The 144,179-nt window shown below is 39.8% G+C and overlaps 1 protein-coding gene and 1 long non-coding RNA gene across 3 annotated transcripts; one reads left to right on the plus strand and one right to left on the minus strand.

The window, feature by feature from the left end:
• Positions 1-203: 203 nt before the first annotated feature.
• LOC144323300 (uncharacterized) lies at positions 204-62,098 on the plus strand. Its single transcript, XR_013388713.1, has 4 exons — positions 204-385; positions 35,743-35,876; positions 59,166-59,267; positions 61,393-62,098. It is a non-coding gene; the product is annotated as an uncharacterized LOC144323300 (long non-coding RNA).
• On the minus strand, positions 47,526-96,635 carry LRIG3 (leucine rich repeats and immunoglobulin like domains 3). 2 transcript variants are annotated; one of them, XM_077913612.1, is made up of 19 exons: positions 96,536-96,635; positions 90,999-91,070; positions 90,737-90,811; positions 68,140-68,271; positions 67,455-67,598; positions 66,292-66,435; positions 65,834-65,977; positions 65,238-65,381; positions 63,993-64,073; positions 63,011-63,082; positions 60,451-60,522; positions 59,793-59,956; positions 57,447-57,767; positions 55,970-56,251; positions 54,369-54,821; positions 53,448-53,606; positions 51,472-51,615; positions 51,104-51,379; positions 47,526-49,882 (listed from the first exon to the last, which is right to left on the minus strand). In XM_077913612.1, exons 2-19 carry the CDS (start codon positions 91,025-91,027, stop codon positions 49,638-49,640), a joined length of 3,081 nt encoding a protein of 1,026 aa, XP_077769738.1. In that variant the 5' UTR covers positions 91,028-91,070; positions 96,536-96,635; the 3' UTR covers positions 47,526-49,637. The 2 variants fall into 2 exon arrangements, with proteins under 2 accessions (XP_077769738.1, XP_077769736.1); XM_077913610.1 differs by lacking the exon at positions 96,536-96,635 and adding an exon at positions 93,509-93,597.
• Positions 96,636-144,179: the final 47,544 nt, after the last annotated feature.

Below are 144,179 nucleotides of genomic sequence, written 5' to 3' on the forward strand. Positions count from 1 at the left end.
TTAATATAACTCTATAATATATTCAAGAGTTAAAAATGGACCAAAAGACCCAAATAGACACCTCAACAAAAAGATACAGAGCACATGAATAAGCATATGAAAAGATGCTCCAGTTTGTATGTCAACAGGGAAACACAGATTAAAACAATCCTGGGATGTTGTTGTTCGTTGCTCACATTCCATTTGCAACTGAAGCTTTCAGTTCCTCCATGTGTGAGCCTCTCTACAGGGCTCTCTGAATAACCTCCTGATAGGGCTGCTTGCTTTTCTCAGTACAGGTGTTGAGAGAGAGAGAGATCTAAGATGTAAGCCAGTGTTTTCGTAACTTAATCTTGGAAGGACATCTCATTACTTCTGCCCCAATCTATTGATTGGAAGTGAATCAGTAAGTCCAACCCAGTCTCAAGAGGCAGGGGTTCACAAGAGAATGGCTACCATGGGCAGGATCGTTGATGGCCATCTTAGGCGCTGCCTCCACAATGTGCCAAAGTCACCTGATGTTGATAGGAAGTCAGGCCACACAGACCCGTTGTTCTCTTTTCTTGAAGGAAAATAACTTCTGAGTTTCTACTCTGCACAACTGGTTAGATTATAATGTCATTTATGAAGCAAGAGAACACTGGTGAAGACTGGGTCTGAGGAAAGAGACCGTGAGTTCAGTGATGGATATGGTTACGTTGGTTAAACTTGTGGTTAACTTGAGACTTCCAGCTGGAGATGCTGAGTTGGCAGTTTCTTACGTGTGATGGAGCTCAGAGGGAAGTTTCGAATGGAGATGCTCACTTGAGAGCATTTAAAGATATGGGCACGGATGAAGTCATGAGGGAGAAAATATAAAGTAAAATGAGGAAAGGAACAAATTCAAAGCCTTGAATGCCGAGATTAAAAGCCAAATAATAGGCAGTGATATAGCAAAGGACATTCAGGGGAATTAGTTCCAGAGGTAAAGAGAATGGAGGAGGTCTGGTGATACAGAAGCCCAGGAAGGGGTCGAATAACAGGAAAACAGAAAAATGCCCATTGGCTTCATGATGAAGGAGAGGGAGAGAAGCACAGATTGAGGTGAGATGAGGAAAGGCAGGTAAATGATCAGTGACACCGGCAATTTTTTAAGGCTTTGTAAAGGAAGGGAAAAATATAATGATCAAAAGGGAAGGAGAGTCCAAAGATGGTGATTTCTTTTCAAGATGAAAGTGAATATGTTTAAATGATGGTGGGAAGGGTGTAATAGAAAGAAATGAAAAGACCAAGAAGTCAAAACACAAGAAATAGCCTGAGGTTCTAGAAAAAATGTGTGAGATGGGGGAGGTATGACACAAATGGAGGGTTCATGTCCCGAACTGAAGGGAAGCAGAGGAGAGGAAAAGTGAGGCTGCAGAAAGGAGTGAAGATTCGATAGCAGAGAAGCAAAGTCTTTCTTGGCCTGTTGGTTTTATTTCGCCGTGAATGTGGGAAAGAGGTCAGGTGTATGCGTGCCTGAACGTGGCGTGTGCGTAGACTGACAATGAAGAGAACACGCAAGTCAGGCAGTAGTTGGTGGGACTTCGAGTAAGCTGGCACAGGAGGAAAGAACAATATTTTTTATAGGTGTAGCCAGATCATTTGGAGAAAGTTAATTCCAGGCCAGACTGTGAAACTGGAACGTAGGCCATTCCGCTCTCCCTTCCAACCCTTTCTCCTTCGTCAGTGCTTTTATGCCTCTCTTGCTCCTCTGATCAGAATGAATGGGGTGTAAAAAATGAAGCTCACCTGTATGCGAGGGACTTGAGTGATAGTATCTCTCGGGAGGGTTTGCATTTAAAAGAAGATGAAGATGCCTGGGGCGCCCGGGTGGCTCAGTGGGTTAAGCATCTACCTTCAGCTCAGGTCATGATCCCAGGGTTCTGGGCGTGTGTCCTGCACCGGGCTCCCTGCGCAGTGGGGAGTCTGCTTCTCCCTCACTCTCTCCCCCTGCTTATGCTGTGTTTCTTTGTCAAATAAATAAATAAAATCTTAAAAAAAGAGAAAAGTCCAAAGAGGGTAGTGCTCTCGGTTTAAACCAGGAGAGTGAAGTGCTAATAAAGCAACAGAATTTGAAGCAGATTTTGGAGTAAACAGCTCTACCACTTGCACGCGATACAATTTATCTGGGCCTCAACTTTCTCAGCTGTAGAATGTGGATAGTAGTTAATTTAAAAGGTTTTGTAGAGGTACAACATGATGTATACCAAGTTCCTGACACTCAGCCACTCTTATTTTTCTCCTTCTTATTACTGAGGTCTAGTTGACATTCAGTGTTGTGTTCGTGCAGGTATACGACATGGTGACTCAGCAATTCTCTACCTTACTCAATGCTCACCGTGGTAGGTGTAGCCACGATGAGTCACCACACAAGGTTATTACAGGTAGTAACTATGTTCCCTATGCTGTACTTTTCATGCCTGTGACTTCCTTGTTTTATAACTGAAATGTGTTCCTCTGAATCCCCTTTATCTATTTCACCCACCCCCCATGCCCCTCTTCTTTGGGAACTGCCAGTTTAATCCCTGTATGTATGAGTCTGTTTCCATTTTGTTTGTTTTGTTTTTTAAGATTCCACACTTAAGTCGAATCATATGGTATTTATCCTTTGCTGACTTGTTACTTCACTTAGCATTATACCATGTAGGTCCCTCCATGTTGGCACACAAGGCAAGATCTCATTCTTTGTTATGGCTGCATAATATTCCATTGTGTATATAAGCACCGTATCCTTTTTATCCATTCATCTCTCCAGGGACACTTAGTTTGCTTCTATATCTTGGCTATTGTACATAATACTGCAGTAAACATGGCGGTCCACATAGCTTTTCAAATACACATTTTTTGCTTATTTGGGTAAATAGTAGTAGAATTACTGGATCACAGGGTGGTTCCATTTTTAATATTTGAGGAAACTCCATACTGTTTCCACAGTGGCAGTGCCAATTTGCATTCCTACCATCAGTGTACGAGGGTTCCCTTTTCTCCACATCCTCGCCAACACTTATAATTTCTTGTCTTTTTGATATTAGTCATTCTGACTGGTGTAAGGTGATATCCCATTGTGGTTTTAATTTGTATTTTCCTGATGATTAGTAATGTTGATTCAATCACTACTGTTACACTCAAGAAAAATAGTAGTACTTACCATTAGTACCAGGACTACAATTATCATTGTGGTTATTAGTATTAATGTTGTAATTATGGTTTTTTAAGATTTTATTTTTTTACTTATTTATTCATTCCTTCATTCATGAGAGACACACAGAGAGAGGCAGAGACACAGGCAGAGAGGGAAGCAGGCTCCCTGTGGGGAGCCTGATACAGGACTCGATCCTGGGACTCCAGGATCATGACCTGAGCCAAAGGCAGATGCTCAACCCCTGAGCCACCCAGGCATCCCTCTGGGATGTATTCTTAGAGAAGTGTATCTCCTGTTCCTTCTTGTTTTGCTCCTTGGAATGCATATGTGATGACCAGACCTCTATCTTGAATTCTAAGGACCATGATGGCTCACTTTAGGGATGGAGGAACAAAAGCTCCAAGCAGCCTGGGGTCCAAGAGACTGCAAAGTGATGGGGCCAGCTCTTAATTGCCTATGTACACAAAATTATGTGATATTGTACATTGTTATGTTTTTTAAGTAACTGACTTAAAAAATAAGTGTAACCAATCCTTCATTAAAATTAACATATCAACTAGGAACTAAAATTCTGCTTTTGTAAAGTTTCAGATTGGTTATACATTTCTGTGTTTTTATTTCCACTCAAAAGACTATCATTTTTAGATGGCAGATTGTTTTTCTTCTAAAGGACATTGTGATAATTATTTGATAAAAGCAAATAGAGAACTCATTATAGTTCTACGTAAAGAAGTAAAATATGAGTTTCTTGCCCTGAGCCTCCTTAAACATGGAATTAACTGCCTGGTTCCCCACTCTGAATCTTCCAGTCTCTGAGTTAAGTTCTTCGTGAGATCTCACTCATTCAATCCTCCCAAGAGTTCTTTGAAGGAGGTGTTATTTCAGCCCCATCGTACAGCTCATAGAGGTGAAATAATTGACTAATGCCTCCCAGCTAGAACTTGAAGGACTCAGGCTTTTAGCCCAGGCAGTCTGACTCCACAGCTTAATATCCAACCCCGCTCTCCCACTCGGTAGGTATGGGTAGTCCTAGAAATTCTGTGATTGGGGCTCGTTCACAGCAGAAAAAAATATAAGTAGAGACAAGCAAGGAAATGACTTGGCACGAGACGTTCTTGTGGACCTATTCCTTAGATCTTCTTGGATTTTCTTCCTTGGTCCTGAGATACTTATAGACTGGATTCTTATTTTGCCCTCCATGACTGAATTTTCTATTCCTTAGCTCAAAGTGTCTTCTGTAACCAGGCTCTGCATAGTCAGGCACTTGGGACCTGAACATAATTTGGACCGTTTGTTGTCCATGACTATCTTCTTTCCATTCTCTGTGTGCTACTCCATTTTCAGTTGTGACTTAGATTTGTTTCTTGCCTCTCTCTCTCTCTCTCTCTTTTTCCTCTCTCTCTCTGGAAAGGCCAGTCTCTGGCTTGGAACCTTTCTTCCAATTCCATGCTTAGCTGGAGTTTTGGGTCTGACTTGATCTTATTTCCAAACCTAAATTCTAGAAACTTAGAACTGAGAACACCAAATTTGGTGGACAGTTTGATTCTACAACAGAAATATGATTAACTTTGGCATTGTTGGTTACAGTGTAGACAGACAATCCTTTGGCTGGATCATTTACTCCTTTATTCACCAGACATTCATTAAGCACCGGCTTCTTGCTATGTGCTGAAATAAAACCATGAATGAGTTGGTTCCTGTGCTTACGGAATCGTCACACCAGTAAACAGTGGTTGCAATAGCAAAGGATCCTAATAATAGTAAACAAGTTACAAAACTCCCACAATCAGGCTAGAACAAGGGAATAATCAACTGCTTGTGGCCAGTGAAGCTTGAGCTGAGTGTCATTCCCCAGGTTGGCAAGGGGAGGTGGGATGTTAGAACAAAGGCACAGAAGCATAACAGAAAGTTTAGGATAGGACAAAGGGAATAGTCGGAGACGGAATGGAAGAGAAGTTTAGAGTTACATCAGGAAACGCCTCATGTGCCATGCAGACGAGTTTGGGCTTTGAAGGGATTTAGGCAATCCAATGAAATGATGAGATTTGCCAGGTTTACCCACTCCTCCAGGCTTCTGCACATCAATGTGCCACCAGGCTGGTGCACACAGAGAAGTGATTAATGAGCTCTGTGACCACCCAGAAAACATTCCTGGCAGCTGCAGGCCCCAAGATACATCTAGGAATCTGCTTCTCTGGCAACGTTTAAGTCAGAAATAAGCCTATTTTTTTAAAGAGTTTTTCTGCTGCTTCAGTCACATCTCTTTTTGTCTGCCCTATCATAGCTGCTGGTTGCTCCTTCTTTCTATTGATTATTTTCAGAGATTAACATAAAGATTAATTGATACAAAGAAGGCTTGCATTTCCCCGGTTTTGAGGTAAGCTGAGATTGATCGTGCAAATGCAAAAATAATTTGGAAAGGCTATACCAATTCCTATTAGCAAGAAGTGTGATAACTTGTTGTTACCCTGTGAAATAATAATACTTCATTAAAATGGAAAATGACCATATATACATGAGAATGCCATGTTGACAGGTCTTAAGATTCCTTTAGCCTAGTCCTCACTGTCTGATGACACCAGCAGGGGACATTTGTAGAGAGGTCCTGGACCTGCCCTCGCTGACTCCAAACTCTTCCCATCCTTAAGGTTGGTGATAAAGCCAATTATACTTGATAAACCTAACAGCTCCACTTCCATAAGTATTTAACTTCGCTTGTCATTTTGCATCTTGCATTGAAATATGTAGCAGATTCACACCAGGAATTTATCAGGACAGTGTTATTTATTAATATGAGGGTCCTTTGGAGCACATAGGAAGTATCCAAGTCTAACTTTTGAAAGATGGAGAAATGGTGTGGTCCTGAAAACATGGTGACAGTATAATACTCTGCTCATTTGGGGCTTTCTAATCTAGCCTCAGGGATCGGCTTCGTGTTTCTATCTTTTTTTTAACATGACAGTAGTGTTCACCTCCCATGTTACAGTGATTGAAATTCCCAATACCTCAACTCAAGCCAAAGAAATGATAAAAAGTGTACAAGCAAGAAAATAATGTTCCAGGGACAGGCTACACCTTTTTGCTTGATGTAACAACACATAGAAGTGAGTATCAAGGCAAGGATTATCTCCTGGATTTTTTTTTTAAATAAATGCAGAGGTGGTTACAAGAAGAAATGAAATGTTGACTAGCAGAAGCAGCAGGGAGGTTTTCGTATTGGATAGTAACAAGTTGAGACATTTTGGATGTCTTCTTGCAGACCAGTAACTGGAAATTAAATAAATATTTCTGGTATAAAGGACAGGCACCTGCTTGCAGCTTTGTGTTCTATTATTCCTGCTTTTCTCCTTTGATGCCTGATTTCCATGTGCTTAGAATAATTCATGAGAATTACTTTAACATTTCAGGAAAAAAAGTAATGAGTAAGAGCTTGCTGCCTAGAAAAATATTACACAGCTGATTTCTGACATTACAAAGAAACTTGGAAATCCTTCTGCCTTCATTATCTGCAATAGACCTGGTGTCAAAAGAAAGCAACAATTTTAGAATCAGGAGTCCGGGCCACAAGACCTCGCTTCCACTGCTAGCTCACTGTGTATCCTTGGACAAATTCATTGACCTCTCTGAAACTCAGCCGTGTGGTCTAAAAAAGATGACAGAGGGCTTTGATAATCAGGAAGAGCTTGCTGGCTTTAATGCTCTGTGATAATGCATTATGTGTTAGATTAAATGCAAATGAACTGAGAAAAAGAAAGGCAGAAATGAAGGGGACCATCATTACTGCTCTTGGATGTATGTGGAGTCACACCAGAAAAACTGGAGTTGTTTTTTGCCCCACACCCTAGACTGGAATGAGCAACCATGCATTTAAAACTGAAACTTTGGAACATAGTAAAGCTCGAGAAGGAACCAAGCCACAGCCTTGGGGGTGGCAGAGGTAACCCATGGTTCCAGTGTATCCGGCGCGCAGGGAGGGAGAGTATGACTCACAAGGCAAATGCTTTCCTTCATCCCACAGACCGCTGTTCTTACTAATATTCCAGATCAGTGGGAGACCACTCTGTCTGCCTGGAGAGCCAAGGCACTTTCTGGGCTGGGAAGGAGTAAGGATCTAAAATGAATGCTTGGGGAATGAAAGGAAAATACATCCTCTAAGGGCCTGGAACGTGGGTCTCCGAAGAGGTCCAAGGATAGGATTCAGGTTCTAAACAAATTTTCTTTCATTTTGTCTTTATTGCATTGAAAACCATCTTTTGGACAAACTATTGTCAAGTGATTCAGGCCCACTTATTAAAGTATTTATTACAGCAACTGTGCAGTAGCTTGAGATGCTACCGTAGACAGTACTTGTCATTGTTGCCATGTTATGATGTCCAGAGTAATTTTTCTTTGATAAACATTAAGAAATAATGTATCCTATCATGATGACTATAAATATCTCTTCACAGACTTCTCACAGAAGGCACAGCTCAAGTTAGAAAATGTCAAAGAAAAAAATGGTACGATGAAACTTACAGATGTTTTGCTTTTACTTCCATTGCCAAAAGTTTTGGGACATAAACAGTGCTTCTTGAGTAGTTATATTCTTGCCAAAAGAAGCATAAAGTCAGCTAAGCATGTTTCTAATGTATATTAAACAATGTGGGGTTCAAGAGAAGAAAGCTCAATTTGAAAATTTGGAACTTTACACTTTCATTTACAAGCATCACCCAATATAATCCTTATTTTTTTAAAGATTTTATTTATTTATTCATGAGAGAGAGGCAGAGACACAGGCAGAGGGAGAAGCAGGCTTCCTACGAGGAGCCCGACATGGGACTTGATCTCAGGACCCCGAGATCTCGACCTGAGCCAAAGGCAGACTCTCAACCACTGAGCCACCCAGGTGCCCCAATATAATCCTTATATTAGGTTATTTCACAGAACTTCAATCAAGAACTACTTGGACCCCAGAAAACAACTAGAACAAGAGAGACTATTTGGACACTTTCTTTTTCTTACTATGTTCATTTCTGTCCATTTGCTTTATTTCTCTCTCTCTGAAAATCAGCTTCCACCATTTTTCTGGTCTATGGGTTTACATGATAGGAAAATATGGCCCCCAACACACCTACACACCTATATTTTTTCATAACATGAATAAACTCAGCAACCCAGAAAGGATCTTTTTTTTTTTTTTTTTTTTTCCCTAAAGTACCAGTCTGAAAAATCCCAGGCAGGGATCCAACTGACCTAATTTGGGGCAGGTGTATATCCATAGGCTGATCAACCATGGCCAAAGTTAACGTCGTAGGAACACAGCTATTCGTACTGTCACCAGTGGATGAAAGGTACAATGTAAGCTCTTAAAAGGAATTGGTATTCCTTGGTATTAACACATAGAAATGTACTGTGCACCCTGGGCGTCCCAGTGCACATGTTCAGTGTTCTTCTCTACACACAACTGCAAGTGTGTCATGCTTAAAGTTCTCCAGCTTTCCCAGGTGAACTCTGGTTTTGGCCCAAAATCATACTTGCCCTGAATTCTGATAGAATGGCTGAGGCGGTAATTCTCTGTGGCCAAGCTTTATGAGTGCAGCCCTGTCCTGTTTTCTTCAGTCTCAATCACTTATTTACCTGCTTCTTTATAATATGTGATATATCCAAGAAAAACAATTTAATTATAATAAAACTTATATCTAGTTAAAAGAATGAAAAAGTTGCAATGTATATTGGCGGCTAATTCTTCACATATCCTGATGGAAAGGGATATGAGGTAAATTATAAGATGAGCAAACACCTTGGACATGCATTTGTTAACTGTGTTCTTTGGAAGTGAAGTGTACTCCCTGATTATTCCATCCACTGACTGGGAGGGTTTCCTGTGATAAGTGTTCTTCGGGAGCTGCAGTTGAGGTTGGAATTTGGGAAGATCTCTCCTAAATCACCTTTGTAATTCACTTTCCATCAGTGTCTATATTCGCTTGCTTTACTGGGTTTTCTGTGAACACAACTTCCATAAAATGTTCAATTATCTGTCAATTTCATCTGTGAGAATTCTATTTTTAAATAACCAATGAAAGAAATGTGTTGAATGTAACCTGTAGCCAGAACGGGGTCTTATGTTCTTGAATTCTACTTAAAACACCAGTGTTTAGGACTCTTCCCCTCCCTTTGTTTCTCAGTCATTTCTCATGAATGAAAAACAATAGGTTGGAAAAGGGAAGTCTGTGCCTTTGTTCTGCAATGAGCCCTCAACCCCTAACTGAATTCCAACTCTAGCTAAGTATACTTTACCAAGAGAATGTCATCAGTGTGTCCACCCCTGTAGTATTGGCGCTATGCAGGGGCATCTTAAGCTCTCTGGGACCTCTCAGATATTTTATTCCGATTTCTAGAACAGAGTTTCTTTATTTTAATTTCAGAATAGAGTGCAATGGAGGATCTGATTTTTGCAGTTCAAGCAAGGTAAAATATTATCTGATCCCCAGCTGGTCAAAGGCAGAGGTTAGCAATATCTACTACAGTCCTTGAGCTGCCTTCATGTGAGCCGCCTCAAACTGCACATCATCCCTTTTGTGAAAAACCTCTAATGAAGGCTGAATGAAGTAGCCAACATATTACAATATTCTGACATTTGTCACCAAGCCCCCTAAAAATCCTGGATACAAGATGGATAACCAACTGCTCTGCCACCACCAGGATATCAGTTCTTCTCCTGGTCTCAGCCAAGGGATCATCACCCTTCCACCCTCCCTTCATTCAGTCAGTGGGCAATGTCTGCACTTAAAATTCTTTCTTGGAAAAGCAAGTCATGTTGATTCATACCATGGAATACTGTTCGGCAATAAAAAGGAAGCACCGTAATGAAGACTTAACTCAGTGGCGCAAAAATATGGACGTCAAAAGCATCATGCTGAATGGGCCATGCAAGACATGGTCACACATGCTGCATGACTTCATTTATATTGATTAGAGGATCAGAAAAACCTTATCTATGGTAGAAGAAGTCAAAGGTGATTGTCTCGGAGTGGGAAATAGAGAACTTGCCCAAAAGGGACACAAGTTAATATGTCTTTGTTGGAGGAGGTCATCGAGAGGATGTGACTAGGGGCGCCTGGGTGGCTTAGTTGGGTAAGCATCTGCTTTCAGCTCAGGTCATGATCCCAGAGTCCTGGAATCCAGCCCCACACCAGGCTCCCTGCTCTGTGGGGATCCTGCTTCTCCCTCTCCTTCTGCTTGTTCCACCTGCTTGTGCTCTCTCACTGGCAAATGAATAAATAAAAAAATTTTTTTTTTTTTTAAAAAAAAAAAAGAGGATCTGACTGTCTGTTGACCCAAGGCCTGGACTAAAGCAATCAGAGGCTCCTCACGCCCTCCTCTGGCCCTTGGACTGTATGTTCTGGCAACTATTCCCACGTAATGAATTATTCCAAGGACACAGTCTTGAGAGAGTGACGTATTGTGGAGATCGCCTGGAGGGCTTATGTGATTGAACCCAGTTAAAGCCTTAATGTGAACTTCTAAAATTCTGGAGGGTAGGTGAAGAAGCTACTCATCCTGTGACCACCCAACACGAGCCTCATATGTAAGTTCATTCCTCTCACTTATTTAACCTGCCACCTACCTGTCTGATATGACCTGACTTTTTCTTTGGTCTCCCTTTGCCCTCTGCATACAGCGGACAGTTTACTTGGGGAACCTTAAAGCTGCAAACCGGCAATCCTGTTTTCGGTAGTTACTGCATTGATGCTTACAAATGTAAAAACTTATCAAACTGAATCCTTAAGATCTGTGCATCTTATTATACATAAATCACACTTCAGTGTAAGAAAAAATATTTTTTTTCAGTAGATATAACAAATCCTACTCAACGTAGCTACAGGGGAAAAAAAAGGAATTGATTATAGGGATTTGTGAGAATTGGGGGGAAGACAAGAGGAATGTGATAAGCATAAGGAATGAACTGGAACCAGAGATTCCAGTGCTCTCAGGACTTAGTTCCCCACTAAAGCTAATCTCAGCACATCTGCCTCATTTCCCTTCTGTACCTTCCCCTACTTCTCAGGTCCAGCTGACAGAAAATACAGATGACAGCAGTCCCCCAGTGTCACATCTTACAGGATAATTCAATCCATCAATTGTTCAGCAAATAGTTACTGATCTTGATTATTGATTGTCATAGTGTGTCAGGTACCCATTTAAGCCTTGGAGCTATTGCAGTGAACTGGCCAGACAAATCAACTGGAAGAGTGCCTTCTAACTGAGGGGAAAGGAGATTAGAAGTAAAAAAACAAAACAAAACAAACAACAACAACAACAAAAAACGCCAAAATAATATAATATTAGGTAGTAGTAAGGATACTACAGAAAAGGAAAAGAATAATGCATGCCATATTTCAGAGATAGAAGGACCAGTGGAGTTGGATGAGGAGGAGAATGATAAAAAATATAGTCAAGAAGGTAGGCAGGTGCTGTCCTGGAGAGCCATAAAGACATGGGTTTGTATTGGCTGTATTTTAATAGCAATGGCAAATCATGGTGGGATTTTAATCATTGGAAAAATAGGTTCTGATTTACGTTTATATTTTTATATTTAATTTATTTTTTTAAAGATTGTATTTAATTATTCATGAGAGACACAGAGAGAGAGGCAGAGACACAGGCAGAGGGAGAAGCAGGCTCCCTGTGGGGAGCCCGATGCAGGACTCGATCCCAGGACTCTGGGATCATGCCCTGAGCAGAAGGCAGATGCTCATCCACTGAGCTACTCAGGCGCCCCTATATTTTTAAATCAAAGACAATAGACTCTGATTAGGTAATTCTGATATTTCTTTCTTAAATTTGTATGTTTCTATGGAAAAGATTTATTTGTCCAGTCTGGATCAGGTGTCTACCCCTTAGTTCAATGGTTGTAGCCATTGAGTAGGATCATTTTATAGAATCATGGTAGGTCCTGTTCAACCATATGTTTACAGGAAAGAAGAATTTTGAGAAAGGTGTGGTAGGCAGACAAACCTATAAATATGCTCATTCTTAGTCCCAATATAAAAACTAAAGTTCTCTGGTTGTTTATTATTATTATTCTTATTATTATTATTATACTGCCAAGTAGAGATGTGACATAAATTGGAAAGGCTTCAAGGAATCCGTGCTTTAGAAATATGAGAAAGTGGTCTGTGCCTTGGTCTGTGGTTTATGCCTCTGTCTACATCATCTACTCCAGAAATGTAGATATTTCATTTAATATTTTGAAGGAGGTCTTAGACGAATTGGCAGATGTGCCATTTTCCTTCAGCATAAACTGGATGGAATGACTGATGTCTCCAAGTGCAGATAATTCCTAACTTTCTTCCTTCCCAGTTTACCAGAGGGAATGGGATCGGGTCTATACTGCTACGTCCACAATGAATAGCATATAGTAGGTACTCAGCATATATGTTGAATACGTAAGTTGTAATGCCACCAAAAATGCATTCCTATTAAATGTTCTGTTCTGGAAACTTCAAGGAAGTTGATGTCTCTGAATTGTTAAAAAAGAAAAATACAGTGTCTTTGACTGAAAGAAAAATGTTGGGACATTATGGTTAAGTAGAACATTTGAAATGTTTGGCAGCACATCTGGGGTTTTTTGTTGGCTGAAGATAGAAGCTCTACACATCATCATAGTTCATTGCAATAATTATCTTAACTATTCTCTGCCGTATCCCAAGGTCTAAGAGAAGCTCTGCTATGTAGTGGGTACTTAATAAATATTCACTAAATTAATTATTATGAATATATCAGAATGTATGGACATCAAAGATTTTTAAAAATAATCTTGAAATAAGCCTTGTCTACTGCTGTGATGTTGTCACCTTCATGAAAAATAGAATTTCTTCAAGCATTTTCTAAGAAATGGAAATAATATAAATTTCTTTTTCATCATGTGCAAAAATCTACGATTTTCTGAAAGACAAATCTCAAATGCCTTCATTGACCCTGACAAAGAAGTTACACTTTCATTGAGGATTAAAGAAAGTCTGTTCTAAGCAGGTTGACAGGCAAGGGCTCATTACTGACCTGGATTATTTGGTGGATCATTGTAGCCATGGGAATCTGGTAATATTCTGTTTTGCCGCCTTGCAGTGACTGGAGTGCTTTTGCCGAGGGCCTGTAATCTCTTTTGACCAAGATGTTCCAATAGAAAAAGTAGAGGCAGGGTGCTCTGAGCTGTCTCATATCAAAATAAATCCTTCTGTAGAGTGCAGGTTCTAAAGCAACAAAAGAAATTGTAGCAAGAATTTCTGTGCATGAGTTTTACACATTTCGGAGGCACCTGTCAATAGCTTTCAAAGGATTCTCAATGATCCCTTGATGCCAGAGTGTTAGGAACCACTGTTAACCCAACATTCAACTCACAGATGAACTGTTCTGTGGGAGTCTTTTATTTTTTTTTATTTTTAAAATTTATTTATTTATTTATTTATTTATTTATTTATTTATTTATTTATTTATTTATTTATTTATGGGAGTCTTTTAAAAGAGGGTGCAGGAGGAGCAGAAGTGAGCTTTGGGCCACGTGCCCTGCCAGCACCTGACACGCATTATCACTGTCATCCTCCCTCTGTCTCCCTCTTTCCGTGTGCACGTACTCAAGGTTGACACGATTCAGTTGTGAACGGGGCTAAAGGTTCAGTCGGGCCTGCACAGCTGATTCAACCCACACCCCAGCCCCTGCCGTAACCTCCTACACTCCAGGTCACCACGCATCCATGCCCTACACTCCATGCCCCTGCGCCAGACACCACCCTAGGACCTTGAAGCCCAAGAAAAATTATTCAAATTAGTCCATCTGCAGACAGTCAGTGAAACCTCACCCTCCTGTCTTCCCTTATGAAAGCTGCTCTCTCTTCCCCTCGTCTAGGGGAACAACCCCCTGTGCTGTCTTGTGGGGTTGGAAGGAATTTGGTGGTGGGACACGTCATCAGGTGGTGTCCCACCACCAAAAGGTTCTGTAAATCTTATAGGACAGCCTCAATCCTGAGAAATAAACAGCCTGGGTTCTGCTCTGCAGAGGAGGAAACTGAGCCTCAGAGAAGTTGAAATAGTGCAAATGTAGCACTCTGTTCATTGGTGGAGCCCGCATCACAATCCACCTCGGTCCCTTATCCTACTGCACTTGGCCCTGAGAACGAGCTTTCAACTTATAAACTCAAATAACCTCCAAAGATGATACATATTTCAATGACTGTCCTAGATTCCTTAGATCTTCAAACACAGAGAGAGGGGGGACCTGATATTTGGTTAAGAAAAAGTGACTGTCAAACTGCGAATATCAATATCATCACAAGTGATAATACACCTTCATTAACAATGAGATAAGCTTACCCGTATCACTCTAACATTTGTCATTAATTAAGGTTTCAATTATTTTTCCCTTTATGAGATAAAAAGAGGAAAACTAAAAGCTATGGAAAGGTTTCGCTAACAAAATATACACCCCAGCCACGCAGAGGTGTGCTCGAGCCAGCACTTTCAAGTTGGAACCTACTGTTAACCTATTGCCTTCAAATTGTTTAGGGAATTTTCAAGGCAGCTGTTATACAGTTAGAAACTTGGTATGATTTGCAGGCATTTTAAAGGGTCACTTATGCGATTTCAGAACCATTCATCTCTGAATTGTTTTCCAAATTCTATGTTGTGCTACTCACAACTTCCCATAATTTTATATTTTTGAAATGTTCTGCTAAAAACTTACATCAAAGAATGTTTTAAAACATCATATCCACATAGCGTTACCACTATCTGAATGATAAGAAATGGAATTCCACTCTGAATTACAAAGTAGAAAGTATTTGATTTAACCTCACCAAATTACTATGTAAAGTGATAATCAAGAAACATATGTGCCTTAACGACAGAGAACAATAGGGATGTACAGTGAGCCTTGGGGACACCACCTAATCTTTTGTGCCTTAGTGCCATTACCTGCAAGACTGAAAACCGCACTTTTGTGTTGAGAGAAAAAAGCGACATTTTGAAAGAGAAGTGCTTCAAAGGACAACACACTGCCCCACAGCAGGGACTTACTATAAGGTGCATTCACTGATTTCTGTGATTGTAGTTCACACTTTAAGGTTTGTTTTTTTTTAAGATTTATTTATTTATATTAAGATTTATTTATTTATAGAGAAAGAGTGAGGATGGCAGAGGGATAAAACCTTCCAGCAGACTCCTGCTGAGCGCAGAGGTGGCTGGATGGCAGGACCCAGGAGATCATGACCTGAGCAGAAAGCAAGAGTCGGACGCTTAACTGGCTGAGCCACCCAGGCGCCCCTAAGTTTCAATTCATTTCTTGTCTACTGCCTACATTTCTCACAGAAGCACAAGAGGTTGTACACTTTCTGCAGTCAGGCATGGAGCTTCCCCCTGCACCCAACCCGGTCTGTGGCACAAAGGAGCCACTCAATAGACATTTCTACAATAAAGGGATGAATCCACACTTAACGACCCAGAATAGATTGATGGAAATACAGGAGTAGGTGCACAGAAGAGACTTTTATAGTTTGCGTGAAAAAATTTAATGATGTCCTTCATGACACTGAGGACCATCTGCTTCCTTTCAAAGAGAGAGAGGGTAAGGTTTGACCCGGAGCAGGAGGGAAGAATGAACATAGGACGTGCCTGGTCAATAGGGTAAGTTGACATTGGTCAGTTCTCCCTCAGAAGCAGCCATACCTAGTGGAGAGATAAATGAGGCCCTGTTGGTAGTGGCCCAGGGTTTCCAGAATCCATAGCCACTGCTCCCCCCTCCACACACTCTTCACATCCCTGACTCCTCTGCCCCATTCGCCACTGCCAACCACCACTTCTAGACTCTGAAAGGTCATAATGGAAAATTTTTGTTCCACGACCTACCTTCTGCTTATGCATCTTTGCCCCTCACAAAGGATCCTCATGAAAACCAGTTTTCCATTTCAACTTATGAGATACGGTTGCTCTCGAAAGCCAGACTGCTCTTGTGTCCTTCCCTAAGGTGTTTTCTCAGCAAGAGAAGTCTGTGTATGTGGATGTTAACGACTAACTCAACTTCTTAAAGGCTATGTCCATCTGTCACATAAGAAGAACAGCCTCCTTTCAAGAGTGCTAAAGAAACCGAGGGGAAGGGTAGGGACAATGGGCAGCTATTAAAAAAAAAAAAAGGTGAAAGGCTGCTGGTGAGTATAACTGATAAAAGCAATTAATTAAGCATTAAGTGTAGAGTAGGGACTGTATGGCATGGCATAAATTATAGCCACACTTCATGCTTCTTTGTCCCTAGACCTTGACATATAAAACCCCGTGGCTTTCCAAATCAATAAATTCAGCCCTGTTTATGGTAGCCTCTTTCCTTGGGGATGCAGCAGGTGTCTCTCCACGTGATTCCACTGCATGAATATTATGAAAGTTATGTCACAAGTCGCTGACATGAGCTGTAGCCATTAGTGGGGGGGGGGGGAGATGAGGGGCAAGGGTGTGGAGGACTAGGATTTGAGCAATTAAGAATGAAGAAAGGGGTTATTTATTTAAAGCTCCTCTATCTTTCTTCACTAAAGCATCTTAAAGTTTATCAGCAAAAACCATCTCTCTGCCTGGTCTTTCACACAGCAATTAGAGCAATTTCTTAATCTCAGGAGGATGCCAGTATCTTCCAAGGCAATAAAACCTGTTCTAGAATAATGTTATGGGCTTGCAAAATACTTTTTCGAAGCCTTCTTAACAATGCTGCCTCAAGAAGTTTCTACTTTAGAGATGATATCATATCCCACATATTTGACATATTTAAGGAGAGCAGGGATTTAAAGTCCAATTTATTTCTAGTAAAGACAAAACGGGAAGTGTGTTCCATAGTGATTGAAAGGCAGCCACGAAAATAGGCTTGTGTCAGGCCTTTTTGTTGTTAGTAGAAGCCATAAAGCCCCAGAAAAAAAAAAAAAAAAAAAAAGATATATGATCTTAAATCTGAGTAGGACCAAATAAACTTGATGGCTTTTTCTGAGTAAGAGGTGGGTGGATGGCCTAGAAACCTGTGTTGTGTGACGTCGGTGACATGGATCATACCAATTTAATTGGTACAAAGATTGAAATGGTTGTACAAAATTATTCCTCTGGGGCTATTTTACTGCCAAGATGGTACAGATTTACACTCAGACAGGTAAAACTTCTCGAAAAGGGCAATTTCTAGCCTGAACACAAAGTCCGAAAAGAGTTAAGAAAGAATGAATTCATGCAAACTTACAGTTGACAGTTTCAAAAAATGCATCTATCAAACAGAGGATAAAGTAGCCCTTCCTAATTGGGCACAAATTCTGTAAACCTCTCATGCACGGATCCAATTCGGTCAGTTGCCGAAATGCAAGATTATATAAAAATAGAAAAGAGATCTTAAAGCAATTGCATTCCCCGAGGTCGTTTGGTGTCTCTGAAGGTAAGCTGGGTCCACTCATTTTGCATAGGTTCCGAGGAGTCTATGGAAGGGATATGAGAGATTAACGACACTATAATCCAACATTATAGGGTTTGCCAACCGTGTTTCATTCATTATCCACTAAATTAGCGAGGCAAGGTGCTGCTAACAAGCAGCAAGACAATGCAAAGGAGATAAAAACGTGAGCAGTGCTAGCCGTTCACTAATCACTCTAAAAAAGAAATCTGTAAAATAATAAAAAAATAAAATAAAATAAAATAAAATAAAATAAAATAAAATAAAATAAAATAAAAAGAAATCTGTCACTACACAGGTCAACGCAAACCATGTGGCACTGAGATTCTTTGTCAAAGAGCCCTCAAATGAGTGAAGACACAGAACATTTTTAGGGCTATTTCCCATGGAAATTGCAGAGATGCTTTCTTGAGTCATGTACAGGGAAGCTATGACACTCTGGTCCCCCTGGGATGGTTCCCCTTTTATCAGCACCAATCAATTCCTAATGCTCTGTTTCACTTCCCTCCCAAAGCAGCTCTCTGAGGCATTAAGTACTGCCCTTGTGTGAAAGATGAGGTCGTGAAGTGTTCAGAGAAGCCAAGGACCAGGGGTCCCTGGGCAGCAGGTAGGGAGCTAGGACCCAAGTCCTCTCCAGGCCTGGAGAAGGTGCTCTGAAGCAGGGCTTCTGCAGTTATCCATTGTGGAAGACCTTCCAAACTTCCAATTTGTTACTTTTGTGATGAAGCATTCGTAAAAAGAAAAATTACTAGGAAAATGAAATTAAAAAAAACAAAAAAGAAGGTGCAGCACACAGATTCAACCGTTTTGGGATTAGGGTCAAAGGTATAAAGTCACTCTGTCAAATGGCCACCTTCGATTACCTCACAGACGGGAAACGAATGGTTGCTCGGCCCACACTGGCCCACCGTCCACCCTTTGAATGGCATTGTTTCTCTTCTGTCTCTTCTTCAGCTTTTTAAGAAACATGTCCTTGAGCTGTATTTCCTTCTCTTGCTGCCGTCCCATTTTGTTTCTCCTCCTCAAAGTCAAACGTTTGGAAGAAGTACTTGGACTACTTACCACCTCCTATTACTCTTAAACCAAATACATTTTCTAGTTTTCACTGTTTCATTTTCCTAAAACTGCCATAACTAAAATTATCAACTACCTCTTTACTACAAAATACAGTGGATACATCTCAGACCTTCCCTTTCTTACTATTCCTGAAATATTTGATTTTTTTTTTTTTTTTTTAATCAGAACCACTTTTCAAAACTGCCTGGAATAGAAAGAGCTCAAGGAAAAAGCAAAGCCTCTGATTGGTCTCCTGGGAACCACTTCCTCTTTTATTTTATTTTTTTAAAGATTTTATTTATTTATTCATGACACACACACACAGAGAGGGGCAGAGACAGAGGGAGAAGCAGACCCCATGCAGGGAGCCCGACGTGGGACTCGATCCCGGGTCTCCAGGATCAGGCCCTGGGCGGAAGGCGGCGCTAAACCACTGAGCCACCGGGGCTGCCCCCACTTCTCCTTTTAGATTTTCTTACAGTTTCCCCCAAATCTATTTCACAAAGACTTCTGAATTGTTTATAAACATAAGACACCTTTCTAAGCATTTGGCCAGTGCCAATGTACCTAGTCTTTGCAATCACTTCATGAAATAGGTATTGCTATTGTGGTCATTTTAGGGTGGAAGGAATTAAGACTTCATTTGGAGCTTTTTAAAAATACTTTTCTTGTTGCAGTCTAGACTATGATTCTCTGAACCTGCCAAACACCTTCCATCTGGGGAGCTCCCTTCGCTGCCCGTCTGGGTGGGACCTACTGTCTGCTTTATCTGGTGTCATCCTCTTTCTTGATTTTTCCATCTCCTTTATTTTTTTTTTAAGAAAGGGCACATGGGAAGTGAAAATTCTATGACTCTTTCCATATCTAAAAACATCTCTATTCTGCTTATTTACTGGAGTGATGTTTTGGCTAGAAATATAATTTTGGCTTGAGAGAAGAATTCCTTTAGAAATTCTAAAGCATTGTTGTAAGCCTTCCTAAAGCTGTTGTTGCTGATGATAAGTCTGATAATGGTCTGTTTCTCATCCCATGGTATGTGATATGCTTTTTCTATTCTGGAATCTTTTAATTGTTTTGGTGTTTTGAAATTTTGTATGAAAGGTCTAATGTAGGCAGGATTATAAGATGTCTCCCAAGATTTTCTACCTCTGTGATCTCAATGCCCTACATAATTCCAGGGTCTATGAATGTGATGAGTTTTACTCCCATTAATGGGGTTATATTTATGGCACGGTTGACCTTAAGATAGGGAGACTTTGGGGCACTCGAATTAATTACATGAGCCCTTTGGAAACAAAGAGCATTTTTGCTGGTTACAGAAGAGGAAGCCAGAGATCGAAGCACAAAAATGGTTCAATACTCCGTTGCTGGCTTGAAGATGGAGAAGGTCACTGGTAAGGAATTCAGGCGGCCTCTAGATGTGGGAGTGGCCCCAGCTCAGTCAGTAAGGAAATGGGGATCTCAGTCCTCCAACTACAAGGAACTGAATCCTGTCAACGAGAATGAGCTTGGAAGCAGACTTTTCCCAAGAACATCCAGATGAGGACTCAAGTTGGTGGACACTTTGATCCCAAGCCTAGTGATAGAGTAGAGAACCCAAAATGCATCTTATATGAGATTATGAAAATTTTTGGTCTTTCATGGTTTTCTCACATGTCTGGCAATCCTTTAAAATGGTATGTTACAGGAGAACAGAGACTGTTCTTTTTCCACTGCTGATGAAATTCTTGATAAATAATTCTCAAATTAATTGAGTGAATCAATGAATGAAGGAACGAGGTGATAGAACTTTGTGTGCAAGGGAAGAACACTGATGACAGGGCTCTACTCCATGTGGACACACTAGAAGAAGGTTCCTTTCAGAGATGAAGCCTCCCAAATTTTGCCTGGGGTAAGTGCAGAGTCATTATGAATGCAGAAATGATTAAAGGGGAATCAGAAAGAGTCAAGGTTGAGCATACATATTTATTCTGTCCCCTTGCTGTCACCACCCCCTTATTGCCTCTGGTCTTCATGTTACCAACTCTCTCCCCATGCTGACTGGAAAGCCTCTTCAAGGTTGAGCTGGGCAGATAGACACCTTCCTTGCCTCTAGCTCCTTTTCTTCACATGTTGAGGTGATTCTAGAATCCTCTGCTCTGCTGCATCAGTTTTTTTAAAAATGGATTTTCCAGAGATTTGTTCATGTCTTTATCTGCCGAAGGTTCTCTCCATTCTCTTCATTGTGGAGGATTTATAACATCTTCATTCCATTATTTTCATTTGAATATAGTATCAAGAGTGGGAGAGGAAGGGAGGAGACAATATGCTCCGGTCACAATCTTGAACTTGGAACCCACTCCCTAACTAATTCTTACTGCTTTTTCCTACCTTTATGGCTGTGACACCACAGACCTTTTATCAGAGTTTAGAGAGAAAAATAGCCAAACTAAATTGATAAATATTAAGCTTTAAGTAGGTGATGCTACTATTAGAGATGTTTTATTGTTAATCTAAATTAAACTAACTGATGGAATTAGAAACTAAGTAAAAGAATTTTTTTGAGCCAAGAGCCTTTCCTTAAAATAACTCTCAAGTATAATTTTTTTTTACACAAGTCTTGGGAAAGAAAAATGGGAAAATGAGTATTGAGATTCTCCAGTGCCTCCTTCTCCCTCTGCCTATGCCTCTGCCTCTCTCTCATGAATAAATAAGCAAAATCTTTTAAAAAATAAAGAAAGAAAAGAAAGAAAAGGTTGAACATGAAGCTCAGAACTCACAGATCTCTAGACTCTTGGGTGTGCCTCTGGAGGAGAAGAACATAAGTGACTTGTTTGGGTCCAGATTTCTCCTGTGTTCCAGGTGCTGTCAGAAGTAAATTCCCATGGCTGTAAGACAGGGGTCCACAAACTGTGGCCCATCGGCCAAATGTGTACTTCCAGCTGTTCTTATCAATAAAGTTTTGTTGGAAGACAGCCACATCCTCAGGGTCATGTGGGGCAACTTTTGCAGACAGCTGCAACGTGAGTAGCCAGCGGAGGCCATATAACCCACAAAGCCTAACTATTTACCATCTAGCCCTTTCCAGAGAAGGATGACTTGCCCCTGGTCTAAGGCAAAGAGGACAATCCCATTCCTCTTGCTAGTAACTGGTTTAGGAAAGGACGTATGACCAATAAATTGTCAGTGAGAAAATTGTGGAGAAGACAGCCGTGCGGCTTTGAGGGCAGATTTCCACCCTTTGAAAGGAACACTCTTTTATCTCCTGCTATGTTGTGTCTACAAGTGTGAAAATGGCCTGGCTCCTGGATAGTGTGTTTAACCCACTAAACTGATCAATTTAGGAGCTGCCCTCTCTCAGGACTCCTTGTTTTTTTGTTTTTTTAAAGATTTTATTTATTTATTTATTATTTATTTATTTATTCATGAGAGACAGAGAGAGAGAGAGAGAGGCAGAGACACAGGCAGAGGGAGAAGGAGGCTCCCTGCAGGGAGCCGGATGCAGGACTCGATCCCAGGACCCTGGGATCACAACCCAAGGCAAAGGCAGACGCTCAAACACTGGGCCATCAGGCATCCCATGAACTCCTTGTTTTGTAAGATAGTAAATAGTCCTTGTTGTTTAAATCATCTTGAATTGAGTTTCTCTTACATGCAGCTCAAAGTCTTCTCACTGTAACACCGCCTTGCTTCCAACACGAAGACTGGCGGGAGGAGAGGTAAGAAAAACCAGGCCTCTGTTTCTATTTTCTTTTCCACACTGTCCTGAGGACTGTGCTGCCCTAGTTACATACCTACCTTTTAAGGAAAGGAGGCCATTTCTGTGAATGAAATGCTTCTCAGAGCTGCAGCATCATGTCTGTGCCAGCAACATTTGGGTCCTTTTGTCTGTTGGAAGCTTCTAGAACATTAGCACTGCAGAGAGAAACTCTTGCTTTACAAGTATGGAAATATATCTGTCTGAACTCTTAAGCTGCTTTATTGAGGATTAAAAAAAAGATAGCATTTAAATGCAAACATCAAATGTATCAGGTTTTCTGGTTTCTATAAATTTTTAACACAGTTATGGATTTCAATTCATATTATGTATATAGAGGGTTTAAATATTTTATTTTTTTCTCCAGGTAATAGTATAAAATCATGATAGTTTCTAGAAGCATAAAGTGATTATTTCATTTTGTCTTACTAATAAATACTGAGTGAAGCATTTTATGTGTTGTCCCAAAGTAGTATCTTAAATTGAATTTAGTAAATCCAGTAACTTAAACTCCTTTGATTCACCACCTAATCTACATAAATCAAGGTTCCTCAGAGAACTAATTGAAGCTATTTTCCCATTTATAGTTGAAACAAGTATTTTTGCAGTGCAACCCCATTTCATAATAAAAATTCTTGCTGGTAAATTCTCTTCCAGCATGTAATTGTGATAGTCCTGAAGGCACTTTTAATTTTGTTAGGTGCAAATTGTTCATGCTACTAGGTGCAAAAATCATAAAATAAAGGTGAAATTCCTGATACATGCAGAAAATTTTAGATCTCATTATTTATATTGCTCTATTTTGTCTGTTTAATCTTTTATAAAGTCTCTTTTTATTTTAAGATGACAAATAGACACACACTTTTGAGAGGGGATTTTGAAGTACATAGTAAATGAAAGTTAAAGGAATATGTTATATTCTTACATGACAATATTCTTTCCCCCCCTATTATTCCACTTATCTATTCCTGATTTTGTCAGGAAAAGAACAGCAGTTGCAATATTGCATCCTTAATCTCTACTTTTGATAAAATACATAAATTCATTTAAGCTTGATAACAGCCCTACTACTGGTATATTGTATTACATTACTACCATTATCCTGCAGAAAAAGAAACCAAAGTTTTTAAAATAAGGTGGCCAAGGCCACACAGCTCATAGGTAGCAGTCACTTTATCAAGTCTGTGCTGTCCACCCCACAATATTCAGAGACATTCAAGATCAACAAAAAGAAAATATTGATGTGAATTTAGGCTTATAAAGATTGTTGTAATAAACAAAACATGTCTGTTAGATGTCTAAATCAATCAGTGTTGGAAGAGAGGATTTAGTTACTAGTTAAGAGAGTTTCCACTCAATCCTCTTGTTTTTCTGGTAAAAATAATAATGGTGAAATAACAGCACCAATTTTCTCAGAACTTCAAAGTAAACAGAGATCTTTCACCTCCATCTAACTCAACTTTTCCAAAATAAATAAAATAGGAACAGTTACAACTCGGTAGCAACACAATAAAAATTAAAAAATAAATAAAAACAGAAACAAATAATTTGATTACAAAATGGGCAAAGGACCTGAATTGACATTTTTCTTTTTTTTAATTTATTTTATTTATTTATTTTTTTTATTTATGATAGTCACACAGAGAGAGAGGCAGAGACACAGGCAGAGGGAGAAGCAGGCTCCATGCACCGGGAGCCCGACGTGGGTGGGATTCGATCCCGAGTCTCCAGGATCGCGTCCTGGGCCAAAGGCAGGCGCCAAACCGCTGCGCCACCCAGGGATCCCCTGAATAGACATTTTTCTAAAGAAGACATACAGATTACCAACAGGTACGTGAAAAGGTACTCAACATCACTCATCGGGGAAATGCAAATCAAAACTACAATGAGGTATCCCCTCATGCCTGTTGGGATGGCAATCATCAAAAAGACAAAAGAGAACAAGAGTTGGTGAGGATTTGGAAAAGATAGAACCCTTGTGCACTATTTGTGGGAATGTAAATTGGTACAGCTACTTTGTAAAACATTGTGGAGATTCCTCAAAAAAAGAAAGAAAGAAAGAAGAAAGAAGAGAGAGAGAGAGAGAGAGAGAAAGAAAGAAGAAAGAAAGAAAGAAGAAAGAAAGAAAGAAAGAAAGAAAGAAAGAAAGAAAGAAAAGAAACTTGATACGCTCCACCAAATCTACTAGGTATTTATGCAAGAAACATAAAAATACAAAAATTTGTATTTGATTATTTATTGAAACCTTATTTATAAGAACGTAAAATCTGAACGAACCTAAATGTCAACCAAGAGGTGAACTGATAAACAAATCGTGCTGTGTTCATGCAAAGGCTACTACTTAGCAATAATGAACTACTAACACACAACACAGTTGAAAGAAGCCAGATACAAAAGATTGTATGATTCCATGTATAAGAAATTTTAGAAAAAGGGGTTCCGGGGTGCCTCAGTCAGTTAGGCATCTGCCTTTGGCTCAGGTCATGGTCTCAACCACTGGGACTGGGCCCCATGTTGGGCTCCCTGCTCAACGGGGAGTCTGCTTCTGCCTCTGCCCCTCCCCCCACTCATGTGTGCGCACCTGTTCTCTCTCTATCTCATAAATAAATAAAATATTTCAAAAAAAGAGAGAAATTCTAGAAAAAGCAAAATTACAGCAACAGAAATCAGAGTAGTGGTCTTTGGGGGCTAGGTTATAGAGGGAAAGGATTGGCTACAAAGACACACGATGGAATTTTGGGGGGTGATGAATATGTTCTATGACATGATTGTGGTGATGATTATGCTACTGTGTGCATTGGTAAAAAATCTTCAAATTATACACACAAGTGGGTGAATTTTATTATACGTGAATTATACTTCACTAAAGCTGACCAAATAAAAGAAGAAATGGCAAATATTCTTAGAGTTGAACAGATATGAACTTCCTTGAATTTTGTTTTTCTCACAAATATACCTTTATCTGTTCTCCTTCTTCATTCCTCAGACCATAAGGTGTCCCTTCTCATATTTAAGGCCGAACTCTATCTTGACTTGATTTCATTCCTTCTATTACATTGATTCCCTCTATCTCCTCTAGTCTACTGTCTCTGTTCATTTTCTACACCCAGGGATCTTCCCTGGCTCCTCCTCTTAACCTTTAAACATGATAAAACAAAACAGAAACATACATCAGCCATAGTTTCAGCTGTGTTTCTCTCCTCCCTCTTCAACCAATCTTTGTAAAATAGGTTATTCTCTGTGTCTTGGCTTATGCGATTTCCTTGCCTACAATTCCTTTCCTTGTCCCTTCATCCTTCACCCTCCATTTTCACCTGATCGACTCCTAAAGCAGTCAATATTAGCAGTTCCTCTGGAATCTTTCCCCTATACCTTCTGCAACTTTGGGTCTAAATGTTCCGTCTTCTGTTCTCCAAAGTGCTTATTCCTTATTCCTTTAAAATCAGCTTATTTTTGAGGCTGTCCTTAGGGTATGGAATTTGTGTCACTACATCTACTACATCTAGGACATAGCAAATGTTTTGTGTGAAATGTAAATAATATTTTGTAATGTATAAAACATATATAAATGAGAGTCTTCATATAAAGGGCTGAGGGTGGGAAAAAATAAAATGCTAATGGTGAGCCATTTATAGAAATTAAATTAAATTACCTTTGGGGCAAATTTTTAAAAATAACCCCAAAATGAGTTATATACTTTAGAAATACCAATCTCAGTTGGGAATGTGCACTGTGTAATATGTAAAGCAATTGTCAGATTCTGAGGTTACATGATAACATCATACAGATTAATCCATCTAGAATTCTAGATAGACATGGGTTTCATCGTCTTCCTTATGCCTTGTAGGAGAACTACACACATTTCAAATTGCTTTCATACATACTTTACCATTAGATGTGTTCAGCTGCACTATAGCAAAGCTAAGGCACGTGTTGCCATGTTACATTGTTGTATCTGCCTCAAGATAGAGTAAAATTCCTGCCACTGGAGGTATTGAAGGTGAGGGTGGATGACAGACCACCCCCACTGGGCCATTCTCCATCTTCAAAAAGATACAGATTGATCACATAAAAGTCAGTGTCCTCTTGACTGTTGACAATGACCTTTTAGGAGAAGTTATTTTTTATATAGGTCATATGTAACATAAAACTTTCATTTTTTTTCTTTAGAATTAGAGGGCTATGATTTAATCCAAAAACAGTCATATTTCATCAGGCAGCCCTTCATGGAATTATGTAATCATAATTCACAGTTTACCTTAGTATTTTAAAAACATGTCTTAGTTGTAATTTCATGTAGGCCTTCTTCAATCCTTACTGACTTTCTATTCAAATGGGCACGGATTAAAATACAACTGCTGCTGGATGTGTGAATTGCCAATAAACCTGACAAACCAAAGCATGTCCCATGCTACAAAGAGCCAGCAAGTACACTTTGCATTAGACATGGTATTATTTATAGCTCATATTGTTGACACACGCACAAATCAATGCAGGTGGTAACAACAGGAGACACCCACGAGCATCTCTTGAACAATAGGTGTCACTCTTCCTCCTGAATCTGGCCCCTATTTGTTTTGGGAGAGCTAAGGAGTTTAGTTTTATCATTCGCTGTTTGTAGATACTGTCTTCATAAGTCAAGTCTTTTATTAGCATGAATAGAAAATAGTGTTTCCCTTGTCACTTATAGACAATAATCACCCACTTTACAAATTGCTGATTGAAAAGATCATGGTCATTAACATTTGTTGAGCAGCCCCTGGGTACAATGGGCTGTAACAGGAAGAAGAGAAAGGAGAAATGAATGAGAAAGTGAAGGGCAGGTTCCAGAGAGAGTGTTTAAGCTGCCTATCAAGACTCTTAGACATACTGTGTGTGCTAGAAAGGCAATTTAATTTAGCAAATATTTATGTACTATTAACTGAAGCACTGGGATAGTTCTAAAAGATGATTTTAAAAGGCCCAGACATAGCATGCTCCCTCAAAGAATGAATGTCCAGCTATACAGACAGAACATAAGCATGTAAAAAGGAACTGACAAGACCATTCAGTAAATTAGATTAAATGAGTAATGAAGAGCATAAAGGCAACAGATGTGGGCAGCTGAGTGAGGGAAATATATGATTTAGGAGAAATTGGCTGTAAGGTGGAGCTTTTAGAATGGGCAGCATTTGATGCATAGGAGAGAGAGGAAGGCTGTAATGAGAGTCAGTGATAGATTCCCACCTCTACTGTGCCAGAGGGGATGTAGAAGTCATTCTGGGATAATGGGGGGCAGCCACCAGAAGCCCGTTTTGGGCATGACTACGGAGAACTCGGAGTAATAATAAGTACATTTTGCTTTACTGGGTTCTGCAAGACAAAAACAAAAGGATGACAAAATATTTTTTATTTTCCTTTTTGTGCTTTGGAAAGTTGGTTTTCCTATTGTCTTTTATAACTTCCAGAAATATTGATTTGTATTTCAACTAACTCACGTATCTTGGGGAGCTACTCTGAAAGGCCTTGGGCCAGGTAACGAAACTATGTTCCAGGCCTTCCTCTGAGAAAACAGATACCTGGAACACAAAGGATTCTAATCTAGGGCAGCATGCACTTACCTGTGTAAGAGAGATTTCAGGTGAGACCCATCTTATTCTTCAGATAAGGAAGACTTTGTGTCTTAGGCATCAGCATACATATATATCCTACACTTGTTTTGTCTTAGTGCCTGAGATGGCACCACCACCTGAGGCTGAGAATTCTTTTAAAGGTTCTTTGCAAAAAAGAGCCATCGAAACTCAAGAAGTGGTGCAATTTCAAGCTCTATGGCCAAAACCTGAGGAAATACTGAAGATGAGGACAATCGCCAAGATATGTGACAGCTTTCTCCTCGGGTGACTGCCACTGTGTCTGGCCAGACTCATTGGAGCACTAGGAATCCTTACTTCTGCTCCCTGTCAACAGTGGAATGCACATCTGAGCAAACCTGTGTGCGTCTGAGCCATGCACGTGGGTAAGACCATGGGCTCTGTAGCTCACAAGCCCCTCTCAGGGCTGCTAGTGATCTGGCATCAGTGCCTACCTGTTTGGGAAAAATGTTTACATCAGCTTTCATATTCAGAAGAAAAATACTCCGCTGACTTTTCAAAGAACACGTTTGTTATTGAAGAGGGGGGCATAGGGAGAACCGGCTACTGAACGATGTGGGGCAGATTTGCTCCCATGTGTCAAAAAGAGTCTTAATTCCTTCAAAGAATGAAAATATTGATTTTTTTGGAGGTAGCACTACAAATTAAATGTGAATCGACAAAAATAATTTCTCTTTTATTCAATTAATTGAAGTAAAGAAATGGTTTCCCACCATCAGTGTTTTAAAATGATGATTCAATGCCTGTCACATACTATGGCAAGTGAAAACATTTGCTTAGTGGTTATTGGTAAATCAAACATTTTTCACAAAAAAATTGTTTCGGTTGCACAAATCATCTTAGCCGTAGGTTGGGCAAATATTATGCTACCTTCTTGTTTTACAAAAGAAAGAGCATGAAAAGTACAGTGTAGGGTATATAATCAACAATCTTATAATTCTGTTGTATGGTAAATAATAATAATAAAAACCAAAACGAAAGAAAGAAAACCAAGAAGTTGCTTGGCTAGAATTATAGTCTAGTCAGTCCAAAACCCATATTCTTTCCAAATCATAGCACTAAGTGAACTCATAAAATGACACTTTGGAATATGCCTTTCCAAAATGAAGGGAGGTTAAATATTCAGAAACTGATACGAGTGGACATAAGAATTTAGTATATGATAAAGGAAGCAGTAGAAAAGGAGTGGTAGTTTATGAATGGGCTTGGAACACTGTTAAATCATCTGAAAAAAAAAAAAAAAGGTAGGTCCCCTCCTCGTATCAACATGAATTCCAGATGGACTGACAATTTCAATGTAAAAGGCGAACCCCTGAAAGAACTAGAAGAAAAGAGGTGGCTATTTCTGTACGTCTGGTGTGAAGATCACTCACTAAATATAGCAGCAGAGCAAAAGCCATGAAAGAAGCAAGTGATGATAGTAGAGAGATATGTATTTTTTAAAAAGGCAAGTGATATATTTGATTACATAAAACATAAGACTTCTTTAAGCCAAATAACCATATACAGAATTAAGCTGAACGATTCACTAGAGAAACATTGCAAACTATATCACAAAATATTTTTATGGTTGATATATAAATATTTCTTACATCCCAATAAAAGATGGACACCCTACAAGAACTATGGGGAAATGTCTTTAATAGCAAATCCATAAAAGTAAAAGAAAGAACCAATAAACATTAAAAAATGCAATTTCAGGGATCCCTGGGTGGCGCAGCGGTTTGGCGCCTGCCTTTGGCCCAGGGCGCGATCCTGGAGACCCCGAATCAAATCCCACGTCGGGCTCCCGGTGCATCGAGCCTGCTTCTCCCTCTGCCTGTGTCTCTGCCTCTCTCTCTCTCTCTCTCTCTCTCTCTGTGACTATCCTAAATAAATAAATAAAATATTAAAAAAATATATAAAAAAAATGCAATTTCACTATCCTAGAGATTTAACTAAATTCAGAGTTGGACTGTGTTGTTCAAACCCATGGGTGGCTACAAAGCTAAACTTTTTTTGGCCTAGGATAAATTATTTAGTTTAACATTTTTTTTTAGTTTAACATTTTAACCTATGAAGTGGACTTATCATTTTTGTGCCTCATGTGCCTTGCCTGTATTATGATAGTATGAATAGAGCATTCTTCATAGTATCTACTTCATAGGATTAATGTGAGGATCAAATAGTATAATTCATTTTAAGTGCTCTAAAAAGTGTTTTTTTTTTACAGCAAACACTGCAGATTTTTTATGTAAATTAAAATAGCAATGAGGATTCATTTTTTACTTCTTAGATTGTCAAAAATTTATAGACATCATAATGCTTCTGGTAAGGACTGGGATATTAGTCTCACATACACTGCTAGTTGAGTGTAAATTGATGAACTCTTTCAAAAGGACAAAATATATCAAGCTTTAAAATTTATAAATCCTTTGCTCTAATATTTTCTCTTCTAGATATTTCTTCTGAGCAAATGAGTACTGTTTGTTAACGTGTTATTTTCATTAGGAAAAAATTAAGTAACAGCAATATAAAATAGTTAAATTATGATACACATATTCTTTTTCATTGAGGTATCATTATATTAGTTTCAGGTATACAATATAATGACTTGTTATTTGAATATATTGGTAAATGCTCACCACAGTAAATCTAATTATATTCTTTAAAAGTATGCCTGTATTAAATATATGCATGTAATGTATAAATGTATATATATGTTTAGATTATATTCGATTCTATATATATAATTTGTATATGTGATGTTCTATGTGGAAAATAAGACATAGAAGTAGATCAGATTACATATAGATCATACGTGAATACGATGTACACATGGGTTTATCCACTGAACAAGGGGCAGAGAAATTATTTGAATTTTCTTTCTTAGCTATTGTCTCTAAAACTTTACAATGATTACTTTTATAAGAAAAACAATAATAACTGCATTGTCGTTGTTTTTCCTTAAAAAGATAAAGAAGACATGGGGAATGCGAGAGGCAGGTAGGGGAAGAAGGTTTTAGATTTCCTTGTGGTTCAAATTCTAACATGGTAAATGGGAGCATTATCCCTAGGGCTGCACCTCACCCAAGTAATGGGTGCCAACTCAGCTCTTGCTCATGGGTTTATTACTAACTAGATTGAATGGCTTTTAAAACCGAGGCAGAGGCTGTGAATGTCCTGAGCTAAGACAAAAGCCAACTTCTTGGCTTTACCATTGACATCACTTAAACTTCAGCAAATCACCCACCCAAATGGATATGAATTAGTAACTCATGCGGATAATAGAAAAATTGCATTTGGTTTTCTGAATTAACATTGACTGAACATCCTATTCCCTGCCAGCGCTTTGCTGGGCTTTGGGGATACTACAGGAAAGAGTCAGGGCTCTGACCTGCTCTAGCAAACTCTCCCTCAGGTGAAGTAGAGAGACACTTAACAAACATTGGCTGTAGAGTATGGCAGATGTTATGAGGGAAGGGCCCCCTGCTGCTATTCACCAGATATTTACAAATTGTCCGCTATGTGCAACGTGCTGCCAAACACACTGAGGATGTAGCCATGAACCTACTGATCCCTGCCTTTGTAGGGCTTACCTGCCTTTGTGGGGCTTACATTCTAGTGAAGGAAGAGAGAAAATTAAAAAAAAAAAAAAAAAAAGAAAGATAATACAATGTAGGTAAGATGGTGGGAAGTTGTAAATAAAACATAAAGCGTGAAAAGGGGTGAGGGAGCAATTGTAATTAGATAAAAGATAAAGGGAGCCTTCCAGAGAAAATAATATTTGACTGAAGATCCAGAGGAGTGAAAGGTGTGAGTCATGTGAATATTTAGGGTGGGATCATTTTGGAAGAGGGAAAAGAAGAGGAGGGAAAAAAAAGAGTCAAAGTAGAAGCAGAGGGCCCAGTAACAGCAAAGGCTTTGAAGTGAGAACATGCTGGTACTTTCCAAGAGCTGTAAGTGGTCTGTGTGATTGGAGATAGTGAGAGAGGAGAGCATATAGCAGGTGATGGTGTCAGAGAGGTAACAGCAATAGTCCAGATCTTATATTGGCCTTATAGCCAAATGTAAAAGTCTTTGCCTTTTATTGTGAAGTCACTGCAGTGTTTTGAGCATAGGAGGGGCATGACCTGTATATTATAGTAAGATCACTCTGTTATTTTCTTGCAAATTCAAAAGCAAGGATACCCATTATGATTATATTGCAATGATTTAGGTGAGGATGGACATAGCTTGAAACAGGTTGGAGGCAAGGGATAAAGTGAGAAGTTGCTGGATTCTGGATATGTTCTTGAGTCCACAGAATTTGTGGATGGATTGGAAATAGGGCATCACAGGAAGAAAGAAGTTAAGAGTGACTATTTTTTTTTTTAACATGAGCAAGGAAAGAATGGAGTTGCCATTAAATAAAATGCAGAAGACAATAGGAGGAGCAACTTTTGAGAGTAGGAGATAAGTTTAGTGTTTGACATGTAAAGGCTGAGATGCCTGAAAGCCATCTGAAAGGAGATGTCAGAGAGGCATAAGAATAGGAGTTCAGGGAAGAGAGTAGGGCTGGGGTGCAGACATGAGCATCTTCAGCATTTAGATGGTATTCAAAGGGATGAGATAGGACAATACTCAGAAAGACTGGGTGTAGACAGAGAAGAGAAGAGGTTCAGACTCCAATGTGAAAAGACAAGGAATATGAGGTAGAGTCACCAAAGAAGAGTGAGAAGGAGCAGTCCTTGGGGTAGAAGGACAACATCCCAGAAAACAAGAGAAGAAAATGCTTTAAGGAAGCGAGATTGATCAACTCTCAAATATTGTTGGTAGGTTGGGCACTGGTAGGACTGAGAATAGCCACTAGATTTGGAAACATGGAAGTCCTATGTGACCATAAACCCTAACAAAGGCAATTGTATAGAAGAGGTAGGTATAAAAAGATGAAGGGGGTGGGTCCCTGAAAGATCAGGAAGTGAGGAGTTAGATACAACTATTCCAAGTGTTCTGGGGTTTAAAAAAATAGAAAAAGGAAAAAAACAGAGGGGGGGGGGAATTGAAGCATATGGAGAAAGAAATGGTGTCCAGATGGCATCCAGATTTTTATTTTTTTTATTTTTATTTTTTCAGATTTTTGTTTTTAATATGAGCGAAATAGCAGTGGTCATTTTAAAAATCCATAATAGAGAGAAAAATTGATGATGCAGGAGAGGAGAATTTACTGGATCACAGGCCTTGAGAAGGCAAGGGAAGATCTAATGTCTTAGTGGGGTTCTCTAGAAAAACAAAGCTTCACATGTGCACATTTTATTGGGAGGGTAAAATCACAAGGAGGCAGAGATGAGGCTAAAGGGTGTGTGGTGGGGAAAGAAAGAAAACAAGTGTGAGAGGGTATCACCGATCTGATGACAGCTTTGTGACAAACTGATTGCTGAGTCTTGCAGGACAGCCTCAGAGATGCCATGTCAGAGAAGTTAGTAAAGTCCCCAAACGGTACAGAGTTTGTTCAACAGTTCACACCTCCCATCGGAAAGCCCAGGGTAGGAGGCCAGAGCTGTGCACACATCGCAAAGGAGTAAGGAAGTTGCCATTGGGTTGTGCCCACTATGACCCTGGAAGCTGGGAGCGGTGCCCAGAGTGGGCCTCCTGGGCTGTAACGGCAGAGGTGGTGGCAGCACGAACCTAGTTCTCTGGCTGTGTAAACGAGGAGGTTGCAATTATCATCCAGGAGAGTGGGAGGCATAAAAAGACTGGGGAGCTGGGAGCGCTCATCTTGTCTGGGGAGCCTCCGGAAGCTTCCTGGAGAAAGGGATCTGGAAACTGAGACATTAAGAATGAGCTGGAATTAATCAAATGGGCAGGGGACCTATCTCCTGGAAAAAGGAATATAGTATGTGATAAGACCTAGGGACCAGGAAAAACAACACATATAAATATTCCTGGCTAGAGTGTGAGATGGGCCACACATAGGCATTGATTTGGTAGAGGTAGGTGGGCGAAAGACGGACTTTCCAGGCCTTATACTTCATAGGAGTTTGGTCTTGTCAAACATTGTCTTAACATTGATGATAAGACTACTTGGTGAGTTAGGATTATTGAAGTGCAGTCCAAGGGTTAAGAGATTTATAGATACTTGTGAAATCGGAAACACTGGGAATTCCCGATGTCCCCACAATTAGACCCGTGAACAGAAAAGTGAGCGTATCTGCAACTCACAGATATGGAAAGTGTGAATCATTTTGGAAATAATAGACCGCATGATCTTCCGCTCCTCTGTAATGTCTCTATGGCTCTTACATCGGAGAGGAATTTAATGCTCGCCTTATGATGCTCAGGATCTTTAGGAAGTGGGTGCTCAGATTTACACAAACACCCATCTGTGCACAAACACAGATATTCATGACTTTGGCGGGGAAGCTAGATAAAATGTGAAAGGGAGGAGCAAAAAATAAAACCAATTACTATCTTGGCAATAAGAGGTCTTTCACTCTGCTTAGCATCTCTGAAAAATAAGAGTATCATTAGCATCCATTCAGATAGTAACACGTCCCAATACTTCTATCTCTGGGAAGGTTTTATCCCTCCCACAAATAATCGAAAGATACTTGGACATAATGACATCTTAAACTGCAGAGAATTAAGAGCAAATAGGACAAAGTGATGAGACTCCATTTTTTTAAAAGTCGCACTTGGGGGGTACTCAAATTGTCGCTCTTCGACTAAACTTGCTAGCAGGGTCCCACCCATCCTGTGGGTCCTGGAATCACGCAGCCCTGAGGACAACACCCCTCTGACTTGGTTCCTCCTTCACTGTGGCCTGGATGCGCCTGCAGTGTTCTCAGAGTCGTGCTGAGAGCTGTGGAGGATCCCAAGAGAAGTCCCCACCCTTGGGAAGATCCCCAGAGGGAGCTCAGGAGGACTCCAGGTCTCCTGTCATCCCCCACTCAATAAGGTCATTGGCTGAGGTCCACGAGGCTTCTCCGGGTGAAAGAAGCATCTGGTAGGCCACATGAATCATGAGTGCTTCCATCATTAGCCATTAAAATACAGTGGAAAATTTAAGTCACTGCATGCATGACATGCTGTGGTCCTGGGGGTGGGGGGCTTGGGGAGGCCTCCTTTAATTAGTCCCATGGAACTGAGCACATGTCTAGCCATGGTCTTTTCTTTTGCTATTTTCCAAATAATGAGAGCTCTAATTGCCTCAGTCGGAGCGGCCCTTGCTCATGTTAATGGTTGGCTGCCAGTGTTCTTTCTCTTTCTTCCTTCCCTCTACCTCTATTCTCTACATACACATTCTCTCCCTTCCCTACCACCCACCCCCACCCACCCCTGTTTTTGGTCTGAATTTGATGAAAGTCTGGTTTTTACTCCCCGAAAGTTTAAGTGGCTAAATTAAATCACAACTCACTTTGGCCAATGATCTAGGGAGCTCTTTAGGAATTGGGGAAACATTTTATTTACGACTCCGCTTTCCACCTGTGCTGACATGGCGTGGAATTTACAGCTGTATTGAAAGCGTTATAACCAGCACCTCAGAAATTCCACATTCTCCTGAGCTGCATTATTATGGAACATTTGTCAGGCAGCCAATTGCTGTGTCAGCCCCTAATTGATTTATATTAGCATCTGTAGGATCGAGGTGCTATGAGGGTGGGGGTGAGCCTGGACCCACCCCACCTACCCAATTGCTTGAGTGTCCTGTGGACATGAGAGATTTGCAAACAGAACTGAACACAGATACGGTGTTTTCCTTTTGTTTTGTTTTTAGGCAACATGTTTAAGATTACAGATGTGAGCAAAAACCAGTGTAAACTTTTACTACTTTGTGAAAAAGTTCATCGAGCTTAACTTCTCCCTGCCAGGCCCCATCACATAACGGTAAAGAACACCTGGCCCTAAAAGGTGAGCTGCATTTTCCCCTCGAGGCACGAGGTGGGAGGTGGGGTGGGGGGTGAATCAAGAAACCTAGAAACACCTTCCAACTGTTTTCCCCTGTCAGCCTTCATTTATAAATAAAGTAGTTAGCTCTAATAGCTCTTTTTTACACTTAGATCCCCCTCCTCCTGGATTAGAAACATAAATCTATATGACTCATTTAGAAACACCTGGACTGAAGTTAAGTCCAAGTTGAGGGATCCTGGAGGGATCAGCAAAAGGGATCATGGAGAGAATGCCCAAGACACTCACTCACTACAGCATTGGCTCCTGGGTACAAACGGTTTACATAAGAGTTCCCAAATGGTGGGGCTCCCAGGGCACCTTGGACAATTTCATTTTAGATGTTTGCATCCTTGATGGACACGACACCCCTGCCACTTCCTAGTCTATCCTATCTGGTTCACTGCACACATGACATTATGTGCCTGGCCTCTGTGGGCATACGAGTTTGCAATGATTCACAAACTGCCATTATGCAGCTTTTGCAAGAGGCATAGGGCGGGGATCGAGGATGATAGGAGATAGGAGACCGTAAAGCTATATCATGAAAGGTAGCAGTTCCTTAGGTTGGTCTAGGCGCTTGGTTATGGGGCAACCACAGCTGAGAGTAACTGTAGGAAGGGCCTCTTCCTACTGTCCTCAGAGAACTCCTGGCTGGTCAGCAGAGGTGGTGCCTCTACTGGTGGTAGGGCTGGGGCAGCTCATGGTGTTCCTTGATCTCCATGTGCCTGGGCTATGGTATCCTTAGTTCCGAGCGTGCCTGTGTCACAGTGCTCCTTGGGCACCACGTACCTTGATCACAACTTGCTTCAGTTACACTCCATAGACTTGACACGCCTTGGTCAGAATGTACCTTGGTCACACCAGGCCTGTGCCACAGTGCTTCTTGATCCCCACATGTCTCGGTGCCAGCATATTGGCCACAGAACCCCTCCAATGTGCTATGCCTTTGTCGTGGCACCATATGCTTTGGTCATAGTATATCCTGGCCACAGTGTGCTTGTGTTCTTGTGCCTATGTCTACACGGATGGGTCATGGCCATCCTTGGTCAGTGTGGGCCTCTGTCTCTGTGTTCTCGGGTCTCAGAGTGCCTAGCATGCCTTAGCCACTGTATACTGATGGCCATTTGCAGCTGGGTAACTGGGTGCCTGAGTCATGCCTCATCTGGGTCACAGCACTGCTGTGGTTATAATGTGACTTCTATTTACAAAGTAATGATGATTAGAAATAATCTCTTGGCATGTAGGGTACTCGTGGGAGGTGGAGAGACGGGTGGGATTCCAGAAGCCAAGTAAGAGAGGCATCAGCTAGCCAGTATGCTAGGACCCAGAGTCAGGTTGATACACATAGTAACAGAATCTGTGTCCCAGAATGTTGACGTGGACTCTTTAAAAACCATCTCTATGCTAATGACTCCTGATTTTATAAATTCTTCCCAGACTCATATATTTATCTGCCAGCTTGACGTTCCCACTGTTATGTCACTCAGTATTTATGCAACTGTCCCAAACTGAGCTGACAGTCTCTTCTAAGCTGACCTTCCTCGGGTCTTCCCTGAGGTTAGACACCTCCATTCTTCAGGTTGCTCACACTAAAACGTATGGTCATTCTTGACTTTGCTTTTTCTTGTACCCCACATGCAACACATCAGCAAATCCTGTTGACTCTAAATTCAAAGTACATAATAACCCTCTCTTCCTTCATAGCTGCAACTCTAGTCCAAAGGTCATCTCGCCTGGATTTTTAAAATAGTCACATAATTAATCTCTTGCCCTCTTTATTATCAACGTAGATACCAGATAGACCTGTTAACATGTAAGTCTTTCCTCTGATAAAAACCCTTCAAAGTCTGTGCCTTCTCCTTTGGGAAAAGGGCAAAGTCTTGCAATGACTCCTAAGGCCCCCAGTCTGAGCTGTGTTACCTCTCTGGTGTTATCTGGGCCCTTTCCTCCTGTGACCACCTCCCTCCTGCTACATGCTCCTGCTTTGACACCTTTGCACTTGCACTTTCCCTCTCCCTGTGGAGTGCTCCCAGAGAGCAACAATGCTGAATCCCTCACTTTTTTTTTTCAGCACTTAGCTCAAATGATCCTTTATTTTGTCTTGCTGCTAAGCACATTTCCTTGCTTTGTTTTCCTTTTTAGCATTTGCCCCTATGCAACACACCATGTATTGTACTCATTTTTTTTTCTTTGCTTATTGTCTGTCCCTGACAGTAAGTTCAATGAGGGCAGCCGCTTTTATTTTTATTTGGTGTGTCCTTGTAGTGCCTGCAAGTGGAACAATGCTTGACGTCTGAAAAGTCCTCAATGACTGTTTGCCGAATGAATGAATATTAGGCAAATTCTGCATTGTAAATTTCATTTCTGCTCTTTGTTTTTGTTTTATCTTCTGAAAACTCTTTTGAGGCTTCATTGCTAATCCCACGTTACCTATTTTTCCCCTACACTTTTGGCTCTTTGATTTAATCTCACTATAAACTCTTCATCTCCTACCTCTCAGGACTCTAACATGCATGCGGAGCGTTCACGTCTCTTCAGGAGGAGCACTGTTCACTCTCTGGACCTTTCTACTCTCTTTCTAACAGCCCATTGCAAACTCCATGGGGTTTTCTAATAAGGTCTTCAAATTGTAAAAAATAAAATTTATTGCATTCTTCCAAACTTGTCACGTTCTGCAGCTCAGTTAATGGTACTACAATCTATCTAATCACAAAAGTTGGAACTCTGGTGTCTTCCTCAGTTTCTCTAGGATAGTTACTTCTAACATCAATCAGAAGACCTCTTTTTGGTCGGGATGACATTTGGATTTCTTGTTTCAATCTTTACCTAGCAAATATAACATCTATGTATGTATGTATGGTTGTATGTGCGTGAGATACACACACACACACACACACACACACACACACACACAGCACACAACAATTACAGAGGCTAAAGCCACAGTTCTATTAAGCTCTAAGTCAGAAAACTGGCAGATAGAACCGGAAGTTTGACCAAGAGCCAAAAGTTTCTCAGGTGTCACAGGGGAATGAAGCCAGGCTCACTGCATGAAACTGGACACTGAGGCAAGGCTCTCCACCTGTGGAGTACAAAGGAAAAAGCAGTGGCTACTGACCGGGGCAAAGGTGTTTGTCAATCTATACACTTGCGGTGCTTCAAGGAGATAGACTGGGCTTGAACCAAGCCGCCAGCCAACTCCCATAACTGAATTTGCTGAGGGCCGCATATCATCCATAGCTTCTACTATAAACCCAGTGTCTGGAGTAGGGTCCAGCAGCGCCCCCAAAGCAATCATAAAAAAACACTATAGAGAAAAAAGTGGTCCTAAAGGGAGCAAAGAAAAATTATAAGCCTGCAAACAAAAATTCCAAAGCATATAACTAAAACTAACACTAAAAGAGACAGTCAATAATATCGATGAGTAGGAGACTGTGTCAGGCTTAAAGAAATAAAAATAATGGAACAATCTATATGTGATTTTGAAATCCTTTTGTTTAAGATTCTTGGAGACACAAAAAGTAAGACCCAGGGGAAAAAATTGTGAAATGCCAAACAGCAGATATAAATCAAGAAGAAGTGGTTAAAAAGAGATACAACTAGGAATCATGTATATATAGAGAGAGTCCTTGATTTTAAACAAAGAGGACCTTCTAGAATGCAAAGAATTAGAGAATTCAGACACTACTGAGCATTTGCCTAGAACAAACACAGGAGAGTAAATGAAAAATGTAAAAGATAATTTGAGGTTCCAAATTACATCTTAAAGGATTTGAGAATTCAAAAACAAACTAGAAGACATATAAGCAGTTTTCTAGAAAATAAATTTCCAGCCTTGAGGACATGAGTTTTCATATTAAAAGTACATCCTTAGTTTCAGGTATGGTAAATAAAAAGAAACCCACATCTTCACCCATCACGGTGAAATTGAAAAGCATAAAAGATAAAGTAAAAAGTCTCAAAAGCTGTGAGAGAAAAGATGGATTGGCAGCAAAAGAATGACAATTAGAATTGATTTCAACAAATGATTCTGGGAGACAATGGAATACTATCTCTGAAATGCCAAGAGAAAACTACCATCAATTTGACACTTTATACCAAGATAAACCATAATTTAAGAGTGAGGACAAGATGAAGGTGTTTTTAGACTCATAGAGGCCATGAAAATGTACCATTCAAGAAGTTAAAGAAGGGGCAACTGGGTGGCTCAGCAGTTGAGCTTCTGCCTTTGGCTCAGGTCGTGATCCCGGAGTCCTGGGATGGAGTCCCACGTCGGGCTCCCTGCATGGAGCCTTCTTCTCCCTCTGCCTGTGTCTCTCTCTCTTTGGGTCTCTCATGAATAAATAAATAAATCTTTAAAAAAGTTACAGAACTCTTAATGGATATATTTCATTGATGAGAAAAATGAACCAAAATTAATGAAATCAAACATCAAAACAAAAATGATTGAAGGAATGGTAAAATATGTTGGGCAATCTATAAACCATGTGGAAGAGAATTCTGGAAGCATCACTGTAGATAGAGGGAGTGGTAGGAAGTAGTAGGAACTCAGTGTGTAGGAAAAATGTGTAAAAGTCATTAAGAGGAGAGAGAAGCTTTACCTCGTGTAAGAAAAATAAGAGAGAAAGAGAGAGAGAAATGAATGTTAAAATTTTAGTAGTAAATTCCCAAAGAATAAAAATACAAACAATACGTTTCAAATTAGCAAGGGAAAAGAAAAGTGAACAAGAATAATGTCAGCAATCTACCTGAAGTCAGGAGAGGAAAAAACTGAAGAGAGCATAGAAAAAGGATAGGAAACAGAATAAAATAAAATGGTAAAAATAATTCCAAATATATTAGCAACCTCAAATAATAATGGTTGAACTTCTCTATTAAAAACCAAAACCAGGGGCACATGGGTAACTCAGTCGGTTAGCTTAGTCGGTAGCTCAGGTCATGATCCTGGGGTCTGGGGATCAAGCCCCACGTTGAGCAAGGGGCCTGCTTCTCCCTCTGCTCATGCTCCTTCTCATTCTCTCTCTTTCTCTCAAATAAATATATATATCAGGTTGGGGAAAACTTTGAGGCACATTCTGATGATAAAAGATGCATCTTTTTATTGTGGGAAAAAGAACACAATTTAGCCTTTTAACCGCTTTTAAGTGTAAGTTCAATAGTGTTAAGTGTATTCACATTGTTATGGAACAGATCTCCAGAACCTTTTCATCTTGTCAGCTCCCCTTCCTCCTAGCAACCTGGCAACCATCATTCTACTTTGTTTCTATGAATTTGATTGCTTTAGATACCTCAGATCAGTGAAATCATACTTTTAAAATCACACAGAAAAATGGAAAAAATGACAGGACTGGAGGAGATACACAAAGCAAGTAGCAAATTAGCTGGTGCAGAATAGATTCACCTTAGACACTCCCATCAGCTTACTGCTGAGCAACACTGCTTTGTAAGGAGTGGGGCGTGGAAGACATATTCATTGAGGAGACCAAGAAAAAAAAAAAAAAAGATTGGCAGGACAGGAGCAGAATGAGAAGAATGCAGAGATTCGGAAAGTAACGATTATGAAACAATGTGTTGGTTCAGTCAAATGGGGACCTAAGCCCATGAGGGAATTTGGAAGTCTGGAGTATTGGTGATCTCCGTCGGTGATCTTGGGAAAAGCTATTTCAACTGAATTTGAGCAAATTCCCATCTCTCAGATTGAAGAGGAATTGTGCTTTTGAGAAGTTTGAGATAAATAGGAGAGATGATAATCTAGAGGTGAGGCTGAGGGAAGAGGAATGTTGCTTTATAGGACTCATATAACCATATTTATAAATTGGGGGCAAAGAGATTAAGATGGAAAGGTGGCGCCTTCTCTCTCCAGCTGTATCTGGTTAGCCCCGCATAAATCGCATTTTAACAGATTCCCATACCTTTACCTCTCTTTGGTAATGGTTACTGTTTCCAGAGCCTGAAATTTCCTTTCCCTCTTTCTCCACTTCTTACTCATCTCCTAAGACTTAGCTCAAATATTCCCTCCTTTATTAAATCTTCTCTGACCCTCCTAGGAGAACCAAACCCTCATTCCATTGCATTCGTTGAGTTTGTAAATACAGTCTGTTCTTTTGTAACAAGAAAAATATGTTATTTATATATGGGATATAGTTATAATAAATTTTTAAACATTCTGTCTTCTAGTTCTATTATCTGTGTCATTTTTAGGTATGATTTTAGCCGTGGATATCTCTCTCCATCATACAAGTCACATTTTCCTGCTGCTTTACATGCGTGGTGATTTTTTTTTTTTTTATTCTACATCAAATATTATGCATTTGGACTTGTTGAGTGCAAGACATTTTGGTATTTCTGTAGATATTCTTGAGTTTTATTCTCAAAGACAGATAAGTTACTTAGAAGTAGCTTGATCCTTTTTGAGCCTTGATACTTTTAGGTGGGGCCAGAGCTGTCCTTAGGGCTAGTTTTGCCGCATTACTGAGGCTATGTCCCGAGGATCTACGTGATGCCCACTGAATTATGAGGTTTTCCACTCTGGTTAGTTGGACCACCTACTGGCCCTGTGGGAACTTCGGGAACTGTTTCTTCTAACCCTTTAGTCGGGTTCTTCTTTTCCTGGCCTTGGGTAGTTGCCTCACTTGCACATGCTAATGGGTGTTCAAACTAATGGCTCAAGGGGGACCCTCTGCAGATCTCTGGCATTCTCTGTGTAGTCCTCTCTTATGTAATATCCTAGCCTTCCAGCTCTGTCTCCCTGACTCAGATAGATGGCTGGGCTCCATTTGGCCCCCTCTTCCTGAGCCATAGCCTGCTATTATAGGGTTCACCTCATTAATTTTTATTTTCTTAGGGATTGTTGCCTTTGTGATTCCCAATGTCTAACATCTGAAAATGATTATTTCAACAATCACTTAAGTTTCAATGAGGAAAAGAATGGGAAAGCTGAAGAGCTGGTAGGTTTCAGATGAAAAAAATGTCAATAGTAAAGTTTTTAAAGTTATAAATGCATAGCTATAAACTTAAACATTACTCATTAAATTCAACTTTTAATCATGAGATTTTGCATACTTTCAATAGCTTCTCTTTTCCTATACACCTGTTATTATTATTAGCATCCACGTAATATGTAAATTATAAGGCCACTCAAAGGAGCAATGCTGTGTGGGCCACAGCACTTTTTTTTCCTGGTAGTGATCAGCTTATAACCCGTGGTGTCCTGAGAAAGGCAAATCGCATCTACTAATTGATTATATTAACATATACTTTAGTTGTGAATTTTGCCATAAGAAAACCATCGTTTTATCAGGGTAAAACTTCCTCAAGAGAAGAATTCTTCAGTGATCCAGGCCATGTCTTACTCATTTTTGATATCCCAAGAGCCTATCACATTGCAGGTACTCATGTGTTGTTAGGAATTAATCTTGAATTAATTGATCTTGAAACACAGTTGCAAAAATCTGGATGACTAATAAGTCTCCTTTAAAACTGTGTCTACAGGTGAAATGGAAATACGAAATTGTAACGGCTGCAGGATGTACTAGTACAAGAAGGTATTCAGTAAATGCTAGTGGGGGTCAAAGGCCTAAGGCCGGCCACAACAGTGGAGCCCAGGTTCTGGCATCTGTGTTAGGGCCGGTCATTGAGGCCAAGCTATTTATTTTTAAAAGGGAGCTTTATAAATCAATGAAGAACAATGTCAATCAGAATCTTGGGCAGTTCTTCACATTAAAATTACTATTTCAAGATAGGGCAGGACAAGCTGTTGTAAGTACACTCAAAAGACAATGTTCAAGTGCAATCAACACTTTTTTCCTCACTTATATTAAGTTGGGCTTCAAAGCAAATACTCTCAGTTGGTAGCAAGCCCATATTCCATAGAGCCATTCAGAGACCCAGTGTCTTCTACAAGCGAGGTCAAGGCAAGAGCAGCTCTAGGCAATAGCTTTCTAATCAACCAGGTCGCTGCAGGAGAAGGACATGGAAGGGTGTGTGTAAAGGTTTCGTGCTCCAGGCTTGAAAGCGGCACTTTACACCTCTACACACATTCCACTGGGGCAAAAGTCACCTGGCTACAGACACACCTAAATGCAAGCTGACTGAGAAATATGTGCAGCTGTGTGCACAGCTCCAATAAAAAAAAATCTGTTGACACACCTGGCCATCTGTTTACTTTTCATAAACTGAACAGGAATTGATTTTCCTACTGACTGCTAGACCACATCATCTGGTGAGTGTTAAAAAAAAATACAGATCTTTTGACTTCCTTTATTTCTTCCTAGAAGATGTCCCATTGACATATAGGTTAACTGTTCTTAGTATTTTTCATACAATGACATCACAGCTGGCTTTGTAACCAACAGCTTCCCTCTGATATTCTCATGGTGGTTCATATAAAGTTCTGCTATGTGGGGGGCAAAAAGGAAAGGTTTGCTTTTGAAAAAAGTTCTGGATTCAAAAGAAGAAAAAAGAACATTTCAGGGTAATAATTTTGTCATGTGTTTAGGAGTTTCCTTGGGGAAGAATATTGAAGAATATTTATTTTAGTATTTGTTAATAGCCCAAGAGTCTATGGTAGGACCTAGCACAGTAGATACCAAAAAAAAAAAAAAAATGCTCGTTGAAACAAAAATGAAATAATATACACAAGGACAAGTGTGTTGTTGCCAAATTTCAACATTGAGCTGTACACAGATCAACATAAAGCCACAGAGGTGCATAGGATCTGGTGAGGGGTACTGTACCATACTGTGAAAAGTGGGGAATGGCAGTTACATGGAGGGTATGGTTTGAAGTGTAGGCTGGATCAATGAGTGAAAGGTCTTATACATCATAACTGGGACTTAAAGTGTAGCCATCAATGGTTTTTAAACAGGAAAGTGGCCAATTCAGATCTATTTTAGAAAAATAATTCTCTGAAACAATGAATTGGCTAAGAGAGAGACAAAGGACAAGACACTGATTTAAGAGACAGGTCAGGGTCTGAACCTGGCAGTAGCAATGGGCTAAGAAGGAAGGCATAAATAATCTTGAGGACATTTCAGGTGCCAAATTTACAGGAGTGGTGATTATTGATAATTAAACATGGACGGGAGTATCGGAAGCACAATTGTTCTGGGATACAGGTGGAAAAACCCAGATAATCAACTTCTTCTAGGATATGTGAACTGCATGTAACACTTTTAGGGAGTTCGATTAGAATTAGAGACAAAATTAGTGTCAGTTACAGGGACCCTACTAAGTTATAGCATTTAACACAGTGTATTATAAATATTTATGAACCTGCTTCCTGTCCCACTGATGATTAGGACAAAGATCATTTTACTCCTTTCTATATCACCTATTCAAAATATACAACTAAGCATATATGAAATGTGTGATAACTGCTAGTGTGTTATCAAATTTCAACTCTGAGCTGTAGATCAAAATAAAGCCATATGCAGAGACATCAAAGTAACTACCCAAACAATGGCAATAATCTCATGAAAGCATTAGGTGTTATGTTCAAACAGGATTTAAAAAAAAGTTAAACTTGTTAAAAGCCAAAATCAACCATGAAACTCAATAAAGATATGAGAAAATTACATCCAAGAGTGAAATTGTAATAGTTATGAATTGCTTTGCCTTATTCCTTAAAATGTATCTCAAAAATTCTTTAATTAAAAAATATAATTCTAATAAAAAGCTACATGTGAATACTGGTTATAATTTCTGTATTCATGAATATCAGTAACCACATGGGAGGATATAGAATTCAGACTCTTGACACTAAATACAGTAGGAATAAGAAATTACAATTCTTATACTAGTGAGAATTTGAGTTGTATACATTTCAATCTATAATATAGATTTTCAAGGGAGTTTTATCTTGATAATATATCTCAAGTAAAATCAAACATCTATATTAAAAGACACTCATCACTACCAGGTTTCTCAAAAAAAAAAAAAAAAATGGCCTGAAGATGTGAACAGACATTTCTCCAAAGAAGACATACAAATGGCCAGCAGACACAAGAAAAAATGCTCAATGTCACTCGGCATCAGGGAAATACAAATCAAAACCCCAATGAGATACCACCCCACACCAATCAGAATGGTTACAATTACCAAGTCAGGAAACAACAGATGTTGGTAAGGATGCAGGAAGGGGGAACCCTCTTGCACTGTTGGTGGGGATGCAAGCTGGTGCAGTCACTCTGGGAAATGGTATGGAGCTTCCTCAAAAAGCTGAAAATAGAGCTACCCTCTATGACCCAGCAATTGCACTACTAGGGATTCACTGCAAAGGTACAAATGTGGTGATCCGAAGGGGCACCTGCACCCCATTGTTTATAGCAGCAATGTCTACAATAGCCAAATTGTGGAAAGAGCCCAGATGTGCGTCAACAGATGAACAGATAAAGATGTGATACATATGTACACAGTGGAATACTACTCAGCCATCAAAAAGAGCAATCTTACCATTTGCAATGTGGATGCAACTAGAGGGTACTATGCTAGGCAAAATACATCAATCAGAGAAAGACAATTATATGATCTCACTCATCTGTGGAATTTAAGAAACAAAACGGGATCGTAGGGCAAAAGAAGAAGATATAAAGCAAGACGAAATCGGAGAAGGGGATAAACCATGAGAAACTCTTAATCATAGGAAACAAACTGAGGGTCTGTTTGTTGGAGGGGAGGGAGGTGGGAAGACGGGGTAACTGGGTGATGTAATGAGCACTGGGTGTTATATAAGACTGATGAATCACTGACCTCTATCTGTAAAACCAATAACACTTTAATTGATTGAATTTAAATTAAAAAAATAGAACCAAAGACACCAAATATTGGGATAACTCAGTAAATATATGTTGGCGAACCCTCTTCTCTCTTAAAAGAAAATCCCAACTAAAGTACCTCTGTGCCATTTTTGGACAAATCTAAAACCTCTTGAGACTGTTTCAAGACTTTTTATACATTTGTTTAAGCAATGCCTCATGAAAAAGATAAGTTCTGGTAACTGGATATTTCTAGAATATTGAAATTATTCAATTCGTGAAGAAACTGTACCCCTCTTTGAAGACTCTAATAGTTTTTTTGGCAGGACACTGAGTTATTCAATGTGTTAATAGAATACTGTCTTAAAAAATAGTGAGTTCTAAATTATCCTATTACACAAGTCCAACCACTGCAGATTCCAAGAGTGGGAGGCACAGAACAGGCACTCTGCGGTAACATTTGGTTCTCATTCTCTTTCAAAAATACCACCAAAGCACATCTATTGTAATATTGGTTATGAATTACTTCCTATCACATTAAATCAAAAAGACTAAAACCCCTCAGGTGTGTACAAATACCAAATCACTTTCCTTTTTTAAAAATAATAGTACCATTGGCTATATTTTAAGAAATAATTTTTGGTTTCTTTCTGTAAGGAGACTGGGAAAATAAGTTTGTTAACGTCCCACGGATTGTATTTCATAAAATGTTGTTGGCCACAAGTAAGGAATATTTATCTCCCAATATCTTAAAAATCAGCCAAGATTATACATAGTAACGATGTTATCATTAGCGTTAGTAATGAAGAAAAAACAGTGTCGAAGTTGGGTGAACATCACATCTACGACATTAAGATATGTTGTACATGAATTGGTCTTTATTGGAAAGTATAGAAAGATTAAACTGAAAATTTTAAGCATTTCTTTTCAAATAAGCCAAATGATTTAATATTTACATCTATTTTTTTCTGTAGTCTATTATTTTAGGATATCTTAATACCTACTAGATTCATTTTAATATGGAGACTCAATATTATATATTCTTTTCCTGCAAATGTCAATGAGAAATTGCTTGCTTCTCCCTACAGCCAAAATTATATGTAATTCATAGGTTTCAGCACAGAGTGAAAGGGAAAGACCGTATTAATGTAGAGTAAATCTACTTTTTGAATTTCAAGTGTTAATGATTTAACCCTTTGGGGCTAACTCTGGAAAAACTAAATCCTTATAAGAGGTTGATAATTGAATAGATCTCTATCAATGCTTGCATGGCATCTGGCAATAATGAAGACAGATTAACAATACGATTTTGAGAATCTGGCAATAGGATAAAGCCAAAGCATATAAAATCACTTCTCTGCAGTTAGTTACTGGTGGTCCAGGGAAGGATCCACTTCCTGGCCTCTGGTGTCCAAACTAAAGGAGGAAAATCTTACTGAATCTGAGTTCCAGGTTTCTGGCTCACAAACAACAAAGCTATACACTGATTAAGCAGGAAAAGTCACCCCCAACAGATCCTCTGAGAAGAATTTGCTTTTCTAATATCTGCTTTCACTTTAGTTCAAAGAACTGACAATGGCATAAATTAACACCTTCATCAAGTTAGATTTTAAAGCTTAATGTGTGATGTTAACTCTTCCCACGCATATCTAACTTCTGGGCAAGAGGATTTGTCTTTACACTACAGATGAAAACAAGAATTTGTTTTAAAACAATCCCGTTTCATCATGTGAATTGTTAAGCTTAAGTTTATTTCAATTACTTAAGACAATGTCGCTTAATTTTTAAAATGACTATATTCATTTTGTGTGTGTACACGCCAGTCATGTAATGCCGTTTTTATCTAAGTACTGTTTAAAACAAGTATTTTAAATCGTTCAAGTAACAGATTTGATACTCAGTTTTTAACAAGTAGAGCAGGATGACCAAATTAGAAAAGTATTTTAATTCTTAAGGAATGTTGCAGAATAGTTTAAAAGTAGCTTTTCTATTAGAACTGCTCATCCAGCAGAAAATCAGTAAGAATAACCAAGAATTCCATCAACATCCCATTCTCAGCTGGAACACTGGATGAAAATCCACCTTGGTTATAGCCATTTTAACTATAGAAATGTGCAATAAACCACGCTCTTGTTATAATTAAAGGGATGGTGAATGTGAAACTATTTGGAAAAGCACAGGGCATTAGACCACATAAGGCATTATTATAATTAAAGAAACATGGCTTGAACAGTGATTTAAGCAATGGTGGCTGTACTGCATTAGAGCAGACTATACCAACAAATCTTTTTTTTATTTGTAAAGTTAGGAATAAATTAATGTACCTCAAATCTTTGTAGTTCTTTTACATTTATAATGTGCTTTCACATACACTAATCCAATTAGAGTCCGTATTACCTCAACCTTGTGTGATAGGCAGAGTGGTCATCTTTTTGCTTATATTTTAATGTGCTGAGCCTAATTTCCATCAATTTGAGACATGATAATATGAAATTATTAAGCCTAAAATGTGTCAAAAACAATAAAAACTGTAGTTGTATAAATGGGGCATGGGATCCCAATGACACATTTTATTAAATGCAATGTGCAAAATAAAATTAAGTGAACTCTATTCAAAAAGGGTACAAGACAGGTATTATTTAAAATGCTTTAGTACTCATTTTCAATAAAAAGAAATCTGGCATTATAAAAATACATAAAAAGGTCATGGATTCACACCATTAACTTACATAAGATTTTTTTTTTTTGCATAAAACAAAGTTAAAATAGTTTTAAAAAGGTATTCTTATATGAAAGTTACTCCCAGTATAAAATTTTTATAACTTTTTGTAATTTTGGTCCATCTGTATAAATAAGACATTTTATCCTTTTAAAATTCATAACTCCATTTAAAAACATAGGATTCTCTCTTTTAAATAAAAGTCCACTTGAGGTAGTATGTTAGAGCTCTTCTTTGCTCTCATTCTGTCTATGTGTCCAAGTCATAAGACTGAAAATTTGGAGTCCTGTGGTTTTCTACGGTCTGTTTATAGGTACATGTGTGATTTTCTTGCTGAAAATCTGTCCTTTCTTTCCCATATTCCTCTGACTCAGAGTCCAAGTCTGGGGAAGAACGAGTTTTCAGGTGAAAGGCTCTTGGCTGACAATCCACTGGCTGTCCAAAGCTTGAAAAGGCATCCAGATGAGCTCTCTTCAGAGGCTTTCCAAATGTTCCTGAAAGCAAGCAAGCAAGCCCTTGAGCGAATGGGTCCACTGGCTAGCATGTAAATCAAAACACATTTCCAATGAAGGAGCATCTTAGCCCGTGAACACGAGTAAATGTTTTCTACAAGTCATTTATGGTATCGGGTGTGTGTGCATCCAGTTATGGAGAGAGAACTTACAATATGGAGCTGGGTAATGAATACCGTATGCCCATTCTTTATCACATTTCATCCTCTACAGTAATAGTAATCATTGAGCAATGAGGTTCCCCAGTGTAAGTTCTTCCAAACCCTGGCTTTAGTACTTGACAGTCTACAATTCTCCATGAAGGAGATCTGGATTGTGGGTTAGCAGGTATCAACTGCACCTGGGTATAGAAAGTTTCTTCCAAAATAATCCTGATGCCTTGCCCTTTCTTCTTTACTGGCAAAATATTATTTAACTGCCTCAAATTCTTGTCACAGTCATAAAAAAGTCATTTTCATTTTTTGAAAAAGGAGTAAGCAATTATACTGTGACAAAACATACAATTTCTCAAAATTGGGTAAAATATTTTAAGATTCTTTTTTTTATTATTAAAACAAGACAATTTGTGGTTCATTTTCCCATATCTCCATTTAGTGAAAAGATGATCTCAGTTCTTCCACCCTTCGTCCCCATGCACTAGACAAAAAGAAATCCACAAACAAGTCTTGGCGCTAGCCAGAGTCTACCACCATCGACTTGGGCTTTGAGGCTCTGATGGTCTCCTCTGCCAAAGCAGTCCGGCCTGGCTGACAGGCGGTTGTTGCCAGGTGGGACGCTGTCCACCCTTTGACCAGAGTCAAAGGGTGACCCACCAGACATCCCAAACCACAATCATGCAGTGCATACAACTCCACCCCAAAAGCTGCTGTAGCCCAAAACCACTTTTTCCACATGGCTGACAAATGGAGCTCCTAAGTCACTCCCAAAACTTGTCCTCTAGATGATGCCACACACAGAGTTAACCAGAAAGCTCCTAAGGCTTAGTTACGGATTAAATACATAATCAAGTAAAATCCTCCATGTCTGACTTTGCCTTTAGAAACACGTATACTAACTCATAGGATGTCATGACAACATGATTTAAAAAAAAAGAAAAAAACATTTTTCAACAAGTTTGGCATTTGAGGCTCATTGCTCTCCCACATGCAACTTGGAACAGGAGTCCTGCCTGAGTCAAGGTGTCTAATAATTTAATAAACTTACCCATGAAAGAATTATTTGAAGTAACTGATGCTGGCTCTGGACTTGGACTAAAATCTAAAGAGGACTTGTTTAGACACAAACTTTTCACTCCAGGTCCTTCATTTTGAGAGTAAGTAGAGTTGAGTAACTTCCTCACATGTGAAGGCCATCCTATATCACTGACACTCTGTTCGCAGGAGTCCTCTGAAGGATAAGGACATGGGTAGCACTCCTTTTTCTTTATGTAACTGGGCTCACAGTGGTCCATCAAGGCTGTTCTCAGGTCAGGACCACAACCTTTGAAAATTGAGGACAGTATCAGAGATGGAGTTAGTGCTTCTGGAAGTCTCCAGGAAACAGAAGAGAACTCAGGTAAGAGAATCACATACCTGTATGATAGGCTTCAAATGGATCTGAGCTGTACACATTCCCCTTCAAATACACAGGGCCTGAGGACCCCAGAAAGGGACAAAGGAACGGATCCGTGGCAACTTCCACATCGGCTTCACTACTATTGTCAATGTGGCAGGTCCCTTCAAAACAGACATTGTAGTCACTGAATGAATTTGATTCAAGTACCTGTCAACATTCTCTCCACTTTGGGCATTTTCCATATTTATAGATAAAAATTTTGGATAGAATGGCATACAAAAGAAAAAAACTAGAGAAATTTATGTTAGGGTTTTAAAACATTTACTGAGGCCTACAGATTAGTGACTAAATCTGTGCCATCTTCCAAGAAGAGGACGCGATTAACCATTCTACGACATGTGTTCACCTGGGTGCTGGCGCCCAGGAGCATCCAAGAGGAACTGACCTGCACGTGCACACTGCAGCCAAAGCAGCCGTGGCCTGAAACACACGAGGCCATCAGCGCTGCCCCCTCCCTCCCGAAAGTCACAGATGAGCAGGACCAGGAAGTGGCATTCAACAAATGATCTCTGAATGCTCAGCTCAAAGCTGAGCTCAGCCCAAACAACAACCCCCCCCGCCCCGCCCACTCTATTGTGAGTATCTGAGCCAAACAACCCAGAAATGATGTGCCGGTTAGTCGTGGCCACGAGGACAAGAGATGTAGCACAGGTGAGAGAGGCCTCGATGGGCCATGTGCCTGGGAAGCGGGAACTGGGCAGTCTCAGAAAAGAAGGCGCAAGACGTGATTCACAGTCAGGGCTGGTGGCCTCTAGAGCTGCTCCCAGAGGATCAATCGCCAGCCCCAGCATCCAAGTGACACGGCATTATTATGTTCCGGGTCTGTCGCTTTAAGCTTTCATAAATGTCTCTTCAGTAGACCCTGCTACATTTGAAGGAGGCTGCAACCAGAACACCCCCGTGTGTGTGTGTGTGTGTGCAAATCTTCCATCTGTATACCCTCTATCACCTGCCTTGCCAAACACTTTGTGACCATTTGTTGCCTTTTCCTGGTCTCACCACTGCCTACACTAGGAGTCCGAAAACACGTTGACTCCGGGATCCACCGCAGAGCAGATAGTCAATAAGTGCTTGTGGGAAAAGACGGTAAAATGTTTGAAAAGAATGTCAACAGTTTCTACTTTGGGAGCCCTTGATGTGTGCCAAGCACCATACAGGTTTCCGATATCATTTGACTGAATTTCATAACCACCTAATAAGGAAATAGTGTATGACTGCCCAGGATGCACAGGGAGCAAGTGTCGGAAGGGGGTCTTGGACCAAGCCCGTGTGCCTGCATTACGGCTCCTCCACGAGCATTCTTAAAACCGTGCAGTTCTTAAAGAGTCAAAAATCTGATTTCTCTAATAGAATCTTAAATCATTTTGACGTTTTACGACCATATGTGAAACCAGTTAATGCCATTTAAGAAAGGAGGACTTTTAGTGCCAAGGAATACTTCGAGCATAAAGAAAGTATCGGGATCCCTGGGTGGCGCAGCGGTTTAGCGCCTGCCTTTGGCCCAGGGCACGATCCTGAAGACCTGGGATCGAATCCCACGTCAGGCTCCCGGTGCGTGGAGCCTGCTTCTCCCTCTGCCTATGTCTCTGCCTCTCTCTCTCTCTGTGTGACTATCATAAAAAAATAAAAAAAAAACTGTTTTTTATAAAGAAAGTATCATGCTGCATGGAGAAATTAGGCTTTTTTTTTTTTTTTTGAGAAATTAAGCTCTAATTTTCCTACTTGTCTTCTCTTATTATCAGAAACAAAGATTTTTCTAGTATTTAAGAGAAAGGCATAACCACATTTAATTTCAGCTTTGCCAGTGATCTTGGGTCAGTCCCTAGATCTAGGAGTGTATCTATTTCTGGTGAAAATTAATACTGTATCCGAGCCTTTCCATCAGATTGTTTCAAGACAACCATGGGGTCCAGGGTTCATTTTAAACACTTACCATTGCTGTCATGTTGCGGTAAGAAAAATCCACCTCCTGAAGAAGTGACGAACTGGTGGTGGCTTCCGCTTTCTGAGGAGATGTAGCCATCCTGCCTGTCGGCTAAGGTTCCCTGAGATGACAAGTAACTCGGGATATCTGCCGGCAAGTTGGTCTCATCTGTAACCCGACAGCAGTGTTAACCAGGAATGACTGGACACGGCCCTACAACCTTCCCCGATGGACAGTACATACACGGTCTCCGTTTGTGTCCAGACCAAAGAAATCTACTCCTGAAAACCCATCTCGGTTGTCCAGTCCTCAGGTGAGGAAGACTGGGGCTCTGCTGCTGGGGGCAGCACAGGCCAATTTTCTACTTTTATCTGGATGCCCCTCCCGAATTTCTGAAAGTGATGTTCCAAAACATAAAGGCCTGGGAGTCTCGGTGGGGTAGTAGCTAAGCTCCCCAATTAAGCTTGATTTCTGCCGTGTTTCGGACTCAGGATGCATGGGTGTGGGAGTTCACACATGTTCCTCAAGTCACGGCCCCTCCCAACAGTAACGGGATCCTCCCTGCACGCCTGCACACGCACACGGGCACACCCATGATGAGACAAGAGCTACACGGGGGGGAGGCCTCGTAGGTCACCCCCGTGTGAAGCAGTGGGACTGCTTGACTCTGTGTTTGGACCGGATCGCACAGCCAGCAGGGCATTCTGCGGGGGGCTTAACAAAAAGGATTAATCTTTAAACACCACCAGCTTTATTAGGGGCCGGGGTGTTATTTTTAGCTGACCATATTCCTGCCGTTTGAAACAAATGAGTCACCCTTCTGACACGGCCTCAGGCTGTGAGAGACACACACATTCTGGAAGAAAATGACCACAGGACCACAGACACACATGACTACGGCCCCCCGGGGCCAAGCTTCTGTTTACACACCTGTGTTGGTGATGCTGCAATCTTCGTTCCTCCGCCTTGTGTGGTATATGATGACCACCCACACGAGCGACGTGCCCACCACGCAGCACACCACCGCTATGATCACGACGCCCACGGTGGCCCACCCGTCATCGTCCAGTGACGAGGCGGTCATCTGAGGGGAGTCGCAGGTGGGCGTGGGGATCACGCTGAGGCGCACGTTGCCCCTCTCGGTGCCCAGGGTGTTCGACATTTCACATGTGTATTTCCCGGCATCACTGACATCAGAGTCCACGATGATCAGCAGCTGATTGCCTGCTGCAAAGAAGTGCCTTTCGGTGACCACCAAGGGGCTGTCGTCCTTGGTCCAGTTCAACCTGGGAGGGGGGCTGCCTCCAGCGATGCACTGCAGGACAGCAGTTTCTCCCTTGGTCACGGTTCGGTCTAGCAGGGGCCGCAAAAATGATGGTGTTTCTGAAATAACAAGGGGTGTGCTTTTAAGCCCCTCCATGAGATTGGGTTTGGCAGGTAGGTCCGAAGACCCACCCCCCGAGTGCATACCAATGGAACCCTTCGTACCCATCGTACCCTTCCACGGCCTCACGCGTATGCTCCTTTGAGAGCCTACACACACACACCACGATCGGGATTGCATTCTGTTACCTGGCTGTCACTTGTAACACCTGTTAAGGATAATGTTTACTATTTTTTTTCAATCTCAGTCTCTCCCAGTCTTTTTTTTTTTTTTTAATTCATTTTATTTATTCATGAGAGACAGAGAAAGGCAGAGACACAGGCAGAGGGAGAAGCAGGCTCCATGCAGGGAGCCTGATGTGGGACTCGATCCCGGGACCCCAGGATCACACCCTGGGCCGAAGGCAGTGCTAAACCGCTGAGCCACCTAGGCTGCCAAGTCTCTCCCACTCTTGGGATGGAACGAGAGGGGCAATGCAAAACATTCTAGGTATCTCTTAGAAATGGAAAAAGTGCCTAAAAATAATTTTAAGCAGGGGGGTAGGTCGATGAATGAAAAAAAGTCAGAATGTTTAAATTTTTAAGGGGGAACTTTCTGGGGCTGGATGTCCAAACCTATATGCTAAAGTCTGAAGGTACATCTATTCTTTGGTGTTCATAGGCTACTTTGCTCAACTCCCTCAAAGATACGTATACGATGAACACGTGCACCTTTTTCAAAAGCTCCTGTTTAGGCAAAAGGTAAAAGACACACTCTGGTTTCCAGAACGGTACAGTAGACCAAGACAAGAGAGGATAGGTCCTTCCCAAAGTGCTCACATGACTTATCTTCTTATACGTGTTTCATAGGGTGGAGACTGCGGGTAGAGCCTATGCGATGGGGAGAGTAGGGGAGAGGAAGGTGATTCCTGCAAAAACGGGGAAGCGACACAGCATTTACTCTTCCCTGACCCTTGAAAGAGAGGAATAGACTTGTCCCATCGGCCACACACACAGATGTAAGGCACTCCTGGGAAGCCGTCTGTTCTTTCCAGGGAAGGGCAGTGTCCTATGCATTACCTCTCACCCTCGCAACTTCTGACACTTAAGGCCTTTGGCCGAGCTAGCGTGTTTAATTTTTATCACGGAATCTGACAATAACCACTTACCCAGGACAGTCAGAGTTGCATTAGCAGAAATGCTTCCCGCACTGTTCTGGGCTGTGCAGCTGTAAACCCCAATGTCCTCTATCTTCACATCCACAATAAAGAACACATCATCCTCAGGCATAACATGCATGCGTCTCTCCCTCGCGGCTGGGAAGTCTGTACCCCCATCCTTCTGCCAGGCTATCTGTGGGGCTGGATGTCCCAGGGCAGCGCACTCCAAGCGCGCCATGGCCCCGGCACGGATGGTGAGGTCCATGGGGGTCTTGGTGAAGGAAGGGAGCACTGAAATCAGATAAAGAGTGTGTATTAGTGCTACAGAGTTTTAAAGATTTTCATTCTGTTTTGTTTTTAACGTATACTCACAAATGCCCCTGCCATAGGTCAGGCAGAGGTTATTTCTGACTGCAAGACAAAGAATCTAAAGTTGAGATGAAGAGATCCCCTCAAGATTACACACAGGTACAGAAAGGATGAGGTCAGGCTGACACACGGGTCACCTGATGGACAGACTATACAGCTTTCTACTTTCTCCCACTTACTTTTTAGTTTCCTCAGTAATTATCTGGGAGATCTTGGGCAGATCAATTCACCTCTTTGTACCCAGACCACTCATTTCATCATCATCATCATCATCATCTTTTTTTTTTTTAAGTCCCTCCTGGCTCTAACATTCTGTGACTTCAGATACATGTTGTGTCCTACAATTTTATTTTATTATTTATTTATTTATTTTTTCTTTGTGTCCTACAATTTTAAACTCAAAATCGTTCTATGCATCAGGCCTCCGCAGCCATTTGTGGAATGAATGCATTAATGAATCATACACCAAAATCTTTTACCCTGGAAGGTACAAATAATTAAATAATAAAGTGGTAAGGTTCCTGTCATTAAAAAAAACAAAAAACAAAAAACAAAACGTATTCGGGTCACACAAAGCAAACAATTATGTATTTTTATTAACGGCAGCTAATACTTGGTGCATTTAGTCAGCATTCACTGTATTCCAGGCTAAGTCCTTTACACCAATTATTATCATACCTCCGTGAGGTAGGTACTGCTGTTCCTAATTGAAAGATGTGGAAATGGAGGCACAGGGAGGTTAAGCATCTTGCTAAGAGTCACTCAGCTGTAAGCAGGAGTGGCAGGCTCCAAAGCCAGATCTCTGAATTAAAGGTGGGGTGCTGCAAAGCCACCCTTCATGGCCTCCCACATCAGACTAACACGTTGCAAACTCCCAAAGAGTGGACCACACAAATGACGTGTGGTTCCTCTCCGTGCTACCCACCAAGACGGGGTCCTGCACACGGGAAGTGCTCACGTAGGTACCAAGGATCTTGACGTTGTGGACTGAGAGGCAGAGAGAGGCAGGGTTAGGTGGGGAACCATGAGCAGGAGACAGCGGTGGAAGGAAGAGAAAGAGAGAAAACCAAATCTAAAAGGCGTCTCTACACGCAAATGGAAAAGTCAGGTCACATACTATTTACTGTAAGCTTGGCTTTGACAGAGTAGGATGAACCGAAGTGATTGGAGATGACACACTGATATTTCCCTTCGCTGGCAAATTCCACGTTGCGGAGCCGGAGAATGGTGGTGTACTCCATCACCTCGCCGCCCTGCGCCCGCAGGTGTGCGTAATTTTCCATTTCGGCATCGTGCAGTAGTTCATTGTCTTTTTTCCAAGCAAAAGTCATTGGGGAGTCACTGCTGCTGGCGGCTGAGCAGATAAAACTCAAATTGGAACCTTTTATTGCCGACTGTGTTTCTGGCTGAACGGTGATCTGGGGTTTAGGAAAATCATCTGTTTAAGAAGGAGAGGAGGAAACAAAACCATTTTAAGGCTTGAGAGTCCAAACGCCACTCAGGTTTTCATACCAAGAAACTCCAAACAGACGACGGCTTGCGTGTGACCCTTTGTGTAGGCTTCCCAGATGGGACTAACGGTCCTCATGTGGAAAGGACAGCCCAGGAGAGCGTTTATACACGAATTTCTTCACTTCAAATAGACACTGAGACCTATTTATCGGTCATTAACTGAGAGGAGACTCTTTCTTTGGAATATAGTTTATCCTAGGCTCCTTAGGCTTTAAGATTTATATATATATATATATATATATATATATATATATATATATATATATAAAAGAAATCAGTTAAGAAGTTTCTAGGCTCATGGATCATCGTTAAAAGCTACTAGTAGGAACTGCAATTTTTCCCACATTATCCACGAATAAGCAGCAGCAAAATTAAGAAATCAATATCACTAAAGACAGCAATTAACACCTCATTTACCAAAAACAGAACCTGTCTTAAAGAGCAGTAATTTTTAGATAGAGTTGAAACAAATAATCCTGTAGCAAAAGAAAAACCATCTCTCAAAGTCCCTGTGAGACCCTGGCTTCCGCCTGGGGTTGAGGGTAGACAATCAATCAGGCCGCTATGCTACACTGTCAGCGCTACATGGTAATTAGAGCTGGACAACTCTTTCATTCCAAATGGTTATTTTTAGTTCTCTGTTACTTTTTGGAAAAGTCACCTTTTTTGAACTGCAGTTTCTTGGAGATGCTCTAAACCCAGAAAGGAAACAGCTCAGATCTACCAAAAGATAGTTTCTGGGTGCTCTGGAAAAAAATCGTCCGAGTGCATACATGCATGTGTTTGGTGTGAGCATGCACGTGTGTGGGTGAATGGGGCTTGGGAATGCTCTGGTGACCCCGACGCTGCTCACTTCCAATATCACATTGTCATCAAGACGGTTTCTTCTTCCGTACGACTGTTCTAAAGTTCTCATCTGGTAAATCAATGTTTAAGATTCACAACGGAGGGACTGAAAGAAAAATCTACGGATACCATACACACGTCTCAAAATAACGGAGTTCTTATCTTGGGACTAGAGAACTGCGAAATAAGCACCATGGGAAAGGCATGGCTCGGGCCCTTCTAAGTGAATGCCAAAAGCTTATTTAGATCCAAAAGCTACATCAGACGTTTTATTTCCAGAAACCGTTGGCACCGTTTAATGCTGCAACCTAAAAAAATATATTTTTCTTGTACTTGACTAAACAATCACAGGCAAAGCAGTTTCAAATAAATTTTTAAAGGCCAGTGTAAAATCGGGTTCTGTAATATCTTAAAACATATGCTGAAGTTAAAGCAAACTTTGATTTCGTGTTCTATCTGCACATTTATCTTTACCCAGGTCTCCATGGCAGTGCGTAGTAAACAGCAGGGTAGTGCGGCAGACAGTAGCCTGCACCAGGGAGAAGAAAACCTGGGGTTTTGACCTGGATCTGCTGACTCGGTATGTGAGGTTTGGGATTTCTAGCGCTGAGATTCTTAGACGCTAAAACAATGGACCTTACATTGATTTGCAATCCATTCAAACTTTCCAGTACTTGTAATGCTTTACCCAGCAGGAGCACAATTTTTAGCTCATAATTTTCTCTTTCTACCCCAACACACAGCATTTACACAGGGGTAGTTCAGCCTCTCAACAAGCCTGAAATTGGGGAGGGCGGTCTGCAGACTTCCCTTCCCATAGACGCAGACACTGAGATTTAGGGAAGTTGGGAGGGCCGCGAATGCCCATCAGTTCTCCCAAGATCCAACGTCCTTCTTGTTCCACCAAACCACCCTGGTGTCAAAACACAGACATTTTAGGAAACTCCTTCTCCTCTGTGACATTAAAATCATCAGCATGCTAGAGATCCATTTTCATCTACCTCAGCAGAAATAAAAGCTTCATTAAGAGAACAGAAGCTTATGCAAGACCACTCATTGGAGGGGAAAAAAGAAAAATGAAGGCAGAGGCAACAGTTACACTCACCACACACAAAGCCATCTGGGCTAACAGCAAAAATACTTCTTCCTTTTAGCAGCTGAGGATGGGCGCAACTGGCATTTACAAAGCTCTGAAAGTTGTTTTCCGCCACCCACTGTGGGAGCCATTTTAGTTGGCAATCGCACAAAAGGCTTGATGTATTTAAATGCCTGAGGAGAGTAATTATGTTCAATTTGTTTTATATGAAATGCAGATTCTACGAGTAAACTAACTCAAGTAAATATTAACAAAGCAATGAATGCAGAAACAAAATATACACACCCCATGCAATAAGTATTCTCTAGTTCATCTTAAAATGTAAGAGATGTGCTAGCACCGTGGTGTTGTTCCTGCTACCTCCTGAGGGAGAGCCGCTGATGTCCTGAAAACACCTCACTCCTCAAGACCCGCTACTATGCTGGGCCTTGCACTGCATTAGGTCCCACAGATTTAAACTGCAAATTCGTAACAGAAACCAAAAGATACTCCTCTTCTCAACAAAGGGAACAAATCACCAAGTCCCTTTGCTTCCTAGTATAAAAAGTATGCTGAGAACATGCTAGATGCTTTTTATAGACACGTGATCTACGTGGGACATGCCCCAGGACAGCTCCTCTGACACCGTGTTTTATTTGAAACTCTTGGAAAGGAAAGGAAAGCTTACAGTTGCTGAAGCTTCTTCATTTGTGAAAATGCATTGCCTTGTAATGACATGATTGCGTTGTCACTCAGATCTCTGAAAACAACCAAATTGAACACATTAGAGCAAATCATGGTCACCGTAGGCCTCCTGCAGAAGCTGAACCCGTATGTGTCCCCCCAACCCCCCATTCACCAAACTACTCCATGTGCTGAAATGCACCGACCTGGCAACTCCAAAAAGAACCCATTAGGGAAGTCTGGACCAAAGAACAATAGTATTTGTATCAGAGGCCGGTTCTGTCATAGTAAAAAAAGACCTGTTTTATATCATCACGTACAGGTTATTTGACTCATGAGGATTTAAGCTGTTTTGCTGTATTCTTTCTTTTTTTTTTTTTTTGTAGTTTTATGGTTTGTTCTGCTGTACTGTTTTACTGTGTTTTCAATATTCAAATTAGTAACCAATAGTAACTTTAATTTTTTTAAATTTTTTTTATAAATGTATTTTTTATTGGTGTTCAATTTGCAATAGTAACTTTTAAATACACAAGTAAAATTTCTCATAGTTATGCTTTAAAAAAAAACTCTCGTGTATAAAATACTTTCTAGGACATGCACTGGGTTAAAGGATTTACATTGACATAGTATTACATTTATTCCTCACAGCAACCCAAAAGAAGATGGTTTTACTCTGTTTACCAGGAAAGGGGCAGATAAAAGGTGGACTCCATTATTTTCAGTTTCAAAACCTATGCTCTTGGTCAGTAGCTCATTCTGCTCCACACAACTCACCAGTGGAGACAATAAGATGTTCAGACAAGATGTACTTGCTAAAACACACTTCAGGCAGGGCATTTAAAAAACCGGAGAATATTCTAGGCTGACTTTATTTTTAATTAGTACTTGTGAGCGGTTTGAGTTAAAGCACTCTCCACAATGATTACTACTGTGTTTTCCTTTCCAGGGTCAGGGTATACAAAAAAGGATTCTGAATGAGATGGGGGCAACAGAGGACAGAGTGAAGGTACCGAATGTGGGCAGAGAAAGAGGCTGGGAGAGTCAAGAAGGCTTAGGAAACTAAGCAGAGGTTAATACTCCACTGATCCACTAATTCCACTTTCCCAGAAATGGAATGGGTCAGATGACAAACCCTTTGGCTAGTTTCCCTTTGAAAATAATTTGTTTCAAGAAGTCCAGCAACACTGGTCCGCCCTTCCAAATTCTGCTTTGCAGAATCATCCGACTCCGGCCTGAACTGCTCTGTCAGCGTGGCTGGCAATCCAGGCCTCCCTCAAACTAATAAGTGAGTCAGAAGACAGCAAGGTGGTCGCACACAACGGCGAAATCTTCTCTCCTGGTACTCAATGTGCATTCAAGCCTTGAACTTCTTTTGTCCAAGTTAATGGATATTAAAGCTTTTGGCTATAAACATTCTCTAATAGTCAGGGTGGAGATATTTTCTCTGACTTTGTACTCTTGCCACACACATGTGTAAGACGTACGCATGATTGTAAGAAGCTGGTTGCCTCAGTGCAGGTTTTGCAGGTTTTGCCTCCTATCAGGACTGTCTAGCTTGCACTTCTAGTGGCTGGAAAGATCGGCATCCCTAAATGTCATTTGAAAAATATGTGCCAGGAGTTACTAAGAGGGGATGGCACAGAGACTGTGGGGACAGGAGCTAGTGTGGCACAAGGATACTTGTGGCAGAGGCAGCCGTGGCTTGAGTCTTGCCTCTGTCAATTGCGACCCGATGGGTTGGTAGCAAAACTGAATAAGAGAAAGAACAAAGATGGAAAAACAGGTGTGTGATTTATAACGCAATGGCAGCAATGACAAACTAATCAGTCTCAAAGCAGTGCTACTACTCTCCTAATGTCACTCCTGAGGACCACGGAGAATTGTCTTTTTTAATCTTTAAAATGCAAGTCAGGGGCGCCTGGGTGGCTCAGTGGTTGAGCATCTGCCTTCGGCCCAGGGGTGTGATCCCGGGATCTTGGGATCGAGTCCTGCATCGGGCTCCCTGCATGGAGCCTGCTTCTCCCTCTGCCTGTGTCTCTGCCTCTCTGTGTGTGTGTCTCTCATTAATAAATAAATAAAATATTTTAAAAATAAATAAATAAAATTAAAAAATAAAATGCAAGTCAATGGAATCAATGGACACCCAGCACCTTCACTTCTTTACTTAAAAATAAAGGTAACAGAAGCTATTGACTAGTTTTCTTACAAGGATTAAATGAGGCTGTACATAAATACCTGCCATAATTCCTGATGTATAGTAAGTGCACAATAAATGGCAGGTTTTTTAAAAAATTAAATGTGTCACTACTTGAGAAAAATAACGCAAAGAAAACCCAATAATGTGTAGTGATGTCCTCAAATGCAAAGGAAAATGTTTACCTATTTACTTCCATACAGATACAGGCAGGTAGATAAACAGGTAGGTAGAGGATAAGCGGGTATGAAAATATACTTCATGGTATGGAGAGGATGCCAACAAATCTACATTCTAGTTTATCTCTCATGGCACATAAGTAGATAACCATCCCAGACTCTTTTAGGGTAATTAAATTCCAGTCACTCACAGATGTTCTAATGCGTCCAAACCAGTAAAGGCCTTTTTGGTAATAGATCGGATCCGGTTTCCCTGGAGTATTCTGGGGGGGGGAAGGAAAAAGTTACATTGGAACAGTTAAAGTCATTTGGAGGTGGAATTCTCATGAAAAGAATTGCTTTTAAAGTCACTGTGGATGATTCTATTTTCTTCAATTAAACAATATGTAAAAATGTATTCATGCCATCTTGTTCAGTGATACAGGTCAGCATGGTCTCAAAGCATTCAACAGAAACCCAGCCAATACAGGTATTCAATAAGCTACTCTGGTGGTTACTGAAGCTGTGATTTTCAAAGTCCTCTTAGGAAGAGGTAGAAACTTCCAAGTAAATGGTCTTAGAACTGTAATTAGTGCAACAATAATAGTTCAGATCTTCTCCTTTCCCTTCCTCCCCATGGACACTTTCATCATCCTTGAAAGTTTAGGGTTATATGGAACTCAGCTTGAAAATTTAAAACACAGACTTTGGGCATCTACAAGGCCACTTTAAGGCTGAACAGAAGCAAGTTTTTTTTTTTTTTTCTCCTGTACTGCTTGGAACCTACTGCAGTGTCACCAGCAGACTCTGGATCATGTCACTTAAAAATCCCTGTGAGCAGGATGCAACACTGAAAGTTTCAAAATGGTGAAATTAGGAAATGTACTTTTACAATGGTAATCCCAAGATTCTAAGCACTCAGAACAATTTAAAAATTTTTGTCTAGATATTAACATAAGTACATACGACTCACCAAATGTTGAATAAAACACTCACCGAAGTGTTGAATAAAACCACCATACCAAGGAAGAAAAGCTAATTAATACCCATCTTGTAGAACAATATTCATTTGGGGAAATGACCAAGGGAAGCAACCAGATTGAGCCTCTAGTCCTGAATTCTCTCAAATCTCAGAGTGGACTTCACGGAGTAGAGGTCAGAGAGTGAGGCAACCATGGAGCAGATCCTACTCACAGCCGTCTCAGTTTGTCCAGCCCAGAGAAAGCACCGTTCATGTCTTCAATAGTCCAGGAAATTTCATTGTTCTTCAGATCCCTGATTATAAAAAAAAAGAAATGTTACCGAAACTGGTACCAAGTACTTAACAAAAGACAGAAGCGTTCTCTTCAGAGATATGCTCAGAAAGCTAATAAGATCACCACCCAGGTGGCATGTAATTCGTAATAAATTCCTCATAATCCCCCACATCATCTCCACCCCTTTCAAAACAATAGAAAATTCTTTCCCTCCCCCATGCATCCCTTACAGCCTGGCCTCCTCCCTCAACAACACTTTAAGTTTTTGCCCAAAATCAGGACAGTTGATTGTGTTCTATTAATTCCTCTATCAACAGGACTAAATTCTGAAAGGCATGAACAGTCTGAAACATACACTAAACTCTAATACCCCGGGACGCCTGGGTGGCTCAGTGGTTTGTTGCCTGCCTTTGGCCCAGGGTGTGATCCTGGGGTCCCGGGATCGAGTCCCATGTCGGGCTCCCTGCAGGGAGCCTGCTTCTCCCTCTGCCTGTGTCTCTGCCCCTCTCTCTCTCTCTCTCTCTCTGTGTCTCTCGTGAATAAATAAATCAAATCTTAGGAAAAAAACAAAACTCTAACACGCCTGCTCCAACCACACCAGTCGGAGTTGGCCGAAGCACACAGCATGTCTTTCAATTATGTAATGCTTCAAATAGTGAACAGAGCAAAAGTTTCTGACAGGCAAAAACCAAAAGCCCATTGCACAATGTTAAAACAAACATTTCAGAGATTTTTCAAGGGTCAATTCATCCAACTCTCTCTTCTTTCTCTTGGGACAGAGATCAGGTCTGGATACACCTGGTCTGACTAACAGGCATCTTCCTTCCCTGCCCTTGGTATCTATCTTTTTGCTCCGGGTAATTTCTAATCTGCATTTTTATAAAGAAAAAAATCAGTGGATTTAAAATCGCTTCCCTTTCGAGCAGTTGCCAACTTCCTGGAGATCCCGAGAAGGCTAAGTGTAATCACCAAACCAATCTGATCATTGTCCTTTTTAATCCCCCTAAGAAACACATATGGATAAAATGGACTGATTTTAATCAAACTGATCTGGGAAAGATTAAGACACTATTTCTGAGGCTGTACACATTTCCTTCACAACAAAGGAAATCTGCTTGGAGAAAAGTGGGCACATTTAGGAACCAATTAGGTTCGTGTACAGAGAGCAAAATGTGTAACTTACAGAGTCTTTAAACTGGAAAGCCCCCGGAAGGCACAATCAGCAATGTAGCTAACTTTGTTATTCCCAATGTGCAGGGTATTTAGTAAGCTTAGGCCCAGGAAGCTTGAATCATCCAGCCTCGATAAGTGATTGAAAGTTAGGTCCCTGTTTAAAACAAAAACAAAAACAAAAACAAAAAAAAACAACACACACAAAAAAAACAACAAAAAGAACAAAAACCAAATAACAGCTTTTATTTTCCAATTCAAAACAAGGATGTGTTTCCAAACAACGGGTAACATACGTAACCACGATAATCCTTACTTTAACACTCTGCCTTCTTAATAATGCTCGGGTAAACATTATTGCTAATCCTGGCAATTAAAAAAAATTCTCTTTATTTGAAAATAACCACCACGGATCTAGCCCATGTGGCCTAGAACTCAAACGGCAGAGCCGGCTTCAACTTATCCCAACAAAAATAGGACCGGGTTGCATGTGAAAAAAGCTGTCACCTTGGAAACTTTGTTATGAGCATTTCACAGATCAGTGGTAAGCAGCTCATGCGCTGGCATGATCCCTGCTCTCGAACCTGAGGAGAATGAAAGGCAACTCACAGCTCGCTGAGTTTCTGGCAAAACTCCCAGGCATCAGGGCTGATCCTGTTGATGGCGTTTTGGCTGAGATGAAGCTCCTGCAGCATCAGCAAGCCGTAAAGCCAGCCTTTGGTGATCTCTGTTAGGTTGTTATGGTCCAGCTGCCTACATTCACAGTAAGATTCAAAAGCAGGATTGAAAGTTCATTATCTAGTCTCTTCAAAGGAGACGTATGATTACAAGCTAGTACATACTCCTATTGTTACAAGATGTTTGGCTTTTGTTATATAAAGACATCAGCAAAATTACCATGTGGCTGTAGGGTCTCAGGCATGTTACTGGAGACAAAACTGAGTATTACATTATAAGATTGTAACTTATGACATTTTCACATAGGATTTCAAATAAAGCTGCTGCATGCTCACCGAGCACACCATGATCGCATCACCAAAGCAGGAGTTGTGGTAAGCTACACTTACAAGACTTCCATGTTGCTCAGCCCCCAAAAAGCGCCATCCATAAGTTTTGTTACTCCATTTCTTTGCATTTTCAGAGACTTCAGAGCACCAAGCCCTTGGAATGTGAGCCCATCTACGTTTTTAATCTTGTTTCGGTTCAGTTCACTGCATTGGACAGAACAGTTAAACCAGCTTAAATGACAAATTCTGGAGGTAGTAATAAAATGTGACATTACTACAATATAGTGAAACCAGCCGGTGTTAAATTACACAGAATGTTTTTAGTTTCTAAACATTTTTATTGAGGAGAATTTTGATTTATTAGCAGGGAGTGAATTTCCTTCTGAGACGTGTGACGGGTTTTCAGAATAATGAAATATTGAAATTAGACTACACTTTAATGTCTAAAACACTTATCTACTCAGTATATTTGTTTTTAAATTGTCCAGAGTGAGAATATTAAATATTATGTTAAAACATGAGGTCTGTTCAGGGGCAGGGCCGTCAAGCTTACCCTGCTTACAAAAGTTGCCCTCTCTTTGACGATTCTTTTTTACGTTTAACGCTTCCTCTTTAAGGCAGTCATTTGCAACCTTGGTTGCACACTGGAGTCACCTGGGGCGGGGGGGGGGGGGGGGTTAAAAATTACCATAGCCTGGATCTTACCCCCAGAGGTTCTAATATAATTGGTCTGGGGTGTGGCCTGGACATTGGGATTTTTAAAAGCTCCCCAGTGTCTATAATGTGCAGCCGAGGTTGAAAACCACCAAATTGTAGGAGCCTGTTCACAGATCATTCCACCACTATTAACGAGACAGCTCTCTGCAGCCACTTAAGCTATCAGAGCCTCCTGGAGTTGTTGGTATTATTTTCATAAACCACAGCTGTTGGGAGTCCCCATATTTGGCCAGTGCCACAATGATGCCTTTGTATGGAGGTTGTTCGATGATGACACTGTTCATTCCTTTGGTAAGACCTGAACCTGCCCCGTCAGGCAGGAGTTTGCGCTAGGTGACTGTGAAGGTTCCGTCCAATTCAGAAACTCTAACCATTCCAGTTCCCAGCGGGATGACAGCCACATCCTTGCCTCTAAACTCCTCTGGTCACACTGTGGGTTTTAGGCAACAGACACCATGGGTTTAGAGGAGGTGAGGAAACACCACCTAAGAGAACATTTTACTTACAGGTGTTGCAGCTGGGGCAGTTTAAACATCTTGGGTGGGATAGCGGAGATCCGGTTCCGGTTCAGCTTCAACACCAGGAGTGTATTGGCCAGATTGTCAAAATACCCGGGTTCCATTGAAGTGACTCGGTTGCTGTTGATATACCTGTTAAAAGTGTGAAGATGAGCTTCTCCTTCTGGCTTGTTGGAAAGTTAAGGCACATACATTGTCTCCACTATCATCTCCAGAGAACCTAAGCATCGTTTATATCAGTGGACACTTAAAAATGGAATCTTTAGGTCCCTGCAGGTCAAGGCTGACTATGATCCACACATACTGCTAAGAGGGACTGGAATATTTGAAGGGTATAAAAACTTGGTAGAGATACTTATCCAACTTTGAAAAAACTCATTTATTAATGGAACGAGCAATGATTTAATTTTTTAAAGAAGCATTTTTCACTCCATATACTTTTTCTAACAAAGGATATCTAATTTTTTGTAACCCAAAAGTGCAACAATAAGGACTGATTATTTGGGTTTACAGTAAATTACACACCAATAAGAAAGTTACACTGCTGATTCACCACCAACAGGTAAAAAAAAAAAAAAAAAAGCAGAGTTTGTTATATCTTAAAGTTGATTTTTTATTATGACTTGCTATTTTTATTATAGGTGAATATTTCTGTTATAAAGACTTGACTTACAGATATTTGAGTTGTAGGGGAGGAAGGGGAGTTTTAAGCTCTGAAATATTATTGCTGCTCAGGTCCAAAGTTTCGAGGGACTGAAATTGTTTCAGATGCTCAGGTAATATCTCAACAATCCTGTTTCCAGCTCTGGAATTTAAAGATAGCACAGATGACAGGGTTAATAGTACAACAATCTGAAAGATAAATATTTTCCATTCCTAATTTGTTCTTCAGAAATATGGAAAACTGTTTGCTCTGAATTCTACTTTTAAAAGTTAAACAGCAATTCTTATGTCACTTTAGTTTCATCTTAAGCAGTAAATTATGATATTAGAACGCATGAAAAACATTCCTGTATAACTCCGGGTGTGTTTAACAGCTGTGATTATCCAAGTGCTATGCGCTTAAACCGTCTGATTTTTCTTTATGTTATTTTGTTACCAGTCCTTCCTTATCATTTTTACTAAATGGTATGTAAAATGACTAGCACTGAGTTGGCATTCCAGGCACCGGTGTGTGAGTGCCCTATTCTTTTTCCTGATTCCTAATCTATTTCTAATTCTTCTCCTGGAGAGACTACCCATACTACAATGAACTTAAAATACTTAGCAGATTTTTTTTTTTAAAGCCATGCTAGAGAGCTCTCTTTTTCTTTAAGAAAGAGCAAGTTTCAATGTATTGCCACAGTCTTCTAAACCAGTAGATACGCTCCAGGGCTTTGAGTATTATAAAAATACCACATAAAATCACACCAGTCTAAATAATCTCTAGTTAATTACATTAATAAAGTTGAACATTAACAGTCTTAAACACCAGACCATGATGACCAATACGGTAGCCACACGTAGCATTTTAAATTAAAATTAAATGTTCAAATTTCAGTTCCTTAATCACAGTGGCCACATTTCAGGTCCTCAATACCCACATGTGCTTGGTGGCTGTCATATGGGTCAGTGCACATACAGAACATTTCATCACTGAAAGTTCCACTGGTGAGCCCTATACTAGACCACAAATGAGAAACAAAAAAAAGAGGCCAAGTCACATCTCTTAAAAGGTCATCAATACAACAGCTTTCAAGGGGGGATATTCAGCATTAAATGACAATCTTGCCAGAAAACAGGAATCAAGTTGATGTGCAAGCCATCTTATTTGTCATATTAGATCAAGTAGCTTGAACTTCTTAAACCATCATTTGGCAGGGGAAAACAACATGCCCAGGTAGGAAGGCCAGGACGGAAACAGAGTCCTCTTACAAAGAAGGTCTCCTTATAATCAACGGAACAATGACACAATCCGAAGGCTCTGGGGAGACCTCTATACGTGATACGTCACATGCTGCTGTTTTTCTACATAGTCTACAGTTAAGCCTCATTTAATGAGAAAACTTGGGAAATAGATCTCATAGGTGTATCTTTCTACCAATGACTTATTTCTATAGCGCTTTGAGGTTATTAAGCTCTTCTGCATTATCATAACACACAGGCCTCGCCTCTCACCGTCTCAGAAGGTCCCTGAGTTACGCACCTCATCCATATTTTCACAAAATCCCATGCTGAGTTCCTACACGGCACTCTCACCCTGCTGGTCTTCTCTGCCATACTAGGAGCGCCTCTATGTAGGGGGATAGGTCTTTACCCCTCTGTCCTGGACTATATACGAAGCCCAATGATGCTGAGAACACCTCAAACATCAAGCCGAGGCTAAGCATTGTTCATAGATTACACCACTTAATCAGAATAACGTTTCTCTAGTATATGTATTATAGGTAATTGTAAAATTAGGATAACTAGAGCTTTTAACCTAATGAGGCCACACGGGTCCCAAAGCAGTCGCCGAAGGCTTGTTTCACAGAATACAGCATCAATTATATTTTGTCAATTAAGTTCTTATGTGGAGATGCGCCCCCAGAAAGGGCCACTACTTCCCACCCTTTCAAAAATGCTGAACCTCTGGTTTCATACGAATGTGGGATCAACACTGGCTCTTGGAGCCATCCCTATGCCAACACTAAGGATGCCTTGGAAACAGGGTCTCCCCAGTCTTGCTTGCACCCCAGGAAGACAACGCAGGGGTCTGTACGTGTTTGCCATCCACCAGAGCAGAAGACCAACTTCCTGAATATGTGCCAAGGTCAGGTGCTGATTCACCAGCAAGAATAATAAGGGCAGAAAACAGGTTGGACCTTTTCTATTTAAACAACAACAAACAAAACTTCTCTCAAAATATTGTTAGAATTCTCCATATCTTACTTTTAAGGACTGTAGGGAATCTCTACATTCTGAAGCAGCCCTATACAAGGTAACGGGCATAGGTGATGTCTATCTTAGGAGCTGAACTTATCTGTGATAATAGTAAGGTTTTTTTTTTTTTTTTTTTAAAAAGGTTTTACACTCCTATGTACAAGTAACAAATATCAAGGCCCTCAGTCTCCCATAAAGTCTTACAGACTTTGTTTAGAGTCAAGTCAGCCATGACCTCTGATTTTGACCATTTCCCACATCTGGATTTGCCAGTGTATAAACTCCTTGATCTAGTTGTGAGGTACAGGGTAATGCAAGCGAGACAATTAGTCAATCTCTAGATCCCGGAGATGGAGTTAGTCCAAGAGACAAGCCACAGGGCCTTAGGGTCAGGGTGTGTGGGTACAACAAAACCACACTTTAGGGGACAGCAATGCGCTCTTAAACACATAACCCAAATGTTTGCATTACCAGGATGTCCTCCCACAAACAGCAGAGGAACCCTGAAATGCGCCCCCCTCCCCCATCGCCCTCCCCGGTCCCCAGTCACTACCTCCCATCGAACTCTGCATCTGGCTTTGGCCCGCAGGCTGTCTGAGGCTAGTACAGCCACACGTAACATTTAACAACACAAAGAAAATGCTCGGCTATAGATTTTTTTAATAAATGGAACAAACTGGTTTTTTGTGGGAAGGAGAAGGAGACCCACAGGTGTCTATCACATTGGTCAAATAAGGCTACGGTTTGGATAACAGGGCATACAATCTTTGGTTTATACGTTCATTTGTTTATTAAGTAATTATGAACAAGGTATTAAAACTGCCAATTACTTGAGTGACGAATAAAATTTTCCTTGCAGTTAAAGTATGCTCCAGCCAAAGCCAGCAATTTCCTGAACTGCACACTTCCTAAATTGCAGTGTGAAAGTGCTCAGTTACAGACGGAGCGTGTACAGTGCCCTCTTTGTCAGCCCTGCCTCCTTGCACAAAAATCCCTTACAACTGCCAGGATAATAGGCCCTGTATCACAGAATTTTAACTCTGTTCTAATGGAACTGAATTAAATCCAAATACCAGTTTCATATGAGCGCTCAGACTAACTGACAAATAACCACCTGATATGTACCGGATTGAACAAAACAAACTTGCTTTATATCAGGCAAGAGTTTTTAAAAACAGGAGACAACTCCACTAAAAACTAGATTGAAAAATCCTTTTAATCACCTAAAACCTTCAAAATAAACACAATTCTAATAGAGCTGGTCACAAATAGCCACTTCTAAAAGACAAAGATTCAATTCAACCCCAGCTTAATTTTTCTCCACATGTGGACAAATGCCAAAATTGATGAACACACTGAAAGCGCTGCGGTTGATTAATATTTATTTCTGGCAGGATGTGCAATGCTTTAACAAAACAAACTGCGTGAATACCTCTTTCCATGACTTAATGCAGAAATATCATCTCTCCATTGTTCAAAAGTCACAATGTGTAAGCAGTGTGAGTATCGGAAGGCATTTCAACCTTGTGCAAATCCATCTCAAAAAGACCGTGAACATGCTGGTCATCTGCGTTTGTTGACAGTACAAGGTGTTCCATGGTCAAACCACTGCCGAGGTCAAGTATAATTAGTCCCTTGTGGACATACACAGGCCTGGGGGCTTGGTCTGTTGGAGCACAGATGGTCCCTCAGGCTTCCAAGAGGCCACAGGAAAAACAGAGGAGTCCCAGGTAGTCCAGCCTGGGCTTCTTGGGCCCAACCATAATGGTTTCACTTTGCTGCTAACTTCCCCTTTCAACCCACTTTCCCAAATACCTTTAAAATGCAGAGGCAAATGCAGCTTACTATTTTCTCAGGGTGGTATTTGCTCAGAGAGTGCTGAAAATCTAACGAGGAACAACCTTCATATGGTCCCTGACCTCATAGAGCTTACATTCTAGTGGGGCCAAGAGGCAGGCAGGCAGAAAGGGTCACCAGATATCCGCTGTGGTAAGAGGGCAGTGGAAGAAGGAAGAACAGCTTCCCAAAAAGTGGTGGGAGGGGTCAGCAAAACTTCCCACGGCAAGGAGATGGGCCAGTGCTCCAAGCAGAAGCGAGTGCGAGTAAGGCAAGGCTTCCCTTTGAGGAAATGAAAACAGGCCTTGATGGCTGGAGTCAAGGGTTCATGAGTCAAGAATGGGGAGAGATGAAGTCCAAGAGTGAGGTAGCCGGGAGGGGAGGAGGGGAGGTCAAGTGGAGCCCGGTAAACCACACAGGCATTGGGACTTTATCTCAAGATCAGCTGCAGGAGGAGGGCAAAGGATTTTCAATATGGGGTGATGATATCAGACATGCATTTGAGAAAGCTTGCTCTGGCAGTAGTGGGAAGGAACACGGGTGGGGGCCAGGCGTGTCCAGGTGCCAGGAGGAGGTGCAGAGGACTGATGACAGTGTGTCGGGGTAATGATGACTTTTTGCCTAGCCATCCACTTGGGGGGTGAGGCCCCAACTCTTCATCTGGTTTCCTAGAGCACAGGCTGTGCTCTTCTCCTCCCCTGACACAGAGGTTCAGGCTTCCAGGTCTATAGCCTCTGGACACCAGAACCCAGTTCAGTTTGCGAGAGTCCCCATCCACTCTCCGTTACCACTTATGAGTGTGTTGCTGCCAGGAAGGCCTCTAAAGCGTGGGGTGCACACGAGGATCCCAGCTGGCTCAGGTGTGAGATGCTACTGACCATTTTAATGTAATGACTGGGAAAATGGACAAACGTGTTGTTCTCATACACAAGACCGTGTTCATTTGTTCGGATCCTCTGAACGCCTGCACCGACCGTAAACTAAGTTATAACCGTAAAACGTAAGTCATGAGGTTAGTGACACGAGCGCTGGGTAAGATGAAGACTGGTTTTACGTCTGACTCACTGCGATCTCCACAATGCGTAAGAGTCACAGAAGAATTTCATGGACTCTTAAGTGGATATGAATGGTGTCAGTTTATTTCCAAAGCCTTGAAAGGAGAGTGAAATATTCTTTGTGAGGAACAAGAATATCAGGTTTTTTCACTCTGGAATTCCTGAGCCAATTAAACTGTAGCTTCCTGATGAATAAGAAATATCTGTCCATAGGTTCAACTGTCTCCTACCTATTTCACAAGGTAACAGGCAGCTTAAGGCTTCACCACTGTGATGTGTAAAGAGAGACGTGCAATCTGGGCTATTTAAGAGAAGGTTGCGTGCCTGTGGCATTTACCTTTTAGAGGAGGGGTGTGCAGTGAAGTTTATGTTGAAACCATTTTTTTTTTATATGTTGCAACGCCCTCTCTTCTTAGAATGCATCACTCCAACCACAGCCCTGGAGTCTGGTTCAGTTAGTCAGCTCACATCGGCTGACTCTGTGGTCATCCTCTACAACCACAGATAAAGCACAGTAACCGTATTGACTTGGGACAGTCGGCCTAGCCCCAAGGAAATACTGATTTCTACCTTTAACTTGATTTCTACATTCAAACTTGCAAGCAACCACGTTAGCACCCATGTATAAAAGAATTACAAGTTGTTAAAGAAAACACTACATTTTGCAAATAAAGGTCACTTGCATTTCCAACAAGAGCTTTCTTCCCCCAACAAAATGCTTCCTTGAAGACTCCCTTGGCCAGAATAACTAACACCCCATAATATTAGGCTTCTTTTAACAGAGAGACTTGGCAAGCAAAGAACCTCTCCCATGCAGATAAAAATAAACTGTCTCTGCTCATCTTTTTTCTAAAAAGATAATTAAGAAGTTTCATTAAAAGAACACATGCTCAGACTGGTCCAGTGGTACCGTGGCATCAAAGAATAACGCCAGCTAGGAAACTTCTGCAAGGAGAAAGATTCTTGATTAAGAACTAATGATACTAAGCAGCAAATGGGCCACTGTAAGGAGCAAAAAGCCCATTCTTTCAGATAAAAAAAAGCCATGTCACCATAAAATAGAATTGTCTTTTGGATCAAGAACATGAATGAAGATGGTCGTAATATTTTAATAAAAAGGTTCTACGACAATCAGGGCCCTATATACGTGCTAATTATAATACGTGTTATAAACGTAAAACAAATAAGGGTCAAAAATCCATTACATCACATTAGAAAACAACCCTTTTGGATCACCAAGTGTGTCAATTCAAGGTTAGTTCTTTCCGTAAACAGAAATTTAAGGGTGAACCCCTTAAAACTTAAGATGCCAAAGATACTTACTGAATAATTATTTTAATCTGAAATAATTTAATTATGTACAATACAAATGAACTCTCATTTAGTAGACTTTAAATTTTTTCCCTGCCTCTCTTTTGGGGCAGAGGCTTTCATTCTTTTTTTTTTTTTTTTTTTTTTTTGTGGGGCAGAGGCTTTCTATACAGATTTTCATATGCCAGACCATTGTTACAGTTCAGCTGTGAGTTTGTGTTTCCCCCCTTCCTTGTGGTTTACTTGTGAGTAGAAAGACTAATTCATCTTTGGTTCCCCGAAACTCGGGATTCCATGATTGGGTTTGAGGCCATAAATGACCAGTGCTTCATCCAGAAATTCTAGATCAAGCTGGCTGGTAAGGATTTATTTGAAGTGTGGTTCGAGATGCATATGTACATCAGAAAATGGTATGACCATCACAGCTACTGGCCCCCAAAAAGTAAAACTGCCTCCCATACATTAGCCCATCTGTTAAAAGTAGGATCTTGTTAATGAAGCAATTCAAATCATAGTTCCTACCAAGGGGATTTTGGTTCTCTTCTTGGTTGTGTTTTGATTTACTTGACTCTGCGGACCTTGATTTTCTCACCTGTCAAGCAGGAAGGCATTGAATGGGATGATCTCATGCATGTCTAGGAGCTGTGATTCTGGATATGGAGGACAAGCCCTGCAGAAGGCCAGATTTGCTTTAAAAAAAGGCTTCATGCCATCGTTACACAGAAAATGAAGCCTCCTGCAGAACCTGGCCTCACTCTGGGGGGATTTCAGCTCCATTGGGAGTCCCACTGCCTGACTGCCCGCCTTCATCCTTGGTTTACTCCCTCATTTTCCTGGGGCATATCCTCCACTAGCTTCCCACGCACAGAGGTGCTTCCCTCAGCCCCCAGGTTTGGAAACGTCTTTATAAGACTGATGGTTTGAGTGTAGGCAGAGCTTAGCAGTCATTCTCCCTTTGGGATTTTGAAGACATTGTTTTACTCTAACCCACAGCACTGATGGAGGTACTCACTGGGGAGCCAGAGGCTATTCTGATTCTCGATCCTTGTGTTTCTCAAACTTGGACAGGCATCAGAACCGGGGGGCAGGGCTTCTCTTCCAGCAGGTTAGGTGGAACCTGAGAACCTGCATTTCTACCAAGTTCCCAGGTGATGCTGATGCTGCTGGCAGCACACAAGAAGAATCACTGTCAACCCTTACAGGTGGCCCTGTTTTGTGTTTTATCTTTTTCCTCCTCTCAGAGCTTCTTTTTACTCCTGGTATTCTGAAACTGCCCAGGAATGTCTACAGAGTAGGTCTTTCAATTGCTGGCACTCAGTAGGGCCTTTCAACATAGAAACCTGTGTTTCTTAGTTCTGGGATATTTTTTTTGTATCTCTGATGATTTCCTTCCTTCTACTCCCGCAGACGTCTCTGTGGAATTCCAGTTAGGTAAGTGTTAGACTTTAGCCTGGTATTCCTTTTTTCTCATTATTTCCTCTCCCATTTTCCATCCCTTTGTCTTTCGGTTCTTCTTTTGGAGCAAGTTTTCAGCTTTCTTCCAACACTTTTATTGCCTTTTAAAGCATCTGTTATATTTTTAACTTTTAAGAGTTCATCCTTATTTTCTCAATATCCCTTATTATTATTATTTACCATTCTTCATTTGTTTTGTGGATATCACATCTCTTTGCTTTCTGCACATATTAGGTTGTTCTGAGGTTCCCTTTTTCTTCCACTGTCACTGGTTCTCTTTTCCCATTCATTTCAGACATTCATTCATTCATTGAGATGGGGAGAGAAGGGCAGGAGGGGTAGATGGAGAGAATCTTAAGCAGGCTTCACACCCAGTGTGGAGCACAATGTGGAGCCTGATTTCACCACTCTGAGATCATGAGATGAGCTGAAACCAAGAGTTGGATACTTAACCGACTGAGCCATCCAAGCACCCGGCAGACAGTGATCTTACTAGAAACTTCTACAAAAGTCTGGTGATCACTGGGCTAACTATTCATGTTTAATAAAAAACAGTCACAAGCTTACTGAGGGCTGTGTGGGGAATAGATTTGTTGACTGGTGAGTCCCACCACGTGATGGGATCTCCATATGTCTAATTGCTCCAATCTTCCAATCTCTAGCCTGGTGGGTCTCAGCATGATCGCTGATATCCGGGAGGGCTAACAAGCAAAGCAGCTGGAACAAGGGAGTGTCATCCTTAGTGTTCAGATGAGATTTAATTTCCCTGATTGCAGAATATGCTACCCTCAAGCCCCACCTCTTCCTTGCCCAGCTGGGCTTATGTCTCAAATTCTAGACACTTACTGCCTCAGCTCTGCAGAGGGTAACTTCTAGTCTTCTGCCTATGTCAGGCACTAGGCTTTGAGTTTTAGAAGATGAATATGGAGGAGAAAGCAGGAGGTCTCATCGCTTCTTATAAAAGAGTTTTAACCTATCCCCCATTTGGAGTCCTCCTGTGCACCGCAGGTCCCAGGAGAGCTGGCACCAGCAGGCACCTCCTCCCCCACACATCCCGCCAGTGCCACAACCTCTGCAGGTGGAGTGATCCGCCTCCCGTCCCCACGCGCCCTCCCTGTTGGTACTGCCCTGGCCAGAGGGCAGAGCACACAGGTTTCCCCACACTCTACCTCCCCTCCCAGAACACTCTCAGGCTTGGAGTTTTTCAGTAGGTTTGTAGTGGGGAGGGTCCCAGGGAGGGTACTCAGACAATAAAGAGATTGGACTCCCCCACCCCTCGCCACAAAAAAAGCCTGCCCTTATAGGCTCTGAATTTCTGAACTCAGAATGGAACTGCAGGGGAAAAAAAAAAAAAAAAAAATCTGCTGCTTTTGGGATCCACTCCATTTTCTCTCTTTTAAGTCGGTTACAATTTGTTTGCTTGCAAAATTTTTACGACATCTCTTATTTGGACTATCTTCTTTCCTATTTCAACTTTGTTTCTGTCTGTGTGCATTTTTTTTAGCCCTTGCTTCCATTTTAAGGGAGTTTTAAGAAAGAACAGAATGAGATGAATACATTATATTCAGTCCACCATCCTTAATCCGAAGTTTTCAATAGAAAGCCAATCAATGAATAAAAATGGCTTTTCTCTAAAAACCAACATAAACCACAAAACCTTCCCTCAAAAGAGCTACTGTAATTTTTTTTTTACTGAAAAAAAGTCACCCAACTTAGATTTGTGTATTTTAATTAAAAATTAGCCCATATAAGGGATTTTCATTTTAGATGATTGCACAAACCAGAAAACATGGCATCATTATTCTGAGCCTCAAATTAATAAATTGTTCTCATACAGAAGATTAATTCTGTATGAACACATCAGGTTAAATTGATACTTTATTTTCTGATATGGTCCACAGACCAACTGACTAGGAACATCACAGATACAAAATTTCTTGATTTAACCACGTATTTAAATTGTTCTTGTGAATAAGGCACAGATAATGTGGTGATGATCATACAAGCAGGTATGCTTACATCCCTTATCTTTATCCACAGACACGAACCTTTAAAGGAAGCTGCTATAATACAAAATCAATGTACAGACATATGATGCATTACTAAACACTACTAATGAAGCAGCAAAAAGAATTAAGAAAATAAATCTATTTACAATTGCATCAGAAATAATGAAATATCTAGGAATAAACTTAACCACAGAGGTGAAAGAACTATTCTCTGAGAACTACAAAACACTAATAAAAGAAACTGAAGACAGCACAAAGAAATGGAAAGACATTTTTCGTGCTCATGGACTGGAAAAACAAATATTGTTAAAATATCTATACTACTGAAAGCAATCTACAAGGTTTAATATTATCCCTATCAAAATATCAACAGCAGTTTTTGCATAACTAGAGCTTACAATCCTAAAGTTTATATGGAACCACAAAGACCCTGAATAGCCAAAGCAATCTTAAAAGAGAAATCAAAACTGGAAGTATCACAATCCCAGAGTTCAAGATATACTACAAAGCTATAATCATCCAAACAGTTTGGTACTGGCTCAAAAACAGACACAAAGATCACTGGAACAGAAAAGAGCCCAGAAATAAACCCCTATTATAAGGTCAATTAATCTTCAACAAAGGAGGTAAGTATAAGCAGTGGAAAAATGACAATCTCTTCAGCAAATGGTATTGGGAAAACTGGACAGCTACATGCAAAAGAATGAAACTGGACCACTTTCTTACACCATACACAAAAATAAATTCAAAATGGATTAAAGATCTAAATGTGAGACCTGAAACCATACAAATCCTAGAAGAGAACACAGGCAGTAATTTCTCTGACACTGGCTATAGCATCATCTTCTAGATATGCCTCCTGAGGCAAGGAAAGCAACAGTAAAAATAAACTATTAGAGCTCCATCAAAAATAAAAAGCTTCTGCATGGAAAGAAACAACACAACTAAAAGACGACCTACCAAATGGGAGGAGATATTTGCAAACAACATATCCAATAAAGGATTAGTATCCAAAATATATTAACAACTTATACAACTCAACACCCAAAAAACCAAATGATCCAATTAAAAAATGGGCAGAAGACATGAACAGACATTTCTCAAAAGAAGACATCCAGATGGCCATCAAACACATGAAAAGAAGCTCAACATCACTAATCATCAGGGGAATGCAAATCAAAACCACAACAAGATAACATCTCACACCTGTCAGAATGACTAAAATAAAAAACACAAGAAACAACGACTGTTGGTGAGGATGTGGAGAAAAAAGAACCCTTGTGCACTGTTGGTGGGAATGCAGCCACCCTGGAAAATGGCACAGAGGTTCCTCAAAAAGTTAAAAACAGAACTATCCTACAATCCAGTAATTAATCATACTATTGGATATTTGCCCAAAGAATATGAAAACACTAACTGAAAGGGATATACACACCCCTATGTTTATTGCAGCATTATTTACAACAGCCTAATTATGGAAGCAGCCCATGGGTCCTTCGACAGACAAATGGATAAAGAAGAGATGAGGGTGTGTGTGTGTGTGTGTGTGTGTGTGTGTGTGTGTGTGTGTACACACAGAGTGGAAGATTACTCAGCCATAAAATAGAATGAAATTTTGTCATTTGCAATGACATGGATGGAGCCAGAGAGTATAATGCTAAGGAAAATAAGTCAGAGAAAGACAAATACCATATAATTTCACTCATATGTGGCATTTAAGAAACTAAACAAATGAGCAAAGGGAAAAAAGAGTGACAAACCAAGAAACAGACACTTAACTTTAGAGAACTGATGGTTACTGGGGCGGGGGTGGGGGGGTGGGTGTTGGGGGGTTGGGGGACGGGTGATAGATGATGGGGATTAAGAGTATACTTAATCTTCATGCACACTGGATAATATGGAACTGAATCACTGAATTATACACCTGAAACTAATATAACACTCTATGTTAACTATAGTAGAATTAAAATAAAAAAAAAAAAAGACAAGGAAGTTGCCAGTGGCTGCTGTTGGGTCTGCGTATAGTCCTTGTGCTATCGACCCCTCTATGAGCATGCGCAGAGGTGGGAATAATCAAGTGCCATACGTATGGCTCATCTATGAGACGAATCGCGATCTCAAACATTTCAATGTACAAAAATGATGGACTAGAAGCAATCAGAGAAATTAAGTTGGGATAAGGCAGTGTTTTGAATCTTTAGTCAATTTTAAAAAGGTTTATGTGAAAGCACTTCTTATGAAAATGACAGTAGATCTGGGGAGCTTGGCGGGCCACAGCTCAGTAAGCACCAATAACACGACACGGGCCTTGAAGGCTAACATGATTTTAAGCTTCACTGATGTCCAGTGCTCTGGTGACTAGCATGTTCTCACCATATGTTTTTTTAATTTAAATTCAATTTAGTTAACATACAGTGTATTATTAGCTTCAGGGGCAGAATTCAGGGATTCATCAGGTGCCTGTAACACCGAGTGCCCACCTTAATGAGCATCACCCAGGTACCCCAGCCCCGCACCCACCTCCCCTCCAGGGACCCTCAGTTTGAGTCTCGTATGGTTTGCCTCCCTCTTGTTTTGTTTTATTTTATTTTATTTTTTTATTAATTTTATTTATTATTTTATTTTATTTTATTTTGTTTTATTTTATTTTATTTTTCCCGCCCTTCCCCCATGCTTTAGCTGTTTTGTTTCTCAAATTCCACATAAGAGTGAAATCATATGGTATCTGTATTTCTCTGACTAACTTACTTTGCTTAGCGTATCGTGTTTGGGCACCGTATCATACATTCTCATGCCAGATAAAGTGTGTATGGGAGGACTTTAAAAGTCTAGACCTGCATTTTTCAGGACAATAGCCACTGGCCATGTGTAACTACTTACACTTAAATGAAATACAAATGGAGTTCTTCAGGACACTAACCACATTTCAAGTGTTCAATATCCACATGTCTAGTAGCTACTACAGTGACCAGCACAGATATAAAACATTTTCATCATTGCAGAAAGTGACACTGTGGAGCACTGGTCTAGACTGCGTATCATATAGGTAAGGGTAATTGGAATTTGAGCCAGGAAAAAGAGAAGGCTTGAAGAAAATCTTGTATTTTATGACTTATAGGGAGTATTACTCAGAAAATAGAACAAAGTTGTTCTCCCCAACACACAGAACTAAGAGTTAAGGGAAGAGTTCAGCTTAACAAAAAGTCCTAGTAATTAGGACTACTCACAATGGAATGGTTTGTCACCAAGAAGTAAGCTTTTGTCCCTGAAAGTGCTCAGAGGGAGGCTAGATAACCTCTTTTTCCAGACATCTCTCCATAGGGAGAATGTCTCTTTCCATTCTAAGTTACCAGGATTACATGCGGACACTCAACACCAACCAAAAAAAATGGGTTTTGACCAGTTATACAATCTACCAAACCATTTCTAATTCCCCTCATCCTTTAGTTGATACTTAAATGGGGATGATGGTGACGAAGTAAAAGCAAAAAAGAGAGAGGAGGAAGAGAATAAGAGAAAGAGGGATTTGTACAATTGACTACATTTCCTGATTCTGTAAACATCCCATTCATCTTTAAAGAATACTGCCTCTATTCCTAGGCCAGTGCCTTGTGCAGGATATCTCATGGCAATTAGTGATTAACTTCAAAAGGCATCTTTTTCTTTTTTTTTTCTAGAAAAGAAATGCTCATTTTGATTCTATTCCAATTATTTGTTTGGGAATAAAAACATTTAAAATTGCTCATGCACAGTAAAATTGATGGTCCAGGAATGTGCACCATGCTTATCCTGTGCTGTAGGGTACTTGCAGCATGAAGAGTACGTTGATATTTCATTTTGCCTTCAACCCCATTCTAGAAACTGCTCTATCTGCTGGCTAAAGCTTCACAGGGAGGAAGGGAGACTGTCAGGCAGGTGATTTTAAAAAGGAAGCGCTTATACTTATAATTGCCTTTCCTTTCATGTTTTGAATTTAGTACTTAGGCACCTTTCAGCCAAGGAAAGAAGCGGTGGTACTGGTTAGCACCCTGTTTGTTTTGGTCTCTCTACCCAACTAGAGCCCTGAGCCTCTCATCTATGGAAGATGGCAGAGATACTAAAACAAGGATGAGAAGGAAAAGTAACTAGGCCAGGAGAGAGACGTGTTGACTCTTGCCACCCCTATCATGAAAAGCAACTGGCTGTAACTTTATTGTTTTGTCTGTCTTGGCAGCACAAGCCTTGCTCAGCACAGAATCATCTCTGGCAGAAGTTGCACTTGATTCTTCAAAGCAGCGATCAAAATGGCTAGCGTGACGTCGAGGGGAGAGGTGAAGGACAGACCTTGGCAACGCAGGAGATTCTGTGGCAAGCTATGCTGGAAGGTCAAGTTCAAGGGGTCAATTTTAGGGGCTCCAGAACCACCAATGAAGGAAGTTGTCTGCTGGTTTGCCACGTCCTATGTCCTATCTAAGAATCTTATTACTTTGTAAAAAGCAAGTTTTCATAATGAAAACAATTTTAAGGGTATACATAGAGAGGCATGAAGAGAACAGTTAACTGAACGGTTTTTTCCTACAATTAACTCTCTACAGGATTTAATGGGACCGGGCTATCCATTCAGTCATTCACTCAACAACCGTGCACGGTCTACCAAGTGCCAGACACTGAGCTTCATGCTAGGGTTACGATGGGGGTGAAAACACACATGCTCTCAGCTTTTAGGAAGTTTCCCTCTGGTGGGGGAAAGGGACATTAAAGAACCACAGATATAAAGCTGGCGAAGGTCACTGCTTGTACCATAGTGCATGGACAGAGGGCGACAGAAAAATGTGCCAGGTGAACCAAAGCCTGGCTCGCCAGCGCTGGGCAAGGGGGAGTACTGTAGGCAGAAGGAGAAGTATGCAGAGGGGCCTGACGCAGCACAAGGGGGCTAGAGGGGAGAAAGGGGTCTAGAGGAGGCTCAGGGGGAAAATAGGATTCAGGTCACACAGAGCTCTACATGTCTCGTGAAGGATTCTGCTCTTGACCTAAGAGCAGTGGGAAATTCTCCAAGGGTTGGAAGAGCCATGACAGGATCACAAAAACATGTTTCGAATCTAAATGGAGAACTCGAACACCTAGCAAACTTGCATTGTGGGGACTGGTCTATAATTAATTGTGGAGATACACACAGAGGGTAAAGAATACATCTCTGTGTACAGTAAACTCTTTTATGTACAAATCACATATAAACACTTTAAAATCCAATAAAAGAATACAACTTATCATATTACGATGTTTATGTGTTTACTTTGTAAGGCTTGAGCTTTATGAGCTCATTTCCATTAAACACAATAATGTCTGGTTTGTTTATACTGGTGAAGGCTGCAGCCCTCTGATGCAATGTCCTTTAAATACAAAGACACTAGTCCATTCATCCACATTAGTAGAGCATACACTGGGGGATGGATTTTTTTCAGTTGGGGGGGGTCAAATTCTACCCACAAATGGGTAAAGACGGGGTACAGTTCATGTCCACTTAGTTAGAACAAAGCTCCCTGATTCCCCAGAAACTTAAATTCTAATTTTGGCTAAAGCTTCTCCCCACTTCCCTAATTAATAGGACACACTGGTAACTTCCTTTCAAATGCTGACTTATATAGGTTTGGTTTAAAAGCAAACAACTATTTCAAATCCACCACAGTTACAAAATTACTTAGCTACAGCATCATTTGAAAACTTACTTATGGAACGCTTGCCTTCCCTATATGCAGCTTCATCTCTGAGCTGTGAACTAATAAAATAGCAATATGCTTTAAAAATCAGAAATTGAGTTTGATGAATTATTTAAATAAACGCTGTGCCATGCAACTAAGTAAGAGTCTCTTAAATCACTGTCTCCCAAGACAATTTTGTTTTTATTAGGCTGATTTTTGAAATGTTCAATGAAAAATGGGTGCTTGGAGATGAAATTGCCATTTAATATGGTACTGGGTTTAATATGTAGATAACAGAATACTGCAGGCCTGATTTCTAATCATTTGTTCAACCCTTTTCATCATAGACAAGTCAATAGGATGCCTACTCTATGGTCAATTTCCTTTTGGGGCGGTGGGGAGGGGATGTGGCCCTAACATATAGCAAGGCTCAGAGTGCAGGATTGTTCTAAGGATGGATGGATAGCAGGTATTTGGCAATTGTTAATGATCTTAAAAGCACATTATTTACTTGTCTTCATGGCATTTGATTTTGAAGATGAACATGGTTTCATGGCTACTTAAAAACAAGGAGAGAAGATTCTGTGCTTCTGTGAAATGTAGTCATTTCATTCCCCTGCTTAACAAAAACGTCAGTTACTCCCCCCAAAATTTTAAAACACCTGAGTGCATGACTACCAACATCCCCCTCTGTATCCTTTCCTTCTCTGGACCTCACGTACCCTCCTACTTGACACACACTGAAGCTGCAGCCCTCTGGTGCACCGGCACAGCCCCAGGTGTCTCCCCATCATCCAGGGCATCACCCTATTTGGAGCGTGTCTTTATTGTCTATCATCCCATTATTCATTATTCAAATCGCCCTCCCCCGGAGGGCAGAGGCCAAGTTCTATTCTTCCCTATTCCCTAACACTTAGCACATAGTAGGTGACATTGCCGGGCTCAAAATCCACCTTATAGATACACAAGCCCTTGGCCTAAAAATGTTGTTCGGTTATAATTCTAACTGAGCGTTTGCCAATTCTTTGAACTATTTGAAGAGAGCAAAAGTTTTCCAGACCAGCATTTTCCACTCCGAATGCAAAGTTCTTTCTCCCTCCCCCATCTACTGTGGCCAGGATAAGGATGCTAACCCTGCCTTACTGACCTGTAACCCGACGGCTGCTGCTCACACTGGTCAGAGCCCTTTCCTGTTCATTATGCCCTTCGATCCTGTACCAGGACTACCTGAGACAGAGGGGCAGACATCTCACACTATTTTTACAGATAAACAAAGGGGAGGTCACTGAGTCTGCCTGAGGTCAGACAAGTCACTAGGGTGAGACGACACAAGCATGTGGATGCCTGGGTCTCTCTCTCATCCACTTGGATGTTCGATGAGAACCTCCTACGTACCAACTTCTGGACTAGGCCTCTGAGGGGACTGACAGCTCAGTAAGACCTGAGTTCTACCCTGGACTAAGGCATGGGACAGAAGCCATTGGAGGACCTGCGGGACTTTCAAAACTGCAGGGAAAAGGTCACCCCACTCTTCTCAGAACTCTACAATATTGTCCAGGCCACCCGAGCTGCCAACACCCCCTGCTGCCCAGGACTGCTCTCTGTAGCATAGGAAAGGACATAACTCCCATGCTTCCCGGCCTCCCGGAGCATCCCTCACACAGGCGGACACGTGGTGTGCTGGACCACATGTCACACCGCATCAGGCGCTGAAGCTGGTGCACCAGGGGAAACCCTTGAAGATCCCTTAAAACACCAGCAGAGAGTTCTTCTGCAAACCCCTCCTCCTCCTCTCTCCCTCTCTGAGTCCCGTAGGGCCAGTCTGGCCTTCAGTGTTGGAGCAGATCAATTTTGTCTTTTGTTACTGAAGCTTTTTATCTTGAATGTGTAGCTCAGGGCCCGATGGAGTAGTTCGCATGTGTGCTGGGCACTGGGTCTACCAAAACCCCGGATCTCTGAAGACCGAAGTCATCCCCAGTGGGCTGAGACACGCAAAATGAAACAGGCGAATACAAAAGGGGACTTTTAGTTCCCCACGCACTGCAGGCCACGTGCCCACTGGTGAGAGGGGGGAGCTGGACCCTTTCCCTACTTACACCGCTTCTTTCTTTTACCTATTATCGTTGCCATTGTTATAATCCATTACTATTATTTACCAAGCATGCATAGTTGAACACGAGTTAAGTAAAACACAGGCATGCTTTGTCCCCACTGTAAATTTTTAGCCACTAGCATAGACTAACTTAATAGGAGATTTGCCTGAATAATGCTAAGTGCACGTGGCTTTCCATATATATGCCTTGTTATTCCTAGCACCCACTATATGCCATCCACCTGCATGAAGCACTGGGGAAAACAAGAGTCAGCCACAAGCCCCCCAGTATAGCAGGGGAGAAAAATATAAACCATTTCATTACCATGTGAAGAGCTGGATGTATATGGTCCCAGATGGGCCTGGACAGGGTAGGGGAGGCTGAAGGAGACCACCTCCACCCCCAGGACGTTGCACGCGACCCTTCCCTGCCCCTTTCCTAATTCCGGTGTCACTTTCCTAGCAAGCCCCTCCCTGCAACCCCACTTAGAACCCTAAACCCTCTTTTCATCCATACACACTCCTATGCCTCCCCCTCTGCTTTTTCCTCCCTAGCACTCACCACCTTCTGACCACATCTCTTATTTATTTTGCTTTTGGTCTTTTTCGTCCCACAAGAAGGCAGCTCTGTGAGGGCAGGGATTTCGTCTGTCTGTTCGCTGCTGAATCTCCACCTTCAATCAGCAGCCAGCACAGAGTAGGATTTGGTAAATACTCAGAAAGATGCTGTCTCGGACCACGGTAAAGGGCAACCACCAGAGCTCTTCTTTCCTCCTTGTTTCCTTGAGAGAATTTACCAAGAAAGTGAAATAATCTTTCTGTGAAAAAAAAAAAAGTTACCTATTGTTCCTTGACTCCTCACTAGACTGGAGACTTGGTAGCAGTTGGTTGTCGGCTTTGTTCACTGCTGTGTCCTCAGCCCTGGAAACAGAGTCTGGCACCGCTTATTTTGTTCGATGAGTTCCCCTTGAGTGCATGATCATCCTCATCATGGTCACAGCTCATGTCTGCTGAACACCCAGCACACGCCAGATGGTTTTATCTGTATTCTCCTTCCAAATCCTCCCAACACCACCCTGAGGTAGGTACTGTTATGCTTCTCAGTTTGTCAATGAGGAAACACAGACGGACGGAAACTTGCCCAAGATCTCAATCCAGCAGAGGGAAGGGCCAGCAGGCAACTCCAAGCCATCCAACCTGAGCTTTGCTTTAGTCACCATTCTGCTGCCGTGACACAGTGCCCCCCCACCCCCCCACCCAGTCATCTGCCCTCTACAGCACCCTCCGGCCACCGCCAGGACATCCTCCACTGAAGCCAGAATAACACTTTCAAGTAGCAAAACTGATCACCTCACTCTGCTTTAAATCTCTTCACTGGCTGTCCATTGGCAAAGCACACATTTTGGGGACCCATCGGCAAAGTGGTTAACATTTATAATAACGCCTCTGGAAGGATGACATTGCCATTTCCAGAAAAAATTAAAGACTATGAAGAACACGACTGGACTTGGGAGAAATGTTCTACCTTTGAGATAAATAATGAGAAGAGGTTTATTTGATTATAACAAACTGGAGTCTATCAGTAGTTCCAGAAATATTTATGTGATAACTAAAAAGAACCAGTAAGGCAGATGTGTTAAAATGGATATCCTGGGCCCCACCCAATCCCATTAATTCAGAATCTCTAGGGATAGGGTCAGGAAACCTAGGTTTTTTAACAAGTAATCTGGGTACTCCTCTGACATTCAGGGACCCACATCTTTTCAATGCTAACATATAGGCAAGTACTTATATGTTGGGTAATATTATAGAAACCATCAAGACTAAGACCGAGTCAGCACTATCTAATGACCAATGAGAACTCCTTCGTTCAAAAATAATGTTATATGACTTGTGGATTCAAACTTGCCCTAACTCAAGTCACAGTTCTCTCTCTCTTTTTAAGGTTTTATTAATTTATTCATGAGAGACACAGAGAGAGAGGCACAGACACAGGCAGAGGGAGAAGCAGGCTCTATGCAAGGAGCCCGATGCGGGACTCAATCCCAGGACCCCGGGATCACACCCTGAGTCAAAGGCAGACAGACATTCAACTGCTGAGCCACCCTGGTGCCCCAAGTCACAGTTTTCAAAAATGTCCAATGCTTGAGCATTCCATTCCACCTCATGGAAGCTGGAACTACCACATATGGTAAAACCAACTTACTTATGACATGTCAACAGTATTAGATGTTCATTCCAAATATTATTGCATTTCTTCCCTTAAAATATAGCATCCTGCCCAGGCTACAAGATAGAGAAAAAAACAAACAAACAAACAAAAAAAACCAAAAAAAACAAAGCAAAACCTATAAACTACATCCTACCCCTAGCATGTCAGTTGACTCCTCAGCTCATGTTGGGTGGGATTCAAAGGAAAACAAGTCTATTCAGGTTTTTTTGCATTCTGACTGACCCCTAAGGAGGTTGGAGATGAGCTTTGTTAATGGGGGAGTTCAATGCTCATCCAATCAGCATCCCAAGACTCTGGTATTTTACAAGGCTTCCCTGACATTACCAGATGTTCATCTTGGACACGGGGTGCCATTTGCTTCTGAAAATGAAAGAAGGTCTCACCAGGTAGTCTTCTCTCCCTCCAGCTGGGAATGGTCACCACTGCAGAGCAGCGACAGGACGGAGCACAAACATTTAATCTTTTGCTCTAGACTCCAGCTGATTTTCCTTTCAACATATTTTCAAATATTTAATTTGTGCAAATGATCCCCCCCCCCCGCCAAATCTGTTTTCTTCCACAAAATGTCAAAAAAAAAATATTGATCAAATAAAAGTCAAATAGTCCCGAGACCTACTTGGAAAGATATGGTGTTTTAAGTGTGGTGCCAGAGCAAGTTTCTAACAATTTCTTTTGAAATTTCAGAAATATCAGTACTGACTTTTAGCTCTGATGTTCAAGTGCTTCTGCGTAAAAGAAAATGCTCTCCCCTATACAAGACAGAAATTAATGGTGCTTTAGAAATAATGATTGTGTACTGCAATATCCAAAGAGGTCTATGGGAGAAAACACTACATTTGTAGAAGAAAACAATCAGAGAAATATATTTTTCAATACATTTCATAGATCTGAAGACAATTTTACACTACCCCTACTGAATTGGCAGTCTCATCACCCTTGAAATAACCCTTTGCAGATGCTATGTAATGTAGGTACAAATAGGATCTATCATTATATAAAATGAACAGAATAATCCCTGGTCAGATGCAATGCAACAAATTAAGGAGAAAAAAAGTGAGATTATTCAAGGTCAGTAAAGATTATTCAGCACTCACTAAAGTGAAACAAATGAAAACAGGGTGAAACATTCAAATTTTGAAGGTTTCTATCTTTACAGACTGCATTTAAGTTTTTTAATTATAAATGAAATCCTGGAAGTGTAAAATCAGTCGGTCTTTTATTTCCAATAGAAGTTTCTAATTTCCTTATGAGTTCCTGGTATTTCAACTCTGTGCTAAGCCCAGAGGAAGCCTGTTTTCTCCACCCTACCCAGATTCCAAAACTCCACTGTGGACCCTCTCAGCCATGAAGCACACCATGACCCTCTACTTAAGACTCTCTTGAACATGTGGACAGAAATCTGCCAACACACGGGGCAGGAACAGCAGGGGGAGGCAGAGCTCCCTGGGATCTAGAAAGATCCCATGGATCAAATGAGAATAGCTTCAGTTGTTTAAGATACAAAATCAGTACTCCACTTAGACTCTAAATTCTTAAGCAATTGTGAACGACAAAAAAATAAATAAATAAAATAAAACAGGTATTAACGCTAGTATAAAAATGTTTTTTAAATTCAGTGTTTATTTGTCAAATACCAACTCCTTTTTCTTTCATTCCTTTCTGTTTCTGATCTTTGGAAAAACCACATCAGTATCAAATGTCACTTAGTTCTTATTCAAACAGAGGAAAGCAGACACAGCGGCTGCACCCGTGACTTAGGTGACCTGGACCCTCAGTAAAAACCAACCTCTATAAATCACCAGATGTAAGCAATTGGGTAGTGATCACTTTAATTAATTGAACAGCTTTCCTGAAATTTACTGTATAATTTTAACCCTCACGACACCTTTCCCAGAAGCAACCAACAATGGTGGGCTTTTCTTAACTTGTTTGGGGAAGGAAAAACATTTTAACCTCAGTGCCTCAAATACATTTTAAAATTGTTCAAGATTCAAGGTGGTAAGCTACTTAAATTTTAGGAAATCAAATACTGCACATTCCAAACACTACCCTGAAGTGCTGAAAGTCAGAATTATTCCAAAACATCTCCAAGGTGTGAAAATAAACATGTTATCTGTCCTAAAAATACAGAAAATTTAGCACTATTTTATTTCAAAACCCATCTTTGCAAAACATGGAATGGTATTTATAACTTCAATCACGTATTTAACTGTATGACATTGATATTTTGGTCTGATGTTTCTGAACCTCGATGTGTACAAGTACCACACTTAAAATACTCCCAATGCCTTATTATCAACTCCCACTTCCTCTAACAACCCCAATCACCCTCCTCTAGGAACTATGTAATACCTAACACACAGATCCCAGGCCAACCACTGAGTAACACCAGAATTAGTGCTAGTCTGCAGGGCATAATCAAACACATGTCTCTAGGAGATGAAGGCAGCTTCTCTGAATCTGGGACACCAGCTCAGCAATGACAGCGACATGGAGAGTGTGTTGTTACAATGATACTTAAGATCTAGGAAAGAAAGAGGCTGAAAAACAAGTCGACCAATTTAAAAAAACACTTCTCCATTATCTACAGGAGGAAATATTCATATTTTGCTTCTAAGACCTTTATTCTAGCCCATATGGAACTGTTACCCACGGTCCCTGTTACCCAAACATATGTGCAAAATCCCAACATTCACTTACAAGGAGAGAAGCGTAATATTTGCTGAGACTGGTCCTAGATTTGGAATGGTCTCCAATTCATTGTTGTTCAGTTTCCTTTAAGAGCCAAAAGAAAAAGAAAAAAAAAAAAGGCTGATTAGATCATCTGTAATTCAGAGGTGTGAAAACTTTATAAAGTTAAAGATACCTAAAAGTCTTAAATAACTTATTGTAATCCAAACATTCTTCACAGTTAAGTAGCATATTTTTTCTTATTCAAATCTCAAATAGAAGTAAGACTCACACTTCTCGAAGGTTTTGAAGGTGGCTCATGGAATTTGCCTTGATGAAAGACAATCTGTTGTGACTCAAGTCCCTACGAGGAAACAAAAGTAAAGTTTCAAAAGGTCACTACTAGTGCTTAATGATGTGCAAGACAGAATGGATTTATGAGATACCTCTATCAACACTAGTGACAATGTAGGAAATAATTGGTTTATCCTACCCCCAAACTAGACGGCAACCAAACTGCCAAAGTAAAAAATACAAATTCTGAGGACAAAATTAGCTTAGGAGACTGGCAGATTCAAGTGCTTTAAGCCCACAGATTTTTAGGAGATGGTTTTTGGCACAGGGTGAACAGATCTTTTGTGAACTCGTTGTTTTGCTTCACCCTCCCAATCCCCTACCATCTCCTCACTTCCAACCTGATATGGTGAAGTCATGGCCTATGAAAAGTGGCTAATTAGGCAGGCTGCTGAAACTCAAAGCTCTAAAGAAACCTTTTTATTATTACCATAAAATTAAACATCGGTGTTCGTATTACAAGTGAACAAAACAGAAATGGCTTTTCATACGTATTTGTTTCTCTGGGTTTAGGCACCAAATTATTTGAGGTATCACTTGTGTGTATATGTTGGGAGTCGAAAAAACCATCCGAATTCTGCTTTTCTGAATTCCCCAAATCTCAGTATTTGATAACATAATGTATAATTTAAACCACATAAACCACCTACAAAGTAGGCTATATAGGAACCCATGATCAGATTTCTTTTCAATCATTACATAAACCTGCTTCTTAGAGACTTTAGAGACCTCAGCCTAACTTAGTAACAATTTCCATAGACATGATGATGATGATGATGATTATTATTTACAAAGCAAAACAAAACTCCTACACATGCAACATTCTAGACTAGGCCATCATCTTGGCTTTTAAGAACCAACAATACTAAAGAGAGCCCGGTAAATATTTGCTCACGTCCCTTTGCGTGCTGACACACTGAGTGTGTGCCTACCATGCGGTGGGTGGACTGAAAGTGAAATGGCTGGAACAGCTACTGAAAACCAGACTTACAAACAGCACGGCTGAAAAGCTCTCCCCCAGAGAGGGGTTTACCAACCCTTACCAAATGAGTTCTTTCAGCCCTCAAAAATGAAGACTTTCAGCTAACCAGTGTTTCAGTTAACCAAGCTGGATTGGCACAAAGCATGAACCAGAAATGAGAGGCAGAAAAATCACACCCAGAGAACCAGTGTGACTTTGCACACGGCTACGAAGTCAACAACTGGAAATCAAGTCTCTGCATTTTTGTTTTGAGAATTAAACCTGGATTTCTCTAGTGCACCTAAAAATAAAATAAAATAAATCTGCAAAGGTTTTATTTGAAACATGTTTGCCTAAAGACCTACCAGACAGTAACAGACATGAGTAGATTTGTTCTGGTAGAGTTATAACATGAAAAAAATCTGGCACAGTCTTTAAACTATAAAAATCCTGCAATTACAACCACTGCTGTGCATGCTCACCACGCTGGAGCCAGACACTTTCCCTCACAGCCCAGCTCACGTCCGTCTGGAGTTCATCAAGGAACCCGTGAGCCCAACAACTCATGTTAGGATTCAAACAAAACCTGTGTGCTTTTAGCACCACAGACAGTCGCAGATTTCCCACAGGGTTTCAAAAACAACCAGTGAAAAGAGTCCTTCACCTGGGAGGTAGCCTGAATCAACAGAAAGTCTCATTTGGATCCACTTAACTAAAGAACATTGAACCAGCATAAAACTGCATCCCCTATTGTTTCAGTTTTTAAAAGGAAAAGGGGAGCCAATCTGGCATTTACATTTATATACAGGTGGTTTTCTTTTTAATTAGAAAAAAAAAAAAAACCGAAAACCACACTTCACTTCATTTTAATGATTATTTCATAGGGCAATCCTATGAGAAAAGAGAGGGTTTTAACTTTTTTTCCAGCCAGTAATGGGACGAGATCTCCAACAAAAGACCTTTAAAATGAGAAACTGCCTTCTGAGAAGTGTGCACATGCTGGGGACCAGTTGTTTCTGATCCAGAAGCAGGAGCTGGCAACCCTAAATATTTTGTTATTGCAACACACTTCCATTCCTGAGTTTTGTGTACTATTAAAACCACATTATATGTAGGAGAAAAAAAAATCACCTCTTAAGTGACTTTTACTGCTAAATACTTAGAGCCATGAAACTTTTAATGTGTCTAAATTTAGATTTAATACAGTTTATGTTTCAGAAATGATTACTTTCCAGTTAAAGGATGTCACATTTTCCTAAATCTTCCCTATATTGTTTGTATGGCTAGACCACATTAAAAACAAATACAAGTTGTACAATGTCGATATTTTCTTAAACCCACTAGAACATTCAGTTAGAGAAGCAGATTCTTCACTTTCAGAGGTCCATTAACGAACATCTTCCCCAGGAAACCTTTTCAAAAAAACTCTGTGTGGTGAGGTTAATAAACGGGAAAAGTGGTAAGGCAGGGAGGTGTTAACTATTTACCTAGAACTCAGCTGGCCAAATGCTTGCAAATCAAACTGTACATGGCAGGAAAAAAAGTCTTTCCTCCTGCACATTAGCAAGTGAATAAATATATACGAAAAAAAAATTAATTTACAACATTTGGTTCCAGCCATCATTTTGTTCCTTTTAGCATTTGGAAATCTAACTTCCAAGTCAAATTTTAAAATGCAAATCCAGCACAGCTTCTTAATCAATCCCACTGGGGCCTGCAGAGCTGCTAATTCAGCAGAAATCTGGAAAGCTGAAAAACAAAAAGCCAGGCTGTAGCTGTTTTAAGACACTGATCCAAAGTGACTCATAAATCAGCTTGCTATGTTCAAGTTTTAGTCTGGAAAATATAGAAAAACAGCTGTGAAAACCATAAGGACCATGACCCCCCACCCCAGCCCCAATTCTGGTACCGGCCAGACAATTTATAACAGGCGAACACTAAGGAAGCCACACCAGCAGAAAGTACCTTTCGGACTTTCGCCTCAGCCCAGCTCATGCAAACATTTCTACGTGATAAGATAAATAATTCTGAAATTCCAGTGAGATTTTAATACATTAAGCTCTCACTGGCAATTGAGCAACTTTTCCCTCTTTTGGCTAAGTAACCTATTCCAGCAAGCAACTCCTCTCTGGGTTCAGAACTCTGTAAGCACAAATTCTAGATGTAAACGCAAGTCTGCCTTTAAAGGCAGCCTTAAGCAGAGCTTCAACTAGTTACTGTTTTAAAAGCCACTTTTTGAAAGAACGATATTACTATTATTTTACGGCTTAAACTTTACAATTTTTCACATGTGAGATTAAGGCCATAAACTACAACGAAAGCGCGGGAAGAAATACATACAGGACGTATATTAATTGATTTTTCTTAACTTGCAAATTCAACAAAGTGACACCAAAGATAAAGTTCTCCTGAATGGTGCTCTCATAAATTAGTCCTAGGGCAAATGTTCACTATCTTAATTACCCAAGAAAAAGTTAAGATACTGGAAAGAACAATGTGTAATTTTCTACTTCTTTCTGAACTCTGAAACTGTCTACTTCAACACTCTTACAAGTACGTAAAATTCGAGAAACAGCCTCTTGTTCCAAACACCAAGTAACAGAGAGGTTAAAGCCCAATTCCATGTGTTTTTCTGCTTCCAAAGGTGGAGAGAGGAGACCTCTAGAGCTTTAGGCATAAACAAAAGAAACATTTACAATAAAGAATTTAGACCACATGGTCTGGTGACAACTACAAAGTTGGTTAAAAGTCACACAAGTACAAGAATGACAGAGCTGTCCACTGAGTGATCACAGTGGGGCTTCTGACAACAGACTTAGTGCTTATTTATACAAGTGGAACTTATTTTCACATATATTTAAGGAATGTGGACTTGTATTGAGACAATTTACTGCTGGCGGAAATGTAATTAAAGATTGTGCTAACCAAATAAACTGTAATTTGTTTTTAGTGTGCCACCAAATTATCTGCAAAACAAAATCCTAATTAGGTCAGCTACTTTTAAGACAACATTTCAATAGGTATTCAAAACCCTTCTGGTTTAATTCAACTTCTAATCACGACCAATAGGTTTTTTTTTTTTTTTTTTAAGACATCCAAATTCACACCAACAACATATATCTCACACTGGCGTGACCCGATGGGCTACCTGACAATGAAAAACTACGACTATAAGCTAAATTTGGGGAATGAGTCAAGCCTTTCTAACACACCCCAGGAAGAGCTATTCATTTACTTTTTCTCATCTCTCTATTATTCATACATGTTCACCTCCAGTCATTCACATGTTCAGTTTCATATGTTGTCAATAGAGCCATTCACATTTCATGAATAAGGCAGCATGACCTCCCTAAGAAGCAATTGAACAGAATTAGCCACAACTAATTGAAAGTCTTCCTGCTTCAGGTTAAAGCCCTTATCTCCCTCTTCAATTATAAAACAAAAACAAAAACTATTAAATAAGACATCCCTCAGTGAGGTTGCAAAAAAAACCCTCTGATTCTACTTTTGGACTAAACTAAGGTTTATTAACACAAATAGGCCAACAATCCCACAATTCACAAATAAAGAGTACGATGATTTAAAAAAAAAAAAAAACAACACAATTTCTTCAACTATGGACCCAAACCACCTCCTCCTCCTCCTCCTCCTATTATTAGGCTAGTCTAGTAGAATTGCTTTAAGAATGTCGAATTTCCACTGCAAGCCTGCTAGGCCCAAATCTAAGGGTTAAGGATGGACCCTTCTATTTATTTATTTATTTATTTATTTACACTTTGTTTTAGAAAACTTTTTTTTTTTTTAAGATACACTAGTTTTGATGTTTACATTTTCCACAAGTCTGCCACTTTTAACACAACTAGGGCTGGGGAGCAGGGGATGACACTTGGAAAGAATCAGCCTCCCCAACTCAACTGCACTCCCTTCCTCGTTCCTCCGTGCAGTTGGCAGGGGCTCCGGGTTTTCAGACTCTGCCGTTCCCGTCCAACAACTTGCCGAGGCCGCCGAGCCCTGCGTCCCGAGCCCTGCGTCCCAGGCCCTGTGTCCCGAGCCCTTGTCCCGAGCCCTCCGTCCCGTCCCGTGCGCCCAGAAGCCTCAGCAGCCTCAGCAGCCGCGGCCGCGTCCCCCGCTCCCTGCGGCCCAGCCTCGCCTCCCGGTCCCCGGAACCAGGACGTGCTGCGAGGTGGACGCGCATTTACGGGATTTCCTGCGGCGAGAGCAGGCGCAGGGGCGAGCGAGCAACGGGAGGCTACGACGGCGAGGCCCGTGACCCAGGCCCGCTGGCGCGGCGTTCCGCGTGGAAGGGGCTCCGTGGGTCGGCGGCCGCCCCGCACCTGGCGGGCCCCGCACCTGGCGGCCGGCGGCCGGCGCTCGGGGCTCCCCCGCCCACCTGCGCGCAGGTGCGGCGGGCGCACGGGGCTACGGGGCTACGCGGCTACGCGGCTGCGCGGCCGGGGGCGCAGCGAGCGCCGCTCCGGCCCCCGGGGGGCGCCCCTCGGCCGCGGGGTACTTACAGGCGGGCGACCCGGGGCGGCAGCACCTCGGGCAGGCGCGCCAGCCGCCGGCGGCTGCAGTCCAGCAGGTCCCCGAGGCAGCGGCACGGAGCGGCACAGCGGCGCGCGGCGGCGGCGGCGGCCCCGGGGGGCGGGTCGGGGCGCCCCAGCACCGCGCCCAGCAGCAGGGCCAGCGCCGCCGCCGCCGCCGCCACCGCCACCGCCGGGCCGCCCATCGCGCGCCCGCGGCCTCCCGCGCCCCGGCACACGCCGCCTGCGCCCTCCGCCGCCCGCAGGGAGCCCTCGGTGCACGCCCGGGAGCGGGAGCGGGAGCGGGAGCGGGAGCCGCAGCCGGAGCCGCAGCCGCAGCCGGAGCCGGAGCCGGAGAGCGCGCAGGGCCGCGGGCAGCGTCGACGCGCACAAGCCCCGCTCGCCCGCGAACAAACTTTTCCGCCTCCTCCCCTCGGCGCTGCGCGAAGCCCCGGCGCGGCGGGCCGGGGGGCGGGGCGGGGCCGGGGCGGGCCGGGGGCGGGGCCGGGGCGGGGCCGGGGTCGCCCCGCCCCCGGGGAGGCCGGGCTCGGAGCCCCGGCGGCCGCGCAGGGGGGAGCGGAGCCGAGCGCGGCCGCCGCGAGGGTCCCGTCCCCGCCCCCCGGCCGCCGCCGCCGCCGCGTCCCGGGAAGCCGACCGCAGACGCAGCTAAGCGAGGAGGCGGGTGTGCGCGCAGCCGGGCCCGTACTGGGGCGGCCTTCGGGGTGGGAGGCGCGGGGCGCGCGGGAGGCAAGTCCAGTGAGCGCTGCTATCGGGGAGCCTTTGAATTCCAAATTAAAAAGAAAAAGAAAATCAGACGTGATCCTACCCTCCACAGATGAAACCGTGGTTTCAGTGAAAGTTCTAACATGCTTACTGGTCTTTTTTTTTTTTTTTTGGCCATATATATCAGCTCAAGAAATAAAAACAATTAAAGGTAAACGGAAATGGTGTATTGCGCTGCGAACAGCCAGCTGTAGTGCGCTGGATAGAGCTGGGGAGGGGGGTATGTGCAATGACCTAATAAACCGTGATGGCCATCATAAAGTGTATGCCGTACTCTAAGGAGAGTAGTTAGAGTTCTTTCTTTTTTTAAGATTTTATTTATTTATTCGTGAGAGGCACAGAGAGAGAGAGACACAGGCAGAGGGAGAAGCAGGCCCCAGGCAGGGAGCCCGCCGTGGGACTCGATCTTGGGATCCCAGGATCATGCCCTGGGCGGAAGGCGGTGCTAAACCACTGAGCTACTGGGGCTGCCCAGTTAGAGTTATTTCAAGGCAAAATGAAAAGCAGGGCCTTGAAGGAAAAGATTCATGTAGGGACCATGGTCTCCCTGGGCTTTGAGTAATGATAAATTCTGATTGAGAAATGCTACCAGGCTAGAAATGCTACCTGCTTACCTGCTTGGGGGTGGAGGGAGAAGGGGTGGCCCGGGGGCAGATGGGGGTGGAGTTGGGGATATGGGACTTCCCAGTGAACTCTGTATTCTGACTTAACTCTTGCAGGTGATCGGGGCCACAGCAGATTGGAAACCCCAGAGTTCATCAGTAAACACCCTGCTCCTCCAGGTGAGCACATAGACCCAGAGGAACTAACCTGTTTATGGTAAAAAAAAAAAAGAAAGCTTGCTTTAAACTTTGGCTTCTGCAGTCACTGTTTCTTATGCTGTCTGCCAAAGCACTCCTGTTCATTATTGAGGAGTGGAGACTCTAACTCCAATCCCAGTGCTTTTTGATTTCTACTATAGCAAATCACCTGTAGAAGCACTCCCATCCTTGTGGGAGAGAAAGACTCACTTCGAAGGTGAAGGACACTTTAGATATGATATCCCATCCTCTTCCTTCCAGCCACTGTTAGTGTCAACTCCACCACTTTTTTGATGATGTACATTAGGAAATATTCATAATAATGGCACCTTGGTTTTGAATGATATTCTTCCTGTTTGGAGGGGTCCAGAAACACCACAGTTGTGCTATGGGTTTTCCCGTTAGTCTTCTCCATCTATTGCATGTAAGGAAAGTAAGGCTTAGTGCACCTAGGAGTTTTTAAAAGAAAGTATGCCATTACACACATGCCTGTATGGATAAGCATGGTGACTAGCTAATTGACATATCACCCATTTGACAGAAATAGTCAGAAATGGGCTACCATTTGGGGAAAGTGTGGCTCATTTTCTTTCTTTCTTTCCTTTTTTTTTTTTAAGATTTTATTTATTTATTCATGAGAGACACACACACACAGAGAGGCAGAGACATAGGCAGAGGGAGAAGCAGGCCCCATGCAGGGAGCCTGACATGGGACTCGAACCCGGGACTCCAGGATCACGCCCTGGGCCAAAGGCAGATGCTTAACCGCTGAGCCATCCAGGGATCCCCTCATTTTCTTTCCCCGTTTTCCACTTATTTCATTTTCCGTGAATTGTATTTACACCTATGTGCTGATATTTACCATATCCGTATTTCTGGCCCACATCTTTCTCCTAAGCTCTAGACTTCCCTACTCAACCACTCATAATAGGTCACCTCAAACTGGATGTTCAAATGTAACATGTGTAGAATTAGATGTCATCACCCCCGAGCCTTAATCCTTTTTATTGTGAGTTCACCATCTCCAGGAATGATACCTCCCTCTATCCACATGACATCTACTCCAGAAACCTCATTCGCCCTTAATATTGCCCCATTGTCACCACCACCTCTACGTTCAGTCAATTAGCAAGTCCTAAAGAAGCTAGTAACTAAATGTGTGTCTCCTCTGCGTCTCCATAGATGCAACGCCAACTCAGACCACCATCAGCTCTTGCTCGGATTACTGCTACAGCCTCCTTCCCGTCCGGCCTTGCAGTCCTTTTCTCCACAGTGCACTCGTGTGATAAGCCAAAAGCTCAAATCTGAGCCTGCGACTCAAATGCTTAATCCCCACTGTTCTCAGAGTAAAGTTTAATTTCTCTGGCATATCATAGTCTTCGTATTTGGCCTCTGCTCACCTCTTTAACTCATTTTATTTAATCATGTTCCATTTATTCTAGAAACTACTGGCAGTTCTCTTCTCAGGCTGCCCTCATTGCCTTTGACCCAGGAACCTTCACACCCTGGGGCCTCTGTCTCTCTTCTGTCTGGCTGGTTTGCCCTTCAACTTAGGCATTCCTCTTTTGGAGAAGGCTTCCTCGAGTCCTATTTTAACCATCCCTCCATACTTCCAGCACATCCGATATTCGCTGGAATGTAATTGGTCATTTTTACTCTGCTACTTTCTACATAATGCTTAGAATTTCCACATAGTCATGTTTCCTGTGTATCCTTTAAGGATTTTTACCAGATTTGGGATGCTAATTAGGTTACTGAAATTTTTAGTACCTCAGTTTCTCCATCTCTAAGTTGGGGATACAATAAAGATCTTTAAAGTCAGATTTCCACTGTCAGTTCACTGAATTAGCTGTCACTCTTTATTCCCCCTGTAAGATTTATTGACTAATACCTACGAGTAGCTGAAATCTAGAGGCTACCGGCCCCTCCCTAGTACATCCTTTGCATATTTGCTCCTTCTATTAGGATATTGATGCATAGTAGTTACAGGTTTGTTTACCTCTATAATTACACAAGTGAATTAAATATTATGTTAACTAAATAAATCTGAGTACAACCAGAAAGTAGCTTTATTCTTTATAATGAATAATGAATTTGATAGCTTAATGATAGCTAATGATGAATTTTTAGCTTGGGAAAGATTCTTCAAAGATAATCACTAAAACACTGCTATCAGATTAGCTGTGGGCAAGACAATTGAATAACTGGGGAGAAATTGTAGATTAGGAGATTTCTTCACACAGATTGCTTTGCAAGCATCCTTAAGTTCTTATTTCACTTCAAAGTAATTGTAATTGGGAATCAATCAGCAGAGGATGTTTTATGGATGTGGCTTATGCTTGCTCAGAACTTCACATGGTCATTGAGAGAGCAAACTATGATGACATGAAATGGTTTTAGTACACATTAAATATGGCTATTCTTCATCTCAATATGACCTCAACCATTCAGTCAATAGAGAGAGGAACTAGTTCTTCCTGGGAACTTTAAATCACTATAAATATTTTCACGGACTTCTCAAACCCTTTATGAACCACAAGATGGAACTTCCATTGGGTGTCTACTGAATGAGCAGGTTCCTTACATCCCTGTGCAGCTTCTTTTCTAAGTATGTAGACAATAGGGATGGGGGCAGAGTGCCAAGAAAGAGGGTCTGTAATAGAGGTGGAAAAGGAACATAAAATTCTGTTTAATCTCCTTAAATTTATCAATGAATAACAGTGATCTATCAACAGTTTTAATGTGTCCTTGAATTCTCTGATTTTCTCACGAGGTAGTTTATATGTGTGTACACACACACACACACACACACAGCCACACATACTACTACAGTAGTATCAAACGTTGCTTCTCCGTTCTTGTGGCTAATCTCTTATAAATAAGGATTTAGTGTGAAGTAGCCAGATTCATTTTGAACGGAGGTCTTCTAACGTTCGCAGTAAAATGAGATCAAGTGGTGGCTTTCTGTACTGCTTCAGAGGTTTACACTGGTTAAACTGGGGAGTTGAAAATTGACTCTATTGGAAATGACCTAAATCACACCAGACAGTTTCTCATTAATAGCTTTGTCCTGGTGAATGGCAATTCCCATCCATTTTTAAAACAGCTTCCTATCACCCATTTTGTGGTTAGTATAACCCAGCCCCAGTTCTCTTTTCAGTTTTCCTGTTTTTTTTTTTTTTTTTTTTCTCTCTCTCTGGCAAGTGTGAGACTTTCTTATCTTGAGTGTTGGCAAGGGCAATGACTCACCGATAAAAAGTAATAGAGGTGCTAAGCTGTCAGTTTTAACATCCCAGGGCAAGAATGAAAGCTAAACACTCAGTACTTGCTTTATCATTACAATGAATGACACAGTTTGTGTAAGTGTGAACTGTGAAAAGGGAAAAGAGATAAGGCAAAGGAGGAAGAAAAGCACAAAAATCCCCAGATAATGATGCCAAAAGCAAATGTTGCTGTAGTCTGTAACCTAACCATATCTTTTCCCATTCATTAAGGCATTTTAGAAGAAATAGATAACCCTCTCTTTCTCACAAAAAGTGCAATGCATTACTTAGAGAACAGGAGAATAGAATCTTACTTTATAAAAGCCCTGCTACGAACATGTCTTAACTCTTTAGAAAACAGTTAGAAAAATGAAGATAACCACCCATCTGTTTCTCTCAAGTTGGCCAACTGTGCGATATTACTATAATTGAAAACAAACAATGTTATCTGAACATTCTATTCGTTTAGCCACAAATTACACATATGCTGTCTTTTATTTTACCCATTTCTCCAGTCCCTCGCTGGCAATAATGTGTGCTCTGAGGAGAATTCATATGGTGGACAAAACTGGATACACTGGAAATCACCTAGGTGTAGCCAGGAGCCAGTGGGGGGGGGTGGAGCCCTGAAGTGGGGGTGCCGGATGGGTGAAGACTCAGGGCTGTGGCCTTCCCCAGGTTCTTCTCAGTGGTGTGTGTCCTTCCCCAGCAACAGAACCTTCCAGCGGTCTCCAGTTTCTTGGTTACTTTAAGGACTTCAGGGCACATTCTTTACTTTCAGTGTCTGTTCCCTTCTTTTCCTGTAGCCAGCAGTAAGACCAAGTGAGACTCTCCTGGGAATCTCAACACGTAAAAAAAAAATAGCCCACCCTGTCAGAAATGCAGAAATCCAAGTGATTGAGAGTTTGTTATGGAGGATGCGGGGTAATCACACGTCTGACAGGGAGGTCATACATGACCTCATGGTGTTGGCCTGTAAAACAGGTGGAGACTGACATATTGCTGACCAGTAGTATTGCGTGACTACAAAGTCCTGTGTTGGTTCTAGTTCCTGTTACTTAACTCCCAAGTTGCTGTTTTCTTTTCATGTTTCGGGGAGATAAAGGGAGTTCACTGGAGAAACATTCCTCTGCTGGGTGTTTGACCAATGGAATGTTGGAATTAAGGAAACCCTCAACGATTTGTCCTGAGGAAAATAATATTTAATTTTAAAATGGAAAACAAACAGAAAACATTTTATAGCCTTAATATAAGATCCTTAATCTTTGTGTTATGACAACATACTACACATACCCTGAGATTTTTTAATGGGCCTTTTATTATGCCATCTCAAAAAGTTACTGCAGAACTCAATTTGTTACGATTTATACCAAGAGGTCAAAAAGAATCATTAGGCATATTTACTAAAAGGACTCATATATGCCTCCCGGGAGGTTTTCAACAGAATATTTTTCTTCCACTTCTTGGATCAACAGTTGGCCTATACAGTATTCTAAGAATTAATTTGCATTTCCAAACTGTGAGAGCACTCATAAATGAGTTATTTGTTGCTTTTATTTATGGATTCATCCTCTTATGCTTTTTTTTTTTAAAGATTTTTATTTATTTATTCATGAGAGACACACAGAGAGAGAGGCAGAGACATAGGCAGAGGGAGAAGCAGGCTCCACACAGGGAGCCTGATGTGGGACTCGATCCTGGGTCTTCAGGATCAGGCCCTGGGAGGAAGGCGGTGCTAAACCTCTTACACTTTTCATGTTTACCCAAGTCTATCAAGTTATTAAGGTGATTTGGTCCTGAATATTCTCAAAATCAAGTCCCCTGCATTAAAAACTCTGCTTCTCTAAGTATATCTCTATCAAGCCACAGTGTTCACTATGTCATTACGCATCACAGGTACTCTCAAATAGAGTGTGAAGAAGCATTTTGGTTATAGAGGGTGAGTTTCAACATGACACTGTGCCCCCATCACAGTAAAGACAGAACCAATACTTTCTTGCTAAAATCTTTAGGTTTTAGCCTACAGCTTTACACATTTCTAGCATGTGTATACATCCATACACAAAGGTTTCCTCGGAAATACTGACCTAGTGCTTGAGGAAGCTTTCAAGGGCACCTTGCGTATCCTCTTGCCCCGGGCGCACCGTGTCTGCGGTAGGCAGCCTCCTCCACTCCCACGGCAATTCCTGCAGACTCCAACACCTTTCTTCAGTCGGAGCATTTGTCTTTACAGCCCACATAAATAAATTTCTCCTGTTCTCTTGCTGTCATTTGAGCTTTTCTGCTGCTTCTGGGCAAAATAGAAGCTGTTCCCAGAAATATTCCTTAGCTTTCTTTCTTTTTTTTTTTTTTTTTTTTTTTTCTGCAAATTAAATAATTGCAATTCTTTCTAACTTTCTCAGGATCAAGCACATCTCCTCTCTGGTTATTTGCCTTGCATGGGTGAGTATGGCAAAGTGGAAGGCAGAGACTCCTGGAGCCCCACAGTGAGGATATTCAACCTTTGTTGAGCTTTCACTATCCTTCAGATTCCCTAAACATTTGTTGTGTGTTAACTCATTTATTACTTACCATCACCCTGGATGATATCTTCCCCATGTTGCAGACAAGGAAACTGAGGTATGGGATTTGCCCCTGTTGGAGTTGGGCTTGTAAGGCAGTCAAACATACTCCCCGGTACTCTCTCTTAACCACTATGCTACACTGCTTTCCACTAGAGTCAGAAGAAGCAAGTTTCCAAAGCTTTCCCAAATGCTCCAGAGAGGGGTTTCTAGGTGGTAGATTGGGATCAACAGGGGCAGCATGCATGGAATTTGCCTGATAATTCTTGAAGGTGGCTGACTGCAGTCACTGCCCCTCCTTTCCTTTCCTCCTCCTCCCCTCCTTTCTTCATTGATCCAAGTTTAGGAAAAAATATTCATCTTTATGCAGATGTATAAATCAGTCACCTTACATTCTGATTCATAAAGGTTAATATCCCTGCCTGGGATCCAAGTGCTCCTTGAAATCAAACCATTAGAGATGAACTATGTGCCTCAGGCATGACTGTCTTCCTAAAGTTCTCTTCTGCAGTGTCTGTATACCTCACCTCCAGGAGTGTCACATAAGGTGTCATTGGCATTTTAGAGTCAGTATTCTATAAAAGTACAAATGGCTTGCAGGAGAACCTAGGTGATTGCTAATCAGAAGAGGGTAAAAATACAGAAAGGGAGAGACAGGCTTGGCTTTCTTTATAATTTTGTCTGGGGCTGCACCTAATTACAGGAACCATGAATGCAATGCATTTTTCTGAGGAGCCCAGAGAAATGAAATATTAACACTAGAGATTATATTTCAGCTGTTGAGATGCTTTACATGTGGTAGCAGAATTTTCTTTTAGCTTTTGGTTTATTAGATAACACTAATTTTTATGCTTTTCTAACTCTTGTACAGTGTAAGGAGAACTTTTCTTAAAGTGTCCCAAATTGGCTAGTTTTGAATTCTGGTTTCCCAAACAGCTTGTTTTTTTTAAGGGTGCCCTTCAAGTCCATTGCCCCAGCAGCATTGTGTGGGCAATGTGTGCAAGTCCTCTCAGTGATGCTTGAGCTAGAGTCTTTCTCACATTCAAAGACCCAACTCAAGTTATGAGAGAGGGACTTTCATGGTCTTCATTTCCACTTATTAAGCCATCACCATGACAAATGGTTTCTATTCTGAGTAATATAATAGACATCGTGAAAATGAACTTACTGGAGTTCTGATAAAAATCTATATTTTCTAATATTGACACAAAGTCCCCTGTATTAAAAGTTGTGAGTTCATTTTTGAATTCTTATTATTATCTAATATTAAGAGCTCTCATCTATGATTTTATGAGTCTTTACACAAAAATAATTCACATAAAAGTATATTGATTTTTTTCAGGCATTTCTTAAATATGTTATTAAAAATAAATTTTATTTTAACAGTTTTTCCTAGAACATTAAATTATTTGATGCAGTGGTAAAATTTTTAAAAGCCAAGTCCCATCTTAAGAACAGGAATTTGGACACAATCTTTATTTCACCTAATGAGAGTATATACCATAGGAAGTTAATGAAAACATGAATAATTAATTATAATAAATACTGATGGGTCTGTCTCAAAAGGATTTTGTAGCATTAGAAGTTGATGAGCATTTTCCTGAAGTTTGTGATTATTCATTGAAATTGATATGCTTGTAAAGGGAACAATAAAATGTACTATATTTTTTCCTTGTAACTTTGGATCTTTTCCTACAGTTTTAATGAGAGTACATGCTAAATGTCTCAAGGTGAGAGTGGAATTCTCCATCTTGTTAGTAATTATACTTGACTTCTTGTGATCCAAGACGAGAATGTTGGAAACAAAATTATGCATAATTTGAACATACTGATTGCAGTCACAAAAGCTCTTTCTAAAATTTTTGCCCTAGGCAAAAAAAAAAAAAAATAAATCAGCTTTTATAAAATCACTCAAATGTAGCATGCTTGCCTCCATTAAAAATAACTAAAATATCCTAAGGCAATCCATATTTGCTAACTATAGTTACTTCTTTAAGATGTGTTTTATGTGTGACTAGATCTGAAATTAAGAGCTATCTGTTTCTTAAGACTGATATTTTAAAAAAAGAAAAGGTTTAGGTCAGAGAATCTTTAAGACATCTCTCATCTTTTGTCATCCTTAGTTCTAAAACTTTGTATTGAATATGATTCCTCTGTGTACTGTTTAGAAGGCACAGCATAAAACAAGAGTATTTATAGATGATAGTGTTTCTCCAAGGGTGATCAGTATAACTTTAGCATCAGACCCAGGGGAGGCTTAACAAACAAAAAGACTATTTAGCCCCTTTCTCAACATATTGAATCAGAAATTCTATAGATGGGTTCCCAGGATCTGCATTTTAACACACCCTCCAAAGTTTGGGAATTTGTAAATTGCTACTCTGGAATTGTGAGGGATTAATTCTCCTACTACCATGTAGCCTTTCATATAGTTTCTTTCCACGGGTGATGAAATCCTTGCCATGAGTGCGTAAAGCTCCTCTCTCTTCCTACCCTGCTCTGCCAAATATAGATGAATCTTCTGGAGTATACAGAAAAGGATACTATGATTCTCTCTTGAGTTATCATGGTTGCCTAGGACCAGTATGGAAATTTGGCAAAAAAAGAGGCATACTTTCCCATATATTTACGTGGACAAGAAGGCTATTTCCGTGGTGCCAAGCAATAGATATGTGATATGTAACTATAAATAATATGCTGCTGTACAAATCAAGTTGTATAATCAGCCAGCACTGAAATGCCACATATCTCAACAAGTCACACTATTCAGTGACCTATTTATGCTAAAGGCAAAAGAAGAAGCACTTAAATAAAAGTTATGGAAAATCCAGAGATGGGGAAATTCCTGAGCATATTTCTGTTACAACACTTGTCAGGTGCGTGTGTGTTGGTTTCTTCTCTGTGGTGTGAGCTCCTTGAGTCTCCTGAGGACAGGAACTGTCTCCAGGACCCATCTCAGCTGGTGGCATCACCTCTCACCTGGTCACTAGGGGTTCTCCTCCACTCTTCTCTTTCTCGCACAATTTGCAACTCGCCTCCCACGTCAGCAAGTCCTGTCAGTTCTATTTTTGAAATATATGCTGATTCTCAGCAGTTGCCACCCCTCCATTCCCACGACCCTATTCCAGCTCTCTTTGTCTTTCTCTCTTCGTAAGAGACAAACCTCTTACCCAATCTCTGATGCCGCTCTTGAATTCCTATTATCAGTTCTCCACAAAGCAGCCCAAATCTTTTTGAACATAAACCAGACTCCTTCACTCTTCTGCTCAATATCTATCTGCAGATTCTCTCACAATTGAAACTAAATCAAAGTTTTCACCGTGGTGTGGTTTGCAAAGCCCCTTCCTTCCCCAACCTTACCTCCCACTCCCCCTGCTTGGAGTTTTATCGCTCTCCCTCTGGCAACACCACACTTGGTCTCCTTCTTGTTTCTGGAACATACCAAAGTTATTCTTACCTGAGGATAGTTTCAACTGTTCATTCAGCAGGGCCTGGACTGTGCTTCCTCGATCACCCCCTAGCTCATTCTCGCCTCATTAAGGTCTCTGCTCAAATTTCACCTCCCAGAGAGACTTCCCTTCCACAGCTTCAGAATCACCTCCCTCCCCTCCCTCCCTGCCCCTTGATAAGCTCTAGTTCTTGCCCTTGTTATTTTACTTCTTTGTATTATCACTACCTGAAATTACATTCTCATCTCTTCTCTACTTTTTTCTTTGTCTTCCTCCCTTCCTCTCTTTTTCTTCTTTCTTTCTTTCTTTCTCTCTCTGCTCTTTCTTCTTTCTTTTCTTTCTTTTTCTTTCTTTCTTTCTTTCTTTCTTTCTTTCTTTCTTTCTTTCTTTCTTTCTTTTCTTTCTTTTCTTTCTTTTCTTTCTTTCCTTCTTTCCTTCTTTCCTTCTTTCTTTCCTCTTATGTTTTCCACCAGAAGGTAAGCCCGGGGATGGGGCTTAGCAGTTGAGCTCCTGCCTTTGGCCCAGGGCTTGATCCTGGAGTGCTGGGATCGAGTCCCACATCGGGCTCCCTGAGTGGGGCCTGCATCTCTCTCTGCCTATGTCTCTGCCTCTCTCTCATGAATAAATAAACACAATTTAGAAAAAAGAAAAAGAAAAAAAGAAGGTAAGCCTCTTGGCAGAATGGGAACTTGGTCCTGTTTACCACTAAAACTCCATGCCTGGAACAATGTCTGGCATGACACGGTAATCAGTGAAATTTCATTAAATGTATCTCCAGAGAGATCAGATAATTAGAGGTTTGTATATGGACCTGAGTGTCTTACTGAATGACTATTAGAAGCTTTGTGTTTCCAGTTGCAAATATTCCCCTTAAGCAGAATATGCTCCTTGCAGATGAGTGCCCTTATCTAGTCCTCTCCTCTGCCTCCTTGATCATATTTTTCCATCAGAACAGATCTGTTTCCTCCTGTTTAGATGAAAGAGAGTTAAGGAGAAGTTAGTTCTTATTAAGTAAAAAGCAATTTGGGGCTCATTTCATCCTATAAAATAATCTAAAAATTAATTTTGCCCAATGAAAGGATATATGGTGACATTCAAATTATCATGAAGCAAGGCAATATCAGAGATAAGACAACAGAGACTTAATAATGGGCCTTTGTCACTTGTTTCTCTCTTTATGCCAATGAGAATCTAAATACTCTGTATAATAATCCACCTGTTATTGCAATTCTTCCCATTACATGTTTCAGATTTCTTATCAGATTCTGAGGACACCAGTTTAGATTTAGGCACTAATTGCCTCATTGTCACATTTCTAAACAGAAAGTCTATCTTTATGGAACAGATACTTTTAGAATGTGTGTTATTGAAAAGCTGAAGACTCCCAAGCAGTACAGTGGTCTTATGGAAAGGTGTCTTCCTATTAATACCTTAAGAAGTATCTGAAAAATATCATCTGCTATTATAGGAGGGGAAGTATGGCTTCTGATAATATTATCCACAATGTTTGGGAAATAATGTTAATGTTTAATGCAAGCAAAATAATGAAATTGCTTTATGTTACAGTCCTCTCCCACCCTCCCACTTATAGTTCAGTTTGAGGATAATTTCACATTGGTAGACAACTGCTTCCCACATGTGAATTATAGTTAAATTGTACCAATGATGTCATTGACATGGAATAAAAAGTGCTGTGATTCTTAGTGATGGCTATTTCACCACAGCTGTGAGCAATGTGTTCCATAAAGACTGGTATAATTCTCCCAGGAGCCATGTTAAAACCTCACTCTTGCCACTCTTTCGTAAAATAATAATGATTAAAAATGGATGCTAAAGACATTTACCCACAAGGTCAGTATTTTATGTATTTCCTAGTTAATAAGTGAAAAAAAAGGTTCTGATATTATTATATACATGATATATTAGGCTAAGGTGCAGTACATGCTTTATTATTAAGCAAGTCTGCAAATTAAGAGGATGATCAAATACAATAAGAGTGATTTTTCTAGTTTGAAATAAAAGTATAAGCACATGGTGCCTTTGAACTTTAAATATTTGAAGAAAAATAGCCTGGGTCAAAGGTAGAGCTAGACTTTTTTTCTTTAAAAGCTTTAAGATTGCCTACTCTTATTTTGGTTGGATTAAAGCAAATCGTTAGCATTACTGTAACCTGGGTCAGAGCCGGCCTGGGGGGGATGGCTGTGTGCCCAGCAGACCCATTCTGTGGGGAACTGCCATGGTGGCCCTCTCCCCAGGTGTCCTCCATGGAGCACAATTCTCTCCTTGTGGGGTCTTGATGATTCACCATTGAATTTTCATTGAAGAGAGAGAGCTTTCCAAAATGGGAAAAGAAAAACAACACCCAGCCGCTGAATATAAGCAGCTGTATTTGGCATAGAGAAAGTGAAATCACTCCTTATGTTCAGAGTCCTTCACCTGTACCCCCCACATCTGATGTGATGTGATTGAGCAGATTGCTGCCTTTGCCCAAGACGTCTGTCTGTCTGGATCCTGGTTCCCCACATTTTGCAGAAAGACTATTTATTCAATTCATTGCAAAAATAAAGCTTCCTGGGTTGGTTTGTATGCGAAGGTTATCCAGGAAGGCTGAAGGCTTGAGAGTGAATGTGGAAAATGCCTTTGCTATCTATGCTCTGGGCTTATGTAGTCATGAGCTCTGAGAATGCATACATTATTTCTAAATTGTTTATCATGATATCTCCTGAACTTGGCCATGTGTCTAGCACCTAACATATTATATATGCTGAAAAGGATTGTATGTATGTGTGTGTGTGTTGAAATGAATACAGGGGAAAGGAAGAAACTTGAAGTGGGGAAATAAAAAGGATGCTGTGCATCAGGTCTAAAAATGTGGTATGTGGCCATTTTCAGAGAACTGCATGGACCCCTGAACTGGAAGAACTGGGCTGGTGAACAGAGGACAGATCAGGGTGGGTATTCAGGATTAAGATGGTGAGCTCTGCAAGGTAAGGATCTTGGCTGCCTTTCTAAAAGCTCCTCACTCAGTGGAAACAGGGCTGGCCTGACAGTTTCCAGAAACTGCCTGTGACAGGGACAGACCCAGCAATGGGCACATATCCTCCTGTGGTTAAGTCCTGCTTAGTACCACCTGCCTTCACTGCCCAGTGCATTTTTTCCTTGTGGTATCCCCTCCTACTTTCCCCACTAGAGTGCACATAAATCTTAAGAACACCATGGATTGGCCTCTAGGCCTGGGAGATGTAGAGTAGTTTCCAAAGACAATTTGCAATCAGGAAGTAACTCAGACATCAAGCTATTTGGACTTAATTAAGAAAAAAGATCTTTGACAGCTACAAGTGGAAAGTTCTTGGGATGGGACAGCCTTTAATAGCTCCAGACTTGGCAACCTTCAAAAGAAATGCTGCCAGGTCTTAATTTTAAAACGAGAGCTGTATTTATGCAACATTTAAACAACTGGTTAATTCAGAAACGATTGCCACAATTTAATTTGGCGACATGTAGATGAACAGACCTCAGATTAACTAATTCACCTTCCAATCACTTGTCAAGATGTTGCAAAAGTGAACTGATTTCTATTTCACACAACTGAGATTTATGGTATCATTAAAGAGCCAAGGTTCAATGACTTTAAACTATGCTTGAATTATGACTTAAAACACTGTCTTACATTAATAATGGTGGGGATATGAAGATCTGCTTTTAAACTTAGCATGACTTTTTGGCTTTTATTTTAGTGGCATATTTATCAAAGATAAGTATATGCTGAGTGCTCAAATGTACCTTTAACCATGCTTTTATCTTACACTCAGAAGCTACGGCAGTCTTTTTATTTTGCATTTTATGATGTTAATCTCTTTCCTCTAATCTATCTTATATTGCTAAGGAAATCTTAAACATTATTTCATAGTTTAATTTTCAACTTTAAAAACTTCAACACTATATATGTGTACAGATATCATCATTCCCAATCTAATTGAACATATGAAAAATAATAAAATTTTGAACAGGTATACACAAAAGTAATGAATATGGAAAGTTTGATTGCATTTTATTTTTTATTTTTTATTTATTTATTTTTAATTAAAAAAATATTTTTGTATATTTTTTTATCAGAGTTCTGTTTGCCAACATATAGCATAACACCCAGTGTGATTGAATTTTAAAATTTTTATTTTTATTTGTGTTTTCTTATTTTCTGTGATGAGCATATCTTGCCTATGGAAAAAATTTTGAAATTTCTTTTTATTTTTAAAAGTTTCAGTAATGTCGATTGCCTTAAGAAGAGAAACAGGAAAAGTAAAAAAAGTAGAAAGTGCATAAGATTATAGAAATAATCCAAACATTGTAGTAATAATATCATAATCAATGTAAATAAGTTAAATTCTCCAGTTAAAAACAAATCTCAGGTTGAATTTTAGAGCAAATACAAAAATTGGACACGTTCAGTTCATAAGATATACACTTAAAACATTCGGATGGAGATTTAAAGTCAAAGGACAGAAAAATCTTATTTACTATTTAGCGATAAACAGAAAAAATTGGTGTAGTTATTTTATTGTAAGAAAAAGTAAATTAAAAGTCAAGAAGCATTCCTAAGTATGGAGGGTTCAAGTCACTTCTCAGATGTAATAGTTCTATTTTTTTAAAGTAATTTCTACACTCAGCATGGGGCTTGAACTCATGACCTGGAGATCAAGAGTTACATGCTCTACCAACTGAGCCAGACAGGTGCCCCTCACAGCTCTATTTTTATATGCACCTAAAAATATAGTCTCAAATTACACTAGGAGAGCTTATAGTACATCTCTCAGTAACTGATAGATCAAAGCAGACAAAAACATCAGCAAAGCAATAGAAGATTGAAAAGTAAAGTTAAAAAGTTTAATCTGTTAAACATTGAGGGAGCATTATACTCTACAATTGGAAAATAAACATTGATATAATATAGCTCATATTTCCTAAATCCAATGAAGTTAGAAATTGATAATAAGTATGAATCTAGGAGAAAAACAAAACACTTAAAAACACATTTTCAAAGGACTAATAGATTTAAAAATATCATAATTGAAATTATAAATATTTAGAACTAATTGGTAACAAAAATACTATATAATAAAAATTTGGTGTAGAGACTTAAGTAACTTTTGGTATGGGTTTTATAGCCATAAATACTTATATCAGAAGTGAACTCAAAATAAATGAGCTAGATTGTTTATCCTAGTAATACAAGATGGTTTAATAGTAGAAAATCAGTGTGATTTACTACATTAACAGATTAAATGAGAGAAAGTGTTTATATTAATAAAAATAGTAAAAAAAAAAGTTTAGCAAAATTCAATATTCATTCATGATCATAGGTCTTAGCAAGCTAGGAATAAAATGAAGCTTCCTTAACCTGAAATATGTCATATACAAAAGTGTAAGCAAGTGTCAATACTCAACGTGAAATGTAAGAAGCATTTTTTAAATAATCCAGAACAAGCCAAAGATGGCCACTATCATTGATGCTAACCAATGTTAAGCCAGTAAGAGAATTTTACAAGTTTATTTGGTATGAAAATCAAAATACAAAACTCAATTCTGTATCCATGTACCTACAAAAATCAGGAAAGCAATTAAAATAAAATGGAAAAACATGTTCTTTCTAATATCCCTAAATTGATAACAACAACTAACCACCATTACCCACAACAACAACAAAAAACTATCAAAATATGATACCTTTGTGGAGAAGATTATAATATTTTATTGTAAGATATTAAATAAGATCAAAATAGAAACACACACACACACACACACACACACACACACACACACACCATGTTCTCAGGTCCTATATTATAAAGAAGTGGATTCTCTTGAATTTTATCTAAAATTCAAAGTAATTCCAACTTGATTTTTTATAGACTTGAATAAACTAATTCTAAAATATCTGTGGAAGAGCAGAGATGAGCAATGTGATGTTACTTGCACAACCAGATGTTATAACCATATATATTGTCACAGAAGAAAGACTGTTAGACCAATGGACCAAATAAAGGATCTAGACACAGATCCTTTCCAAATTGGAATGTGACCTTTGGAAGAACAGGGACTGTAAATCAATGGGAAAGGAAGGAACAATGTTATAAATGATGCTGGGCATAGTCATAATTCCTTGTGGAAAAAATAAAATTGGAGCTTGTCTCCTCCCAAACACAAAAATTAATTCTAGATGGGTTAAAGACTTAAATGTGAAAGGCAATATTTGAAACAAATACTTTGAGAGGATAGTATAACAGGGTATCTTTATATTCTGATATATGGCGTATCTCTTAAGATATTTGATATGCATTTAAATTAAATACTTTTGTTTAGCAAAAGATACCATAAATAAAAATAGTAAAAAATAAGCCAGGGACTGGGACAAAATGTTTCCAATATATATCACTGAGAAATGATTGCTAATGTGTTCCTTTGGCTCAGAGAATTGGGAAGAAAACCCGTCAAAACCTAATAGAAAAATTGGCAAAAAGCATGAATAAACATTTCACATAAGAGGAAACAGGAAAAGCTCATAAGCATATGAAAAGATAATAAACATCATTAGTAATGAAATAAAATTCAATTTAGTATATTTATATGTTAAACCACAATGAAACATTTCATATGTACCAAATTAGCAAGGATTTTAAAAGTCAGAAAATTCCAAGTGTTTACAAGGATATAGAGTAGAGGTTGGCAAACTTTTCTGTAAAGATCCAGAGAGTAGATATCTTAGGCTTTGCCGTTTATAAGGTCTCTTATAACAACTCAGCTCTGCTCTTGATTCACAAAAACCACCCCAGACAGTAAGTAACCAATTGGTGACTGTGTTCCAATAAATCTTTATTTACAAAACAGATAACTGGTTTGATTTGGCTTGTGGGCTGTAGTTTGCTGACCCCGGTATAGAGAAAAGGGAAATCACAAGGGAGCATATGTTGATATGAACCTTTTAAAATTATAACAGAAGAGTCCATTACTACATCTGTAATGTAGAGTATTTTAAAATAATCTTACAAAGAAATACTATATAGCAGAGAACATGGACAAACCACAGCTAGAGGAAAAAATATGGATGCATCTCAAAGTCATAGTGTTGAAAAAAAGGAGTAGGTCACCGAAGAATACAGTATGACCGCATCTGAATAAAGTTCAAAAGAGGCAACACTAAACACATATCTTTTTTAGAATCACCCATGAGGTGACAAAATTGAGAAGCAATAGAACGATTATACAAAATGCAGGATAGTGTTCACCTCTTTCAGGAGGGACAGGATATGATCTGGGAAGGCCATTCAAGGATTTCTAAGGCACTAGGGCTGCTCTATTTCTTAAATCAGTTGGTAGATCTTTTGGATAGGTTTCATTTTATTCATTAAGTGCTAAATGTGTATGTTGTCTATGTGGTAGTTTGTAATAAAATATCAATTTAACTACAGTGTGTGATCAGGGCACCTGGGTGTCTCAGTTGGTTAAGCATCCGATTCTTGATTTCAGCTTAGTCTTAATCTCAGCGTCATGAGTTCAAGCCTCGCATGGGCTCCATTAGTTACAAGTAGATGGAACCTACTTAAAAAACAAACAAAAACTACAGCATGTGGTCAAGTTAGGTAATATTTCAGGAAGATTATTCTGGTGGAGGTACTCAGGACAAACCAGAGAGGAGGAAGAAGTATCAGATGGATTAGTTAAGAGTACTGCATGCATAGGGAACAGACATAAAGATCTTGGGCGGAGGGGACTGGAAGGATGGATAAGCCTAGTGAATTTTTGTTGTTGATGTTGTGTTGTTGACAATTCGGGTCTCGTCTATATTTTCTGAGCACCTGTTATAAATACTTAAGAAAACAAGGAAAAAACTATTGAAGAATTTTTGAATAAACCGAGTAATTTCCCCCAGAAGAGTCTAAATGAAATGTTTACTAGAAAAAACACAAAATAGAAACAAACAAAAATTTGTTGTAAAAAGTCCCAAGTAGAGTTGAACAGCATTTGTTTTGATATAAAATAATGAAAGAATAGGACATGTTCATATTATTTAATGAATAACAAACCTCTGGCTCCATACAAATAGTAGCTGCTTAGAACACAGAAACATGTGAAGAAATGTGATCATCTTACTATGTTGGTTAAGAGCATGGCTTCCAATTCTGAATGATCTTTGGCAGCATTTTTAATGTTTATAAAGCTGATTTTCCAATCTGTAAAATGAATATAATGATATCTGTTTCAGATAATGCTTGTGGGGCATAATGTAATGCTCTTATGAGCTTACCGTATTGCATTGCACACAATAAAAACTTGGTAGATGACAGGTAACAAAAATATTATGATATTTTTAAAAACATAACTAGGTCTTTTTAAAGAAATAACTGGTAACTTTTTTCCTCTAACATTATCTGGATGTGTTTATAATATTTTTTACAAGTGGAACTATCAGCCACATGGCTTTGCTGCTTTGCTGGTATTATTCTTTTCCTCCATCACTTTAAAGAAACATTGGATAATACCACTGGATTTATTTTAGTTCATACTTTGATACATTTACTTTTCTTTCAGTGACTTTGGAAAGGACGAATTCACTGAGTAAGACTAGTTATGAATGCACAGAACATATCTCACACTTCTGTGATTTGGGGTGTATCCTTAGAGAAAAAAATTGAACAGACACCTCACTTCTAGTCTTCTGCAAGAGATAAATGGGTAAAAGCTGGGCTTACATGCATTTAAATTCTGAGTTGTAAACTTCTCTTTCCTGTGGGAAGCTCAGTTACAATAAAAAATGGAAGGTGTGAAGGGAGGAAAGTAAGAGTCTTTGCAAAAGAAGGAAGACTGTCACCGTTTAGAGTGAATAATTTAAATCAATTGCCTATACAACTCAAATTGTGCTGATAAGCGTTGAATTTCCTGCCTTATTTTTTATTGGAAACATTAAGTCTTTAATGGCTCAAAACTTTTTACCCCACTTAATAGTAGGTACAATAAAGTCATGTCTTAGCTACATGAATGGGGATTACTTTAGGTTTTTTAAAATATGCATTGCCTTGGGAGAAAAACATACAACCTTCAAGGTGAAACTTGAAATATTGCCTTTAAATTATTAATTATATTTTATGGAGATACTATTTCAATCTCACTTGACTTTTGAATTCGATTATTTAAAGCTTGGGGCTATACACAGCTACTCTAAGAAGTTAACTTCAGAAATATTTTAAAAGAAAATAAAGACAAAGGAAATGGAAACTTTGCTTCTATATGAAAAACTTGAAAATCTGTCTAGTAATTTTCTCAAACTGATCCAATAGGTAATCCATTATTTATCATATTTATAATATTTTAATAGTAACTTACTAATCAGCCAACTAACATTTATATAGTACCTAATTTGCAGGTAGCTTTGGTATGTTTTACATAAGATTTTCTTGAAGATGTAACTTGACTTTGCAATTTTGGAGGGTGCAGGGAGGGTAGTGGTAGGTCGATCACTTCTAATTATAATTTGTTTTCATTCACTTGGTCTTCTTACATAGGTTTTCACATGACAAGCTAAGTAATTAATGAGAAAAGGAAAAGATCAAATAGATACACATGGAATAACAGACATTTTTGCCAATGAATGCATTCATTAGAAAAATTTCACAATAGTATCTCACAACTTCCTTCAGAACTAGGAGAAGCTAGGTGATGACCAACTCAGTGTTTGTATAGGTGAGAAGCATGGATGCATTCAATCGGAGCAATTAAAAAAAATCCATTTGGCAAGATCCAGTTAACTTCTTTTGAATTAAAACAAATGATCTGAGCGCATGTTTTGCTTTTTTAAGAGTTATATAGACAGGAGCCAATCTTAGTGTCAGGTTGGTAGGATACACATCCTCATGAAAGTGGATCAGATGGTTACAATGCCCACAGCTCTCTCTGATGGGCCACAGAAGAAATGGTGAGCTGTGGCCTGAACTGGAATCCCTGTTCACTCAGACCGTTTACTGTCCTCAGTGAAGGATGGAGGAATATGACAGGCAGGAAAACCCAAGAGTGTGTTAGTAAATAAAGAAAAATGAGATGAAAAATGAGAGAGAGGCTCAGGCTTATTAACTCCACAGCCATAGGAACATAAATGACAGAGTCCAAACTTCACTCTGCAAGATTGAGAAATGATTATAATGGCCAATACATTTTAGTGCTTATGATATAGTAGGAACTTGATTAGGAATTTTATATCTCTCATACCATCTCTTGACCCTCCTGATAACACTGTATAGTAATTACTTTATTATCACCACAGTATGAGGAGGAAACTGAGGCCAAAGGAAGCTAAATAAATTGGATTGAAATCAAAAGCTAAGTGAATGAATTAGCTAGGTTTTGAACTTAGGTCTCTGATTCCGTAGCCTATATTTTCAATCTCTCACTGTGGTTCAGGAGTAAAAAGAAGACTAAATGACTCCCAGCATAGGAGATCCTACTGTGAGACCAGGATTAAGTATTCATTTGATACTAACCTTGATCAGTTTGATTTGAGGATGTAGTGGAATATCTATGTCCTCTGGGTGACCAGAAAACTATGATAAGAAACACTGCCTGTTATAATTTAGATAAGCTGAAGAAAACATTCTTTAAATATTCTATCTGTTGGCTAATGATTTTTTTAAAATGAATATTTGTCAGATTTCCAACTCCCTATGGAGGTTCAGAATAAAATTTATAAGAATAAAGATGTCCTAAAAGAATTAATTTTATTTTTTATTATTTTTTTAAGATTTTTAATTTATTCATGAGAGACACAGAGAGAGAGGCAGAGACCCAGGCAGAGGGAGAAGCAGGCTCCCTGCGGGAAGCCTGCTGCGGGACTCAATCCCAGGATCTCTGATCATGCCCTGAGCCAAAGGCAGATGCTCAACCACTGAGCCACCCAGGTACCCCCAAAAGAATTCATTTTAGAGAAGCTGTAAAATAAATGTGAGACTAGGTACTAAGTTAATTATTGCAGCCATTTAAGATGATAAAGTCTATGTAGCATCATAAAGAAAAATGACAAAAATAATAATTAGCATATACAGACTATAAGTTGCATATATTTTATAATTATGGCTATATTTTAAAGGCACTCCTTTAAAAATACAAAAATACATCAAAAACTAACAAATGATTTTGTCCAGTTGTGAAGATATTTTCTTCCTGTAATTATGAATTTTAAATAATGTAGTTTAATTACTTTTATAATAGAAAAGAATGAATAAATAGAACACCGAACCAGAAAAGCAAGAATATATTTGAAAGAGACATTTAAAGCCTGTTATACACAAGGTTTCTTGACCTGTGGTTGTGATTGATGGTCAAAGAGGAGGAACTGAAGTTGATTCCTAGTTTTTCTGAAGAGTCAAATGCATTCTCCAAAATAAAAGGAAGAGCAGGTTTGGGAGGAAGATAATTGAGTTCAGTTTGGACATTGTTGAGTGTTGCAATTAACCCAAATATTGATTAGCAAGAGAAGGAGGAAGAGATTTCTGTAGAAAAATCTGTTAAGTTTTTGTCATTGATTTGTTATATGCTGAATATCCACCAGACAACTGGAATTTTATACTAATGTTTGGAACAGAAGTTAGGGGTGCAATTACCATAAGAGAGCTATCTGCTTGGGATCCCTCTGTGGCTCGACGGTTTAGCTCCTGCCTTTGGCACAGGGCGTGATCCTGGAGACCGGGGTTCGAGTCCTGTGTCAGGCTCCCTGTGTGGAGCCAGCTTCTCTCTCTGCCTGTGTCTCTGCCTCTCTCTTTCTGTGTCTCTCATGAATAAATAAATAAAATCTTTGAAAAAAAAAAAGAGAGAGCTACCTGCTGATACACAATGACTGCAATTCTGAGAGTGGAGTCTTCTAGGAAAAAGGTTTCAGGGAGAAAAAGGAGCCAACAACAGAACCTTGAGAGACTCAGGTGTAAGGAATGGATTTGAACGGGTAAGACTGGGGGCATGGAGTCCATTTCAGAGGCTGGTCCTATATTTCTTCTGTGAGTTACTGAGAACATTGAGAATGGAGGTTGACACAGAAAGTAAAAATGATTTAGGTGTAGAATTGTGTTAGGTGATGAAGAATGGAAATGAGGATAACTTCAAAGTACCTACTGGTTTGAGTAACTGAATGAATGCTGGTGTTGCCAAATGATTAATGGAATAAAGTGGCTGAGCAGATTTAGCAAAAATTCATGGATCTAGATTTTGAGTCTTAAATGTCTATGGTCCAACCAGGGGGAATTAGCCAGTCAGCAGATAGATCTGACACGAGTGAGGTCAGGGCGGACGATGAAGGCCAATGTGGAGATGGTGAAAATCATGGCAGTGGGTACGATATCCCAGAAAGAATAGGTCAAACAGCATCAAATGCTGCCGAAAGGACCAGGATAAGGGCTGAGAGGTGACCGTTGATTTGACTGTGGGAAGAGTCATTGGTGCTTTGGTCAGGGTAGAAGATCAAAAGTCAGTTGTGTTAGGTTGAGTAGTGAGTGGGGGTGTGGGAGTAGCAAAAGCAAAGACAGACTACTCCCTTAAGAATGTTGGTAGAGGTAAGGTGTTAAGTCATTTAGACGGAGGGAGAGATGAATGGCATGTTTTTAGGATGTTAAAAAGGAGTCAGAGAAGAAAGAATGGTTGAAAGTACTTCAATATGGAGAATAGTAGTAGGTTCTAGAGACGGTGTGTGGACTGGGGATGGAGTTGCCATGGAGGGAATAGTGATACGTGATGCTCTGAGGAGACCACCCTGAAGTGCTTTGCAAACACACGTTAAAACAATAGTTCTCTCCCTCTCTCTCCGTGCCAACTTAAATCTGTGTTACAACTAGACTGGCATTGTTCCAGAAAAATAATTAGCAATCTTCAAACTAATAAGTTCCTACCACTCTTCACCCTTGAGCTAGCGATTGGAATTACCCAAGTAAGAAGTAGCTCTATTAATAATCAGCTCCTGATATTCAGATCGTCTGTCCTTTTGACTTTGAAATCACAGTCTGTTTCCGCTCAATCCTTTGGCAGTGCAGACTGCCTTCCTTTTGAGATGTCACTGGGCCTTCAATGTATATTCCATGGAGCTTATATCTTAAGTCAGATCACCCCAAAGTGTCCTGCAAATTTAGTGAAAATCCACGAGGCAGCAAGAGAAAAAAAAAATCAATTTCACTTCCGTGTATTTTAAGCATATATTGCATATTTTCCATCTATTGCCCCAAACCTTCATTTTCAGAATGAAGAAAAATCTGAGAGATCTGGAGGCATGAGGTAACTTGTTTGAGGTCCTAGAGCTGGTTAATGATGCAACAGGAGCTCTGGATGAGGCTTCCTGCCCTGAATTCTAGTGCTTTATCCTGTGGCACACAGCACTTTATATGAAACATGTGGATGCTTTTTTTTGTTCTTTCACCCTTTCCTCTAAGAGTATATCCATACTTTATTGTATCGTGGCCAACAGTAGGCACGTCCTCTTATGGCTCTGGGTAATCTGATTTAGGTCTGCTTGAAAGTTCTGTTACCTGTGTGTGTGACAGGATGTGGCTGCCAAATAAATGAAAAACCATTTCGGCCTGCCTTCCTGGTGATCTCATAAGCCAGCTGTGAGTGCTTTATTTTGTAGTTATCCCAATTCTCTGCTGGGAGGATTGATTTGAAGGACGTCTTCAGCTTTACCATTTGCATGGTACAATGTGCTATATCCTGAGTAACACATAAATTAAAATGAGGGGTGCCTGGCTGACTCAGTTGGTAGAGCATATGACTCTTGATCTCAGAGTTATAAGTTCAAACCCCACATTGGGTGTAGAGATTACTTAGAAAATAAAATCTTTAAAAAAGAAAAGAAAGATTCTACCTTAGAATTGATATGATTTGTCACCAGAATTTGGTTGGTTCTAGTTTTATAGGTTTAAATATAAAACATGTGAAAAGATTCTTTTTGAAAATTGAGCCTTTAAGATTTTCTTAGAGGAGGAGGTTCTGCATGTGTCAATTGAATTAAACATGACATGGGATTCCCAGAGTGGAAATTTGAGCCTTTCACAGACTGCCAGGCGGTTGGACTGAAGGGACAAATAAATCAGACTTGGAAAGCTTATAGGTCTTATCACATCTTATTTACACTCCTGAGGGTGGCAGCGTGTAAAACAAATTAAGATATGTCACTATGGGTATCTAAATCCCAGGATAGTTTTTTGACGCTTTCCTGTGGTAATAATCTTACTTAGTTTGGGTTGACGGCATTTTGTTTCAGAATTGGAAGTTCTTTTCTATTCCTTGGACCTTTGTCTTTCATTTTAATGATATTTTTTGATGCTAGAGGGAGAGCAACAACTAAGTAAAACCCATCAATACTCATTCCTATGTTACATTTAAGGGTATTCCTTCAAAGAGAAGATATAAAGTTTATCAATTAGGAATGGGCTGGTCTAACTTTAACAATTATGTGGGCAGGAGCAGGCTTAAATTATAGCTCAGCAGCAGCTGGGAAAACCCTTCTTACTTTAAGAAGCTGAAGTCCATCACTTAGAAATAACACTATTGTGTTAGAAGTTCTGACATGTGATCCTTACTTGCAATGGGTATCACTATAGTGCATGGACTTTGGCATTTCAAGGCCTGAAAATTGTCACAGAGATATTTTTTTCATGTTTATATCAGGTGCTTTTATTCTTTGGTTTCAAAAGACTTGCATGTATCTTGTCCCAAATTTATAAAAAACAGAAAAATACTAACAGAAACTAATAGTCCCATATTAAACCTACTGTGGAGAAGTAACCACTGTAACCATTTGGGTCTTCTTTTCTCCTAGATTTTTAAAAAAGTTAATCATCATCGTAATATAATAATACAATGCCAATAGTTATAATAACATTTATTGAGAATTATGAACCAATAAATTCATAGTTTGCTTATTGACTTTTTCAAGTGAAGAAATTAATATAAGCCCATAAAGTAGTGCTTTATACATTCTAGGTGCTTTGTATAAATTTCTTTATTTGATCCTCACAAGCATATTATAGGGTAGGTAATATTGCTGTTCCCATATTACAGAGAACTAAAATACAGAGAGGCTAAGTAACTCACATAAGAGCATACAGAGTACAAGTGGTGGAGTATTTGAATTCAAATTTAAGCAGCCTTACCCCAGAGTCAGAACATTTAAGCATTATCCTTTGCTATCTCATATATATGTTCATTTATATTTAATTAAAATTATACTGTAGAAGCAATGTAACATCTGTTTTTTTCCACAAATGTATAACCACAAGGATTTCCCATGTTAACAATTTCTTCATAAACATCATTTAGTCACCTAATGCATCGTTATGTGACTGTATCCTTTTAAGAGAAGCATTTAGGTTATTTACAGATTTTTTGATATTAAAAATAATGCTATGATTAAGTTACTTACATAAATATTAAGTATTTACATAAATACTAGGATTTCTTATCATTTTCTTAGGATAGATTTCCAGAAGTAGCTTGCTACAAAGACATTTTAATGTCACACTTTTTAAAATTACAATGAGTACAAGTCAATTTTGGAGAAAAATTACATCTACAAATAAACTCCAAGTCTTCTTTAAAAGTTAATTAATGGTAGTACCTACATCTTAGAAGCTTTTATGATGTGATGAGAGAAGGCAGGGGTCCAAGCAATGGGAAGCCATTCTCTAACTCCAGGCTGACCTTTGCTCATTATTAAGCCACTGCCTTACCTTTGTAAGAAACCCCTGGAGCTAATCCACACATGGATTGCCCATTGATTTTGAATAAGCTGTCTTCTCAGAGCAGCTTTTTAGGGGCAAGCAGAAAGAAAAGAAATTAGGCCAGAGATTGCGAAACCTATATAGATGCTTTAAAATCACAACATGTAATGTTTTTAATCACAATTCACAAAGACCTCTTGGTAACATGAAAGTAAAATAACAAAAAATAGAACTCTGTTCTAAAGTAGCGTTTAGTATGAATAAGGGAATTTGAAGATACATTATGAAGTAAAGGCACAATGAGCTCTCTACAAACATCTGCATTTTCACAGCAGAAGCCAGTTCCACTAAAGTGAGTAGGTCTAATGTTGTGTTGTTGTGACTTAGTAGCTCAAAATGTGGTCTGCGTCCTTTGGTAACTCACCTGCTCCTTGTTGTATTCTTGCTCAGGGATTCACTTCTGTTGTTCATCCTGGCTTTATCAGGCCCACCCCCTGACTCCAATCTTACTAAACCACCATGCTGCTCTCTTCTTTGCCTTCTCTTATGTTTTCTATCTGGCTATCCTTCCCTGGACTCTAAAAGCTAGAAAGCCATTTATTTGGTTCTATGTAGGTTTTTATATACCTGTATACATTTACATATAAACGTACACGTGTATGGATGTGTGTCTATACATATAAACCATACATGTGCACACACATACATATTTGCAGATATTTAAATATATGCTGTCTTTATTAACCAATAGTCCTGACCTCCAGCTGAAAATATAATCATTACTCAGTGTCCTGTCTTTATTCCCTCTCTTCCCTCATTCAGTGTTTTCTTACTGTCCTGTGTCCCAGGCAAGTTTTCCCCCCTGGACCCAAATTTGTCACGACTATTTTCTGAAAGATGACAGCTAAGTAATTCAAGCTAAATGAAAGGACATGTTCCTGGCTCTGGTAAACTGAAAAAAAATGAAAGCGAGAGGATTAAATACAAAATGATTACAATGAGAATACATCAATATGTAATAGCACTTAGGACTGGCTAGGAGATTAAGTTCCTGCAGTTATACCTTTCCTTAAATAACACACAAATGCCCCTTTTCCAATGCTCCCTCAGGGAAGGTAGAACTATGTATAATGTTACCTATTATGAAGGATCTATTGGTTCTTTATTCAGAAGCTTTCTATTTAAATTCTTGACTTTTAAGGAACTCTGTGTAAAGAACTCCCTTCGGTGAGTCACTAAATACTAAAGAGCAATGACTCCTGAATTTGGCTACACATTTGAATCACCTGGGGGAGATTTATAAAAATGCAGTGGGGCCTGGGAATTTATATTTTTCAAAAGTTCTCCAGCTGATTTTGATGCTTAGCCAGGTTTGGGAACTGCTGTTTAAAGTGGCTGCTTGGATATTAGCTAAGTCAGCTTCTGGGCCTTCAGTGGGTATGCAGTAGGTGGCTAAGTTATTGAGCTCACATGTTGTGCCAATCACCCTGACACTTTATATCCCAGGAAATCAGCCTAAGTTCGTAAGTAGCAGAAACTGGTCAAAGAGGTCGAAGCAAGCCTCTGCACACTCGTTCTTATGTAGCCTGTCAACAGAATTTGATGACTAAGACACAAAAAGATAAGGGAAGGCTGAAGTTAAAAATTCACTCTTTAATTCTCATCTTAGTCAATCAGTGTCTTCACCATAAAATGGAAATAATATCTTTGTAGGATACTACTTACTTATCTTTATTCTAACATAATTTAATACTTTGAGAAGTTTTCCAAAGCCAGGACAGTCCTCCTATATACCCTTTACCCAGCTTCCTCTGATGTTAACAGCTTATGTAATATAATACCTAGTGGAAATATTGTATATAACCTTGGTATATTCACAAAAGCTAAGAAATTGCCATTTGGATTTCCCCAGGTTTTCCATTAATGTATTTTTTCTCAATTTTATTGGGAAATAATTAAAATATATCATTATATAAGTTGAAGGCATACAGCATGGTGGCTTGAATTACATATATTGTGATATAATTACCACAGTCAGTTCAGCTGACATCCATCTTCTCATATAGATACAATTAAAAGTAAAAAATGAAAAAAAAAAAAAGGAAAAAAAATCTCCTTGTCATGAGATCTTACAGGATCGACACTCTTAAAAATTTTCCTGTATCTCTTTTTCTATGAGTTTTATGCATTTTGTTTAGATTCTGCATATAAGCAAGATCGTATTGTATTTGCCTCTCTGGCTTATTTCACTTAGCATATTACCTTCAAGGTACAGCAGTACTGTTAAAATGATGACTTCCTTGTTATATTTTACGGCTAAATAATATTTCATAATTGCCACAACTTCTCTATCTTTTTATCCACTGATGGATGCGTAGGTTGTTTCTCTATCTTGGCTATTGAAAATAATGCTACTCTGAACATAGGGATACAGATACCTTTTGGGGTGTTTTTATTTCCTTTGGATGTATTCCCTGAAGTAAATTTCTAGATCGCATGGCAGTTCTGTGTTTTTGAAGATCCTCCATACTGTTTTCACAGTGGCTCTACCAATTCACAATCCCACCAAATGTGCACAAGGGTTACCTTTTCTCCACATCCACACCAGCATTTATTATCTCTTATCTTTTTTATGATGTCCATTCTGACAGGGGTGAGGTGATATGTTATTATGATTTTAGTTTATATTTCTCTAATGACTAGTAGTATTGAGCATCTTTTCATGTACCTGTTGACCTTTTGTATATCTTCTTTGGAAAAATGTCTATTCAGGTCGTTTGCTCATTTTTTAAATTGGGTTATTTGGGGTTTTTTTGTTTATTTTTGAGTTGTGTGAGTTCTTATAAAGTTTGGATATTAACTGCTTATGAGATATATGATTTGCAAGTATTTTTTCCCATTCCTTAGGTTGTCTTTTCCTTCACTTTGTTGATGGTTTCTTTGGCTGTGCATAAGCTTTTGCTTGAAGTAGTCTCACTTGTTTATTTTTTATTCTGTGGCTTGTGTTTTAGGTGTCATATTCAAAAAATCATTTCCAAGGCCCATGTCAGGGTTCATTTTCATTATTTTACATGTGATTATCCAATTATCTCAAGTACCATTTATTGAAAAAGACTATCTTTTCTCCATTGAGTATTCTTGGCTCCCTTGTTTAATATTTGTTGACTGTGTATGCTTCGGTTTATTCCTGGGCTCTAGATTCTATTCCATTGGTCTATTTATCTGTTTTTTTTTTTTTTTTTTTTTACCAATACCATACTGTTTTGATAACCATAGCTGTATAGTATGGCTTAAAATCAGGAAATGTGATACCTCCTATTTTTTTCTTAGGATTTCTTTGGTTATTCAAGGTCTTTTATTGTCTTCAATGCTATTTTAAACAGAATTGATTTATTTCTTTTTCAGAAAATTCATTGTGAGTATATAAAAATGCTACTGATTTTTGTATGTTAGTTTTCTATCCTGCTACTTTATTGAATTTATGGATTAGATCACCTTTTTTGGCCAAGTCTTTATTTAGGATTTTCTATATATAAAACCATATTATCTGAAAATAGAGACAATTTTATTTCTTTCTTCTAATCCTTATACCTTTTCTTTCTTGCATGTTGGGTTAACTAGGATTTCTACTGCTGTGTGAAATAGAAGTGGTAAGAATGGGCCCCCTTGTCTTGTTCCTGATCTTAGAGGAAAAGTTTTCAACCTTTCACTGTCAACTATAACAAGTCTTTTGTTGGCTGTGGGTTTGTCATATATGGCCTTTATTATGTTGAGATATGTTCTTTTCATGCCTAATTTGTTAAGATTTTTTATCCTAAATGGATTTTGAATTTTATCAAGTGATTTTCCTGCATCTACTGATATGATCTTAGGATTCTTTTCTTTTGTTTTATTAATGTGATGTATCACATTGATTGATTTGCTTATATTGAATCATCCTTGGATTTCAGGGATGCATTTCATGGTCCTTTTAATGTGCTGCTGAATTTAGTTTGCTAGTGTTTTATTGAGAATTTTTGTGTATTCATCAGAGATATTGGCCTATAGTTTTCTTTCCTAACAGTGTACTTATCTGGTCTTGGTATCAGGATAATGTTGGCTTCATAAAATGAATTTGGGAGTATTCCCTTCTCTTTGATTGTTTGGAAAAGTTTGAGGGGAATTGGTGTTAATTCTTTAAATGTTTGGTAAAGCTCACAAGTGAAGCTGTCTAGTCCTGGACTTTTCTTTGGTGGGAGATTTTTGATTACTGATTCAATCTCCTTACTAGTAATTGGTCTATTCAGATTTTCTATTTCTTCCTAATCCATTCTTGATAAGTTGTATATTTCTAAGAATTTTTGCATTCCTTCTAGATTGTCCAGTTCTAGTTCTAGTTCCTTAGGTGTAGTTATCTTTAGTGATGACTCTTTAGTGATCTTTCTTGATTCTTCATGTAGATGTTTATTGCTATGAACTTCTCTCTTAGAATTGCTTTTTCTACACCCCAGGAGTTCTTGTATGTTATGTTTTTATATTTGTTTGTCTCAAAAAACCTTTTTAGTTCTCCTTTAATTTCTTCTTTGATTCATTGGTTGTTTGGAAGAGTATTGTTTAATTACTATGTGTTTGTGAATTTTCCAGTTTTCCTCTTATTATTGATTACTAGTTTCATGCCATTATAGTGGGAGAAGATACTTGGTATGATTTAAATCTTCTTGAATTTGCTAAAACTTGTTTTGTTGTCTATCATAAGATCTATCTGAAAAAAATATTCCATGTATACTAGAGAAAGATTTTTATTCTGCTTTTGTTGCATAGAATGTTCTATATATGTCTATTGGATCCATTTGGTGTATAGTGTTGTTCATATCCAGAGTTTCCTTATTGATTCTCTGTTTGAATGATCTATCCACTGTTGAAAATAGGGTATTAAAGTTTCCATCTTTATTGTGTTACTGTTAATATCTCCTTTTAGTTCTGTTAGTTGTTGCTTTATATATTTAGGAGCTCTTATGTTAGGTGCATAAATATTTACATTTGTTACAACTTCTTGATATATTGCCCCTTTTTCATTGTATAATGACCTTTGCCTTTTTTTTTTTTTAACCATTTGTAGTCTATTGTGTATAAGTATAGCTACACCTGTCCTTGCTTTTTGGTTACCTTTTGCTTGAAATGTCTTTTTCCATCTCGTCACTCTCAGTCTATGTGTGTTTTCAAGGCTAAAATGCTAAAATGTGTGTCTTCGAGGCTCCAACCATATTGTTGGATCTTGTTTTTTTTTTTTTTTTTTAATTCATTCAGTTATTCTATGTCTTTTAATTAGAGAATTCAATCCCCTAATGTTTAAAGTAATTCTTGGTAGGTAAGGACTTTCTATTGCCATTTTGCTAATTGTTTACTGATTATTGTAGGACCATCAATCCTGGTTTCTTATCCTATTATTTTTTTTAATATTTTGATGTTTTGGTGTTTGTTTGTTTTGACTTCTTTGTCATGGTTTTTTGTATAATTGCTATAGGATTTTTCCTTGTGGTGCCCATGAGACTTACAAAAAATGCCTTAAACTTATAACACCTTATAATAATAACTGATAATAACCGATAATAGCTGATAATAATTTCAACATAATTTTCAAACTTTACATTTTTACTTCTCCCTCTCACATTTTAAGTTATTGCTATTATAATTTACATGTTTTATGTTATATAACTAATAATATATTATGGTTATTTATACTACATTTTTTTCTCTTAATTTTAAACTAGATTTGTAAATTAATTATGTACCACTATTACCATATTACAGAATCTAACTATGATTATGTATTTACCATTACTGGTAAGGTTTACACCATCTTTTATGTTTTTATAATGCTATTTAGCATTTGTTTACTTCCACTCAAAGAACTCCCTGTAGCATTTATGTAAGGCAAGTCTGGTGGTAATGAACTCCTTCAGCTTTTGTTTGTTCAGGAAAGTTTTTATCTCTCCTTTGTTTCTGAAGGACAGCTTTGCTGGATATAGAATTCTTAGTTAAGAATTCTTTTCTTTCAATATTTTGACTATGTCATCCCATTCTCTCCTGGCCTAAAAAGTTTCTGTTGAGAAATCTGCCTATAATCTTATGAGGCTTCTCTTGTGCATGCCTACTCTCTTTTCTCTAGCTGCTTTTAAAATTCTATGTTTTGTCTTTGACTTTTGACTGTTTAATTATACTATGTCCCATTGTAAGCCCTATTTGGATTCAACCTCTTTGGGATCCTTTGGACCTCATGGATTCGGATGTCCAGTTCTCCCCCTAGGTTCAGTCATTATTGCTTTAAATATACATTCTGTCCCTTTCTCTTGCTTTTTTTCCCCATCTGAAATTCCCATGATATGAATATTGGTTTTTTTTGTTTGTTTTGTTTTGTTTTGTTTGTTTTGTTTTGTTTTGTTTTACTGTGCTCCACAACTCCCATAGGTCTTCTACACTCTTTTCTATTCTTTTTGCTCCTCTAATTAGCTCCTTTGTAGTGTTCTATCTTCCATGGTGCTGATTTTTTTTCTGCATGGTTGAGTCTACTTTTGAAATTCTATTGAATCCTTCATTTTGTTTTTCACGTCTAGGATTTCTGAGTTTTTTTGTTTTGTTTTGTTTTTTGTTTTTTTGGTTGCTATTTCATTGTCAAACTTCCATTTTGTTCACATGTTTTTTTTTTTTTTTTCTTAATTTTGTTTGGTTGTCTGTATTTTCTTGTAGTTCACTAAACTTCCTTAAGGGAATTATTCTGAATTCTTTGACAGTTCATAGGTCTCCATTTCTTTAAGGTCACTTTTTGGAGTTTTTATTAGTTTCCTTTGGTGGTGTCATATTTACCTGACTTTTTATGATCCTTATATTGGCATCTATACATTTGAATAATTGGTCTCCTCTTCCAGTCCTAGCAGGTTTGCTTTGGCAGGGACAGTTCTTCACCAGTTTGCTCAGTTTGGGTTTCTGGTTGTGTCTGTTGGTAATGTCTTTGGTCAGGTTGGGCTTCCTATTGTGGTCTATTTTTGGTCAAGGCAACTGTGCAAGGTTGAGGATAGAGATGGAGGGTGTGCCACTGGCTGAGAATAGTTGGTTAAGATTGGTAGCTTTGTTCCCAACCCAAGTGAATCTGTAGGATAGGCTCTAAGGTTGCCTGGATTCTCTGATCAGGCTCACTAGATGGGACTGGGTACTATATTCGGTAGTACATGGGGCTATGAATTAGCTTCCTTGACTTGGCAAGTCAGCAGTTCAGTACTCAGGTTCTATACAGCTCATTGTTAGGGGATCCAAATCAGGCCAAAGTGTGCACTGAATTCCTTGGTCAGATGAGGCCACTAGTTTTGCTTTGAAGATGGAGGAAGCCTGTGAGCTGTACTCTTTGTTCAAGTGCCATTATGTATGTATGTACATATGTATGTATGTATGTATGTATGTATGTATGTAGGGCTTTTGGATGTGCTACATGGCTTCCCATGTACTCTGGTCAGGTTCCCTAATTGGAAAGGCTGAAGGCTTTATTCAACAATGAGTGGGGCTATGAATTGTATTCCTTGCCCAGGTGCAGTGGGAGAACCAGCTCTATAGCTGGTAAAACTGCCGTGTTGGGCAGCCCCGGTGGCTCAGTGGTTTAGCGCCACCTTCAGCCCAGGGCATGATCCTGGAAACTTGGGATCGAGTCCCATGTTGGGCTCCCTGCATGGAGCCTGCTTCACCCTCTGCCTGTGTTTCTGCCTCTCTCTCTCTCTCTCTCTCTCTGAGTCTCTCATGAATAAATAAATAAAATCTTTAAAAACAAAACAAAACAAAAAACCCTGCCATGTTAACTCAAGCTGACCTGTACCACAAGTGTTCTGACTGAACAAGGCCACTGGCTTTGTTCTGCAAACTATCAGCTCTGCCTACCCACCCCTTAGCTCAAGTACCACTGGGCTGTGTAGCTTCCAGGAGTTGTCACCAGCTCTTCTGGTCAGATGGGGTGGGAAGACACTCTCCACAGTGGATGGAGCTGTGTTTTAGCCTTTTTTGCCAGGGCAGGAGAGGAAGGAGTTATTCTAGACTTACTATCAATTTCCCAAACAGGCTTTCAGGTTAGAAAGGGCTGGGAGCTACCCTCAGCCTTGGTTATGAATTAATCCCCCCACCTGGGTGTAGCAAGGCTTTGCTCTGGGGGCAATCACTTCTGCCCACCTGTCTCTCAGCTTTTTTTTTTTTTAAGATTTTATTTATTTATTCATGACATACACAGAGAGAGATAGAGAGAAAGAGAGAGAGGCAGAGACACAGGCAGAAGGAGAAGCAGGCTCCATGTAGGGAGCCCAATGTGGAACTCGATCCCGGGACTCCAGGATCATGCCTGAGCCAAAGCAGACACTCAACCACTGAGCCACCCAGGGATCCCCATCTCAGCTTAAGTGCCACTGGGCTGCTTTGCTACCAGTTGTCACAGTCCTTCTTGTCAGATTGGAGTCCAGTGATACTTTCCACAGCAGGTGGGCCTGTGATTCAGTTTTTTTGCCTTGGTATTGGCGCACCAGGCTCTGGTGCTGTCAGAAAACCTCATTTGAGGATCTAAATCAGGCAGATCTTCACCTTACTGAGTTCCCTGGTTGAATTGTGCCCCCAATTAGTTTTATAGATGAGCAAAGGCACTAGTTGGCATTACCCCTTGAGCACTGCAGGTATGAATTTGGTCTACAAGATGTATGTACTGATTGTTGCAAACTCTTACCCTCTTCTCCATCGTAGTCAGATTCCCTGTGGTTGGGTCCCTCAGATTCCCCTGCATTCCTGTGGTATGAGATCAGAATGGGGCTCTCATGAATCAGCCCACCGTGCTGCGGGGAGGGAGTTGGTTGTCCAAGCAGGTTTTTTTTTTTTTTCCCATTGGAGAAATTGGAGGCCCAGGGGAGACTCCCTGTGTGGTGCTCTGGGGGAGGGAGAATGCAGTCAAGATGTAGCTGCTTCTCTGACACTTTTAATGCAGTTAGTTTTGGTCTTTATGGTGCAGGAGGTACTTCAGCCTCAGTGCCATGTTCTGGGATTCCCTCACTGGTGTCCTGTTCTTGAATAGTTGTTACTAGTTCTTCTTGTGAGGGAAGAGTGAAGTCAGAAACAGCCTATGACGTCTTGATGATGTCACTCATAGTAATGTACTTTTTGTTCCATTACCCAGCTCACAATACCACATTGCATTTAGTCACCATGTCACTTCCAATCTGTGGTAGTTTCTCAGTCTTTCCTTGTCTTTCATGATGTTGCCATTTAAAAAAAAAATAGTGGTCAGGTATTTTGTAGGATATCCCCCATTTTGGATTTATCTGATGTTTTCTTATAAGTAGACTGGTGTTATGAATTTGGGAAAAGTATACCGCAGAGGTGACACACACACCCTTCTTATTCCATTGCAATGGGACCTTTGTAAGATTTTGGACAATGTTATTTTCTCTCAATATATATATTTAAGAAGATACCACATGACTATTTGCAGTGCTCAAACAATCCTTGCATTAGGCAGGATCTTTGAGACATTTTCCAACTCTAAAATTCTAAAACTAATAAGTGAACATCACAAGTAAAATAATCACACATAAGAGATGAATATGGGATTTGGACAGAGTTCAAAGACTGGAAAAGGTCAGCTCTTCAAAGAGTAACCTCCATCTTAGAGAGTAATAGGGTTTTTTCCTACATGAGGACTGAATTCAGAATGTGATATCTCCATTATACTGGGGGCTTCCCCCTGTATAAAGCCTATATTAGAGCCCTTGAAGAGGCATCTGTAAGTACATCTTTGCTGTGTGTAATTAAAGCCACTGAGTTGATCTTGTGGTTTTCCTCTGTGTTACTAAAAATTAAATTGATGTGCACTTTAGTGGAAAGCAATCTAATTTGAAAGAAAGCAATGATCTGATTCTATGACTGTGGTTCGGCTATGTTAAGTTACCTTTTTTGCATAATTTCTCTAACTGTGAATCCTAATTCTTACTGAAACTTATTGTCCTATACTTGACTCAGAATGTATCCCCAATAGCAGAGGCTCTGAAAGTGATGCTTGGGATTTAACCTATAAGCACACACTTTCCTGTCTCTTTTCCAACTTGAGCTTGGAAGTTCCTTTGCACTGCTCAGTGAAGAGAAGCTACTTTCTAGTTGTTTGATAGGCCCAGGATTGGGAAGGCGAAGGTTTGTGTACAATGGTGCAAACTTCCTATTTCCTTCCTTCTGGAACGTATGCCAGATCTAACTAGCCCTTGAAGGCATAGGGTAAAGAACTGCTATCAGGAGAAATTTCCTCAGAATTTTCCAGAAATGTTGATATTTGAAGGTGTAGAAGTACCTTCTGGGCTGAGGTTGTGACCAACCATAAGGAGCTTTATTGTCATGCCTTCAGGATACATAAGCACCCTCTAGATGCATTCATTCTTTTTAAAACCAATGTTTCTGTTCTTGGTTTGCCAGAAGTGAATGGAGTTATTAGCTCTTGCAGGGCAACTGTGGAAGATAAATACGGTAGCATGGAAAACAGAACAAAATAAAACATATCTCCAGAAATATAATGCCTACCCCTGGGAAATGGGATGTAACATGGCTAAATTAAAAGAGTTAATTTCATATTTCAGCATATGTATTATATAAAGATGCTTCATTGTAAAGTATAATTTCAAGAGCAAAGACACCAGGGGCACCTGGGTAGCTCAGTCAGTTAAACATAGGACTTTTGATTTCAGCTCAGATTGTGATCTTAGGGCTATGGGATCCAGACCCAAGAAGGGCCCCACGCTCAGGGTGAAGTCTGATTATCCTCCTCCCTCTCCCTTTGCCCCGCCCTCTGCTCTCTCACTCTCTTGAAAGTTCTCTCTCATAAATGAATGAATGAATGAATGAATAAATAAAATCTTGAGAAAAAAAAAAGAATGAAGAGACCAAGTAAACTGATTTATTTGAAATCTACTAAAGTTCCTTTGAAGAAATGGAGGGCAGCTGTGACACTGCAAATGCTACGTTGAAGTGTTTAGTGCATATCTTGGAAAGACTGTGGTGCCAAGGTAAATGCTCTTGAAAATGAGAATGCCTGATTTAGTACCAAGGGTACAGCCACCAATCAGATGTGTGTGCCCAACGAATCTTACCATTTGGCTCTTTCATCTGTTACATTAAGAAATCAGACGTGATTTCTAAGGTCCAGTTTCTGAATTCTGTAGTTCTTTGATTTTTTTTTTTTGAGGCTTCATTCTTTATATTGATGAAGCCATTGATTCTGTATTGCTATTATACCATATGTAAATATACTTAAATTCCTTTAATATTCAGGAAATACTTCATGATTCAGTTTTTCAGCCTGAAAAAGTAATTTGTAAGTATCCTCACACAGTTTGATCATTTCTTTGAAAAATTGATATATTTTCATTTTTGTGTTTCTAAACTAGATAAAATGACTGCTTTAATCCCAAGGGAGAGAATAGTTTAATTATGAGATTTGAATATTTGACATAGGAAATAACCTTATACATAATATATAAACAGTTTAATGAGTAAATTGTCTATCTACCCAGGATCTTCTAAGTTATTTTATTGGCAAGAAAATGGTTAAGTGTTTGGAAAACAGTTTCATTGTGATAAGTATAATCAACACATTTCCTGTACTATAGTTACAGACCTGTTCATAAACAACATTAAAAGAAAAATAAAATGACATAATGTCTGGAAGAGAATTCTCTAATATAAACAGACTCAAGTTCATGGTTTGTGGTTTTGCAAGTACACAATTCCTTTCAGGAGGCCCTCTTTTTGTCCTGATCATAGGAATATCCTGTAGCTCTGCACAAAGGTGGGGTCATTCCACAGTGGTCTGTTCCATTCTGTTATCCTTGCTGACCAAAGAGAGAGAAGCAGATTACCCAGTCAAACTCAAAACTATACTACAAACTTCCTAGCTTCTCCTTCTGGGACTTTTGCCAGGTTTAACTAACCCTTAAAGGCATAGGGTGAGATACATTTTAAGGATCCTTAATGACACCGTCAGTAAATCCCCCATTACACTGAGAAGTAAATGGGTTTTATGGTGGGCCAGATGGATAATAAGTACACATGTCACTTCACATTAAATCCTAGTCTGAGATCAATCCCAATTTTAAAGTTAATTGCTTTAGGGGCTCCTGGGTGGCTCAGTTGGTTAAGTGTCTGCCTTCAGCTCAGGTCATGATCCCAGGGTCCAGGGACTGAACCCTGCATTGGGCTCCCTGTTCAGTGGGGAACCTGCTCCTCCTTCTCCCTCTGCCTGCCACTCCCCCTGCTTGTGCTCTCTCTGTCAAATAAACTCTTTAAAAAAATAAAATAAATTGTTTTAAAAAATAATGGGGAATCAAGTTCTTCATTAGTGGTTTTCCATAATGGTCTTAATGGTTTATAATAAACAAAATAAGATAAACATGTGGACTACTTTGGTGATCACTTTCAAAGTCAGAATGGTTGCAAACTATATAGGAAATAGCAAAGTCAGACATTTTCAACAGTATATTTGAAACTTGTCAGCACACAGTGAATACAGATACCATACTTCATTGTCAGTTGTGTGATAAAAATTTAACAGCTGGCTCTCCAGAGAAAAACTCTGATTTTTGTAGTGTTTGTCCATGTCTGTGGTGTAAATATTTCCACCATGGCCGATGTCAAACTACAAAGGTTACGTATATGGAATTGGGAAGAGCTGTGGCAAGGTCAGCTCTCCCGAGCCAGTACAAGCAAGCTTTATCCCAACACTGATGAAGCCTGTGACATGAATGGGGAACAAGGAAGAACAAGGGGCAAAGTTAGGGCCACGGATTAATGAACAGAGAAGAAAATGCATGTTTCCCAGGTTCAGTCAGAGAAGTGCAGGAATTTCACAGACATCCTTGTGTATGTACTTCAGAAAATTGAGAAAAACTTTCTTTATAAAAGAAGATTAAGATCAAGATGTAATTCTTTTTTTGATAAAGGCTTTTTACCACTTTTTTATAAATCGGATTCTTAAGAATTGTGTGTTAAAAAAAAGAATTGTGTGTTTTTGATCAAAATTATGTGTGTAAGGGGCTTCCCTATAAGAAGTTAGAGTATTCCTAGGCTATTTGGCATACCAAACCGGAGAAACCACAAGTGAATAATGAGTGTTCTGTTGTTCAAACTCTGAATGAACACAACTCTGTAAATCTTAGCCAGTTCAGCTTCTTATAACTGTGAAGAAAATAAATTTGGGAGCCAGGACATTGCTCCTATGGGCCATGCAAGGTGACTTGGGTGCCTTTTGAGGTAATGTTTTAACATAGTCTAATCCCCTCTCTTACTCTTGGTCCAATTAAGCCTTATTTCTATGTGTGTAACCAAAGAGGAGCTAAAACCACTATCCTGACATTTGATAGGAAACACCCTGAAGACAGAACTGATAATGGTGACTTGGTAGTCTTATTTATGAGAGTTTTCATTTCAGTGTTTTATGGTGTTTGCTATAATCAAAACACATAGAAACCTGTTTGGATTGCTGGTATTCCTTAAGTGTCTGCTTAAAATACCTCTTCTTCAGGCCAAGGATTTTTTTTTTTTTCTCATTTGTGAGAGGGAATGAGCCTTAAGTGTTAGTTTCATGAATTTTTTTTAAAGATTTATTTATTTATGTTGAGAGAGAGAGAGAATGTGGGGAGGAGCAGAAGGAGAGAATCTTTCTAGCAGACTGTCCCCTGAGTGAAGAGCCTGAGGCAGGGCTCTATCCCACAACCCATGAGGTCATGACCTGAGCCAAAAGCAAGACTCAGAAGCTTGACCAAAGGAGCCACCTAAGTCCCCCTGCTTCACAAATCTTTTAAAGATTTTCTCCTGTTTCTTTCTTCCCCACTCCTTTCTGTCCTCCCTCCCTGCCCCTCCATCACCTCTTTTCAGAGAATGAGAAGGATAAACCTAGAAAATGAATTATAATCGAAATACAAATACAGGAAATTCCAGGGTTAAGCTTCATATGGCAAAGTTAACTGGGCCACCAGTATGCTGCATTTTTTATTCTTCTTATGTACTAACTACATTAGTATAAGGTAACCAGATGTCCTGCATTAGGCAAGACAGTGTCTTAGATTTCAGGTTTTTTTTTTTTTCCTCATGACAATATTTCTGTACAAACATTCCTATCAGGGCCAGTCTGCTGAGTGGCTTATTTTGATTACAGCAATGCTAAAAGCCTCCCTGACCAAAATTGTCTTCTGGAGTCCTTGAACATGGACATTTGATCTGATATAAACTGTAAAAGTCTCAAGAAGCAGCCATAGAGAACTAAATCATTCACTAGTAAGATCTCTTCATCTACTGGATAGATTACCACTTATTGCCATCTAGCAGAGAACACAATCCATAACAAAGGACCAGGAGTTTTTTCTCTAGAAGGGTGAAGTAAAGAAAGGTACTTTGCTTGAGCAGCATCAGGGCAAACAGCAACATGAGGCAAGAGAAAACCTAGATACAAGTGGAAGTAATCACCTACAGGAATGCAAGGGAAGTGGAAAAAGCAAGAGGCTACCTGTGCACCCTTGAGTTTTCTGACTGCCCCGTAGTTCTCAGAAACTTCTGGTCTTACCCCAATTCCCTGATCTTCCTGTTCTTCACCTTTGCCTTTCTTCAAAATTTATTTGCTTTTGCTGTTCAGGATAAACTTATTTGCTAATCTTTAGGGCATTTATTTCTCTAATTTCTATAATTAAAGAAAAAAGCCCATCCATCTCACTTGATTCATTCTCCATTCTCTGATGATGGTCATTTACCAATTTTACACATCCTTCCTGAGATGGATCTTTTAACCCAGCACACTCCTAATTTGCAGAGAGTGTGCATCCCACCCACATCTATGCTAGGAATCTCTAAATCACATCTCAACATATAGTGACTTTATGCTAGTGATAGAATTCTAGCTTTACATTTGTGCCATCACATAGTTAAGGAAATAGTGTTTGGTGAAATCCTGTGGAACTTGCAAGTCGTTCATGAGCTGACACACTCTTACATTTGTAGTCTGACCTCCTGTTGTTATCTCCCACTCCCCAAACCTGTGCTCCCAACATCACATTTAATCACCAATGTGTCACATTCTATTCTTTCTGCACAAGCTTTTCTCTTTACTGGAATGTACTCCTCCCAATGTCTCACTTCTGTTTGAAATATGTGCGCCTTTTCTTTTCTTTTTTTTTTTTTTTTTGTGCGCCTTTTCATAATGAGAAAGGTAAAGTACAGTTTTTATTTTAGAATGAAAGTATGCTAAATATTATTTAGTAAAATAGGTGAACAAGAACCGGTAGAAAAATTTTGAAGAAGAATAGCAATGGAGCAGTAGTAGGAAATAGCCCAGTGCTATCAGATATTAATAATGGAAAATTAATGAATTCAATTAATTAATTAAATGTTATAAAGGCTTAGAGAGGTAGATCTAAATATACAGAGACATATAATGATCATAGATATAGAGTCTTAATCATGAAACAGTTGTGAATTTTTCCTAAATTAATTTCTAAAATAAATACTATTTATATTACAATTTCACAGTTGGTTTTTCATTGAAATCACAAGCCAGGTCTTATATAGAAAAGAAAATGTCTAAGAATTGACATTTTTTTTTTTTAAAGAAGACTAAAGAAACACTTGCTCTACCATATACTGAAACCTATACAAAGAGTTAATAGTAACTAAAACAGTGTGGGGCTAGACAGATGAATCAGGGAGATACAAAGAATCACCAAAATCGATAATATGTATATTCAGATTTGATATATGATAAATGTGGCATTTCAAGTATTATGGAATAACTCTACTTTGAAAATAGAAACTGTGTTTCTATTTCCCACACTTAATAAAAATACAATGTATTAAAAATTTCAAGAAAAAGATACAGAATAGTATCAGTGCCTCAGGCTAGTGAAGGCTTTCATAAAGAAGTTGAAAATCAATTTAAAAAATAAATAATAAATAAAGTTAAAAAAGTGAAAGATGGGATAAATACATGTAACACATAGCAAAGAGCTGTGGTGTCTATATTTTAAATTTTAAGAATGCCCAAATTTCACTAGAAGACTAGCTGGTAGAAAAATGGACACATATATAAGCAGTCAATGTATAGAAAAGGAAGTATAGAAAGGTAATAAAGACATAGAAATATTTTTACTTCATTAATAGTCAAGAAAACACAAAACAGAAACTAGCTGCTACTTTTAAACTGCCAGATGGGCAGTCTTTAAATATTTGCTAATAGCATATTTTAAGAAGAGTGTGGGGAAATGGACACTCACAGCCGAGAGAGCAATGTGGCTCCATTTATTAACATTTAATTGCACATAACCTTTGAGCCACCAGTTTTACTTCTCAGTAGACATCAGAGAGATTTGAACAAGGAAACATTTGCAAAGATGTTCACTGAGCAGTTAATTGAAAGACTGAAACTATTTTATCAGTAAGGGAGTGTCTAAACATAAAGGAACTATAATGTACTCTAGCCGTGTAAATCCATCCATGATATATGATCAAGTGAGGATATTTAAGTAAGAATAAATTATATGATATTTGATTAAAATGCATATATACTTGGTGATTTCATATTTGTATGCAAATGTATAGGAAAAACTTTGAAAGGATCTACACCAGATTGGTAACTTGGCTAAGGGGACATGCCTTGGATTGGGAAGGTAACTGTTCAGCCTTTATCAAAATAAATCCTCTCCTTTTCCTGAAACACTGGTTCTGGCAATAGGCTATGACGTCTCCATGGAAGTTTATCTTTGCACTTTCCATTTCCCTGCTCAGTTCAAAGGGACAAAATTGTCCCTTTCACCAAAGCTGTAGGTCCTTCTTGTTATCGGTAGATGCATGTATTGGCAACTCAACCTGGTGGAAGCCCAGAGAGTGACAAAACAGGTCCTTCTGAAATATGTCCTGCCCTCCAACCTCTGCTACAAGACATGTCAGGCAACAATCTCATAGAGTTTCTCCACTACGGGATCTTCCTGTAAGACTGGGTGACTGCCCTGCTGCATGTCCTCTGAGGAGGCTTTGCATTGAGGGAAAACCAGCACTAACATGAAACTCATATTTTGGGGAAGCTTAAGCATGAGGCAATGCCATATGGTTAAGGTTACAACACAGATTTGCTGTTATGTTTATTGGTGCATCTCTGAAGGGAATCCTTGCTTTCAAAGTGAATTTTTGGGACTGGACAAACTAATTTTTCATTCCCTTTGCCTCGTCATTCTTTGTGTCTAAATGAGTACTTTGGGAACATCCACTGAGGCTCCGTGAAGCTATTGTGTTCTTCAAATGGCTCCAAAGCGTTCTGAGCCATTGAAGCTCCTATATATATATAGAGATAAGTATATATTTCTACCCTATTGATCTTGAGAGAATCAACATTTAAAGCTTTAGCCATAAGGGATCCAAATAGCCATGGTCTTTGGTCTTAGAAGATTATTTTTAAACTTCTTAAATGTTCTGGCTTTTTGTTCTGTCCTTAAGTTGATCAGGTGGTTGTGGTTACTTGGAAAGAGGTAGGTATAGATAGTTGTTCATTTGGAATAATTGGTGGTGACTAGGAAAATGGCCACATGGAGATTTCTCTCTCGAGGATCCATGTGAACACTGAAGGCATCGAATGTCTGACCCACATACACACGTGGTTGAGATCGGCTTGAACCTAGTTTCTGGGATGTATTCTTCTCCAGACTCTCCTGAATTTTCCAGTAAGTGCTCCGATGCCTAATTTTTCTGTGTTAGTGGAGACCTGATTTTTGAGGTAGGAGATAGTTATGGCCTCTTATTTAGGGTGGGCCTATTTAAAATGTCAAAAAAGATGCTGTTTAACTTTGGAGTCCTCAGTTCACCTAGGAGAACGATGAGTAACATCATATTTGTTGGAATATTAGTACTTTAGTCCACAAAATAATATCACATAAGAATCCATTATAATTTTTATTGGCTCCAGGTTATATATTATGTCAGGGATATTTAATTATGGTAAAGTTTCAAATAATTTATTAAGAATGAGCCAGTGACCAGCACCACAATTCTGAGGGGATAGTTTATGTTTAGTGTGAATTGAAATGTGTGAGGTGAGAATAATAAATTAATTAGTCTTCTAATTTCTTGTTTCTTTAGTTTTCTACTTGGCTTGGTAAAGGTTAAGAACTTGGGAATGAATGGATTTTTGTGTGTGTTTTTGATTCATCATAAACATCAATTATTTCCTTATCTTTATGTAATAGTAGTTTGTTTCTGCTTTGTATTTTTTTTCCCCCTACAATTTCATCTGACTTTGCTTGGGCTTTTATAATGCACACTGCTTATGATTGGATGCTGTGTGGAAAGAGCATGGACTTTGGTATTAGGGAGGTTGAACTTCAAAGTCTATCCCTGACAAATACTAGCTTACTTATTGTGTGACCTTGGGCAAATTATTCTTAAGCTTCTTGTTTAATAATAACATGGAGTATTGCAAGGAATTTATGATAATTACAGAAAATTTCAATCGTGCACTAGTGCATACACATATATGTGCAGCTGTGTGTATGCATGTGTGTATGTACTTGTGTTTGCAACACACAGGACTCTATAAAAGATGAATTTGTTCAGCGTAATATGTGAATTTTTTTCCATGTGTGCATTTGTCTCTACCACTGGAGTCTAATTTGAAAATAGCATTAACTATGTATTATTTATTTGACAGTCTTCCCACAATACTCAGTGTAGTGATTTGCACAAATTAGGTACCCTTTAAATGTTTGTTACATTTAATTATTGAGGTTCTTTTTGTTTTTGTTTTTGTTTTTTAATATTTTTTTAAAGATTTTATTTATTTATCCATAGTGACAGAGAGAGAGAATGAGAGGCAGAGACACAGGCAGAGACACAGGCAGAGGGAGAAGCAGGCTCCATGCAGAGAGCCTGACGTGGGACTTGATCCAGGGTCTCCAGGATCACGCCCCGGGCTGCAGGTGGCACTAAACCGCTGCGCCACCGGGGCTGCCCTATTGAGGTTCTTTTTGTAAGAATAAGCTTTATTGAGACCTGAGATCTAAAGTGCTTGTGAATTAATTTTCAAAAATAAAACACTGTGATGTAGTAGCATCTTTTTCTTTCCTAAAAATGAAATCAGCTTTCCTTGTTAAGTTACTTGGCTTCCTTTTGTGATTTTTGGGCCAGATCAGGGGCTGGAAATCAAATGGATGACAAGAAAACACAATATACTGAACTATTGTGGAAGGAGTCTCAGCCATCCTAGCACCCAAATGTTTGCAATTTTTCAGCCTCGCTTCATCTGTAAGTGATTCTGTTTCGGAGACCAGGAAGAGAGAAGTTAAAGGTCAAGGGAATCCAGTTCACTGGGGTAGTTTGTAACAATCAGGAGAACACAGAAAGCTGAGGGAAGCCGAAGGTCTTCCTGTCCTGGCTGCATGTACCACATGGAAACTGATTTGTACTACAAAAAGGGGAGTGGTATAGGGAGAGACCCAAAGATTATGAACAAATTTAGTTCGAAACTATAATGAGAAAGGGGAAAGCAGAAATACAAAGCTAGCAAATACCAATAATAATTTGCATTTGTCTCTAGGTCGATGTTTTGAACCTTGCAGTCTTTTGAAGAATGATCTAAACAAGGGTATTTTTATGCTGTTCTTCTAATGCACTTTATTTCTTGTTGGTATAAAGACCTCACTGATGTGAACATTCACTCACCAGGGGTAATTTGTAGCAATCCTAGCAGCTTCATTTGCCTAATTAACGTGATATCAAGGTTATGTTACTGTGCTAAGTTCATGAAGTCGCAAAGGCAAGAAGGGGAAGGCTCTGGTTTCTTACGTATGTACAGATGGCAAAAGCCCCAGCAATCTTGGATCTAAGTATATGTATGTACTTATATGTAATATAACTTATTATCTGTATTATGTATAAATATGAAAGAAAATAGTCTTTAAAGTATTATTCCTGAATTTTCCAGGGTAAATATTCCTCTTAAAATACAATTTTTACAGTACAGAAATGAGCAAGAGTAGCCAAGGGCTGCATGTTTCATTCATGCAACTATTTTTGAGTGACTACTACATGCTAAATTCTATACTAGGGAAGTAGCATTGAACAAGCAGTATATTTTTTTTTTTTAGAGTTATTTATTGATTTGAGAGAGAGAAAGAGAGAGAGAATCTCAAGCAGATTACCACTGAGCATAGAGTCTGACGTGGGGCTCAAACTCGTGCCCCTGAGATCATGACCTGAGCTGAAGTCACAAGTTAGACCCTTAACTAACTGAGCCACCCAGGCACCCCTGAACAAGTAGCATCTTTATAAAGTTGATAGTTTAACAGAGGAAGATAGTATTAATCATGGTAATACTAATAGCAATATTAACAATTGTAAACACATTGTAACTAATATTTATAGGGTGTATGCAGAACACCTTAGTCCATCTACCTGGAAAAGATGGAAAGGTTGGCTGAGACAAATTTTTCATTTCTAAAAAAAGATTTTATTAATTAATTTTGAGAGAGAGATAGGGAGGGGGAAGGGAGAATAGAGGGAAGGGCAGAGGCAGAGGGAGAGAGAGAATCTGAAGCAGACTTCCCGCTGAGCATGGAGTTTGATGAGGGGCACAACCCTGAGATCATGACCTGAGCTGAAATCAAGAGTCAGATTCCCAACCAACTGAGCCACCCAGGTGCCCTGAAGAACTTTAAGGTTTAAAATTTTAGCTTTGAAAGCTGCTAAAAAGCAAAAGAATGTGATCAAATTTGCAGTTGGTAAGATAGATCATCCTGTGGAGAATAAATTAGGTTTAGAGGTAGGGTCATGCAAGATGAAGGTGGAATTTTTCCTAGCTCTTTGGTTGCAGTCTTCTAGAAACTCTGATCCTTCCAAGCAGGTGCAAACACATCAAGCCACTCTGGAAATGCATTCCAGGACTGAATATGCATGTGGGAGTATAGGAAGCAGGATGATTGTCAGGCCTTGTTAAATCCAGGTCTGTGGAGAGTCATTGACTCATTGCTA

The sequence above is a fragment of the Canis aureus genome, chromosome 11 (assembly GCF_053574225.1).
Source record: "Canis aureus isolate CA01 chromosome 11, VMU_Caureus_v.1.0, whole genome shotgun sequence".
In the NCBI taxonomy this organism is placed as follows: domain Eukaryota; kingdom Metazoa; phylum Chordata; class Mammalia; order Carnivora; family Canidae; genus Canis; species Canis aureus.

Coding starts and splice junctions, on each gene's coding strand:
- LRIG3 (XM_077913610.1), bottom strand. CDS start 93,582: ATGTGCAGGAGGAAAGACTTTTTTTCCTGCCATGTACAGTTTGATTTG. Junction 51,616..53,447: donor ACCGCAACATGACAGCAATG/GTAAGTGTTTAA, acceptor TCTGTTTTGAAG/GGACCTGCCACATTGACAAT. Junction 51,380..51,471: donor ATTTGAAGCCTATCATACAG/GTATGTGATTCT, acceptor CAATTTTCAAAG/GTTGTGGTCCTGACCTGAGA.